General features: G+C 41.3%; 2 protein-coding genes across 2 annotated transcripts; one reads left to right on the top strand and one right to left on the bottom strand.

Moving 5' to 3' along the window:
- Positions 1-23,470: 23,470 nt before the first annotated feature.
- On the bottom strand, positions 23,471-85,324 carry SLC15A5 (solute carrier family 15 member 5). Its single transcript, XM_048836364.2, is given in 12 exon segments — positions 23,471-23,618; positions 28,154-28,262; positions 41,430-41,561; positions 44,768-44,956; positions 48,737-48,929; positions 59,741-59,745; positions 60,081-60,267; positions 63,180-63,400; positions 68,652-68,821; positions 80,929-81,151; positions 84,042-84,404; positions 85,288-85,324. Coding segments are annotated over 12 exon segments (1,977 nt in total).
- On the top strand, positions 69,886-70,280 carry LOC125630439 (large ribosomal subunit protein eL33). Its single transcript, XM_048836379.2, has one exon. The coding sequence runs from the start codon at positions 69,933-69,935 to the stop codon at positions 70,263-70,265; it is 333 nt and encodes a 110-aa protein (XP_048692336.1). The 5' UTR covers positions 69,886-69,932; the 3' UTR covers positions 70,266-70,280.
- Positions 85,325-121,896: the final 36,572 nt, after the last annotated feature.

The following is a 121,896-nucleotide window of genomic DNA, read 5'->3' as shown; positions in this document are numbered from 1 at the left end:
AGGAAAGAGAGAAAGAGCCACTACTGAGAGTACATCTATACTGCAATCAAAAGTGTGACTGCAGCTTGGGCAGGCGTACCCTTGGTAGCTTTACTCTAGCTAAAAATAGCAGTGAAGATGTGGTGGCACGAACCCCAGAGCAGGTTAGCAACACGCATACGTAGCTAGGAGGGCTTGTACAGTCCTCACAGAAGCCATTGCCTCCACAGCATCATTGCTATTCTTACCTGTATCAGCTAGATTAAAGCTACCATAGGTATGCCTACCTGAGCAGAGCTCACACCTTTGATTGCAGCAGCATAGATGGACCTTAAGGGGACGCGGATACTGTGAGCTGGAGGCGAGAGTCCAGCTCAAGGAGGCATGTTTACTTTCGAGCTGACTGAGCTAGCTCTCTAAAAATAGAGTGTAGTCACAGCGGCATAAGCCTTGGGAGGGGGCTACTGAGATGCCCAGCATCTTGGACAGGCACCTACTAGGGGCAACTAGCCTCTCCTGCTATACTCTGTTTTTAGTGCGCTAGCTCAAAACTTGGATACGTCTTTTCTAGATGGAAATTATACTCTCTGCTCAAAGTGTGGACATACCCTAAGTGACGAAGGCCTTGGCTACACTAGTTTAAGTCGATGTCAGTTACCCAACTTAAGTCGATGTAAAGTACGTCGACTTAAGGCGGTGTCTACACCACGCTATGTCGGCAGGAGATGCTAGCCTATTGACATAGCTACCGTCTCTTGTTGAGGTGGAGTAATGAAGTTGATGGGAGAGCGCTTTCATCAACTTATCGTGTCTTCACCAGACCAGTTAAATCAATGCCGCTGCATTGATAGCAGCGGCGCCAATTTAGCCCAAAGTGAAGACAAGCCCCAACAGCGAATCCTGGCCCCACTGAAGTCAATGGGAGTTTTGCCATTGCCTTCAGTGAGGTCAGGAATTCCCTTCAGGTATCAGAGAGCCAGAGTGTGAAAACCTGTAGTAGCACAAATACAAGCGAGGATGGATTTGAAGCTTGATTAGCGATGGAAAACAAACATCTAATTGAGCATTTGATTGTTATGTTCTAAATTTGCAATTTGTGCTATTACCAATCAGGGAACAGAAACATGACTTATGGATGGTAATTGACACAGTACAAGTGTCATATTTCAGACAGTCAAACTGAGTTGTTCAGAGAAAGGTGGAGGGTTTTTTTTGGAGGGGGGCAAATAAACATGAATAAATTGGAATGGTGAATTAATTTGTCAATTTCATGTCTTGCACTTGAATAAATGATTTGCTCTGAATTAATGGCCAGTGACTTTTCTAATTTGTACTATTTTGTTTGAAGAGACACCTGTAAATAAACCAGAAGCCCTGGAAAGAGCATTTGGTTGCTTAACCTGTGCCTCTGTAAATTTCCTGATCAGAATCTGGTCTTGCTACACACACTTAGTGTAAGGAATACTACTGCTAGAGAGCTATTAGCCAAGGCAACGATTAGTACTTTTTAGGGTGACTGCTTGTATTTAGTATTCTCTTTTCAGGTACATTGTCCAACACAGAAAATTCACGTGTATATTTGAGCATTCCAGAAAAACAGTTACTATCATGACTCTTCATCCAAAGATCCCAGATTGCTTAAAAATGTCAGAGATGCTTTATGACAGCTGTTCCAATTCTGAGCAGTTTCTTTATGTTTTTTGGCTCTAAAGGACAATAAGTAACAAATCTAATCCCAGGCCCTGAGTACTTTCCCAATTTTAAAAATGTGTACAGTGCATTCACATTATAGACTCCATGTTATGAAGCTAATTTGCTTACTCTTACTGTAACTCTGGAAGGGTCTTCTGGGTGTTGAGTACCTTCTTGTGGGCCTCTACACACTCTCAGCTCCCTCTGAAATCAATTGAGATCACTCAGCACCTTGCAGGATCAGGCCCATACAGTCTATTACCAGATACTGTGTTGGAACAATCACCTGACCAGACTCATGGGCCCAGCTCAGGAGCAAAAACAATTGACCACCTGGGCTAGATGCTTCTGGGGCTCAGTAGTTTCAAGTGATCTCTGAAATTCAGGGCAGGTCTACACTTAAAATGCTACATCAGCACAGCTGCACTGATGCAGCTGTGCCACTTTAGCGCTTTAATGAAGACACTTAAGCTGACGGGAGAGAGCTCTCTGGTCGGCGTGGTTCAGTCCCCTGTGTGAGAGGCAGTACCCATGTCTGCAGGAGAAGCTCTCCTGCTGACATAGCACTGTAGGCCTGAGACCTGATCAACCCTCCTACCCCCACATTAAGGCAGCCTTGGGTGAAACTTGGGGAATTTACCACTAAAATTGAAAAAACAATGTTCTGCTGCTGATAAAGCACCCCCACCTCAGGAATGTCCCTAACCACCAAGTGTTATAACCACCAAGGTTGTAAAGTGGAGACATCCAGGCGCTGGGAAATTAGGGAGGATACAGAAAGAGACTCAACAAATGGTAAAATAAGCTCAGACCAGCATTTTTATGCTGACCATCTGCATAAACAGAAGGTCACAACACAGTTACAATTTGGGAATGAAAGATAAAATGTAAAGAACTTGGGCAGGAAGGAGGACACACAGGTGCCAGCGTGTAACAGGTTAAAATTTTTGTTATGTAGGAGTATGGGATAATGTGATAGGTTTAGTAAATTTGAAGGAGGGAGCTAGTTTTACCTATATAATGTAAATGAAAAACAATGCTCTTTGGGAACCATTTCCAGGCTGCAGTTCAACATCAAGCTGCTGGAACTCTGACCCTCTGCACGACCATGATGTGCAGAGGCATCGCCTGGAACCCCCAGATGAGTGGATCCTGACGGGCTATAGGGTGAAATTTGTCTGTATATTGGAGTGGTGAGCATAAGAGATTTGCTTGGTATATTTATTCTATGTGTGGTGCTAATAAATAGATGATTAAAGCACAACCTTGTAAGGCTCTTTCACTGGGAAAAGGTTCTGCAGACCCCTGAGACCGTGGGAAAGGACAGGTACTTAAATTGACCATGTTTCTTCCTGAGTCCCGTGGATAAGGATAGGAGCCTTACATCCTGAGCCTTTGGAAGGGAAAGGGTGGGGGTGCCTAAATTGATTGGGTCTCATCTTGAGCCCTCGGTAGGGTATAGACAGGGTGCCCTAAATTGCGCGGGCAACAGTGCTGGTAAAACTACATCGCTCAGGGGTGTGGATAATCCACACTCCTGAGTGACATAGTTATACCAAATTAATTCTGTAGTGTAGACCTGTCCTCAGTTTCCCTCTCTGGCACTGAACTCAAAGGAGGAAGAAATTTAGGTGTTATTTTTATAGTTGCAATACTGACTAGGATGAACATGTCAGCCATAACCTAATTTCCCACTTTCCAGTATCTTGGAACCTAACCCTGATCAGTCTAATGGGACCAATTCTTGGCTCTGTTCTCAGGATGAGCTCTTGGCCCTGTGCTAGTTAACATTTTTATCGAGGACCTGGAAGAAAACAAAGTTATTACCACTAAAGTTTGCAGAGAACACAAAAATTGGGGAAGTGGTAAATAATGAAAGACAGGTCACTGATACAGAGCAACCTGGATTGCTTGGTAAATTGGACACAATATGCATTTTAATACAGCCAGTCTTAAAATTATATATCTAGGAACAAAGAATGTAGGCCATACTTGCAGGATGAGGGACTTTATAAAAAACTTGGCAACCATGGTGGATAATAAACTGAACGTGAGCTCCCAGTGCAGCTCTGTGGCCAAAAGAACCAACACAATCTTGCATGAATAAACAGGGGGAATAGTGAGTAGGGGTACAGAAGTTATATTGCCTCTGTATTTGGCACTGGTGTGACCGCTACTGGAATAGTGTGTTCAGGTCTGCTCTCAACAGTTCAAGAAGGATATTGATAAACTGGAGATGGTTCAGAGAAGAGCTACAAGAATGATGAAAAAATTTGATAATCTGCCTTATAGTGCTAGAGCTCCCTGAATCTGTTTACCTTAATAAGGAAAAGGCTAAATGGTGACTTGATCACAGTCTAAAAGTACCTACCTGGGGAACAAAATTTGATAATAAAGGTCTCATCAGTCTAGCAGACAAAGGTCTAACAAGATTCAATGGCTGGAAGCCAGACAAATTCAGACTGGAAATAAGGAGCAAATTTTTAACAGTAAAGGTAAACAATTTATTAAGGGTTGTGGTGGATTCTTCGCCATGGGCAATTTTAAAATCAAGATTGGATGTTTTTCTGAAAGACATGCTCTAGTTCAAACAGGCTTTAATTCAGGGAAGTCCTTTGGCCTATGTTATACAGGAGGTCAAGTTAGATGATCACAATGATCCCTTCTGGCCTTATAATCTATTTCTAGGCTATTATATCTCTTCCCTTTAGAGATGAGATTGAGCCCGAATGTTAAGATTCAAAGGCTAACTTCCCCGAAGTTCAGGCATGCTCCTATGTAGAGTTTTGGTTCAGTTTACCTCTAGCATTTTCACTAATGTAGCTCCCTGTGAACCAAACACGGTTGCATCAGGATGATGTCTATAGACTGTGCCAAAAGTCTATGCAGTTCCATCTGATTCGGTGGAGGAAAGCTGGTCCTGGGGCTGAAGCAAGGAATTGGAAGACAAGAAGTCTGGTTTCTGCCACCAGCTCGGACACAAAATAGCCTGGGTAATTAACTTAAATCTCCACTGCTGTAAAATGGTGATAATACCAACTGATCTCACAGGGGTGCTACCAGGTTAAGTCTACCAATATTTCTAAAGCACAAGAGAAACTCACATGAAAAGTGCTTTGAAGGGATACATAAAAACAACAGACTTCTCTCCCATCCTCCACAGAAATGACCCTTCCTCTCAGTTATTGGAACAAAGAAGAACGAAGTCTAAAGGAGTCTACTGAGCACAAACTTCCTAGGCCAAGTCACCCGTGCTCTAATTTTATTCAATTTATCCCTGATCTAATGTCAATTAACTCAATTAAATTAGACCAGGAGAGAATCTGGCCCAGAGGATCAATGTTTAGCTCTGAATCCTCTGGGCAGGGTAGTTTTGACTAGATCTAAGTAATCAATAACAAAGTCATCTACAAAATCAACATGTCTTCCAGACAGAAACTGCACTGATAAAGACATTTATGCATGATAAACTGACGTAATGCTACATTATGAGATTCATGCTGCAGGAAACATTCTCACAAATTTAGTTTGATTTTTATAAACAGATTGCTTCTTGGGTTGTTATTATTAGCGTGAGCTGGACAGCTTGAATTAGAGGATAATTTATTCCCTGTGCATTTCTAATTACGGCAAAGAGGTTCACTCACTGACACACTTGTCCATCTTGTTCTTTCCTGTCTTTCAGGCATGGCTGATTGAAGTTAAATAGACAGACCAGCGCAAATTGCACAAGCAACACAACTCTGTCAAAAAGGGACTGAAGTGTTACCATTAATTATTCTGGACCATGTGCTCATTTACCACAGATCTAACATGAGGAATATTCTCAGAGGTGTCAAGCAGCCTTACTTACGTATGTGCAGGGGTAGCACTGACTACACATTTGAGTGACTGGTGTTATGTGACCTGCCAGAGAGCCACTCTTCCCCCCGCCCCCTGCAGCTTGGGGATTTAATGTGCAATTTGTGTTTCAGTGTTCAATAAATAATTTAAATTGGGCCACTGTCTCTAAGTATTTGTAAAGGATCCACATGCTTCATTCATTACCAGCGTTCTGTGAATACCTCAGAAAGGTATTCACAAACGTTTGACTAAACCATGAATTTGCTTTGCTGATTATTTAGGACCCTTATATCGCTCTCCATGAATGTTCCAGGATGTGCAAATGTTTGTGGAAAGGGCATGTGTCATGCATGCTAGTGAGTATATGAATGTACTCAAGTATGTATGTTGCTAGCTTGAAAGCTCTTTGTGATTTTGGAAGCCATTCAAGACTGGAGAGCAGAAAGGATATTATTACAGGTTGGGTTAAAGCTCCTCAAAGCTGGTGGGGTAATCACCACCTTTTATTTAACATAGTTGTAAGAAACCATTAAATCCATGTATGGAAGCTGAAACAGGAACCTCCAGTCAGAAACAGATCCATGTGGGCAGAGGTGTTTCACTGGGTATTGTTTTACTAGAAAGGTGTGCGTGACAGAAAAAAAATGTAAGAAAGTCAAAGAGAAACACCAGAGAATCAGAGACAGCACCAGCAGAAAGTCATGGACACAGCTAAAACTAGCACTGGGAACATGCTCTGAGGGGGGAAAAAAAAACAGAGGGAAAGCTTTTGGTTTAAGTGCCGGCTGGAAAGGGGCTTGGAGCTGTGCCCCATCTGATTCCTGCAGTGTTCAGGGAAACCGGATTTTAAGTGCATTCTTTGTAAACAACAGGATTGCAAGGAAATACCTGACTCCATCATCATTTTCTCCCCTCCTAACAGAAAACCTGCAGAACTCCAAATTTTGGCGAACTGCACAGGTCAGAAAGGAATAGCAATATCATGTGACTTAGCTGACCAATCACACACTATGAATAGTATGTATTCAAAGTAATAATGGCAGAGAATGGTTTACATAAACCATTAATCAAATGACAGGTTTCAGAGTAGCAGCCATGTTAGTCTGTATTCGCAAAAAGAAAAGGAGTACTTGTGGTACCTTAGAGACTAACCAATTTATTTGAGCATAAGCTTTCGTGAGCTACAGCTCACTTCATCGGATGTAACAATCAAATCATGAACAAATATGCAAAGGTTAAAAGGTAATTCACAGATAGAAAAATGTGCTGAATTCACTATGAATACTTCAGCCAGCGTTATCTGTAGAACCTTCTTCCTATTATATATTTCAGATATGAGACATTCATCCATTACATGTTCACACTCTCCCACTAATAGATCTTAACCCTAATAGATGCAATTCAGACTGTCAGCTAACTTGACTGTCCTGTTCCAAAGAATGGAACACAGGAGCTGTTTTCGAGCCAGGAGGAAGGTAGCCAGTCGCGGCAGCCGGTGCTTGGGGAAGGACAAACACCAGAGGAGGTTCTCGGTAAGTGGCTTTTATTTTGGGAAGGAAGTTGTTCGGTGCAGGCTTTTGGGGTGGGGAGGGTTAGGGCTGCATGCATGCCTAGATGCAGAATAGGGTGTTGATGTGCTCTCTCACATCATGGTATTCGGCCTCAGTGATCTTTTCAAAGGTCTCATCCAGAACTTGGGCAATGGGCCTATGCAGGTTTCTCGGGTGAGCCACTGTGTTCCTTGTCCCAATCAGGCTAACTTGTCCACACCACTGTGCCGTGAGGGACGGGAGGACCATTGCTGCCACAGGCGAGCTGCATATGGGCGAGAGCGGAATCCGTATTGCAGTAGAAGACCCTCCCTTGCTTCCCAGGTCACCCTCAGCAGCGAGATATCTTCCAGGATGAACTCCTGTGGAAAATGTGGGGACAGTGTTCGGTATAGGGGCCCCCTGCTGCTGTTGGCTCTCCCCAAGGCACAGAAACCCAGAGGTGAAACTATCAGTCATGTTTCAGAGTAACAGCCGTGTTAGTCTGTATTCGCAAAAAGAAAAGGAGTACTTGTGGCACCATAGAGACTAACCAATTTATTTGAGCATAAGCTTTCGTAGCTCAAATAAATTGGTTAGTCTCTAAGGTGCCACAAGTACTCCTTTTCTTTTTGCGAATTGGTCTTGCTTGACCCTGAGCTTACTCACCATTTTGGGGCTCCTGTGGGTTATGTGCGCTCGCTTTGGGATGGGCAAATTATGCTCTTGTTTAGACTGTGCTTGCCCTTAAGTACAAGGGAATCATTGCTCTGACTTGTGTGAACAATGCTCTAATCCTCTGTTAGGTGTTGCATTTGCCTTTACAGATGCAACCTTGAGATCTCAGCCATCTGTGTTATCACTGGCTGAAAGACTCCAAAGAATCAGAAAGAGGCCACGTAGAAGCAAGGAAGACATATTGCATGAAGTAACGCAGCATTCAAGTAATGAAAATCGAAATGTGCAGGAGTGGCGGGATAGTGAAAGGAGGATCCGCCAGTAGAATGAGGAGCACTGGCACAAAAGCATGGTGTTCCAGCAGCAAAGCACGGATCGGCTGATAAGCAACATGGAGCACCAAGGGGACTTGATCCAGGCGCTCGTAGCCATGCAGGCGGAACACTACCATGCCCGACCCCCCCTGCAGCCCTTGTCCCAAAACTCTTTCCCTTGTGCCCCCATGTCACCTCCAACCCACTTTCCCCAGCATCTGGGTTCTTACTGCCACCAACTGCCTCCAACACCTGTAGCTTCACCACCCACCCCTGAAAACTATGACCCTCACCCTCTGCACTCAACCCCCATCACCATGCAGTATAGACATCCTGAAGTGCAGCACCCATTGCACAGCACTCCAGACAGGAAGGCTGAGTATGATAACAGGACATATGCAAATCTGTGATCATACCGTTCCCCACCCCACCCCCTTGCCCTTTCTGTTTCCCAAGCAGTTGTGTTTCTTTTCAATAAATGGATTTTTTGGCTTTGAAAACATTCTTTATTATTGCATAAAGAAAAAGATACCTTAGCCCAGGAAAGAAACGGGCACTGCAAGTCAGTGTAGCAGTTCCTACTAACATTGGAACTACTGCTCTTCACTCCTGTGCAGGGCACCAGACATTACTGGTGGCTTTCAGCCTCAAATTGCTCCCCCAAGGCATCCCTAATCTTTGCAGCCCCGTGCTGGGCCCCTCTAATAGTCCTGCTCTCTGGATGTTCAAATTCAGCCTCCAGGTGTTGAACCTCCGAGTTCCATGCCTGAGTGAATCGTTCACCCTTTCCTTCACAAATGTTATGGAGGGTACAGCATGCGGATATAACTGCGGGGATGCTGTCATCGGCCAGGTCCAGCTTCCCATACAGAGAGCACCAGCGGCCCTTTAAACAGCCAAAAGCACGCTCCACAATTATTCTGCACTGGCTCACCCTGTTGTTGAACCGCTCCTTGCTGCTGTCAAGGCTCCCTGTGTAGGGTTTCATGAGCCATGGCATTAAAGAGTAAGCAGGGTCTCCAAGGATCACAAAGGGCATTTCAACTTCCCCTACGGTGATCTTCTGGTCTGGAAAAAAAGTCCCGGCTTGCAGCTTCCTGAACAGGCCAGTGTTCCGAAAGATGTGTGCATCATGCACCTTTCCGGGTCAGCCTGCGTTAATGTCAGTGAAACACCCATGGTGATCCACAAGTGCCTGGACAACCATTGAGAAATACCCCTTCTGATTAACGTACTCGGAGGTTAGGTGGGCTGGTGCCAGAATTGGAATATGTGTGCCATCTATCACCCCTCCACAGTTAGGGAAACCCATTTTTGCAAAGCCATCTACAATGTCATGCACGTTACCCGGAGTCATGGTTCTTCTGAGCAGGATGTGATTAATGGCCCTGCAAACTTGCATCAACACGTTTCCAACGGTCGACTTCACCACTCCAGACTGGTTAGAATCGTAGAATATCAGGGTTGGAAGGGACCTCAGGAGGTCATTTAGTCCAACCCCCTGCTCAAAGCAGGACCAATCCCCAACTAAATCATCCCAGCCAGGGCTTTGTCAAGCCTGACCTTAAAAATATCTAAGGAAGGAGATTCCATCACCTCCCTAGGTAACGCATTCCAGTGTTTCACCACCCTCATAGTGAAAAAGTTTTTCCTAATATCCAACCTAAACCTCCCCCACTGCAACTTGAGACCTTTACTCCTTGTTCTGTCATCTGCCACTACTCAGAACAGTCTAGATCCATCCTCTTTGGAACCCCCTTTCAGGTAGTTGAAAGCAGCTATCAAATCCCCCCTCATTCTTCTCTTCTGCAGACTAAACAATCCCAGTTCCCTCAGCCTCTCCTCATAAGTCATGTGTTCCAGTCCCCTAATCATTTTTGTTGCCCTCCACTGGACTCTTTCCAATTTTTCCACATCCTTCTTATAGTGTGGGGCCCAAAACTGGACACAGTACTCCAGATGAGGCCTCACCAATGTCGAATAGAGGGGAACGATCACGTCCCTCGATCTGCTGGCAATGCCTCTACATAATCATCCCAAAATGCCATGGGCCTTCTTGGCAACAAGGGCACACTGTTGACTCATATCCAGCTTCTCATCCACTGTAACCCCTAGGTCCTTTTCTGCAGAACTGCTGCCGAGCCATTTGGTCCCTAGTCTGTAGCGGTGCATGGGATTCTTCCGTCCTAAGTGCAGGACTCTGCACTTGTCCTTGTTGAACCTCATCAGATTTCTTTTGGCCGAATCCTCTAATTTGTCTAGGTCCCTCTGTATCCTATCCCTACCCTCCAGCGTATCTACCTCTCCTCCCAATTTAGTGTCATCTGCAAACTTGCTGAGGGTGCAATCCACACCATCCTCCAGATCATTTATGAAGATATTGAACAAAACCGGCCCGAGGACCCACCCTTGGGGCACTCCACTTGATACTGGCTGCCAACTAGACATGGAGCCATTGATCACTACCGATCAGTAGCTGTCTGGAGTTGCCAGCTTCCAGATTGCAATAGCCACCCACTTCTCCACCTCAAGGCGGCTCTCAATCTCGTGTCCTTGCACCGCAGGGTGGGGGCAAGCTCCTTACACAGTCCCATGAAAGTGGCTTTTCTCATCCGAAAGTTCTGCAGCCACTGCTCCTGATCCCAGACCTGCATGATGATGTGATCCCACCACTCAGTGCTTGTTTCCTGAGCTCAAAAGTGGCGTTCCACGGTGGTGAGCATGTCCGTGAATGCCACAAGCAAACTCCTGTCATATGAGTTACTCGAATCGATATCATCATCGGAGCCCTCACTGTCACTTTGGATCATAAAGAATAACTCGACTGCCAAATGTGACGTGCTGGCGAGACTCTTCAGCACACTTCTCAGCAGTTCAGGCTTCATTCCCACAGACAGAAAGGGAAGACAGAGCGCGCAGTACAAAAAATGTTGAAAGATGGCTCCAAATGTGGACAGAAGCACAGGGATTGCTGGGATGCGAAGCGATACACCACAGGGCGTTGTGACAGGACCCAGAATGCCCTTCATCTCCCACCCCCTTCGCACAAGCCACAGCACCAGAATGGGAAGAGGTGCTCTCTGGGATAGCTGCCCATAATGCACCATTCCCAGTGCTGCTGCAAGTGCTGCAGATGTGGCCATGCCAGTGCGCTTGAAGCTGTTAGTGTGGACAGACTGCAGCGCTTTCCCAACTGTGCTCTCTGAAGGCGGGTTTAACTCAAAGTGCTCTACATCTGCAAGTGTAGCCTTGCCCTCAGTTACAGAGATAAGTGTTGGATGTGCTGCTGTAAAATGCTATAATGCCTGAAAAATGCCAAAATACAAAACAGCAAATTTTTCTACAATGAAACAATAATATTTTTAACAAGGTACCACTTTCTCAGCAAAGTCATTTGAAAGGAGAGGGAGGGGAATAAATTGTGATTTCCCTTTTGTGGAAACTACCTTTTCCTTTTGCAATATCTACATAATCTGCACCTTTGGGATTTCTTCAGTGAAGTTTCCCATTGAAGTCTTCTTATTCCGTTGTATTCTGTGTTCCCATTTTCAGGACACAAGCACCATTTGCTATTACTCAGCATCTTACATGTCTCCACCATTGGGGATGTGTTTTGCATCATATGCATCAAATACTTCAAAACAAATGATTCAAGGACAGTAGGAAAGAGCTCCACAGACTGATACATTTCAGAGGAACAGCCGTGTTAGTCTGTATTCGCAAAAAGAAAAGGAGTACTTGTGGCACCTTAGAGACTAACCAATTTCTTTGAGCATGAGCTTTCGTGAGCTACAGCTCAGTGAATTTTGGAATCACCAGAATTTTTTGATTTCAATTGAACAAGCGAGTTTAAAAAACAGAATTTTTGCCCTGGTCTGTTCAAATTTTCAGTTTATGTACAATCTAGTGTTTTGCTTTGTAAATGAATTTGTGATTCAGTTTGCTTCCTCCTCTTTTCAACCACACTAAGGCAAACTGCCTTCTTTCTTGGAGGTTGGTTATTACTTTAGCCACATTATTTCCAGAAGGCCAATTTCACTGCAATAAGTGACATAACCCTACCTTCTCCTCCACCCCAATAGTTAGGCTGAAAGAGACTACAATGCATTTTTTACATAAACTCTTCTGCAGTCCTCTTGTCGCTACCTCACTGCTGGTACTGCTAATGCAATGCTGGAGACGTAATATCAGCAAGAGAAGTGTATTGCCAAACACATGAAGGCACCCCATAGGAATTTGTTTTTACAAGGTGTCATATAGACCCAAAACTAGAACTAACCAAAGGATAACAATTCCATTTGATGGCAACTTTTAAGATTTTGAGATTTGTTTTCATTCTACATTCGAATAAAACCAAAACCTTTAAAATGTTTTCACAAAAAAAAACAGCGTTTCTCTTCTGAGAGAGGCCTTTGTGTGTTTATCTGGGTCTGGGATGCAGATAACCCAGGTTCAAATCTCAGCTCTGCCTGATTCAGGGGAGAGCTTTTCCTCCTAGATCATGACAAATTAGAAAGAACAGGCTCTTAAACCAGGATCTCCCACATCTCAAACCAGTACCTCAACTCCCAGGCTACAGTATCTGTCTCTTGCTCTCTCCTGAAAACCTTCGTAAAAAAAAGTTAAGTGGAAACCAGTACTTTTCTGTGAAACGACAAAGGAAACGCAGTCGATCTAATTTAACTAGATTTCAGTAAGGCGTTTGATACATGGGGAATTGCCACATGGGGAATTATTAGTTAAATTGGAAAAGATGGGGATCAATATGAAAATTGAAAGGTGGATAAGGAATTGGTTAAAAGGGAGACTACAGCGGGTCGTACTGAAAGGTGAACTGTCAGGCTGGAGGGAGGTTACCAGTGGAGTTCCTCAGGGATCGGTTTTGGGACCAATCTTATTTAATCTTTCTATTACTGACCTTGGCACAAAAATGGGAGTGTGCTAATAAAGCTTGCAGATGATCCAAAGCTGGGAGGTATTGTCAATGTAGAGAAGGACCGGCATATCACACAGGAGGATCTGGATGACCTTGTAAACTGGAGTAATAGTAATAGGATGAAATTTAATAGCGAGAAATGTAAGGTCATGCATTTAGGGATTAATAACAAGAATTTTAGTTATAAGCTGGGGACGCATCAATTAGAAGTAATGGAAGAGGAGAAGGACCTTGAAGTATTGGTTGATCACAGAATGACTATGAGCTGCCAATGTGATATGGCCGTGAAAAAAAGCTAATGTGGTTTTGGGATGCATCAGGAGAGGTATTTCCAGTAGAGATAAGGAGGTGTTCGTACCGTTATACAACGCACTGGTGAAACCTCACCTGGAATACTGTGTGCAGTTCTGGTCTCCCATGTTTAAGAAGGATGAATTCAAACTGGAACAGGTACAGAGAAGGGTTACTAGGATGATCCGAGGAATGGAAAACCTGTCTTACGAAAGGAGACTCAAGGAGCTTGGCTTGTTTACCCTCACCAAAAGAAGGTTGAGGGGAGATATGATTGCTCTCTATAAATATATCAGAGGGATAAATATCAGAGAGGGAGAGGAATTATTTAAGCTCAGTACCAATGTGGACACAAGAACAAATGGATATAAACTGGCCATCGGGAAGTTTAGACTTGAAATTAGACGAAGGTTTCTAACCATCAGAGGAGTTAAGTTCTGGAATAGCCTTCCAAGGGAAGTAGTGGGGGCAAAAGACCTATCTGGCTTCAAGATTAAACTTGATAAGTTTATGGAGGAGATGATATGATGGGATAACATGATTTTGGCAAGTAATTGATCTTAAACTATTCATGGTAAATAGGCCCAATGGCCTGCAATGGGATGTTAGATGGGGTGGGATCTGAGTTACTACAGAAAATTCTTTCTTGGGTATCTGACAGGTGAATCTTGCCCACATGGTCAGGGTTCAGCTGATCGCCATATTTGGGGTCGGGAAGGAATTTTCCTCCAGGGCAAATTGGAAGAGGCCCTGGAGGTTTTTCGCCTTCCTCTGTAGCATGGGGCACAGGTCACTTGCTGGAGGATTCTCTGCACCTTGAAGTCTTTAAACCATGATTTGAGGACTTCAATAGCTCAGACATAGGTGAGAGGTTTATTGCAGGAGCGGGGGGGTGAGATTCTGTGGCCTGCATTGTGCGGAAGGTCAGACTAGATGATCATAATGGTCCCTTCTGACCTTAATATCTGTGAATCTATATTTCAAATTTCAGCAAAAAGTTCTACCCAAAACCTTCAACTTTAGGAAGAGTTTAGAACCAGCTCCAGCAATCGCTAGTCACTTTGGAATTTAATATATTACAACATGTTTTAATCTCAACAGGACATAAATAAAAGCCACCAGGCCACATGGTTTTTAAAAAGAAAGACCTTTTTGTGCAACCTATATGGTGGATGTATAACATGATAGTTATGGTGCTCCAATACAGTGCTCCCACCCCACACTATAGCATGGAGCAGCCTGCAATCTCAGTAGGCCTAGAAACCTCAGGATCTTCCCCGCCAAAAAAAGCTTAATTAGTTGAATGTTTTTTAGTTTAACTACCATATATTGGTAAAGCTGAGAGAATTGTGTACAGTAAAAATGTGCAGGTCGTCTTTAAGGCTTTACCATGTGCCAGTACAAACATATTGTGTAAATCGTGCAATAGAAATAGAAAACTTCTTTGAATCAAGGAAAGCTATATTTAGAGAAGCAGTCACAGGTGGAATCGGATTTTTAAATCTAAAGGATTAAAGGGGCTGGGCAACTGGAATAGTCATTCCAAATCAAAAGTTGATATAGACAGGAGAGTAGAAGAGAAGTGATAATTTCCATTCGATTAATGACAAAGAGGCCTGGTGAGGTGCCTTACATTGGTTTTAAAGTGGACTTACATTAGTGACAAAAGAGAAACCATGCTAATGGAAACATTCCCCCAGAAAGTGCCTCTTGTGAAGCAAGAATGTAAGGCAAACTTACAGTGAATGTTGTAGTTTCTAGAAAGTTGATGCTTCTGGCTTTCCAGACATTGAAGATAAAGGAAATACAAACAAGTTTAAAACACATACAGTTCTCTTCTAAGCATGCAAGCAAAGCTTTCTTCTAAATAACCTCTCCTCCAGAGCCTAGAAGCAGAACAAGACCTATTTTCTGGTCAGATAGTTCACATCCTTCATTCATGAGGATTTCAAGCTCCAGTAGTAGGTGCAATTAAAAAAAAAATCATCCCATTAAAGAACCAGAGAACTTTGCTTGTCTTTGTGCCACTTATTATTGTAAGCGTACAGCAGACAAAGAGCAGGTGTTCCACAAAGGCAAAGTATTGTCACCTGAAGACCTTAAGTTTCTTTGTAAAGATCATTGGAGAGAGCTCCCAAGACCCCCAGGAACATTATTCTTCATTTTACAGATTGGGAAAGTGAGTCAAACAGATTAAGTGACTTACCCAAGGACACACATGAAATCTGTGACAGAGTCAGGGCATAGGACCCACATCTTCTGAGTCTAGTGCTGAGCCTTAACAACTCTATCTTTTCTCTGCAAAGCTGCAGACTTCAGCAAACAAAGCATTCCTTTCAGCTAATTGGTATTATGTGGAAACTGAACTGGTCTTATTTACAAAACTACAGATTTGTGTCAAGCAAAGCCAATTACACTTAATGTTTAAACTATTGCAGGTGCTCAATGACATTGTTGCTAGGCATTGGAAGTGAAATTGCTCTTTTAATGCATCTTGTTCCAATTGGGAGCATGTGTTCTATCATCAATGTAAAGTTAACAGATGGATATCTTAATCCTCACCAGTGATCTCTCTCCACCCTCCCTTACCTGAAATGTTGTCCCACACATTTTGTCTTAACTGTGGTGCCCAGGAAACTGTTTGGAACAGAACCGGTCTCTTTTTTGTGTTTTGCACCATATACAGTTAACCTTTTAGATGAACACTTGATAACCAGCAACAGCCATGAATATTAAAATGGAATTTAGGTATATTACTTACTGTGTACACAGCAGCTATTTGAGTAGCCAGGCTCTGGGTTGCTAGACACTATACCCCTTAAATCAAGACTTCTGGAATGATGCATCCCCTTAAGTGCACAACCTCTGCTAGGTGGTTGTTCATTCACAACGTGCTTCAGACTGGAACTCTTGTATTGAAGAATTAGAGTACGTATTCCTGGATTTACTTCTCACAGTACAGTACAAATATCAAATAAGACAACAAGCATAGGCAATTGGGGCCTTAACATTTGTTTTTTCCTACCACAACTATCATAGATTGATAATATCCTGGACAAGGAGAGGCTTTGTTGACATTCCAGAGCTTCTCTTTAAGTTACTCTACACACTCATTCACCTCTCTCGCCCCTACATTGCCCCCTTGGCCTTTGTAACTAACCGGCCCAGCTCCATGAAGAGTACTTGGCTTCTTCCAAAGAGGAGACTGAATCAACAGAATCATTTACACTGATCCCAGTGCATGCTGGGACAAAACATTGGAAGAGTGCTGTGCAATTACACATGCAGTGGAGACCCTGATCAATAACTCTTGGTGATTTAGAGTCTCAGTATTCTGGTTTAATGAGCTCCCAGCCACCTAGGAGCTTGTCTACTAGTTTGTCAGGTATCATGCTCAGCATGGTATAAATACTGTTACGGGTGGGTGTCTTTTTCTCAGGGTAAGTGTAAAAAGCAATTGAGCTCCTTTATGGAACAAAATAGCTGAAACAGGAGCCACCAGCCAAAACACAGCACAGGCACATGACAAGGCTTGAGTAGAAACTGAACCATGTGGCCCATGGGGTTTCTATGGACTGATATAGACAATGCAGGGGTTAGGGCACTGACTGGTGGGGCTGTGTGTCTGTGAGATATAGGCAGTGAGAAGCACCAGAGGAGGTGAAAGAGAAGCAGCAGGAAGCCAAAAACAACCACAGAAGAATTGCTAGTGTGATCCCAAGGGGAAAAAAAAAAGCTGGAAAGAGCTTTTGGGCTAAGTGCTGCTTGGCTGGAAAGAGGCTTGGAGTCGTGAACTTCTGTGAGCAAAGAACTTGTCTCCTGTTTGATCCCTGCTGCATTCGGGGAAACAGGACTTGAGGTATATTCATGATAAGTAACAGGACTGAATCATAGAAACATCTGATTCCATCCTCCTAATGTAAAGAATCCACTAGAACACAAATTTTTATCACCACTTGGGCTAAGAAGGGGTAAAAAATACCTTACACCTATCCTACCTCTCCATCAGGTGCATGGCCACTGCCTTAAAGTCCTTCCTCTGGAGGGAGGGAACCTCTATTTTTTGGTAGTTTACTTCTTTAGCCCTCTAGCCAAAAGCAAATCTACTACTGCTGCCTACCCAATCCTAGAAACAGGGTCCTCTTCAGCCCAGGTTCAGGATGCAAGTGAGATTCTGCTGCGTGGAAAGGCACCTCCCAAAGCCCACACTCCTCCTTTCACATCCCCCCCTCAATGAGGTCGAGCTGCTTGCTCCTCCCTTCATGACTGAAAGCCTTCAATCTGTGGCAGCATTTCTTTCCTTTTCAGGGAATTAGTTAACTCTTTCTTCCCCTTCTGAGGGGAAGGGGATAAGGTACATCCACCATCACAGCAGATAGTTTGATATTTGTAGTTGGAACGCATTCTATACTGCCACCAGGTGTCAGACTTTTCCTTCTGATATGAACTGTTCTCATAAAGTTTGAAGCCCATCAGTATGGGTATATAAGAGACTGTAGATATATACGTACACAGCCATCGTGTTCATCAGAGGGAACTGAACCCAGGTCTCCACCCCTTGACCAAAAGGGAGATCACCTTAACCTATGGTAATAGAAAGCTGAATAGTTGCTGGGACCAGTCAATAGTGGGAAACAAAAAGAAAAGGGGGACTTGTGGCACCTTAGAGACTAACAAATTTATTTGAGCATAAGCTTTTGTAAGCTACAGCTCACTTCATCGGATGCATTCAGTGGAAAATACAGTGGGGAGATTTATATACATAGAGAACATGAAACAATGGGTGTTACCATACACACTGTAACCAGAGTGATCACTTAAGGTGAGCTATTACCAGCAGGAGAGCGGAGGAAAAAAAACCTTTTGTAGTGATAATTAAGGTGGGCCATTTCCAGCAGTTGACAAGAATGTCTGAGGAACAGTGGGGGGTGGGGGTGGAAGAATAAACATGGGGAAATAGTTTTACTTTGTGTAATGACCCATCCACTCCCAGTCTCTATTCAAGCCTAAATTAATTGTATCCAGTTTGCAAATTAATTCCAATTCAGCAGTCTCTTGTTGGAGTCTGTTTTTGAAGTTTTTTTGTTGAAGAATTGCCATTTTAGGTCTGTAATCGAGTGACCAAAGAGATTGAAGTGTTCTCCGACTGGTTTTTGAATGTTATAATTCTTGACGTCTGATTTGTGTCCATTTAGTCTTTTACGTAGAGACTGTCCAGTTTGACCAATGTACATGGCAGAGGGGCATTGCTAGCACATGATGGCATATATCACATTGGTGGATGTGCAGGTGAACGAGCCTCTGATAGTGTGGCTGATGTGATTAGGCCCTGTGATGGTGTCCCCTGAATAGATATGTGGACACAGTTGCCAACGGTAGGTTATCACTTTACAAGTAGAGCTAGGTGAACATTTTTGGACAAATAGTTTGTTCACTGAAAAATGCAGTTTTGGTTGACCTGAAACTATCTGCAAATTTGACCCAATAGTTTTGACTGGGAAAATTTTTTTCAGGAGTAACAAAGCATGCACAGTTGTTGGTGTGTATGACTTTATAATCTTCAGCTCAGGAGTTAGGGCACTTACATAGAACGGGGAGATCCAAGGTTTAATGACTGTTCTGGCACAGGGACTTGAACTCAGATCTCTCCTGCATCCAGTGCCCCAACCACTAAGCTATAGGCTACTCTGAATAGAACTCAAGCTCATCTATTAAACTGTTACACTTTGTATAAATATCTAAATATTCATAGGTCAACAGAGAGAGAATGGCTCTGTAGCTGATGATTAAGGCACTTAGTTACGAGGTAGGAGAAGTGGATTCAAATTTTCTCTCTGCCTCATCCAATGAATATTTAAGTATTTATACAAAACAGAACAGCTTCAACAGGAGAGACTGAGAGCAACCCACTCCAGCATAGACTGCAGGCTGGTGGTTGGGGGTGCATCGGGGGGAAGGGAGGAAAGGGCGAGGGCTCAAGAGGGATATGAGGTCAAGTGCCCACTCCAGAGCTGGAATTCAAACCCAGCTCTCTCATATCCCAGGCAAATGCCCTAGCCACTGGACTAAGGATTATAAAGGGAGGGACGCACACAGTTTGCTGGCACAAAATAGATTTTTCCAATTGCTGACAAATGCTGAATATTTTTGGAAACAAACCAAATATTTCCCCTGATTTTTCAGTTTGCAGGCCAAACCAAGAAGATCAGTTAGTCACTCCATTCTAAATACAAGGCCAGATTAATTTATTTTTCTTCCATTACATCATCAGAAGAGTTCATTTAGTACAGTAATCAGTCAATAAAAGTATTTGCATGTTATATCTTTCTAGGTAGAGCTGAGCAGATTTAAAAAATTGGAAAAAATTAGTTTTGGGTCAAATTAAATATTTCACTTATCTCAAAATTACCCATTTAATTTAGTTGCTGAGTGTTTTTAACCTTTAAAAATAAATCTGATGAAATGTATCAAAAGGAAAAGTCAGAAAGATTGTCCAAAAAAGTATTTTTTTTTTCACCAAAACTATTAGCTGAATTTGACCTAGGCTGGCAAATAGTTTTGGTTGATCTAAAACTGCATTTTCCAAAGAATAAACTATTCAGCTGAAAAATTTCATCCATCTTTATTTCTTTGAGTGACTCAAAAACTGTAGTACACAGGAAATAAATTGCATTGAATTAAAGGAAGTCTTGTGTTTTTGAAAGTTGTTTTCCAAGGCAATGGTTTCATTTTCCACAGAGAAATGTGGTGTCAAATGCCAGAGACTTTCAAGATTCATTTTCCCTTGAGATGTACAAAGACTATACTTTGCAATCTACATTCATTTTTCTATTTCCCTACCATCCATATTATGCTGATTTGGTATTACCAACCTCAACCTTTAAAAATTATGAGTCAGGCCACAAACATCATGAGATTTATGTAAATGCCATGAGATTAAAAAAAATACATTTTGGGGTCTCTGCTGCATGTTTTAATTTTTCAAGCTTCTCTCCACAACCCTGAAGACTAGTAACTTACTTTTTAAAGAATGAAATTCTCTGAAAATTTCAGATAACAATTCCAGCAGCTGGTACCTTTGTAAAAACACCATGTGATGCTGTATGGAATATAGGAGATACTTTATGATATTGTTGAAACCAACATTGTAAAAGTGCAGTGAATCTTACCAGATATACCGTGTAAGGTATCAGTGGAGAAGTTCTAATTCACTCAATACGATAATCTTGTTTGTTTGTTTGTATCACCTTTGTATTGTGGGTAATAGATATGTAGGGAATATCTATATTTACAAACGTGTGCTGCGTTTCTGGATAACACTCCAGATAGATCAGCATCAGCATTGCCTAGCCTGTTCGATGGCCCATCAACTGTACAATAAACCCATTGAAAGACCAGGGACTACACCTTACGAGTCAGCAAGATATGTAGGGGCACGTCTATGAACAGAACTCTAAGGCATTTTCGTGCCAGATTGCCATGTGCTGTGAAGCTTGTGTCTGGGACACAGGAAGTACCAATCACATGGCAAAAGAATGTAAAAGGCAGCTGCATCTTCTCCATTATGTCTTCATTTCTGCTTCTGACCTCTGGAATGACTTTTCTACAACCTGAAGCTCTGAACAAAGGACTGAATGACCCAGTCAAGTTGTGGATATGTTGCAGAGGGACTTTCAAGCCAGCAAACTTACCAGTACTGCTAAGAACCTGATATATGGACTTTGTAGTCTCTGTATGTATCTGATTGCTTGACTATTTAACAGCTCTCTTCTTATTCTTTCTTTTTTCTTCACAATAAACCTTTAGTTTTAGACACTAAATGATTGGCTGGCAGAATGGTATTTTGGATAAGATCCAACCTAATATTGACCTGGCAATATGACTGGCTCTTTGGGGTTCAGAAGAACATTTTGCAAATGTGAGCAGAGTTTCAAAATAACTTCTCACTGTACTGGGTCTAGGTACTGATTGGGACCCAGAGAACTGGAATGCAATAAGGGGGCTGTGTGATTTCTTTTTTCAACTTCTTGTAATTAGTGTGAGAAATCAGAAGTACAGTCTGTGGCAGGTTGGTGAGTTTCACAGATATTAAGGTCAGAAGGTACCATTATGATCATCTAGTCCGACCGCCTGCACTACGCAGGCCACAGAATCTCACACACCCACTCCTGCGTAAAACCTCTCACCTATGTCTGAGCTATTGAAGTCCTCAAATCGTGGTTTAAAGACTTCAAGGTGCAGAGAATCCTCCAGAAAGTTACCCATGCCCCATGCTACAGAGGAAGACGAAAAACCTCCAGGGCCTCTTCCAATCTGCCCTGGAGGAAAATTCCTTCCTGATCCCAAATATGGCGATCAGCTAAACCCTGAGCATATGGGCAAGATTCACCAGCCAGATATCCAGGAAAGAATTTTTTGTAGTAACTCAGATCCCACCCCATCTAACATCCCATCACAGGCCATTGGGCCTATTTACCATGAATATTTAAAGATCAATTAATTGCCAAAATCATTTTATCCCATCATACTTCAGTGTTAGCCACCAGTTTTGGGAGTATCTGCTCTCCCTTTTGCAGCCTACCCTGACCTTGGCATTTTCACTGAGGGCTGCCCCAGGCACACCAGGTCACACACCAAATATGGTGACACTGCAATAAGCTCTTTGGGGCAGGGACTGTCTTTTTGTTCTTTTTCCCGAGCACAGTGGGGTCCTGGTGTGACTCCTAGGCTCTACTGCAATAGAAATAATACATAATAAGTCTTGAGAGATGACAACACGGTAGATTTTCTGAGGCATTTAATCAGATCCCACAAGCTTAACAGTGACAGATCTAGTCAGTACTTGGATGGAAGCCCTATTGCAAAAGAACCTGTCACTTTTATAGACAGCAGTTCTCTTCCCTCCAAACCACTATGGGTACATACATCTACACAGCAAAAAATACTGCAACAGTGAGTCTCAGAGCTCGGATCAACTGACTCAGGTTTGTGCCACGCAGCAAAACATAGTCTAGATTTTCAGGAGTGGGCTGAAGCCTGGGCTCCAAGTCCTTCCCCCTCATGGGATTTCAGACTCCATCCCAAGCCTGAATGACTACATGGCTAATTTTATCCCTTATCACAGGCCTGAATTAGTTGACCGGGGCCTCTCGGACTCACTGCTGTGGTTTTTGTTTTGCTTTTTGCGTGTAGATGTACCCTGTCTAGCAAATCCCCCAGCACACTGTTTAAGGGAAGAGAACTGTGAAGCTAACTGTTCCATGTTCCCAGTGAGACTTTAAAAGGACCTCACCTACTTGTACTCATTAAAATCCCATGACACTGCTGACAAGGGAAATAACTCCCTATTTTGGAATTTGACATGTTGACACTGGAGTTATGTCAACATGTCAAATGCCAAAATAGGAAGTTATTTCCCTATCTGTTGGGTATGTTTTGGATATAGTATTTTTACATTTAAAAACTCCATTGTATTTTTGCCAGGTGAAGTTGTTAAAGAGCTGCTGTATTCCAGAGGTGATGAGTGAAGTGATTTCTGTAAATGCATTTGATGAACAAAATAACTGGCTTATTTAAATAATTATAATAGTACCACCTAACTCTCACACAGAGTGCTTTTCATTAGTAGCTCTTAAAGTGCTTTACAAAAGAGGTCAGTATTATCCCCATTTTACAGAGGGGGAAATCAAGGTCCAGAGAGGTGAAACGATGGCCCCAGGTCATCCAGCAGATGACCAGGAATAGAACACAAATCTCCTGAGTTCCAGTCCACTGTTCTGTCTACTAGGCAACTCTGTCTCCAAACAAGATATTTTAAAATTGTTTATATGTAAATGTGTGATGCAATGATTTGCTAAACAAATTTCTAAGTGACTTTATTAAGTTTAAGCCATAATTAAATACACGTTAACACCTTATACATTTCCCCTCACCATTTAAAAGGCTCTGCTCTGTAGCCATTTTGCTTGTGGAGCTCTCATTGACAGCAACTGGAATGATGCTGCTTGAGCAGCTACAGGGACAGACCCTAAGCTTGCAATTGTTTGTGGTACTTGGTAAAAAAAATATAACAACTCATTGGTATTATTGCTAAGGCCAAGGCCATTCATAAATACATATGAATTTCATTAAAATATGCCAGATGACTGACTGCAACAAAGCCTGTAGACTGTTCTCTGATGCCAGGTCTGTCAATTAAGGGTAAAATTTTATAGGGCTGTCTCCATAGGAGAGAAAGTGGAAGAATATTCTAGGACACTGTCATAAAACTTGGGAGACTTTTCATGCTGCAGAAGTTTCTTGTCAAGGATGCTTCCTCTGAACCCTTGGTCATATTCTTGATTCAGATTGCTGTATCTGCAAATGAAAACAAACAAACAAACAAACAAACAAAGCAATATGACCCTCCTTTTAAGGATTTGCTCTTCTGGGGTTTTGCTGTGTGACCTTGGGCTAGTCACTTCCCTCCCCGTGCCTCAGTTCTCCCCATCTGTAAAATGTGGATAATAGCATTTTGAGATCTAGTGATGAAAAGTGCTGTAGAAAATTAGGTAGTAGTCTATAGTCGTGATAATGTAAAGGAACAGGCATGAAATAAATTAAAAATTAGGGAAATACAGTACTTTATGAATAATTCATACTTGTATTTTTCAGCAATGGGCCTCAAAGCACTTTACTGAACTTGTGGATAATGATATTCCACTTTATATGGGGGAAACTGAGATACACAGAGAAGAAATTGATCTATCCATTGAAAGAATCGGAGTCAAAAATATAGTCCAGAGCTAACCCTCTAGATTAGCAACTAGACATTGCTGCCTCCTGGTATAAATTCAGATTTGGATTAGGCATGGCATTTATGTGGTTGGCAAGCTGCCTGTGTGGTCCTTGGTGTTGCCAAGTTAGGGAAATCTGTAATAAAACAAGTCAGATTTTTAATCAGGCCCTGTTACTAGAAGCACATTTCCCTCAGAGGTATTCACTTCAAGAACAACAAGGAGTCCAGTGGCACCTTATAAGACTAACAGATTTATTTGGGCATAAGCTTTCGTGGGGAAAAAACCACTTCTTCAGATGCATGGAGTGAAAATTACAGATGCAGGTACTATATAATGACACATGAAGAGATGGGAGTTACCTCACAAGAGGAGAACCAGTGTTGATAGGGCCAATTCGATCAAGGTGGACGTAGTACACTCCCAATAATAGATGCAGAGGTGTCAATTCCAGGAGAGGCAAAGCTGCTTTTGTAATGAGCCAGCCACTCCCAGTCCCTATTCAAGACCAAATTAATGATGTTAAATTTGCAAATGAATTTTAGTTCTGCTGTTTCTCTTTGAAGTCTGTTTCTGAAGTTTTTTTGTTCAAGTATAGCTACTTTTGAAAAGGACAGTAAACTATCTAAACTCCTACACGCCATAGGGGGCTGCAGCAGGGGTACCCTCAACTCACCTAACAATATTGTTAATCTATCCAACCACATAGTTAGCTCAGTGGAAGAATCTGTCCTATTTTGCGGACACTCTTTCTGCCCCACCACCCCCATGAACATGATACAGTTCTGTGGTGATCTGGAAGTCTACTCTCATCGTCTCCCACTCAAGGAATATTTTCAACACACCACTGAACACTGCACTGATCCACAGGAACCCTCCTACCAACACTACAAGAAGAATAATTGTGTGTGGACTTCTCCTGATGGTCGAAATGACAGACTGGACTTCTACATAGAGTGCTTCCGCAGATGTGCACAGGCTGAAATTGTGAACAAACAGCATCAGTTGCCCCATAACCTCAGCCGTACAGAATGCAACGCCATCCACAGCCTCAGAAACAACTCTGACATTATAATCAAAGGGGCTGACAAAGGAGATGCTGTAGTCATAATGAACAGGTCAGATTATGAACAGGAGGCTGCCAGGCAACTCTCCAACACCACATTCTACAGGCCAATATCCTCTGATCCCACTGAGGAGTGCCAAAAGAAACAACACAAGCTACTCAAGAAACTTCCTGCTACAGCACAGGAACAAATCTACATGGACACACCCCCAGAGCCCCAAACAGGGGTATTCTATCTGCTACCCAAGATCCATAAACCTGGAAACCCTGGCTGCCCCATCATCTCAGGCATCGGCACTCTTACAGCAGGATTATCTGGCTATTTGGACTCTCTCCTCAGACCCTACGCTACCAGCACTCCCAGCTATCTTCAAGACACCACCAACTTCCTGAGGAAACTACAATGCATTGGTGATCTTCCTGAAAACACCATCCTAGCCACTATGGATGTAGAAGCTCTTTACACCAGTATTCCACATGAGGATGGACTACAAGTGGTCAAGAACAGTACCCCTGACGAGGCCATGGCACACCTGGTGGCTGAGCTTTGTGACTTTGTCCTCACCCACAACCATTTCAGATTTGGGGACAACTTACACCTTCAAGTCAGTGGCACTGCTATGGGTACCTGCATGGCCCCACGGTATGCCAACATTTTTATGGCTGACTTAGAACAACGCTTCCTCAGCTCTCCTCCCCTAGCACCTCTCCTCTACTTGCGCTACATTGATGACATCTTCATCATATGGACCCATGGAAAGGAGGCCCTTGAAGAATTCCACCTGGATTTCAACAATTTCCACCCCACCCCACCATCAACCTCAGCCTGGACCAGTCCACACAAGAGATCCACTTCCTGGACACTACAGTGCTAATAAGTGATGGTCACATAAACACCACCCTATACCGGAAACCTACTGACCGCTATACTTACTTACATGCCTCGAGCTTCCATCCAGGACACATCACACGATCCATTGTCTACAGCCAAGCCCTAAGATACAACTGAATTTGCTCCAATCCCTCAGACAGAGACAAACACCTACAAGATCTTTATCAAGCATTCGTAAAACTACAATACCCACCTGGTGAAGTGAGGAAACAGACTGACAGAGAAAGACGGGTACCCAGGAATCACCTACTACAGGACAGGCCCAACAAGGAAAATAACAGAACACCACTGGCCATCGCGTACAGCCCCCAGCTCTCCAGCACATTATCAATGATCTACAACCTATACTGGAAATTGATCCCTCTCTCTCACAGATCTTGGGAGGCAGGCTAATCCTTGCTTACAGACAGCCCCCCAACCTGAAGCAAATACTCACCAGTAACTACACATCACACCACAGAAACACTAACCGAGGAACCAATCCCCGTAGCAAACCTCGTTCCCTACTCTGTCCCCATGTCTACTCTAGTGGCACCATCAGAGGACCCAACCACATCAGCCACACCATCAAAGGCTCATTCACCTGCACATCTACTAATGTTATATATGTCATCAGGTGCCAGCAATGCCCCTCTGCCATGTACATTGGCCAAACCGGACAGTCCCTGCATAAAAGAATAAAAATGGACACAAATCAGACAACATACAAAAGCCAGTAGGAGAACACTTCAATCTTCCTGGACATTCTATAACAGATTTAAAAGTAGCTATACTTGAACAAAAAATCTTCAGAAACAGACTTCAAAGAGAAACAGCAGAACTAAAATCCATTGCAAACTTAACATCATTAATTTGGGCTTGAATAGGGACTGGGAGTGGCTGGCTCATTACAAAAGCAACTTTACCTCTCCTGGAATTGACACCTCTTCATCTATTATTGGGAGTGGACTACATCCACCCTGATCGAATTGGCCCTGTCAACACTGGTTCTCCACTTGTGACGTAACTCCCTTCTCTTTATGTGTCATTATATAATGCTTGCATCTGTAATTTTCACTTCATGCATCTGAAGAAGTGGTTTTTTACCTATGAAAGCTTATGCCCAAATAAATCTGTTAGTCTTTAAAGGTGCCACCGGACTCCTTGTTGTTTTTGGGGATACATACTGACACGGCTACCCCCAATACTTGACTTCAAGAATATTTAGTGCCCACATCAAGCTACCAGCCTTCCAGCAGAAGAATCATGATTTAGTTGCGGATTGGTCCTGCTCTGAGCAGGGGGTTGGACTAGATGACCTCCTGAGGTCCTTTCCAACCCTGATATTCTATGCTTCTATGAATCATAGAAATTAGAATTAGCAAAGTTCAATTAGCTTATCTCAAGGGTTCTCCATGTTTTTCATAGTGTGAATCACATTTTGATAGAGAGTTTATCTGTTGGACCCCTCCCTTCCCATTTGCAATGGTGTGGGCTGCTTGTCCTTGTGTCGGTGACTGAATAGCATCCCTATGGCAACTTGATTACAGGGGAAATATTAGTTATGTATTTAGTGTATTTTTGGATTTTAACGTGGTTCAGCAGCTGGAAACAAGGAGGTAGAGACAGCACTATGTCCCCAGACAGCTTTGCAGACATTATTGGTGGTCCTATTGGCCAGAGTTTGGGAACTCCCAGATTATACAATCTATGGCTTACTGGCAATATAGAATTTCTGCATTTGAGTGCCTTGAGTCATTTCACCATCTCCACCAGGGAGTCTAGCTAACATTAGTATATAGCTGAGAAGCAGGAAACATTCCCTATGCATTCCTTTGCTCTATTCCATCCCATTATACTTACATTCCCCGAAACAGTTCCCTTCCATCTTTAGTGTTTGCATTCTTCACAGAATTTTAGATTTTTAAGGTCACTTTAACAGCTGGGACAAAGGATGTATATTTTGTTTTTAATCTTATCCCAGTCAAAGTACTTTCAAGCCCCTTCTGTCCAAGGGGGAGAGAGACAATCCTGAACTCTGACCCTCTGCATGGTAATCCAATGAACTACCTCTAGGCTGCTCAGTCAGCACTGTTTTGTTATAAGGTTTATTTGTAATTTTAATAACAAATCCTACACACACTAGTGAAGTGTCAGATTATCATTTTCTGGTACTTACCTATGTGAAATGGTCCAGAACCCCAAGGTGTTCACCACCATTAATGAAGCCAAGAAGAAGTAGAATCTCTCCAAGTTACCCTCATTTAGGAAGTTTGGGAACCAATTGCCTAGTGAAGCAAATATTTGAAGCAGTGTTAGTTTAGTCAGCTGGCTAAGAGGTAGGTCACATATAAGTTATTGAAATATAAGCTTTTGTAAGAGCACCCAGATCCTACAGTGATGAGTGATTTGAATTCTATCATAGATATTTATATAGCCCCATTACCTCAGTATCTGAGCACCTCACAGTCTTTAACACATCTATTATACCCTTTTACGGATAGGTAATTTAGGCATAGGGAAACTAAATTACATATCCAAAGTCACAAAGGAATCTATGGTGGATCAAGGAATTGAACCTGGGTCTCTAGTTGGCACCCTAAACATTGGCCTATCCTTCCTCTCTGATCATCTTCTATATGCTTGTATTACACACACACAAATATACATTAAGAGAACATTATTAAAGTTGCAAAGTCAAGTATTCTAAAGTTGGGAAATGAAGAATTAAGGTTGCCCATGCAACCTTAATTAAACCTCTTGTGCATATGCCTTATGATGCAGTCTTTAATTACATGCTCACATACTATTTTTTCCACAGGACACTCACTGAGTGCACAGAATGAATGGTGTTCACTTTGTGAGAAATTATTCAACATTTTGTTTTTTCCTCATTGAGCAATAGGTGCCCCCAGGCCTTATTTATGGCACCCTATTAAACCCTACTTTTGAGACATTATTAGTTTCTTCCACTTTCCACTCCTCAGATGTCTCATCCCAGTCCCACTTTCCTTGCCTAGCAAATCCTAGTCTCACCCCAGTCTCCTCCTAACTCCACTCCAGTCTCCTTGTCCAGCCAGTCTCAGAACCACACCCCCCACTTCCAGCTCCTCATCCAATCTGTCTCTTCCCTCACCCTGGCACCAAGCCACTCCCCCTTGCTCACATTCCTGTCCTAACTGGCTCCCAGTCCCAGTCTCTGTCCCTGAACTCTTCATTCAATCTCAGTGTGTTTCCTCCCCACCTGCTGCTCATTATCTCAGGCTCATTGTCCAGCAAGTCCCAGTTCTCCCCCCAACACCAATTCCTTGTCAGATGCGCCTCCGCTCCTTCCTCCCTTCTTTTCCCTCTACACGGGTTCCTAGTCCCCATCTCCTTGCCCAGCCAGTCCAAGTCTCCCTGTAGTTCCTCATGCAATCTCAGTCTCCCTCCCACCTACTGGCTCCCAGTCCCAGTCTGTTCACCCAGACATTTGCAGTCCCCCCAACACAGCACCCAGATCCAGTCTTCGTGTCCAGCAAGTCCCAGTCTCTTTCTCTCTGCACCCCCCACCATTTGGAACAAAACCACATTTTTCAAAATTTGCTGTGAATGGGAAATGTGCTAATGTATATCTGAGAAGGTAAAGTCAAAGTGCTTCAGGCCTTCCAGCAGCACCACCCACCAGTCACTGAAAAAACAGGAAGCTTTGCCTTTTTGTTGCTTAACATACTGGCCATGGATCTGCAACAGCTAGGACTTTCTGGTCCTCTTTATGCTGCACACCATAGCTATTTGTAAATGCGCTAAAAGCACAGACCCTTACCACTTGGCCTTTTGGTAGTATAGAGCCTATGACACATTTCAGCACTTCAAATTCCAGCAAGTAGGGGTCAATGGCACATATGCACATACCCCAAATTCTTGAGGTGTTTTGGACAGTAACTGCAATACTTTAAAAATTCCCCCCTGCCGGTCAGATATGCTGTGCACATCACAATTGCAGGAGCAGATTTGCTCTTGGTAACTGTAGAGATTGGGTTTCACAGAAGGAAGCCAGTCATTAGTTAGCCTGGATTTCCAGAAGTTGAGTTCTTGAAGGATGATGAAATATAGTTAACACACAAAACCAAACTGAAACCACAGAGTGACAGAGGAGCTAAAATATCAGAACAAAACTCTACAAGGCAGTATCAAGCCCTTATTCTAACTGGGAACTCAGCCTGCTTATCACCAAGAAAAACAACAGCTTTCTTCACTCCCCCGTTTCCAGTGTGAAGTCCTCTAGCATTAGAAAGCAGCTTTTCCCCAGAAGGTTTTGCTAAAAGGGGAATAAGAAAAACATAGCTTTTCCTTTTGCAGTTGTGCCATTGGAAACTAATAGCCTTAATTGACGTAAGCTGTCTGATGGCATTCTTAGCTCAGTTTGCAAGAGCTACTTAACCTAATTAGAATGAGGAGGAGAAGAAAACTGCTTCAGTTTGAGAGAGTGACCAGTCAAAGGACTGAAAAAAGGATCTCTGCTTTCCTCTTTTATCCTCATACACTTTCATCCGCACCTCAAAGTTGTAAACATCTCTTGGTCCACTAAGCAGTCCCCTTTAGATCTCTATGGATTGATAAGGATCAACTGTAATCAGTACAGTAGTTTTCCCTCCTCCTCCTCCTCCAAACTTTGTTCTGCACAGTGATGCCTCTCCGCCTGTCAGAGAACAGCACCACCTCACCTCTGCATATGTGGTTCCCTTTGTGGTATTACCTCAGAACTAGTTTTAAAATGTATCATTTAACATTGTCAGTTGACTGAGCTCCCAGGCACCATAACTTCATTTTAGTATCATATAAACTTTTACTGTCATAATTCACAATCAGGCAGTTTTTCATTTTACATCCCCCAGTGGCCGATAGAAAAAGGAGGGAGAGTGAGTGTATCTGATGAAAGGAAAAGCAAGCATGGGGTTCTGTACTACAGCTTTTCAAAGCAGAGTTCACACTGTCTGTTGGATTATTTACATCTGTTGGTCTAACTACGTGAGCAGCAGGAGCTTCGTAATGGAACTGGGTTTACAAGGGAATCCAAATAGAAAATATGTCATTAAAATACCACTGAATTATAAGAAAAATGAATTTAGTTCCACGCCTGTGCTCTGTAGAGTTTGTGGCTTCCAAGAAAACAGACCCAAAACAGAGTCCCTGAGACTGAGTTTTCAATGCTGGTGAAGGACTCCAAATTAATAATGTTGGAAATGGAAGCCCTCTTTTCATCTGCAGAACAAGTATAGTGATAAGCAGCATGATCTAGTCAATAGGACAGTGGACTAGGAATCAGGAGACCTGAATTCTACTTCATGCTGTGCCACTGACCTCCTGCATGACCTTCAACAAATCACTTCTCTCTGGGTTTATTTTCCCTCATGCTCTTTCTCTGCCTTGTGTTTGAACAGCGCCTAACCCAGTGGGGCCCAGATCTGAAGTGGGGTCTTTAGACAATAGTGTAATAGAAAATTGACAAGGAAAGCAACAATGCAAGCTCTCCCTCCTCTGAATCAGAAGGGACAGTTTTGGGGTGAGAAAGTTGTTCTGTCTTCAGGGCAGAGGTAAGACAATAGGCACACCGTGACAAGGCTCCACTTCCCACAGCCCTGTCCCTGTGTCATGCCCCCCGCTGCACTCAAAGTGGGAGGCAGCACTGGGGCTTCCTTACCCCTCTCCCCACCACTAGTTCTGGCAGCAGGGGCCATTCTCTCCCCAGTAATAGCAAAGATCCTCCTCCAGAGAGGCAGGGGTGGCAGCAGTACTGGGAGTCTTCTAAACACATACCTAGTACCCAGCATGTATTTGTGTGGGAGGCCCAGGCCTGCTGCACAAGGAATGGTCCAAAATTTTCAGTCAAAACTGGTTTTCAACTGAACATTGGCCTTGTGTTTAAAAAAAAAGTTCCACAGAAAGTTGAGACTTTCTGGGGCCGGACGAGTTGCATCCGAGAGTGCTAAAGGAATTGGCGGCTGTGATTGCAGAGCCATTGGCCATTATCTTTGAAAACTCGTGGCGAACGGGGGAAGTCCCAGATGACTGGAAAAAGGCTAATGTAGTGCCAATCTTTAAAAAAGGGAAGAAGGAGGATCCTGGGAACTACAGGCCAGTCAGCCTCACCTCAGTCCCCGGAAAAATCATGGAGCAGGTCCTCAAAGAATCAATCCTGAAGCACTTACATGAGAGGAAAGTGATCAGGAACAGTCAGCATGGATTCACCAAGGGAAGGTCATGCCTGACTAATCTAATCGCCTTCTATGACGAGATTACTGGTTCTGTGGATGAAGGGAAAGCAGTGGATGTATTGTTTCTTGACTTTAGCAAAGCTTTTGACACGGTCTCCCACAGTATTCTTGTCAGCAAGTTAAAGAAGTATGGGCTGGATGAATGCACTATAAGGTGGGTAGAAAGGTGGCTAGATTGTCGGGCTCAACGGGTAGTGATCAATGGCTCCATGTCTAGCTGGCAGCCGGTGTCAAGTGGAGTGCCCAGGGGTAGGTTCTGGGGCCGGTTTTGTTCAATATCTTCATAAATGATCTGGAGGATGGTGTGGATTGCACTCTCAGCAAATTTGCGGATGATACTAAACTGGGAGGAGTGGTAGATACGCTGGAGGGCAGGGATAGGATACAGAGGGACCTAGACAAATTGGAGGATTGGGCCAAAAGAAATCTGATGAGGTTCAATAAGGATAAGTGCAGGGTCCTGCACTTAGGACAGAAGAACCCAATGCACCGCTACAGACTAGGGACCGAATGGCTAGGCAGCAGTTCTGCAGAAAAGGAACTAGGGGTGACAGTGGACGAGAAGCTGGATAGGAGTCAGCAGTGTGCCCTTGTTGCCAAGAAGGCCAATGGCATTTTGGGTTGTATGAGTAGGGGCATAGTGAGCAGATTGAGGGACGTGATCGTCCCCCTCTATTCGGCATTGGTGAGGCCTCATCTGGAGTACTGTGTCCAGTTTTGGGCCCCACACTTCAAGAAGGATGTGGAAAAATTGGAAAGCATCCAGCAGAGGGCAACAAAAATGATTAGGGGTCTGGAACACATGACTTATGAGGAGAGGCTGAGGGAGCTGGGATTGTTTAGTCTGCAGAAGAGAAGAAGGAGGGGGATTTGATAGCTGCTTTCAACTACCTGAGAGGTGGTTCCAGAGAGGATGGTTCTAGACTATTCTCAGTGGTAGAAGAGGACAGGACAAGGAGTAGTGGTCTCAAGTTGCAGTGGGGGAGGTTTAGGTTGGATATTAGGAAAAACTTTTTCACTAGGAGGGTAGTGAAACACTGGAATGCGTTTCCTAGGGAGGTGGTAGAATCTCCTTCCTTAGAAGTTTTTAAGGTCAGGCTTGACAAAGGCTTGGCTGGGATGATTTAGTTGGGGATTGGTCCTGCTTTGAGCAGGGGGTTGGACTAGATGACCTCCTGAGGTCCCTTCCAACCCTGATATTCTATGATTCTATGATTTCTTTTAAACAAAAAGTTGAAATTTTCCTTGGCGGGGGTGGGGGTGTGAAATCTGCCCAGCTCTATCCTGCACTCACACAGCGTCATCTACTGGGGTGGCCTCCACAAAGCTGTAGGGCTTGAAGTTAAAATTCCATTGAGACACATGGGGGAGCTCACTCTGCTAGGAGCTATTGCTTCGGGATGTCTGAAGACTCAAAGCCTCCCTGCATGGATTAAAGTCTGTTCATGTTTTCAAGTTTTTCTTCTACACAATGAGACACAGAACCCTACTTGGTCTGTTTTGATTGTTCATTGTTTTAAATGGAAGCTGAGACTCTATTGTAATCACAGAACTCCAGGAGCTGGTGTCTCAGACACTGACTTGTAGTGTCTATGCTTTTAATTGGCAGTATCTCTACACCCCGGGTCAAGTCCTTGGCTTTTCTACTGAGATTGCCAACAAAAGTCCCAGTTGTGGGGATGGTTTGTCATGTGGATACTGGCTCACTGGGAATTAGACTTGCACAACAGTTCCCCTATTTCCAAGTTTATTCCAACATGAAAATTCTCATTGTTGATTCATGCTGTTAAATGTTATCAGCTACTTCTAAGCACGGATAGATTGAGATCCTTTTCCTTTTGGGTGTCAATGAATTGTGTGTGTTCCATGAGTGATTGGAAGAGCTACTTAACCTAATTAGAGCCATTGCAATCAATTTTACACAGAAGATTCTCATATACTACAGTGATGGGTGGCAATATAAAATGCCTCACAGCCTTAGTGGGGCTCAAGCTAGCATGCTAAAAATGGCGATATGGGCATTCTGGCTCAGGCTGGAGCTTGGGCGGGTTTCAGAGCCAGAGCCTGAGCCACTATGTCCACATGTCTATTTTTATCACTCTTTCTTGAGCCGTGTTAGCAAATCTCTGTCTACCTAGGCTGGGAGGCTTGCTCCCAGCTGCAATGTAGACCTAGCCTAAGACAGATGGTGTCTGGCTTGCACATGTATACAAAGAAAGAGGTAGTGGGTTGGGTTTTGCTCCATGCAAAGCCTGGCCTAATATGGGGAATGCAAGGACCACACTATGCCAGGTTTGGATGGAGCACAAAGCATATGCATGAGGCTAGTGCTGTTGCAGGCACTAGCCTCTCCAAAGCCGGAAGGGAAAGGCAAGGCTGTAAAATCACCATTTGTCCAAACAAGTTAGCAGGTCCACCTGGATACAGAGAAAAATGGATGCTGCATCTTCAGGGCTGTGCCTGGAGCTCTAGCTACACCACCTCCCTTGCAGGGCTGTATCTTGAAGGCACAGCAGAGCCCCAGGCTGGATGAGTAGTGTAGTTTGTTTACTGTCATATAGATAATGCCATAAACTCATAGTTAAAGGGTACAGATAGAACACAGTGATTACATCCCACCGACCAGTCTATCCTGAATAAATCCCAGATACTTACCTTTAACCCACTACTGAGACTTGGAGTAAAAAAAAACCAAACCCCACTTAAATTCAAATCTTTCAAGAGCCTCATATATCCCTCAATCAATCAATCAAGTGATGGGATATAGTTAATGCTTATCACTCCCAAGTCTAAGTCCATGCTGTCTCTCATCCTTATCGGTTAAACAGGTATCAGTGGACACTGCCATCTGGACGGTAAAACATCTTTTGGCAGTATCATATTTTGGTGCTAATCACACAGGTAAATTAAGAATATTGGTACCAGAGATCTTAACAGAAAGAGGCAATCTGGACTAATTTCCTCCCCTCTGACCCCCCCCCTTTACATACTTGCATTACTACTTTTAGATACATTTATTCTGAAATGATTAGCAAAGGAGGACAGGTTTAGTTTTGCATCTCTTCCATTAAAACGTCAGGAGAGGTAAAAGATGCGAAAGAGATCAGTTTCCCAGCTTGTACTGAAAATATCACTGTCACCCGTCATCTGTTTGCACTCATCAGATTTCAAGAAGTCTTATTTTATCATATTCACACCATCCTCCTTAGAGGAGTTAAAATGTGATTAATGCAGCCTAGACTCTGTGTGACTGATAGCTGATCAACTGTGCCAATAAAAAATACCCTAAGCTAGCGATATGGAGCACGATCCAAAAAAGGTTTAAGTAGTTTAATCAACACCTTTCATGCTCAGCGGTGTAATTCACAAATTTTATCCTTTCACTGACTAATTCAGTATGTTCTGAACAGCTTCCCCAAGAGCATGGGTACCACTGAACTAGGGGTGGGAGAATGCAAAATAGTTTAAGCTCTTGTTCCAGTAAACCTGAATCATGGGACAATGCACAACACACCTTGTTGCATTTAGCTCCACAACAGCACAATTCATGTGTCATCCTGCTTCACTGTCACAGAAGGAGGTCTGGACTTCAGAACCTAATCCAGGTTCAGCTGGCTTAAAAGCAACCGATTGAAGTTGGTTTGCCTTCCTCCTGCACCATGAGTTGTTCAGATATTATTTTTTTCAGAGTAGCAGCCGTGTTAGTCTGTATCAGCAAAAAGAATAGGAGGACTTGTGGCACCTTAGAGACTAACAAAGTTATTTGAGTATAAGCTTTCGTGAGCTACAGCTCACTTCATCGGATGAAGTGCATCCGATGAAGTGGGCTGTAGCTCACGAAAGCTTATGCTCAAATAAATTTGTTAGTCTCTAAGGTGCCACAAGTCCTCCTGTTCTTTTTGATTATTTTTTAGCACTCTTTATCATGGAACTTAGCTTTCTGAGGGATTGGGGTGTAGCTGATGTCAGTATTGGCTAATTGGTACTGGCCCTTAGTGTCATTCTCAGAAGTATTGCCTTTGAGGAGAATAAGTACAGTAAAGTGGTTCCCTGCATTGTTCAGACCTTCAATCTTACATCATGGAGACCAGTGACGGGGTCCACTCACCTCCCGTGAATGCCCTCTATCAGCTATGTGTGTGCCTGTTCTCTTTCAGCTCTGCACTGCTCATTGTGCCTTCCACTGGCATAGTACCTTCCACTTGCCTGAAGCCCCAGCACCTTCACTCCAAGGCTGAAGTCCTGCTTGTGTCTCTTCTGCCAGCCAGGAGCACCTTCCTTGCTCCCCTAGTTCCTGCCAGCAACTGAATCAACTTTGACCAGCTTGGCAGCTTGGAGGACTTATCCCTACTGCTTTTTCCTGGGGTGGGGTGTGGTCAGACCATGAGAACTCCAACAGGCATCCCCCGAGTCTACTACACCTCATCACAAGACTATTAAAAACAAAGATGGAAGGAAAAGTGAGTGAAGAGTTGGTCCTGATTCAGTTTACAAAGTCTCAGCGACCCAACAAACCCTGAAATTAGGGAACTAGACTGGATCTTTTATACCCCTTCTTTATGTGACTATTTGAATCCACAACCATATTTGATCATCTTCCATGACCATAACAAGATTAATACCTATCCATTATCCATATGTGGCATTGCGGACTTCATTAATCAATCTTCTACTCTTTAATATTAATATATTGTGTCAATCATTTCTTAGTTCCTGAACATCACTGGGGTCAAACTGCCTAGTTAACATATTGCAGAAGGCCCCCAAGTCCCCTCTAATTTGCATAACTTGCAGTCACCTGTTTACCTGCACAGCAAGAGAAGGCATAAGTGGTTACCTGGGTATGTCCTCAGGCCTATATAATTTTAACAAAAAACCCCTGCCTTTGCCTGATTAGAACCAAGACTCTCATGCTCAGCCTCATACCAATAAAACAGGCCACTAACGATAATAAAAGCATACTAACACAATTATTTATATTCACCTACTTCCTATTACAGCTTCAATAACTTCCATTATTATTTCTGTAAGCATGCTTAGCAGATATATGATATTTTACCCCAAAACTATAGACCCTCCATGATCAGGTCAGAGGTCAACAGTCAACAATAAGCAGCTCTGGAGGTTTTTAAAGCAACAAGAACTACTTTACTCATACCACTTGTAGCAATACAAGACAAGCACCAAGAAAGGTAATCAAGAATGACATGAGAGTAACAGCCTAATACAGACACTTTAATCATGCAAAAATAATGGAATAATTTGGAAAAGGGCATCATGTCTGACACTATTTCCAGAAAGGGCATCAAAACATAGATGGAGCAGCAGTGAATTCTTGCATTCCTTTAGAAATGAGGCAAGAAAACCTCTGCTGGTTTCATTATAATTTAAACTCAGCTCAAAAGGTCTGAATTTTTACAAACAAGCCTAGCTTAATTCATGGTTCAGAATCAAAAGTTGACAGAAGTAAGTAGCAAGTATTACAATATTCATAAAGTCTCCCATTTAAGAGGTTATACAATAGAGATACAGAAATATTTACATTATATTTAAAGGTTGTGTGTCTGTCAGAGATGCTAGTGAGTGGCCACCCATGAGGACTATTGTGAGGGGCCGTCCAAGTCTCTGGATCCCCTGAGGAATGTTAAGCCCCTGCAGCCTGAACAGAGTTCACCCACTACCCCAAATTCAGGGTCCCCTAGGCAAACTCTCAGACCTTCTAGCTGGCACCCCCTTCTGAGAGTTGGAACTCCTGTCCATCCACCTGGGCACACTGCTGACCCTTGAGACTCCCCAGTACTTAAACACAGTCCTTTACCAAAAGTTCACCCTAAAGGTGTGAAGCTTCTGCTTTATTACTTGTCATGCAGTAGTTGTCAAACAGTCAACACACACACTTCACATAGTCTAACACCTTTATGCTCTTTTGCACTTAATCATGTACAGCACAGGAGAGTACAGAACAAATAACACAAACATATTAAACCTCAATGTCCCTTACTGTCAAGCTCACCATCCCCTTGTGAGTCTGTGGGGAATTAACTGGGTTCCAGCAGGCAGTGTGTCCCTACCTCATGAGGTGTTACATGCTAGGTTGCTTCTTCTTCATGGACAGGAGAAAAAGGACCCCTGAGCAGTACAGCTTCTGTCCTTTTAAAATCTCCAGTCCCACTGTGTCAGGTGATACCCTTGCCAGCCTCCCCACATGAGCACAGACCCTTGCCAAGTGACTTCATTGCAACCTTCTCACTGCTTAACTAGTTTTTCTTGACCGGGACTAGTCTTGTCTACAGTGAAATGAGCTCCAACAATAGGGTACTTAAGAGTCAGCTACCCTCTTCTGTTATTCTTTTGCCACCATCCTTTGGAATTTCAATCCAACAGAGGTAAAGAGACCATGCAGAAGGCAAAAAGCTGCACATTCAAAATGGTGTTTGCAGCCTGACACAGACACATAAGGTTCATAATCTCACACAGAATTCATAAATTGTACAGTCATATTCCCAAATCACAGTATCATTCCAGGAATGGTTGCTAGGGATAGGTGAACTGGTTCTGGTGAGGGTCGAGGCAAAAGAACCTCAGAGGAATCTCCACCCATTTTTAGAATGGAACTTCTGAGGCCCTAAAAATATATCAATCACATGAGAATGAAAGAGAGTAATATAAGTGTTCTCACTGGAAGAACAGTAGGACACCATTTAAGAACAATATTCCACTTGATTCTCATTATAGGTTTGCAGACTCACAAGGTGTGAATAAGAATCAGTCTTTTGAGGGGCTTACCCAGGCCAAACCCCGAATCTTATGAGTTCGGACAACCACTGAACCACCTCAGAAATAATCCCCCTCAGTGGAAAGTCGCTTTCAGTAGCTGTCTTCAGTTCTGTGTTCACTCACAGGAAGGCAGTAATGCAGATAAAGATGTGGGCTGAGATTTTGCAAAGATGACTATGGGATTTAGCCACACAACTCCCATAAAAATGTAAGAGGTGAATGGCTAAATCAGCCAGTTGCCTTTGAAAATCTCAGCGACAGCTGGTTGAAACTCAAAATTTCCTTTCCATGGGAAATTCTGACAATTTTAAATATTTTTGTTCTGAATTGGAACAAAAAGTTGATACTGCAAAATTGCTTGCGAATCAAAAATTGCTAAAAAAAAAAGTTCTTTTGGATCAAAGTGTTTTGTTCCCCTGCCAAAAGAATTGTTTCAGTTTTGACTTTTGTTTGATTTTATATTTTTTTAAATCAGTAATTTCCTATTATAATTGGTATAACAAAAAATATAAAATGACATCATGTTGTGACATGACATGAGTCTAAACATTTTGACTTTTATAACATCATATACATTGTTATATTTAATTATAACAAACATCAAAATGATAGTTAAAATAAAACTTTTTTCCTCAACAAAACAAAATATTTCAACTTTTTAAAAAAAAATAATTTTTATAATTTTATCACTGAAAATTTTGACAAAGTTGATACATTCTGGGAAAATGCTGATTTAATGAAATCAACATTTTAGAAGGAAATGTGCTTTATTGGAAAATTTTTGACCAGCTGTAACCTCAACTATTAGGCCTGTTGGCCCTTCTGCTTGAAGACTTGTAGGTGACTTGTGGAGCTAGGCATTTTAATATCCATTTTCATTTCTAGATGGAACTCATGGCTTGAAATAAAATTCTATCTAGTTGAAGTGTTAACTTAAGCAAATATAAGAGAAATTTCATTACAGAAGTGAAACAGATTAAGATACCAACTACTTGTACATCCAGATTTTGGAAGCATGGATTAATATTTTCTGACACATACTTTTTCAGTGCTTCACAATCTTTTTAACTGCACTGTTCCCCAGGATAATGTCTCTTGGAGACATAGGTTCAACCCAAGTCGCTCTGAAAATTGGCAGCTGTTTGTACTACAGCCAGCAACAGTAGCATGTTAAAAGGGTGCTTCTTGAAATGTGGTAATGATCAAATTTATGGATGTCAAGCAATCAGCAAAACTGGTACCAAAATATGGTACCTATTTTGGGCATATAAACAAAGACCCTATCCTTTTGCTCTAAGTACTTCCTGGCGTTTTAAAGGTAATTATAAAATAGATAACTCCAACATCCTAACTGCATCTAACAAAGGTTCATCAACAAAAATGGTATTTTTAAGAACTGTGCGCCAGATTCCTACCATGACCAATTCAGAAGAGTAACCAGGTCAGATTTATAATAAATGCTGTCAGTTGGTTGAATGTACGGAATTGGCTTAGAAATGCCATGAGAATGAGTTTTCTGGGAATGCTAGCTCTTTTCTAAGTGGGACAGAAATACTGTGAAAATATCTTGTCACAACATTTTCTTATTTTTGGGTTCTGGCAGCACCTGGGCATGTGTGAAAAATGAAAGAACAAGGAAATATTTAACTTCAAAAGAAAGGTTCAGTTAGAGCTTGGTTTCAGCTCTGGGATGAGGTTCAACTTCACCCTTATTTTGCTGGCTGCATGAAATTCGAGGTTGAGCTTTTCATAGCTGACTAAGCATCAGACTGTGCCACCTTTACTCACACCGAGTAGTACCTAATGCCATTGATGCTTCCATTAAGGTCAATGACTATTTGCAGAGTAAGATACTACCCTGTGGGAGATAGGGTGGCAAAATATGGCCCTGGAGGGAGTTAGCCACATATTTCTTGTTATTTCAATAGGAGCTGTCTCTCTAAATCTCCCTGTCAGTTTTGCAAATCTCCACCCATTTTTCTTGTCCTTACACTCAGGATCCTGGTACAATGTACCTACAATATATTCTACTATTCCACCTTTTGTAAAGCACTGAACACACATTCTGGTGGCTCAGATGATCCCCAAGTAAATGTGGCTGGGGATGCACATGTGCTGAGGGTGCTGGAGGATGAAGGGTGCTTGATAGCCAATTTATTGCCCATGATTTCAGAATAGAAAGCACGGGGCTCCTCACAGATGCCATTCTCTAATTACACCACCTATCAAAAGTAAGAGGACTCATTAAAATTTGATGAATATAGCTGCAAGTCTATTTCCTATCTTAATTCTATCTTAATTGTGAAAGTAAATCAATAAACTTTGGCAGCCACTCTTATGCTGTTACATGCTTCTCCAAATCAATAGCCAATAGGATTAGAAAACTCATCTCTCAAACATACAGCATGAGCACATTCTTACCTTGAGAGCCTACGTATGTTGTCTGAACAATAAAGGCTCCCATAAAACAAGCAGCTCCATTGAAGATGGTCAAAAAGTGCATGGCGATCCCTCGAATTCTGCCCGGCACAAGCCTGAATGTTAGTAAGGAACCTTTGCAAGGAAGCAGAAGATAATTACAAGTTACACAAGGAAATAACCTTTCAGGGATGGTGAGGTGAATGATACAATTATTAGAAATCCAATAAATTTAAAAAAGAAAAGAGCGCAGAGTCTACTGCAACAGGATACACCATGAAGCTTATATTCCACTACTTTTTAAATATACAGTGAAACCGGCTCATTATGTAAGGGCAACCACAACTGATAGAATGTGACACTTCAATAGGTTAAGTTAAGCCTGCTTAAAATGATCATACAGTTGACCATCCCAAATCAGTCATCTAGTAATACTGCTACTTTGCATGTGTGTATTCCTTTCCATCCAGTGATCACAGTGCCTTTTACAATTCCTTAATTTAGCCTCAAGTGGGAAAGTTCTCGTTTCTCCATTTTATACAAGAGGAAGCAGGTTGTGAGATGCTGTATCTGACCTCAGGCAAGTCACTATAAGTGGCGGAGCTAGGAATAGAACCCAGATTTTCAAGAGTGACTAGTGATTTTGGGGGCCCAACTTGAGAAACCTTGAAGAGGCTTGGATTTTCAGAGCATGGAAGATCAGTACCTCTGAAATTCATACTGCCAATTTAAGGTATTTGATGCCAGGTACCAAAAAACATAAGGACCTCTCCTCCACAAAGTGACTAGTCAGTTTTGAGAAATCTTGCCTCTCCATCCCAACTTTCAGCCCACGTCGTAACCAAAAGTCTGACCATCTCTAGTTGAGGGATCTTACTAACAAAACAAAAACAGCAGACGCTACATGTGGTAGCTTGGGGAGGCTTTAGAGAGATTAGAGGTGTTTCTTAATGCACTACATTGCTTTATCTACACAAAAGTTTTCCACCGTTACTATCAGCAATTGCACTAGTGCTTCCAACAATTGGGGGTGCTAGTGGAGACAAGGCTGCCATGGTTATCAGTGTTTTTAGATGGTGTCATTTAGATTTGTTTTGAGCAGCATTTAATGACATGTTAACAATGCTAGTGGCTTCAGCAGCTTTGCTACATTCATGCTCCCCACCTGATGGGTGGAGATGCATCAGTAGGCGATTTTTGCACCTTTCCCAAAAAAAGTTTAGTGTACAGCCTAATGCTACAGTAATGTTCAAGCATTTCAGAAATGGTGCAGGGGAATTTAATCATCACCCTGTTCCTTTGCAATGGCTTTGCTCAGTGGCCAGAAGAGTCAGTAGAAAATAAAAATAATCAATAAAAGACCATTTTTTTTCTCCTAGAAGAAATTATTATAGGAGTCCTATCTTTCAACTCTCTGTAGATTTTTTTAAAGGAACAGCATTAAGAGTTTTTGAGGAATAAAGCCATAGGCAGCCATGGATTTGTTGCAGAAATTTAGTTCCTCCTGAACAGGTTCAGGATTTGCATTGGCCTGGTAACAGGAGGGTAGCTGCTTCAACTAGCAGCCTACATCCAGGTCACATATGAGCAAAGTTCCTCTGTTTAGTTGTAGGGGTGAGCCAAATACTTGGAACCACAGGGATAAATTGAAAATTTTCAACTGGATCTTAAGTTTAATGCAACCATAATAATATGTTTGTAACTTTAACAGAACAGAAATTGCCTGAGGAATTCACCAGTTTTGTCTGCACTCTGCAGTTGTGCGGTGAGAGTGGCAAACAGCAGAACTCCATGGGATGCACTTTATTCATGCTTGGCTTAGAAATATCCAGAGAAGTAGAAGAATCTCTTAGAAAACTGATGGAAGAAGTGGATAACAGCCTAACGCTACCAGTTATTCCATTAGCTTAAGTGGCATATGTCTGTGCAGTGGATCTAAAGATCCTTAACCCAGCTGATGACCCATGGCAGGATATGTGCGTGTTGTTCCACACGATGGAATTTGTTTATTCAGGTTGCTTTTTTAAAAAGCTTAAGAAATTACACTGTAAAAGAACAGCTATAAAGAATATGATGGTTGCAAAATCAAGCTTTCAAGAGCCTTGGCAACCCTACGAACAGGATGCACCAGCAATCTTAATTCCACCATTTCCTATCTTTTCAGAATTTGACCTCCCGAATATCACAAGCCATAAAATGCTACCAGGCAGTTCCTGCATCAAATCCATCACTCCTAGTTGAGCTAGAGCATATTTTATAGAAAGCCATCCACTCTTGATTTAAAGACTGAGTATTGGAGAACCCACTACATCCCTAGGTAAGTTGCTCCAATGGTTAATTACCTTTATTTTTAGGAACTTGTGCCTTATTTCTAGTTGGAATTTATCTAGTTTAATCATCTAGCCATTGGACCTTGTTATGCCTTTGTCTGCTAGATTAAAGAGCCCTCTACTATCAAAAATCTTCTCCTCATACAGATACTTATAGACCATGATCAAGTCACCTCTTAACCCTTTCTTTTGTAAGCTAAATAATGAAGGTCACAATTTTCTGATACCCTTAGCCTGTAACTTAGAAACCACATACACCTGCCTCAGTGAAGTGCTCGAGATATAGGGATGAAGAGGCATTATGTATGTGCTAAGCATTAAATCCAGGAAAAATTATCCTTTGGGTGAGACCATGACCCTCAGTTCCGAGAAATCTAAGAGTATAAGAATGAAAATTCAAATGCTCAAAATATTCAAGTTATTTCCTACCCCTATGTAAAATCTGAACACTTCTGAAATTGTTTTAGAACAACAACAAGAAGAAGAGAAATATACACAATATATTATTCTTTCTGTGGAATTCACCACTTGAGAAGGTCATTTAGTCAACTACTGTAAGTGTAAAACAACTGTTTTAAAAGAGCTCTGAATACCTTTTGAAGGCTAACAACATTTGTAGTTATGCAAGCTAAAATAAGGGTAATCAAATCTCATGCTTCTCACTATAAATTAACAACTTGCAGAGGGTAGAAAGTCAACATACAAGTGGGAAAGGATGGAGTTTGCCTACTGTAGTTATTGGCTCCACTGCTCATGGGTGGATTACAAGATTTAATGGTCCAATGGTCTGACCAGGACTGACAAATTCTAAAATCCTCTTAATCTCAGAGAACATTATTGTTCACTGTGCAGTACAGCAAAGAACAGAAATTAAGCTCCTTCAGTGCAGGTGATGAATAAGCCTATTCAGAAAGCCCGTGGAAGAGAGCCAGGGGTGAGAAATCAGATGACAGTCATTTTAATTCTTGTGAAGTTAATGTAATTCCCTGTTAGTTGATAAAATGTACTTACAGGTGGGAGTTACCAAAGCTTCAGCCACTCCAAGTAAAATGTACTGAGGAGCCAGATGAAAACAAGGCATGGAGGAAACTGGAAGCACCTTGCCTGACAGAGTCTGTTCCACCTGAGGGAAGCGTTTCCTGTGTATTTCAGAAAAGCCAGCGACCATCACAGACAGAGCCGCAGAGAGATGACCTACAACTGGGTAAATGGAGCAAATAGGGAGAGAGGCTTTTTGACAAGAATGAAGTTATAGGATTCCAGTATATTCAAGTGACGTATGATTGTAATGTATTCTTTTAAAAAACATGGTAATAAAATGTAGTTCAGTGGGTTCTTAATTATCCATGCATACAGCATAACACATTTGCACAGCACTTCAGAACATAGATAAGAAGTGTTCTCTGCCCACAGGAGCTTACAGTCTAAACAAGATATGGCAAAGGGCGACAGCTGAGCACAGGGAGTTCAGCTTTGGGGGTCCCCAACTGTGAGAAAAGAGGAGGCATTTTTTAAAGAAGCATTTTAAAGGAGAGAGAAGGTGGTAAGTGGAGGAGGAAAAGGAGACTTTTGAAGGTATAAGGGGTCACATGAGTGAAGGCATAAGGCAGGAGGAGAAGAGGGTGGGAGCAAGGTGAGAAGGCTACAAAGAGCATGGATGCACTTTACACTGCCAGTAAAAGGGTTATGGTCTGATCAAGGGATGTACCCATATGACCTGTGTCTTGTTAGCCCATTCATCAGATGTGGAAGAGCACAAGACCCACTTAGGACCACTCAGAGCTTTCTGAAGCTCTTATTAGACAGGTATAATTAGCGGCTCCATAGTTAAGGTTGCATTTAATTTAATTTGTAAAGGTGGTTTTAACCCCCTTTTACCCTGATTCTGAACTGCAATATACACTGTCAGACCCCTGGCATCCTCATGGAGCCCCCTCAACTTCAGTAAGGCTCCACATGGGTGCAGAAAATCTATTTAGTAGCTTATGAAGGAGGATATTATTTGGTCACACAGGTTCTGTGACTTTAACAGATCTCTGTGACTTCAGCTTCAGTTTTAGCCCCAGGCAGCTGAGCTCTGGCTGTCAGCCCTGGGTGGCCAGGCTCTGGCTTCAGCTTGAGTCCCACCATGACCACACTCTGATTTTGTACCTTTTCCCCCATAACAGTTCCATGAATTTTGCTTAGTTTTACCCCAACAAAATTGTATTCATACTTATGAGTTAAGAGTTAAAATATCTTATTTAACATTACAGGACATAACTTTTTTTGAGAGGGGGGGGCTTTAACTAGTTCACCCTTTTCACACTGTCCAAATACATATTAATGGAGCTTGGCTTGATCTGGGTGAATTCTACTGACCTAATCTTTTGAAAATACATTTATTAGAGATACACCTTTTTGCTATATTGTTTAACATTTTAAGATAAGGTGAGGCTGCAGTACTGGAAAAGAAAAGTAATCTCATTCTTAAATAACTGTATTTATTTTTGTTATAGTGAAGCAGAAGTTTTCATCTGAACCCAGATCCAGGCAATCCCCTTAAGTTTGGTTCTTAACAGAGAGGAAATGGCGTAAAAGCTATAATATGGATTTGAAAGTTCACAGCTCTCTAGTTTCCACTCATATCTCAAAGATCTTGATCACAAGAGATCACATGACTACAGTTGCCTCTGAGCATCCAATAATGTCACTGGATGACTCATGAACCACTGTTAAATGCTGTCGTACTAGTGATTAAAAGTGGGGTCTGCTTCTCTACTCACCATCCCCACCAGTGCAAGATAAGTGCAAAGTAGCTATAAAACACTATCCTTCTGACCTGGTGGTATTTGAAATGCTATGGACTACAACATAAGTGTGAGGGATGGTACTAGCAACAGTACTTATGCCACCCATTTATACTATTGGGTATCTATTGTGTAGACAGAAAGAAACTGTTGTAACTCCACAAATCTATATTGAGGCCCAAATGTTCAGAAGTGACCTCTAATTTTAGGTACCCAATTTGGGACACCTGCATTTCACAGGTCCTGGGCACCTGCAACTCCAACTGACTTCATCTAGAATTGTGAAATTTCAATATCCCTGAGAATCAAGCCCTAAAATACCGGAGCTGGCTGCAAAAAATTTTATCGGCTTAGAATCATAACTTTTGACAGTTCAGGCCGAAATACCTGAGCTGTGTGCTAAGTTTTGCCTTGTTTTATGAAGCTTCATGCTGTTCTCTGTCCCAAAATTGTTCACCTTCTGCAGTACAATATTCAAAGGGTGGTTGTTTCTGAGACTGTTTAAATTATACCAAAGTCAAGATTACACCGAAGTTGAGACAAAAGAGATAGAACATTGAAGGTTTTGGTATCCACATGACCTAAAAAGTCAAGTCCTTGTGTGGTCTCCTTTCCCCCAGCAAAACTCCTTTCTAACCCCTGCCACCAGTCTGAAATTTTCCTGCATTTCTAGAACTCGTAATACACATTTTTAAAAACAAAAACTGCATTCTGGGAAGATTTTATCATTGATTAAGGCCCCTTTAGTGTTTATTAGGAACCTGGATGAATTATTGCTTGAAAATCAATGACAGGAGAGCATTTTATAGCAGATGCATCATGTCAAGGATAGGTATAAAGCCCTCAAGGAGCTTCTTGCAATCTATTATGTCAAAAGTTCCCCAAATAAAAAGCTATGTTAGTGTTGGGCAAGCCACAGAGGATTCAGACAGACAAATATTACTACTTGGTATTTTATATATAGTGTTTTTCACCCTAGGTCTCAAACTACTTCATAAATACTTATTTAATACCTGAATACCCTACTATGTTAGGTATTCCAGGAAGACTGAAATTAAGAGACTTGCCCAGGATCACAAATCTGATAGAGCCAGGAACAGAGAAACCAAGAGAGACCCAGCTTCCATTCATCTCTTCTAGCCACTGGACCTCATTCCCATATCTAACTCCCCCCCCCCACCCCACACACACACACACACAAAGAAGAGGTTTTGGATACTTATCCAAAACTTGGATTTAATACTTATGACAGCAGGTTGTCTTGAACCCTTCAGTCATTCTTATGATTTTTGTCTGAACCCTCTCCAATTTTTCAAAGTACTTCTTGAATTGTTGACACCAAAAATGGGCACTATATTCCAGTGCCTAATAAAGAGAGAATATAACCACCTTACTCCTACGCCATATTCCCCTCTTTATACATCCACAGAACTCATTAATCTTTTTGGCTACAGTGTAGCACAGAGAGCTAATGTTCAGCTGATTGCCCACCATGACCCCAAGTCCTTTTTAAAGTTACTGCTTTCCAGGATACAGTTCCCATCCAGTAAGTATGGGTAATGTTCTTTGTTCTTAGATGTACAATATTTCATTTGTTAGTATTAAAACACATAGTATTTGCTTGCACTCAAATTACCAAGTGATTGATACAGCTCTATATCAGTAACCCATCCTCTTCACTATTTACCACTCCCCCAATCTTTCTGTCATCTGCAAATGTTCAGTGATGACGTTTTGTTTCCTTCCAGGTCATTGATAAAAATATTAAATAGCATAGTGCCAAGAACCAATCCCTGAGGGACGCCACTACAAACACATCTAGTTCCTGATGATTCTGCATTTATGATTATATTTTGACCTTTGAATTAGCCAGTTTTTAATCCATTTGCTGTGTGCCATCATTCTAATTTCTGAATCAAAATATCATGCGGTTCAGGTCAAAAGTCTTACAAAGCCTAAGTACAACACATCAACACCATAACCTTTATCAACCAAACTTGTAATCATATTTTAAAAAAATATATCAAGTTAGTTTGACAGGATCTGTTTTCCATAAACCCATCTTGACTAGCATTAATGTTACCTTCCTTTAATTATTTATTAATGAACTCCTGTATCAACTGTTCCATTAATTTGCCTGGGTTCGATGCCATGCTGACAGGCCTACTGTTATCTGGGTCATTCCATTTACCCTTTTTAATTATTAGAACATTAGCTTTCTTTCAATCCTCTGGAACTTTTATAGTGTTCCAAAAGTTATAGAAAATTATCGCTAATAGTTCAGAGAGCTCCTCAGCCAGCTCTTTTAAAATTCCTGGAAGCAAGTTATCTTGATCTGCCGATATAAAAATGTTTAGCATTAGCAGCAGCTGTTTTACATCCTCCTTAGTTACTGATGGAATGGAAAGTAATAAGCCATCTGGCTTTTCCCCAAATATAAAACAAATATTTATTGAACACTTCTGCTTTTCTGCATTATTATTGACAATTCTACCTTTTTCATCTAGAAATGGACCTGTACCATGATTAGAATTTCTCTTATTCCTAATATACTTAAAAATAAAATGATGTCCTTGCTCTGCTGGCCAGAGAGTTTGCCTTGTGTCCTTTTGCTTCCCTTGGCAATTTTCTATAATTCCTAACTTCTGGTTTATAGTCATTACTATCAATGTTTCTTCCATTTGTTATATGTTGTTCTTATTATAACTGCTTTCCCTTTAAGCCATTTTTTAAAAGTATGGCCTTTTTGCTTGATTGTGACTTTTTGGATATCTAGTAAAATATTCTTAAGCAATCCCCAATTATCATTTACATTTTTCTGTTTAAATTATTTCTCCCAATTGATTTAACTCATAGTTGGTTTTAGATTTATGAAATTTGACCTTTAAAGCACCAAGTATATTTATTAATTGTTTGGACTTGATTAAATTTATGTGCAAGCAGAATAAAGTCATGATCACTAGTACCCTAAGCTACCACTAATATTTAGTTCTGTGATCAATTCCTCTTTATTTATCAAGACAAAGTCTAATATAAAACTCCCTCTGTGCTGGATGCAACACTTCTTGAGTTAGGAAATTGTCATCTATAATTACTTAGAAATTCCAAAGGTGTTTTCATAGTGGCAGGCTGAGACCTCCTTCATACATCACTCAAGGACTGGATACATGGTAGGGTAGTGCACACAAGCTTGCTAAGCAGAAACAACCTGCATAGACACTGCTACAGTGCAGTGAAAGCCACGGAGATAAACTGGCCACCAGGAAATTTAGACTAGAAATTAGACGAAGGATTCTTATCATCAGAGGAGTGAAGTTTTGGAACAGCCTTCCAAGGGAAGCAGTGGGGGCAAAAGATCTATCTGGCTTTAATATTAAACTCGATAAGTTTATGGAGGAGATGGTATGATGGGATAACATGGTTTTGGTAATTAAATATTCATGGTAAATAGGCCCGATGGGATATTAGACGGGGTGGGATCTGAGTTACCCAGGAAAGAGTTTTCTGTAGTATCTGGCTGATGAATCCTGCCCATATGCTCAGGGTTTAGCTGATCGCCATATTTGGGGTCGGGAAGGAATTTTCCTCCTGGGCAGATTAGAAGAGGCCCTGGAGGTTTCTTGCCTTCCTCTATAGCATGGGGCACGGGTCACTTGCTGGAGCATTCTCTGCTCCTTGAAGTCTTTAAACCACGATTTGAGGACTTCAATAGCACAGACATAGGTGAGAGGTTTTTTGCAGGAGTGGTGGGTAAAATTCTGTGGCCTGTTGTGCAGGAGGTCAGACTAGATGATCATAATGGTCCCTTCTGACCTAAATATCTATGAATCTATGAGTGTGGCTTAGCATACTGCTCTTTCATGGACAGCTGGAGAGGATGCTTCTGAAAAATGACCCAACTGGTCAGGGAAATGTTGTGCTCCTACTATGAGGCCAGGGGTTAGCTGTGGGTAATAAATGCATTGTTACCAAGAAGACTACTAAAATATGTTTGTGTATTGAGTTTTATGAGGAATTTACATGGGGAGCTGTTCCTCAATGAAAATTTTTAGTCAGTTTTACCAAAAAAATCTATTGAGGTAACAAACAACATAGGTAACAAATTATATTAATTGAATAACAACAATTAAACATGAACACAGTACAAATTTAAGACCAACGGAACTATAACATTGCCAAACTATGGAGTGCTCACAATCTCCTGTAAGTGATGATGTGTTTGAAAGTGTTCTTCTTCATCTCCAGGAGGTTGGTGGGGTGGTATTAGTAGCCAACATTTAGTGTGACCACTAGGGGGCATAGAACAAGGAGGTAAGACTGTGTAGGAAATAAAGTCAGTCTTCTTTTGCATTCACTCCAACTACGGGTGAGTCTCTAATCTCTACCTCGTGTCAGAATGGGATTAAATAAACATCCATAAGATCACAGAACACCCCTACGAAAAGCGGGGGAAAGGAAACAGAAAAACATGCCCTCCAGACAAGCCAGAACAGGCAAAAAACTGCACAGAGCTGGGAGAAAAGGCAAAGAAGCCTGAAAACACAAAACCTAGAGAAACCTGTTACAGTGAGTCCAGGCTGCAACAGTGAGTGAGGGTCAGAACATGAAGCTAAAGCTAGGGACACAGCAACAACTCCCTTAAAGGGCCACATCACCTCAATCCACAGAGGCAAGAATAAAGGGGGTGGGGGTGGAAACACACGATAGTCTGGTAAAATAATAGAAGTGGCTACATTTTACCCAGCATTTTTTAAAATCCCACCCCCAGCAGAATTTGATTTTCATTACCCTGAAGGATGGTCACTCTGGATAAGCAGATTCCAGACGTTTGGTCAGAATTCCAGTTTACATCAGCAATTAGAGAAGAAACAAGTTAATACCCTGCTGTATACAATGGGATCTGTAGACGAGAATATTATCTTTCCCAGGAGCCTCACAGCAGCTCAGTTGAAGTAGTTCAATACAGTTGAAAAATTGGAGAAGTATTTCTTGCCACACCACAATGTAATTTTGAGCAGGCACCATTTCACTTATACAAGCAAGAGAAGGGGGAGTCAGTGAATGATTTCATAAACAGCCCTGCACAACTTAATCCAGTGCTGTGGCTATGGGGAGATGAGTGAAGAATTTATCAGAGACAGGCTTATTCAAGGGCTGAGGGACAGCCAACTATCAGAAACACTTCAAAATGATCCTAAACTCATACTAGAAAAAGTCAAGAACATAGTCCTGCAAAGTCAATACATAAAGAAGCAAGAGATTCTTCTCAGGAGTAACTTTGAGGAAGAATCCACCGTAGATACCACAGACATTGGGAGGAAAATATCTCAGGATGCCCAGAAACCTAACTTACCCAGACCAGTACAAGTACATAGGGACCCAGAGAGAGCGATTGCTAACATGGAGTAAAGAAAAGGAATACAGCAAGAGCATGAAAGAATGCCCATGGTGTGGCAAACCACCGCACAGCAAACAGCTTTGACCAGCAAGAACACCACATGCAGGAAAGGTCTTTTAAAAAGGGACATTATGCAGCAGTCTGCCAGTCTAAACATATGGTTACACCTGTCTTTCAAGAACATGACTCAGAAGACACTCCTACTTTGGAGCCATAGGAGATAACCAAAAAGAACCACAATTGGTCATCAGGAATTGCCTTGGGAAAATATAAAGCAAACTCCAAAATAGACAGGAGTTGATGTAAGTGATTCCAGAATCGTTTTTCAGTAGGATGAAACCATGGACATGTCAAGAACTAACAAAAAGATATTGAAAGTCCTAGGACAGTCCCCATTAAATGTGAAAGGAAAATTTTTGACCACTGAAACTCAGAAAAAAAGAAGACTATATCCAAAGAGGTCTACATTGTAGATGGCCTATGTACTGTGCTACTAGCCACCTACCAATCATAGCTCTAGAACCTGAGATCAGGAAGAGGTTCCCAAAATTATTCCAAGAACTGGGGGAAATGGAGGGAGAATCCACATTAAACTTATACCATTTGCTCTGTCGACATCTAGTAGAGTCCCCCTCCCATTACTTCCCAGGGTGAAAGAAGAGTTCAGCTGCATAGATCAGATGGGTGTAATTTCCAGAATAGACACTCCACCTGAATGGTGTGCTGGCATGGTAGTGGTCCCAAAGCCAAATGACAAAGAGTGGGATCTGTGTAAACCTTACCAAGATCAATAAGAATATCTGCAGAGAGCAACATGTACTCCTATATGTTGAACACAGTCTTGGATAACTTACTGAAACAGATGTCTTAAAATTGGATACTCCATCTGGGTTTTGGCAGATACCACTTGCTGCAGAATCTGCAATGCTAATGATCTTCATGATACCTTTTGGAAAGTTTTGTTTCAATAGGCTACCATTTGGAATACCATCTGCTCCTGAACACTTCCAGAGGACAATGTCAACTCCTGGAAGGGGCTTTCTGCCAAATGGATCCTTATCTTGTTATTTACTGATCGACCCTACATGACCAACATCTGTTTGCAGTCCTGGAAAAACTGGAAAAAGCAGGACTAACACTTAATGACAAATGCAAATTGTAAAAAGACAGAATCTCATTTCTAGGCCACATCATTGATGGGCAAGGATCAGATCAGATCCAGAGAAAGTGCTTTACACAGGTAAAGGAGCCTCAAAGTGTCAGTGAAGTTTGTTGATTCCTGGGTATGGTGACACTCCTAGGAAAATTTCTACTTCACCTGGTGGTGAGTTTGAAGCCATTATAAGATCTCATGAATTCACAAAATGCTTGGTATTGGGGAACTAAACAGAGTCAGACATTCAGAGAAACAAAGCAAGACCTGAACAATACATGAGTTTGGGTCCTATGTTGTCAAGGTTCCTCCCCCACTCTGAACTCTAGGGTACAGATGTGGGGACCTGCATGAAAAACCTCCTAAGCTTATCTTTACCAGCTTAGGTCAAAACTTCCCCAAGGTACAAAATATTTCACCCTTTGTCCTTGGATTGGCCGCTACCACCACCAAACTAATAGTGGTTACTGGGGAAGAGCTGTTTGGACGCGTCTTTCCCTCCAAAATACTTCCCAAAACCTTGCACCCCACTTCCTGGACAAGGTTTGGTAAAAAAGCCTCACCAATTTGCCTAGGTGACTACAGACCCAGACCCTTGGATCTTAAGAACAATGAACAATCCTCCTAACACTTGCACCCCCCCTTTCCTGGGAAATGTTGGATAAAAAGCCTCACCAATTTGCATAGGTGACCACAGACCCAAACCCTTGGATCTGAGAACAATGAAAAAGCATTCAGTTTCTTACAAGAAGACTTTTAATAAAAATAGAAGTAAATAGAAATAAAGAAATCCCCCCTGTAAAATCAGGATGGTAGATACCTTACAGGGTAATTAGATTCAAAAACATAGAGAACCCCTCTAGGCAAAACCTTAAGTTACAAAAAAGATACACAGACAGAAATAGTTATTCTATTCAGCACAGTTCTTTTCTCAGCCATTTAAAGAAATCATAATCTAACACGTACCTAGCTAGATTACTTACTAAAAGTTCTAAGATTCCATTCCTGGTCTATCCCCGACAAAGACAGAATATAGACAGACTCACAGACCCTTTGTTTCTCTCCCTCCTCCCAGCTTTTGAAAGTATCTTGTCTCCTCATTGGTCATTTTGGTCAGGTGCCAGCAAGGTTACCTTTAGCTTCTTAACCCTTTACAGGTGAGAGGAGCTTTCCCCTGGCCAGGAGGGATTTCAAAGGGGTTTACCCTTCCCTTTATATTTATGACATATGTAAGCCAAATAAAACCACCACAGTTTCAGCTGATGCCTCATCTTATGGGATGGGGCAGTCCTCCTTCAGGAACAATCACCACTGTGGGGTGCCCAGAAGCATGTGTCTCATGAGCACTAACCAATACAGAGCAGCACTGCACAAACAGAAAAAGCAGCCCTAGCCACTGCATAAGCTTGTGAACATCTCTGACCATAATCCTACATAGCTCACAGAAGCGAGCTTCCCAGCCTGGGTCAACAGACTTGGGTTTGCAGGGCTTGTGCTCTAAAAACAGCTGTGTAGACAGCGCTTTGAAGTTGTGGCTCAGGCTGGAGCTTGGCTCTGAAGCGTGGGGGTCAGGACGTGGTCTTGAGCTTTGTAACAAAAGGTGCTCCATCACAGCTGTTTGCCTCTGCATTGTGTCCTTTTCTAGGGTCAACTACTCCATTTTGAGCCTTTATGATTGCTCCAGGAAACCTTTTCTCCACACTTCCCTTTGCAGTCCCTCATTTCTTGAGCATATCCTTGTGTCCTTTCCCCCCCTCCCCTCAGAGGTTTGTCAGCCTCTCAGCAGGTGAGAAGTCCCCTGTATGCATGGAGCAGCGTGTTACGGGTGCTAAGGGAAGTCAGAAAAAGCACAAGTACATACTGTAGCACCCCTAGTCTCCAGGCTGACAATGATAAAATGTTGTTTTGCCTCGCAATTTTGGAATGTGGAATTCTCTTCCCACTCTGGTTCATTTTGAGATGGTAAGACATTTTCCAAATTACTTCCCTCTTGTATAGGACCCCTTTAAAAATGCTGGGTGGGTGAAGGGGTCAGCAAGGGCTGGATTGTTAATTACAAGTGACCTCTGCTGGCTGTCCTTCTGTTGGTGGATGTTACCCTCAGGCAGGTCCCCAGGAGACATAGAAGAGACTTGTTCAGAAAGGCAATGGGCAAACCCAGAAGATATGCAGTGCTGCTCTTGACCAGGAAGATGTCCCTCCCAGCTGGTGCAAGAGTAGAAGGGAAACACTAGTTGTATAAGCAGTCTTGAGAGAACTACTTTGCCTTGCAATGTGCATGCCAAAATAGGGCTTTGGCTTTGACTTAAATTCTCTTTTATGACACTCACCAGTCAGCATAAAGTATACTGCAAAATAAATAGAAACCAGCAATAATTGCTCTAATTCCAAGGAGTTCTGATAACCATGAATTCCTTAAAACTCCCCAGGCATTTACCTTAAAATTTCAAGTTCGCTAAAAGCTGAGGGCACTAATGACAGTGTGAGCCAAGCACAAGGGATGCTGCTGTGGATGATGGGGGAGGAAAGGAGAACATCTCAGGAAGGGGGAAAATGAAGCAGCAAGTGTTGCTGATGGTTGTGGGATTTAAGACTCTAAGGAAATAAAACTCTCTCTTTAAATCTATGGCACAAATGCCATTGAGCAAGCTGCAGCTTGAAGGGGTTAAAAATCCAGCAGAAAGAGAAAGGCTACTGGTGTTACCTGACATGGCAGTGGATAGCTGGTACCCAGAAAAAAAGTTGTTTGAATTCCTCTGTATTGTTGTGCTGTAATACAGCACACAATAATTAGTGGTACAACTCTCATCCACTGCGTTTTCAGGTTGGCTGCTGGTAGAGCTCTCTCTTCAACAGCAGTTTCAGTATGGCTAGCCACATGGAGTTCTTGTATAATCTCTGAATCTGCTGTGTCGTACTGTTCTTGGGTGCCCAGAAAAATCTCTTCCTGATCAGACCTCCTCCTACACATGGGGTCGAGGGCCCTTTCCATATAGTCTTCGACACTTTGTGGAAAACTATCTGCCATATCATTCTTGGGAGTGCTGGTAGCATTGCTTGTAAAAATGCCAGCCAGGTCATTGTAGTATGGGCGGGTAGTGGGAGCATTACCGGAGGCCCCACTCTTGTTTCTTGCTTTCGGGTACCTCTGCTGGAGCTGCTTTGCTTTGACTTGGCACTGAAACCAGCCCTGGGAGCATGCTGGTCTTCATTTGGTCTGACTGTGTCCTGAAGAGGTTTGCATTCCGGTAACTTTGTCGAATGGGACTAGCTCTCTGAAAAGGTCAATCAAGTCCAGGAGCTCTGCAGCGGTCTGTAGGGAAGCAGGGGTGCTTTAATGGGTTTGTGACCTTACCACTACCTGGTATTGGGACAGGACACTTCCGACTGCATGCCATCAGTTAAAGGGAGAGAGGACATCTGGCCAAGATGACCCCGAAGCAGTGGCTGGTACAGAGAGAGGCCAATCCAGGTGTGGGATAGCAGTTGGAGTACTGCCAGAAATGGAGTAGTTAGGAATTGGATGTAGTGGTAGTCTTAGATGCATAAACAGGGGAATATTAAGTAGTAGCAGGGAGGTAATATTACCTCTGTATTTGGCACAGGTGTGACTGCTGTCCAGTTCTGGTGTCCACAATACAAGAAGGAGGTTGAAAAATTGGAGATGGTTCAGAGAAGAGCCATAAGAATGATCAAAGGATTAGAAAATATGGCTTATAGTGACAGACTCAAGGAGCTCAATTTATTTAGCTTAACAAAGAGAATGTGATTTGATCACAGTCTAAGTACATACATGGGGAACAAATATTTGATAAAAAGAGCTCTTCAGTCTAGCAGGCAAATGCTGGAAGTATGAAGTTAGACAAATTCAGACTGGAACAGTGAGGGTAACTAGGTATTGGGACAACTTACCAAGGGTTGTGGGGGATTGTTCATGACTGGCAATTTTAAAATCAAAATTAGTAGGTTTTTTCCCTAAAAGATCTGTTCTAGTTCAAAGAGAAATTCATTCAGGGCAGTCCTATGTTATGTAGGAGGTCAGACTAGATGATCACTGTGGTCCCTTCTGGCCTTAGAATTGATGAATGTGTAGCATGAACCATGATGCTAACAAACGCACTCTGAAGTGGAGTTACTCCTGTTCCAAAGGGGATTAATTACTGTGAACTAAAATGCTGAATAATTCACTTTAAAAAAAATGCTGTGTGTGGACACAAGGCACTTGAAGGTGAATAAACTTAAATTAATGCGATGTGTGATCCCTGTGTAGCCACGCCCTTAGGGACAGAAGAGCAGGGCTTTAGCTGAGGTTTTTCCAAGAGAAAGACACCTGAGTGCAGTTTGTGATCTTTGTTCAAAGGAAAAGAACTTGTGCACATCCTGTAAACAAATTGCACTAATATCTTGATTCTGCCTTACCTATTTTCCGGTGGGAAAACTTTTGCCTGCAAAATTAAAGAATCCTCTAACAAAAATCTCTAAGAGCCCTAAAGTATGTTATTATCTGGCAAAGAGACAACATTTCCTACCTCTAGTTGAGTCTGTAATGCATTAAATATCAACCTAATCTAAGAATTACTATGTAGTCCATCTAATCCAGTCTTATCTGCAACATCAGCCAATTCCAGTTGCTTCAGAGGAAGATGCATGAAATCCTACAGTAAGCAATTATGGAATAGAGAAAGTTTATCCTAACTCCCCTTTAAATCCTGCAGCAGAAGGATTAATATCACTTTATTTTTAAAAATCCTTATTGTACATCTGGATATTATCATTATCCACATATATGGCCAATTCTTTTTTGAATCCTTGTCACTTTATTGAATCAAGAAATATAAGAATTCCACATATATGAGAAATAATCTTAAAGAAATTGACTGAATACATACACGTCTCAGAGAGAGGTTCAGGTTCACAATAAGTTTGGGGCTAAGATTTAGGGCCACTAATTTTTCATATCAGTTCATTCATCCCTAATTTATAAAAAAAAACAACAATGTTTTTGGAAGATCTAATATAGTCTGTTGAGTAAATAGAATTTTTAAACATTCTGCATATAAGGATTTACATGACAAACCACAATAGTTCCAAAGGTAATGTTACTGTCGGATTAATAATGCATAGTTTATATTATTTATGCAGTTACATCTTTAAAGATTTTTAGTCTTTAGCCAGGTTCTTTGATATTAACCTGATCACGAATAAGTAATATATAATGTACTAGGTTAATGTTTTATTGTAACTTTGTCAATTTTTTTTAAAAAGTTTATTTAATATCGCTGTTATTGGGTTTCTTTTCTGTTATGAAATTTGCATTTGAATGCATTAGGACCTGGCTTAAAACCAAAAGCCTATTTACACTTTAAATTTTGCTCCTGCAAATAATTGTGAACCTAATTAACTTTTGGCACAAAATGCTGGCACTTACAGCTCTAGCAGATTTGCAGGTGCAATCATGAGTTAGATATCTAACAGACATCGCTTGCACCCACAGTTAATTGCACCTCAAGTTATTTGTGGGCACAAAACGGAAGGCTATTTTTAAAAATGGAACCATTAAGAATAAGCTACCTCGTATTCTGCAGCAGGAAAGCACAATAGGATAGTACCCTAGCACACATTTGGAATTTCCATGGTTTTAAGGAAACCATTATTATCTGAATGTACTTTTTGTGGTTTAATGTAGATTTTTTTTAAAACCAGGGTTAATTGCGACCTGCTGGGTTATACGCTTCTAGTTTGTGTAAGACTTAATAACAGCCTTAATTGGTCTAACTTTAGTCAGATTAATACTTCTGCGTTTCAGCACTGACTGTGTTCCATGCCACAGGGCACTGCATTAATACAGAAGAGGAAATACTGGTTTATGAACAGTTTTGTCTGAAAAGTTTATATTGCAGGGTGGATGATAAACCAAACAGGAATAGAGTTCGCTTTGTCTGGAAATCCTTCTGACTGAAGACAGATTTAAATAATGGGTGAACACTGTTCTTCTCAGATATGAACTGACAAGGGATGAGTCCCAAAATTGCAAAATTTGTCTCTAGATGTGAAATGCCCCAACATTTAGGGAGAGATTTAGAATCATGGTTATTGCTTGACCTCTTACAGAAATAGAGCCTATTGGGAAATTCATATTTTGATCCAGATTTAGACTGGAGAAGGTAGCCGAGACACTAGGCCTGACGAGCTCTGACTCTCAATTGGACTGCCCCATCGACCCAAACAAGAACGGCTTTTGCTCACTTTGAACTGTAACTGTTATAGCCTCTGTACCTAGACCAGCTGCAAACTTTTCCTTTCCTATCAGCCCCATTAAAATACCCTTTCACTTAGGCATTTGTCTGAGTGGTTATTGGTCCCCACCAGGGCTATTGCCTACAAGGGCTAGCGGCTGAAGCACCTACATTGGTTGCCTCTGAGTTATGTACCCCAAGCACACAACTGGTACCCAAGGACTTTGTTGTATTCTAGCACTCAGCAGCCACAACCATTACAAATTTGTAAATGTTTCATGGTTATATTTACAGAGGGTAAGACAAGACAACTTTTCATACTTGGAAAACCAGGCAATATAGAAATCAAACTGGAACTAGCAGAAACCTTTTAGGTGGTTAGCAAATTCTCACCCAGGGACTCAGGACTGTCCCTCTAGTACATCTTTGAGTGCTTTGTCTCAAAACTTTGTCAGTTTTTAGTGGCTCAAGGCAAAATGATTTTCCCCAACCTATCTCTAAATGGAGGTGGAGATGTTTTCTTAATTACCAGCATGTTTTCTTGGCTCAGTTACAGCCAATCACTTCAAGCGGTATCCACCTTGGGGACAACCTCAGAACAGTTGGCTTTCCATCTCTGTGTTCATAATTCCAAATACACTGATCACGTCATCCAGCAAGTGCACCCTTCTTATCCATCAGCTAGTTTACTATTTCAATCAGGAATGAAATGCAGATGAAGACCATATACATATGTATTCATACTCACTAATGTAAACTGTTGGAAAGCGTCTGCCTCTCTTGGAACTCAATAGATGAGTATTGATGCATTCCAAAACAGGAGCAAGAATTAATAAGGGTATGATGCTTATCACATTCATTGCTGCAATTGGCAAGAGAAATCCATTCAAATTCAAGTTGGAATTCATGGTCTGGAGATAATATCCTGAAGGAATCTGCATTGGGGAAAAACCCTGTTTATTAGTATACTACTTTTAGGCTTTTTTGCAGGGACAAAATTCTAATATATTTGAAAACCTCTTCCAGATGGATCTTTTTCCATCTTCTCTTCTCCAAGTTGAAATGACAGTAAACCAAATATTTGCAGACCTGTTACTAGACTCTCAAAGGGAAGGCCCAACCATAACAAAATTAATCAATTATCTGCCTGTTGTTGTGATGCCGTCATTGTGATCCTTTGCTGAGAGCAAAATTTTTACCTCTGTTTCAATTGCCCCTCAGAATAACAGGATCAGCAAATATGACCATTGCATATCAGCTTCTTTGTCTATGCCTCGTTAAAGCGATTGATTGAACTCGTAGCAGTAACTCTGTGAAAGAAGTTTTAATTGTTCCTTATACTGAAGCAAAACAATTTTTTAATAGAATTGATCAGCCACAAACCTCTCATAGGAACATGAGATATGAAATTATTTTACAGAAAAACACAAACAGGAATAGATCATTATAAAAACAGCAGTAATTTTTTAGATATCCTTGTTAGCAAGTTGTATCTAACAGATGCACCAATACGATGTACAGGATGAATACTTGGCCATGCTCTTTAGAACCAGACTAAAACTTGATCGATAAGTATAACAGAATAAACAACATTTCTCTGTATTTCTAGTTCAGTAAATGAAGAGAGAAACTGATAATTGGAGGGAGAGAGAGGGCCACTAGTGCCATTCCCCTAAGGCCAGTGAAATCAAAGTAGGTTTATAGGACGCGATAGGTGTATCCCACAGCAACAGGGGACAGTTTGTATTTCTTTTGTATCTTACAATGAAGGTCTATCTAGATTTTTACAAAGTCACTCATCATCATGGTATCAGAGCAGTTCCCACCAAAATTAAGAAACAAGTCTCTTTCTTTTCTAGCCTCAGACTTTACAAACAATGATGAATTAAGCCTCACAATCCCTATGTGCAGAAGGGAAGTATGATTATACAGACTGATAGGGAGAGAGAGAGAGAGATAGGGGACTTACCCAGGTCACACAGAACAGTTGGATATAGAACCCAGATCTCTTGACGCCTACCCCTGTATCTTTACCACAAGTCTATGCCTTCTAATCCTACTAATTTTCCAGAAGAAGATGAATCTCTCAGTAAACCCAGTTATCTGCTGATAAACCCAATGTAAATCAATTCAATTAAATGCATTTGAGCAATAATCTCTGATTTGACAAATGTATGAAACTAATGTTATTTACATTAGCTTTGTTTTCCATAATTCGTTCAGAAGAGACATACAACTGAGGTCTGGAGCACTTACACAGAGGACCCCATGGTGTTTCCCATAAGATCATCATGTTAATCTTAGTTTCCTGGGGAGATTCCAGCTCTGATAATTACTTTCCAATTACTTAAGACTCTTGCTGCTTCAGTTAGAGCTAGTATTCAATTGCTGTCCTACATTGTTGCTCAGTGTTGTTAGGCATTCCTAAAACAATTGCCATGTTTTCACCTTTGGGGTGTCTGCAAGTCAGTGGCGGACAAAATGATTCCAGTGTGTTCAGTACTTTTAGGGTTATTCAGAACGTTAAATCTTTAAAAAAAAAAAAAAGATTTTCCACTGCTCACCTCCACAGGAGGATATAAACTATGCAAAAACTTAAGGTGAACAAAGAAACGGTGGCTGAACTCCGAAGGGCTGCCGCACAACTTATAGACCTCTGATTTCTGTTACCAATTGCCCATGAAAATCGATGTTATTAATAGGAATAACATTACCAGCAGGAATCATGGGCACTCAAATCTGTTCGTAATATAGAGAGTGTGCTATTCATCTTTACAGAAGCAATATTAATCTATCGCCTAATCAAAGAAAAGGCTCAAGCCTTGAAATCCTTGCTTCCTCTGCCTCAAGTACAAAAATCCCCTTCAAAATTTGACTCCCTTTTCAAATACATGCCTGAATATTCTGACTATAATCAGTGTCAATAGAGGTTCATCGTTGACATTACTAGCCACTACAAGGTAAGTGTCAACATCAACTTTTTTATTTTTAGGAAAAGGCTGTCTCAGGAATGACTGTCAATAATAGCAGTATAATTAAGATATGGTATTTTAAGATTTTTTTCCTCCAGCAGCCTGGCACTATGCACTAATTTTAGCACCAATCAGTGGAAGTGAAACTCAAAGCCTGCTCAGTAACATACGGCTCAGCAGGTTGCCACAGGGTAAACTACCTTGAAAACTTCTGCTTAACCTGGAACATCCAGTCAAAAAATCATGTCTACCTAAGTAGATCTCCATGACACTTTCACATTTATTCAGCACCTCTCCCCTAGAAGCAGAGAAACCCATACACAGGCCGTGAAAGGATCACATTGTTCACCACTGAAATACACCCACCTCTGGGGTGGGCCATACCAGAAACACATCCCCTCCAGCGCGGTATAAAGAGCATACCATTAGGACTACAGAGAAAGTCTGTGGTGGAAAGATCAAATGAGTTACCATTTGTTGAGGAAATTGGAGATAATGGTACTTCTAACAAGCACGGGTGTTCTGGCTTTAACAACCACACGTGTGTGGGTCCTCACCTGAAACACAGCAACTCCAGCAGCCGAGCGCCCTGGCACTGGGCACTAGAGCAATAATGATGCAAAAGAAAAAAGTAGCACATACTGGTCTTCCTGCATCACCCGAGGCTCTCTCCCAAGTGCTGATCGAGCCAATCATCCTTAGCTTATGAGAGCCAATGGGACCATAGCCTGGTTAGCTTTAGTAAATCCAGACTACTGTACTGGTAAAACAGCTGTTGAGGACCACACCAAGAAACTAGATATACAATTGTATTAAATATATTTCATCAGATTTTAATAATCATGGGAATTTAGGATTAAAAGCCTTTTACTCACCTGCATGATGCACATTCTATATAGAATTTGAAAGGCAAAGAGTGGAAAGAGCCTGACAAGCAACTTCGTGCTTTCCACATGAGTCTCACTGTACCAGCCACCATAGCTTTCCTTGGCATGATCTAACCAGCTTGTCACATCTCCACTAAGGTGGCGGTATCTTACACAGCACATTTTCAGTGCATTAGCAACTACCCCAAAGGTGGTCAGCTGGGAACTACCTGTGAATGATCAGAGACATCATGCATCAGTACGTTTTACTTGCTGCCAAACTGAAGACAAGCCAAGTCACTTTCGTAGCAAAATACAACTTGATATGATTTACCTTGGTCATTTCCAAAGGGTAGAGCAGACCAGATTTGTTCCAATGCATTCATCTTTACAAGACAAGACAACTTAAACATATAGGGCCAAGTTTGGTGGCAGCATCCACCCTAAACTGCCCTACTGAAGGTACGCAGGTTATGGCCTTTGTCTTCAGTAGGAAGAATGATATTATTATACCTGTTAACACTTTGGAATGATTTATTGTTATGGCTGAGCAGATACTGTATTAATATTTTCCTTTGAATGTGTTTTTTATTGATTTGATCTGGGTCGTTTTCCATGCAAGCCAGTAGTGAGCTATTGTATGCCAGCCAACAATACTGTCAATAAAAGAGAGGGAGGCACTGGTGAATTGAGGTAAGGCCCGGGGGAATGCTAATGGGATAGAGAACTTGTCATGGTCATGTTTCATGGTCAGGTTAGTCATTATTAAAAATATTACCTTCTGATGGCCATGTGATAGGCTGTCTGAAATAAATTTGGGGTTCTCAATCTAGTTCCTAGCAAAACAACAAAAACCTCAACTGCAACTACCATTCTTGTTGTCAGTCTCAGAGAAACCAGCAATGGTACAAGTATAGAAACTTAGACAGGAAGGATGGTTCAGTCATTCGGACCTAGCATAGGGCTTGGGAGTCTTGGGGTCACATTCCTACTCTGCCTGTGAGACCTCAGGCAAGTCACTTACTCTCTGTCCCTCAGTTCCCAAACGTCAAATGGGGTAATAGCACTTCTCTACCTCACAGGGGTGTTTGAGTCACTTGGATACTACAGAAAAGGAGGGATAATATGAGTATGATAGATAGATAGATGATTAGATAAGATAGATAGATTAGATCGATATATCGATCTTAAATGCCTTTATCCCACAAAGGTCGTCCCAGGGTTGAGACATACTGACAGGGAGGTCTGAGGTAAATTTGCACTGCTGCTGCCTGGGGACTATTTCTTTTATTGATGGTAGAGTTCATCTCCTGAGTTGGCACCTATCACAAACACTGTATTTATTCACTTAATGTCAGGAAAGAACTAAGAAAGCAATGGCTATTGGCTAATCAAGATTAAATCCACTCTCTGGCTGCTTAGTATCCACAGCTGGACTGTTGGCATTGATAAATAAGATCTCCCTAACAGAGAGGAAAATATAGAATATGGATCCAAGTTAGCAAATATCAAATCTTCTGGCCTATGTACTCTTTTTTTAAAAAAAGTTTTGAGGTCCAAAAACATAACCAAGAAGAAAAAGCAACCTTTATAGTAGTGTTCAAATTAAGATAAACTGATCAGAAAAAAAGGAAGAGGGTATAGATTCTGGATCTTCTGGTCAGTATGAAGAGGGTTTTTAGAAGTGAAAGTGGATATTAGAGAACTAGTGTAAGGGCATAGTTTGTACCAGCCATTGTGGTTCGGGGCTGTAGCTAGCCATTTGATGTTAACACACCAGGACTGATCTCTAACTTTTTGCCCCCCAGTTGACATTGTGTCATTACAAAGAATGCACTCATCTACAGCAGGTGCAGTTACAGCCTAGTCCTGTGAGAAGTCAGGAACCCTAGACTCCTCTTGAAATCCATCCTTTTGGGAGATTAAGGTCTTAGACAGCTTTACCCACTTATTAAATAGGTGGACAGGATGAATAAAGAAAAATGTTACACCTTAAGAAATGTTTGTGCTGCAGCATATCCAATTTATTGCAGATTACACCCAAGATCATTTTTATTCCTTGGAAACCACAACCATTAAAGAAATTAGACTTATGTTCCATTATTCACATTGGAAGGAAGATTTAACATGGATGGCAGGTTATTGTCAAGCCCTGACATGTCAATGCATTTCTTATTAGACCAATTTCCCTCCTCTCATAATACAATCTAGAATCAACCGCCTATGAAAATCTAGAAAATATTTTGTTCTGCACAAGAGTAAGAATGCAATGATATATTTACTTGCAATATACTAGTTAGCTACTAGATATTTCTGAACAACGTGTAGAGTTCCAGACAGGTTTTGGTTCCTCCCAGGTAAACAAGACAGACAAATCGGGAACTCAACCTCTGTATGAAGCTTGTTTATCTGTAGTTGCAGTTTTGTTTAAATGAACAAGTTGCATGAAATTCTGATGTCAATAAAAGCTTTGCCACAGATATTAGTAGTGCCAAGGATTCACCCCTCCTTTTTAAGGAGGAGTGTAATTTCAGAGAAATACACTGTTCGAATTTCGACATTAATTGAAGCAGTAATTCAGGAAAGTATGGGGTAAGAAGGGCAAAGGGAGACGGTACAGAAATCGTATGATGTGCAGCACTATCGTTGCAACAGATATATCTGTTCTACAGACATAACCGTGTACCTCAGCATATATCAACATTATCCATTTCATGTTTATACATGTTGAGATTTTTAATATTTCCTTGGAAATATTAATCTGTTTAGACACTAAAATAAAAACTTTTATAAAGCAATCTTTCCCCTTCTTTATACTTAACAGCCTTTGGCTCTGATGTTCTGCTACTCTGACCTTGATCTAATCATGAATATCTATGCTACTTAATTATAATAAAAAGCCTACATTGTACTCTAGATGGTAGACACACATTTTTTCCCATCTTTGGTCACCTGCCAGTTCTTAAAATTATAGCAGTGGGAAGCAATGCAAATGAAGTCAGTGCCTGACTGCTAAACATAATGGAATGCATGGTCCACATTGGAAAAGTTACCTTAAAATAAAAGGGAGCATATATAAAAATCATTTATTTGAGGTCACCTCTGGATTTGAATTATGGCTCTAAAGAATTTCGAATGTAATCATTTTATTGGACAGAGCCAAAATAAGGGTTCAAAGCCATCAGAATATTACTCAAAAAATGATCAGTTCTGTTGAGACTTGCAAAATATTAATTAAACCAAACAGCATTTGTTCAGAAAAACATTGAGCAATGATATTCAAACTAGTGCTGCCTGTGCTGACTTTGTAGGGCAATTAACATTTTTGTAAGGCCACTTTTGTTACCAAAAAGTTCTTGGTATCACTTGTTTTCTTTGCTGTGACCATAAGGAACTGAGTAAACCTTGCCAGTGACCTTGGTGCTATAATTTTTCCATAACAGACAGGCTGGCTCAAGCTGCAAAGTTCAGATACAAATTTCCTAATGCTAAGTACATTCAGATCCACGGCTTTCATTCAGATATGTCCTTGGTGTCAACGTGTGATAAGCCAGAATCTCCACTGTCTTCAGTTTCTTGCAGGAATTTTAAAAAGAGTCCATTGAAAAAAATCAATGGGATTTGGGTGCCTAACTTCCTGAGTCTCCTCTGAAAATCCCATCCTCTCTTCTTTGCACCTGTACACATTATGTGCAACACTACCAATGTGATTTGATAGGGCTTATCCTTGTGCAAAATGGGAGTAAAATACTATCCACTGCGCAAAATAGTAGAGACTCAGAAGAGGTGTGTGATTTGCTGACTCGTTTCAGGTGACATTATCCCACCTAGAATTTAGGGCAAGGGAATGTTTCTCAGAGGAATTCAGCATGGGGGCTGAGCAGCCCTGGCAGTAGCCAGACTTGTGGGGAAGACTAGTTTTATTCACAAATGGAACTCAAAAGGAAATAGCACAAAGCCCAGGGAAGCAGTAAGCTTTATCTTGTTTCAGCTTAGGTAAATTGTATTTGAAGCAGGTAGGAGAAGCCACCTGATCACAGCATCATGGGGTTGAATCTTAATCTCACCTTGGAACTCAAAGATGCTTCATATATGTGAGTAATTAATGTGTCTGAAAATTCCAGAAACAATAGCCATCATTCAAAAGTAAGAGACACAAGGTGAGTGAGGTAATAGCTTTTATTGGACCAACTTCTGTTGGGGGATGGGACAAAGTTTTGAGCTTCACCAAGGTCTTTCTCAGCTCCGTAAAACTTGAAAGCTTGTCCCTTCCACTAACAGAAGTTGGTCCAATAAAAGATATCACCTCACCCACTCTCTCTCTTATCCTGGGACCAACATGGCTACAACAAAACTGCCAACATCCATCTAACATGTGTTTCTGTTAACTATATTTTTCCACTGATTAAACTATCAGGGTTTATTTTAACTTTAAGCTTCTATTCTCTCTTTTGGTAGGGTCCCCCTCCTCCTACTGCATACAAATTGCATTTTACAAGTTATAAAGCAGAATCAAAATACTTTAAAGTGAGTTGCTATATGTTAAAATGTTGCAACAAGCTGGGAGATGCAGTAAAAACCTCTGTGTACAAGTACATCTGTCGTAAAGTACTCAAAGCTAAAACTCTACCTACCTAAACACTGCACGTTAGAAACGGTTCAACATGTCTAATATTTAGTTTTACGGATACAGTAGACCTTCAGAGTTATGAACACCAGAGTTATGAACTGATCAGTCAACCACACACCTTATTTGGAACCAGAAGTGCACAATCAGGCAGCAGCAGAGGCAAAAAACCAAAAACCGTAAACTACTAGAAAAATAAAGGGAAAGTTAAAAAAAATTGACAAGGTAAGGAAACTGTTTCTGTGCTTGTTTCATTTAAATGAAGATGGTTAAAAGCAGAATTTTTCTTCTGCATCATAAAGTTTCAAAGCTGTGTTAAGTCAATGTTCAGTTGTAAACTTTTGAAAGAACCATACCGTTTTCTTCAGAGTTACGAACATTTCAGAAAAAAGAAAAGGAGTAGTTGTGGCACCTTAGAGACTAACCAATTTATCTGAGCATGAGCTTTCGTGAGCTACAGCTCACTTCATCGGATGCATACCGTGGAAACTGCAGCAGACATTATACATTTCAGAGTTACAAACAACCTCCATTCCCACAGTGTTTGGAGCTCTGAGGTTCTATTGTAGTAGCTTACATTGCAGTAATGATAGCTTTAAAATAGAAAATCAGCATCAGATCTCCCATGATGCAGCCACCTCCCGGTAAGGCCCACTTTAACTGGTTGTGTGTGGACCTGATTCTGCGAAGTACTGAAGTTAATGGCAGTAGAAGATGCTCAGCCCTTCACAGGAGGCACTCAGCAGGATTAAGTCCAAAATGAGTGCAAACAGAACAGATGTAGCTTTGGGGAAAGAACAATTTTTTTAAGTCACCTTTAAAACATTTCTAAGAGACAGATATTTACATCTTACCTTTTTTGGGCTGGTAAATCATTTCACTGCGCACCATGTGAATTGTGATCAGGGCCATAAGCACAGACACAAATGGGATAAGAAAACCAAGGTTCTTGGCCACAGATTGCTGGATATAAGAAATGCTAACAAAGACAACTGCTGAATTTAAGTTAATCAGCCAATAAAACCTATGGTAAACAGACAAAAGTTATTCTAAGAGGGATACCAGTGAAGAGATGCAAGTAATTAAGAATGCAATTATGTTGCAAAAAGTACAGTTTTAAGCATTCTGAAGTTAAAAGGTTTACTTACTTTGCCAACAGTGAGTGGGGTATACTTACACCCATGTGGTATGCCCCAGGATCCTTCATAGCCTGACAGTCTACAACATGAACTTTCACTTGATTATGGGAGAGTCTCAGCATTCACTTATAAAAAAAGAGACCAAGTTTCTAGCCCTCATGGTTGTAGAAAAAATACTGAAGCCTAAAGGCTCAAAAGCAACAAGACAAAAAGTACCCCATTTTTTTAAACTCATGATTTTTAAGTCAATCTCTTGGTTTATGGATGCCTGACTAAGGTTTGTGAATGTGTGGGGTTGGCAACACAATTTCAAAGGAAGATGAAAAAACCCATAATCCCCTATGCCAGATGTATAATTCTATACACAAGGAGAAAGTGTTTCCTTTCTGACTCTAGCACAGTGGTGGGCAACCTGTGGGCCGCATATGGCTGGCTGTGAGACATTTTGCAGACATTGGCGGTTCACAGGCATGGTCCCCCGCAGCTCCCAATGGCTGCAGTTCTCTGTTCCTGGCCAATGGGAACTGGGGGAAGTGGCGGGATGCAGGGACGTCAGACATCGCAAAATGTCTCGAAGCTTGCAATCAGCTTACCCTGATGGGCTTCATGGGCCGCAGGTTGCCCCCCACTGATCTGATCTGACTTCCTGCATAACAGAGGACAAACAAATCTCACCCAGTAATCTCTGTATCAAACTTGAGACACATTATTTTCAGAGAGTGGATGCTCAGCCTGAAAATGATAAAAATCAGGCCCCTTTAAAATGGGTCTCAAACTTCTGAAAGGGTTTAAAAAGCTAATGCTTATATTCTTTAAAATAGCAAGAGCTCAACAATCTACAGAGCACATTGCTTAGATTTCTTTTGTAAGTAGTTTTAGTATTAAAACCACAGTTGTCACCCTTGCTGAGAGCCACAGTACTGAGAGCAAGGACTGACTGAGCACTTGGGTCGGAGGCGCAGGGGCCTGCTGGGAGCAGGACTTCAGGACGACACCATGTCTGGGAGACTGTGGTCCAAAGCCATTTTTGCTGGCTATAAGCATGGCCTCCGAAACCAGAGGGAGCACACTGCCCTTCTGAAAATTGATGGAGTTTATGCCCGTGATGAGACTGAATTCTACTTGGGCAAGAGATGTGCCTATGTATACAAAGCTAAAAACAACACCGTGACTTCTGGTGGGAAGCCCAACAGAACACGAGTGATCTGGGGGACAGTAACGCGTGCCCATGGAAACAGTGGCATGGTTCGTGCCAAGTTCCAGTCCACCCTTCCTGCCAAGGCCATTGGGCACTGCATCAGAGTGATGCTGTATCCATCTCGGATCTAAATTTTTACTAAAAATAAAATTCATAAACTGTTAAAAGAAAAAAAAAAGAAATAACTGATTTCCCACACCCCCTCCCCACACACAAAGATGGACTCTGTGTACTGAGATGGAGGCACACTGAGGAAGCCTGGAGGAGCTCGTATTGCTATTGCCTTGGGTTCTACCTGTCCTGCGGACAATGAGCAAAGAACTTGAGTCTTTTGCGCTGTCAATCTAGCATGAATCATTAGTCTTGAATTCACTTAAAATAAACAAGCAGGAGAGATGACCTTAGCTATTCTTGCTCACCTCACCCTTATTGGCTCTACAACTTTTTATCTTAAGCACGAGTGGGCAGGGCATGCTATCAGCTCAGCTGGAGCTGCAAATCTGTCTAGTATCACTGGCCTCTACATAAGAGAACATGTATTAAAGATCAGCTCAATGTTTTGGCTGTGAACCTTGCGGGGGGAGGAGGGGGCAGTTGCTATTAAACACCAAAGGTCCATCTGCATTGACTCGGCTTCTTCCCTTTAAAAGGCTCCTTGCTAGTCTGTTGTAATGGCCCAGAAAAAACTGCAGTGGCATCACTGTAAGTTACAGTGTTGGGTTCATTACCGTCGTGCTTCTGACCACTCTGTCATTGACCTAGGTAGCTAGAACCAAGAAGAAAAGCCTTGATAATGTTGAAGACGTGGAGGAGTGACAATACCCAAGTTTGTTCAGCTCAAAACAAAATACTCTCTCTTGCCTTGTTAGGGAAGAAGAGAATCTGGCAGTGGCTTAGAGCAGCAGCGGGCAGGAGAGCAGCAAGCCTAGTGGAATACAGGCAGCGGGGCCAAAGAAAGAATAATAACAAATCCAATTTGGATGAACTCAGTGCTGCTGAGAAGCATTTGGCAGCTGTCAGGAGTACAAGAAATACTATGTATGCTGGGAAACAGGGACTTCCAGGCTTAAACCATCCTCCAAAGCCATCTGAAAAAGTCCCTGAGAATTTCAACTTTAATTCTTTTTACCTAGTGCCGTGTCTTTTAAACCATTTCTGTCATGAGCTACGATACCATTAGAGGGATTTTTTATTTAAATGTAAAGCAGTTGTCTGGGGTTTGGTCTTAACCACTTTGGAGAAAAGATATTAAAAGTTATGGAAGCGTTTTGCATACAGACGCTTTGGCCCTCCTTTGGCAATTTTGTTTTTAAGTTGAAAATTGCATGATAGGGACAAACAGCTCCAAAAGCTGGCCAGGTTCAAGATTTCAATCCTTGTCTCCAGAGCCCGCTATGAGATCAGCCCAGGCTGTGTCACTCTAGATGACTATAATGTCAATTGTGTTTCACTGGAAATGGCAGCGTAAAGAATGAAACCCATATGTGCAGGAGATGGACTTTTTTTCAGCAACTGGAACTCATTCTCAGAAGAAATTAGGACCTCCATAAATCTTGGTGCCCTGAGATCAAAATTTAAAACACACTTCCTTGATCTAGCTTTCTCACAGTACTGCCACCAAAATAAGTAAAGAAAAAATATCCAGTCTTTGATGACTAGAGGGAAGAGAGAAAGAGAAATGTATCTTGATGTGCACATTTCAAAATTCTGAGAAGTGCTCATGTCATAGACCAGAAGGGACCAACATGATCATCATGTCACAGTGATGGGTTACATACAAGAACCTTGACAGACAGACATTACCCTATGGCTTGTTTCTGATTTTGATGCCCCACCTCCTTTCCTGACATTCCACTGCATTCTTCAGAGCACCTGAGAGACCACTTCGGGATAGAGACAGGCAGGATCCTTGAGATTCAAGCCCTGGATCCAGCAGCCCTGGATTACAGGCACCAGTGCAGCAAACTGACTGTTGGAGACCATACATCTGCCGGGGTTGGCTGGGGCTGTGTTTGAAAGGCTCAAAACTCTAATAATTTAGTGCTCCCTCACATTTCAAACATTGTTATTGTGTTGGTGGAATAGCTCCCCCGCTGAGGATGATTATAATGGAGCTGTAGGGCAAGTGGTCAGGATAGTAGTGACAGAAACAAGCAAACAAAAAGTCACCGTGCAAGACCTTGAACAGTTGACATAAATTCTATGACAAGGCCCCAGATTGTGTGGCACTCTGATGTAGCAGACTGGAAGTTCTATGGTAGCGTCATGAACTAGCTATGAACAACCCACCAACTATGGATTATGCTGCCTTGGCAACGAGTGATGAGGAATCACCCCCAAAAGGTGGATGAGGAGAAGCTCTGTACCCCAAGGCTGGGAGTATCATAGCTACTACTCCCAAAAGGAAAGATAGGGTAGTGGTTTCGGTGACTCCCTTCTGAACTGCTGTTGGCCTGACATGGTATCTCATGAGGTATGCTGCCAGGGGCCAGTATCCGAGATGTTACTGAGTGATTGTCGAGGATCATCCAGACCTCTGACTACTATCCCATGCTACTCATCTGTGTGGGCACTAATGATACTGCAAGGTATGACCCTGAGCAGATCAGAAGTGACTACAGGGATGAAGGGCCTGGAGGTGCAGGTAGTGTTCTCTTTAATCCTTCTGATTAAAGATAGAGGTCCAGGCAGAGACAGATGCAGCCTAGATGTGAATGCCTGGCTATGCAGATGGAGTCGCCAAGAGGACTTCAGCTTTTTTGACCATGGGATGCTATTCTGGGAAGGTCTGCTGAGCAGAAAAAGGGTCCATATATTAAGGAAGGGGAAGAGTATCTCTGGATGCAGACTGGCTAACCTAGTGAGGAGGGCTCTAAACTAGGTTGGATGGGGGCAGGTGACAAAAGCCCACTGGTAAGTCAAAAACATGGAGACCTGGGAGAACGGTCAGAATCTGTCTGGAGCATGGGCCATTATAGCAGGGGCAATGGAGAGACAAGAGGGAAAATAGAGGGGAAATCAAATCAGTATCTTAGATGCCTGTGTACTAATGCAAGAAGGATGGGGAAAAACAGGAAGTACTAAAAATGCTAGTGAATAAACACAACTATGACATAGTTGGTGTCACAGAGACTTGGTGGGATAATCATAGAATCATAGAACTAGAAGAGACCTTGAGAGGTCATCTAGTCCAGTCCCCTGCACTCGTGGCAGGATTAATTATCTAGACCATTCCTGACAGGTGTTTGTCTAACCTGCTCTTAAAAATCTCCAGTGATGGAGATTCCACACCCTTCTTAGGCAATTTATTCCAGAGCTTAACCACCCTGACAGTTAGGAAGTTTTTCCTAATGTACAACCTAAGCCTCGTTTGCTGCAGTTTAAGCCCATTGCTTCTTGTCCTATCTTCAGAGATTAAGAAAAACAATTTTTATTTCCTCCCTCTTGTGACAACCTTTTACGTACTTGAAAACGGTTATGTTCCCTCTTAGTCTTCTCTTTTCCAGACTAAAGAGTGCAGGGGACTCTTTTTTTCAATTTTCTCTCAGAGGTCATGTTTATAAATTGGTTAGTCTCTAAGGTGCCACAAGTACTCCTTTTCTTTTTGCGAATACAGACTAACACGGCTGTTCCTCTGAAATTAATCATTTTTGTTACTCATCTCTGGACTCTCTCCAATTTGTCCACATCCTTCCTGAAATGGGATGCCCAGAACTGGACACAAGTCCAGTTGAGGCCTAATAAGAGCAGAGTAGAGTGGAAGAATTACTTCTTGCTTACAACACTCCTAATACATCCCTGAATGGTGGTCACTTATTTTGCAACAGCATGACACTATTGACTCATAGTTAGCTTGTGGTCCACTATGACCTCCAGATCCCTTTCTGCAGTACCCCTTCCTAGGCAGTCATTTCCCATTTTGTACGTGTGCAACTGATTGTTTCTTCCTAAATGGAGTGCTTTGCATTTGTCCTTATTGAATTTCATCCTATTTACTTCAGAGCATTTCTCCAGTTTGTCCACATTATTTTGAATTTTAATCCTATCCTCCAAAACACTTGCAACTCCTCCCAGCTTGGTATCATCCACAAACTTTATAAGTGTACTCTCTCTGCCGGGGTGGGCAAACTTTTGGGTCCACTGCCACATCTGGGTATGAAAGTTGTATGGCGGGCCATGAATGCTCATGGTTCCCGGCGAATGGGAGTTGCGAGGGCAGCACTTCGGGCAGGGGCAGCTTGGGGAGCCCTTTGGCTGCCCCTGTGCATAGGAGCCAGAGGGGGGACATGCCGCTGCTTCCGGGAGCTGCACAGAGCCCTGGCACGTGCGGAGCAGGGCAAGCCCCAGACCCCGCTCCCCGTTGGGAGCTCGAGGGCCAGATTAAAACCTCTGAAGGGCTGGATGCAGCCCCCAGGCCGTAGTTTGTCCACCCCTGCTCTATGCCATTATCTAAATCATCGATGAAGACCTTGAAAAGAACCGATCCAGAACTGATCCCTGCGGGACCCCACTCATTCTGGCCTTCCAGCATGACTATGAACCACTGATAACTACTCTCTGGGAAACGGTTTTCAAACCAGTTTTGCACCCACCTTATAGTAGCTTCATCTAGGTTGCATTTCCCTAGTTTGTTTATGAGAAGGCTATGAGAGACAGTATCAAAAGCCTTACTAAAGTGAAGATATACCATGTCTACCACTCCCCCCGCATCCACAAGGCGTGTTACCCTGTCAAAGAAAGCTATCAGGTTGGTTTGACACAATTTGTTTTTGACAAATCCATGCTGACTGTTACTTATTATCATATTATCTTCTAGATATTTGCAAACTGATTGCTTAATTATTTGCTCCATTATCTTGCTGGGTACAGAAGTTAAGCTGACTGGTTTATAATTTCCTGGGTTGTCCTTATTTCCTTTTTTATAGAGCAAATAAATCAATTTTCAAACACCTAGAAAATAATAAGGTGATAAATAACTGTCAGCATGGATTTGTCAAGAACAATCATGTCAAATCAAACTAATAGCTTTCTTTGACAAGGTAACAAGCCCTGTGGATGTGGGGGAAGCAGTAGATATAGTAGATCTAGATTTTAGTAAGTCTTTTGATATTGTCTCACATAACCTTCTCATAAACAAACTAGAAAATTACAGCCTAGATGGAACTACTATAAGGTGGGTGCATAACAGGTTGGAAAATTGTTCCCTGAGAGTAGTTATCAGTGGTTCATAGTCAAGCTGCAAAGGCATATCAAATGGGGTCCCACAGGGATCAGTCCTGATTCTGGTTCTGTCCTATATCTTCATTGGTGATTTAGATAATGGTATACAGAGTACATTTATAAAGTTTGAAGAAGTGGGTTTTTTACCCATGAAAGCTAATGCTCAAATAAATCTGTTAGTTTTTAAGGTACCACTGGACTTCTTGTTGTTTTTGTGGATACAGACTAACACGGCTACCCCGGGATACTTATAAAGTTTGTGCATGATACCAAGCTGAGAGGGGTTGCAAATGCTTTGAAAGATAGGATTAAAATTCAAAATAAACTAGAGAAATGGTCTGAAGTAATAAGATAAAATTCAACAAGGACAAATGCAAAGTAATCCATTTAGGAAGGAACAATCGGTTGCACACATATAAAATGGGAAATGACTGCCTAGGAAGGAGTAGTGCAGAAAGGGATCTAGGAGTTACAGTGGATTGCAAGCTAAATATGAGTCAATGGTATAACGCTGTTGCAAAAAAAAGCAAACACCATTCTTAATGTATTAGCAGGAGTGTTGTAAACCAGACACAAATAATTCTTCCGGTCTACTCTGCACTGAGAAGGCCTCAGCTGGAGTATTGTGTCCTGTTTTTGGAGCCACATTTCAGGAAACATGTGAACAAATTGGAGAGCAACAAAAATGATTAAATGTCTAGAAAAGATGGCTATAAGAAATGATTGAAAAAATTGAGTTTGTTTATTCTGGAGAAGAGAAGACGGGGGGGGGGATGGACATGATAACAGCATTCAAGTACATAAAAGGTTATTACAAGGTGGAGGATGAAAAATTGTTCTTGATAACCTCTGAGAATATGACAAGAAGCAATGGGTTTAAATTGCAGGAAGGAAGGTTTAGGCTGGATATTAGGAAAAACTTCCAAACTGTCAGGGTAGTTAAGCACTGGAACAAATTGCCTAGGGAGGTTGTGGAATCTCCGTTATTGGGGGGGCGGGGGTTTAAGAACAGGTTAGACAAACACCTGTCAGGAATGGTCTAATTATTATGTACTCCTTCCTTGAGTGAGGGGATTAGATGACCTCTTGAGGTCCCTTCCAGTTCTACACTGCTATGATTATTACATTGTATAAAGGAGATTTTAAATGAAGTGGATCTGAATATTAATATAATTAGCTGCTTATTTTACTGATTCTCATTTGATCCGAAACAGTTGACATTTAAATCATATTTAGTTTTCAGAGTTAATCACTGAAAAGAATGGATTCATTCAACTCTTCAAGTATTGTTTCAGACTACCTGCAGATTCAGGAAGACATCTTTGCATTGATTTGTACTATCTTCAAAACTCTGAAAACTAGAAATATATATGTATATAGAAGAGAAAGCATTCCTGCTAGAGTATTATTCTATAGCAAAGCATGGGTTCAAGAGCCACCTAATCCAAAGGCCCCTGGCTCTACAAAACACTACAAAAATGACCATCAATACAATCAACCTATAACCCAAGAGATCCTGCTAAGCCTTTCGGGAGAATTATGAAATTCTTCAAGGCCAAGTGGGGAGGTGAGACATCTCCACTAGCATCTTCCAAACAACCTAAATTTGCTTCCTTTATTAGTAGTTCTTCCCATACAATATGCTGGGTAAAAAGGGCTATCTGGCAGGTGGGGCTAGTCTGACGCAACATGATTCATGTGATTGGTGATGGAAGGTGGGGAGGGGAAAAAACTGGATGGAATGTTACACTGGCACTTTGCTGCTGGCCCCACCAGTTTGTGTTTTCAGTTTTAAGCAAGGCTGTAGGTCTATTGTGAAGAGCACCATCCAAATTTGAATAGCTACCACGATGTCCAATAAAGTCCACAGACATCAAGAAAGACAACCTCTTTCTGATGAGAACTACCCTATTAATCTCAGTCGGGTGTTAGCTTAGAAGCTTTATAATTACAGTTTAAATGTCAGCATCTTAAGTATTTCACTTCAAATAATTATACCGGGAATAGCCAGATATTTTATGCTGGCATTTGAGTGGAGTAAGAAAATGTTAACCCCATTCTGCTCAGCCTTTGATCGCAATACTTGCTTCTGCAACCTCTTACTCTGAAGTAGTTTGGCCATTTACTAGTTGCTTTAGCATTTCTCATGCACCAAGTATTACAGGATTTCCAGTGATATTTTGGTGGTACACATTCAGGTCAGATAAATCAGTCCTGGCGTGTTAAGCTTTAATCCTTTAACAAAGATATTCCAGTAGGCTCAGGAGTCTGAACCTCAGGTTTGCTTATACTCCCTGAGATCACAGGTTCACATTCCAGCAGGGACAACTCCAGCCTTCATACTTGCCAGGTAACAGCTTGATTTCCATTCCGAGATATACAAAGTTTTATTGGAGAAAAGGGGTTGGTGGCCACTTTTTAAAAAATGAAGTAGCACAGATTCTGCCCCAAGGTTCTGTCTAGAAGTGATGGGAAATTTGACAAAAATCAAAAAGTTTCACAGGACCATACCACTTAGGCCAACATTTTCAATAAATTAGCCAAATGTTTTGTTTTGACTTTTATGTATATATTATATTCTATAGGGTCAAAGCGATGTGCTTTGGAATGTTTCAGTTCTTGAAAAATTCTGAGTTTGACTTTTGATCCTGAAACAGGTTGAAACAAAATTTCAGTCTCAATTTTCTGTGGAATAGAAATTCTGTTTTTCGACCAGCTCTGTTTCTGACAAAGTTAGATTAGGAGAGCCAGTGTTGCCTAATGGATACAGCACTGAACTGGGACTTAGGAGACCGGCATTCTATTCCTGACTCTGCCATGATCTGCTGGGTGACCTTGGCCCACCCCATGCATCAGTTACCCCATCTGTAAAATGGAGATAATGATACTGACCTCCTTTGTAAAGTGTTTTGATATCTACCGATGAAGAATGTTATACAAAAGCTAGGCTAGCTATAGGCAATGGAGTTTGGACTAATATCCACCCAAGTACCAGATAATGGTTCATTTCCAAACCTATGCAGAAACATTTGTTTACCATACTTCTCTTCATTTGACAATGAGGCTTTGCAGAAAGGGAAGCCATTCTGACATCTTGCAGGGTACAACTATTCAAGGGCCATGGTAGCGAACACGGGGAGAAAGGAACAAAGAGATAAATATAAAATAGGAGTGATGAAAATAATTGAGAGATTGAGTTGAGGCAGACAAAAAAGGAAAGAAATATTAGTAGAAGGAAAAGGGAAACACCAAGCAAGATGGAGAAGGAATAGAAGACAAGGACAGAAAAAGAAGTGATCCTATACAATCCACAATTTTCCAACATCTCAATGCAATTTCGTTTTACTAGCTCAGTTGTTGGTGAGGATTTAAGGACCATATTCTGTCCCCAGCCCTTTTGCTCAGCTCCCATTCATAGCAATGGGAGTTCTCATGCATCAAGAAGTAGTACCAGTCTATGGTCTTAACTTATTGCCCCAGGCTTCAGACTCTCAGGGCCCAGTTCTCCTCTTTTTAGTTTAACATTGGTGAAATTCCATTTATTTCAATGATTTTACACCTAGTTTGTTCCAGAGATTGGATTCAGGCCCTAGAAGGGTGATGCAGCCCTCACCACACACTAGGGTTAAGATGATAGTTATTCACTCCTTTGCAAGAAGTCTGATTTTTTAAAAGCTGTTAGGCCTGATTTCTGAAGTAAAGCAGGTTGGATAAGAATCTAGATTTTGCTAAAAAGCAACAGTGTGCAACTGTCTCATTAAATATATATATGTATTTTAAACATTTATTCTCGTGATAAAGAATCTACCAAGAAGAGAAAATAGCGTATGATTATATACTTATGAGGTTGTAATGAGACTAGGCAATGTGAAGAAGTAAACCCCATTTTGTTAGTTTTAAGATTGCAAATCATATGGTTCCTGCTTCAGATGCCAGACAACTGTAGAAATTAGTTTCTAATCACACACACCTTTCCTGATACTTCCAAAGCCCCAAAAACTGACCCGTTTGGATTCCCCCAAGGAAATACTTTATTCATTCTGTCGTTATGTCTCCTTTGTAATCAACACTGAGAAATGTCACTTTGATTAAACACAACTCTGTATGACTAAAACCACAGTACAATAAATTCTCCAGAGCTATCTTTCAGAACAACTGATTGCTCTCCAGTCTTAATCCTCCAGAGTCTTATTTAATCAAAATGATGTTGCTAATTAAGGATTAAAACTCAATAGAATCAAAAAGGAGGATTTTTTCCTCTCTCCTTTGGGCAGGTCAAGGAGGCAGAATCTGTTTTAAGGAACCAAACAGTCTTTTCCACCTTTGTAAAGCTACACTATTCACTAAAGTTTGGATTTAGTCCAAAGATCTGCAATATTAACATAACTGGGGGGAAGGGAATAGCGCTGAAAGCCACCCCCATATGAACAGAATTATGACCTAATAAATTCATTGATTCATCAGTGATGCATTATCAATCTTCAGATTTGCTCAGTTTCAGTTCATAATAGATACACTTTGATTTATTGTTGGTACTACCAACAATGCATTGCACATGTATAGCACCTCTCAATCAAGAATTTCTGGATAATTGGCAAACATTAAGTATCACAAAACTCCCTCTGAGGTAGGTAAATATTTGTGTGTATCTAATAAAGGAATTTCTGTCCCAAGGAAAATTCCAGTAGATCATAATTTTGTCCCAAATCAGAAGAAAAATGTTGAACTGTTGAAACTTTGTGGAATAAAGTGTCCAGAAAAAAATCTGTAAATGTCAAAGTGTTCCATTTCAGTTTTTTAACCAAAAGAAAACAGTTCACTTTGGGATGACAAAATGTTAATTTTTCCAAGGAAAATTCTTTTCCTGTAGAAAATTGTGATTTTGGTGAAGCCCCATTTTCCAGCCAGCCCTGGTAACTATATAGATCTTTAAATTGAAGAACAGAAGTCAAGTGACTTACCTGATGTCCTAACCTGTCAGTCACAGCTGGAAAGAGAATCTATGAGGCCTATTTTTCTATCACCACTACTCACACGAGGAAGACTACCACCTCTTGAAGTAAATGACAGTTCCAAATGTGATGTTTTGATTTTTTTATTTTAGTGCTGGTACTTATATGTGTTCAAGGAACTTTGCCATCTCTACAGAGTCTACTCAACTTAGAGCAAAGGATTGAGACCCAGCAAGCAACTTCACCACATCCCTGCCAGGCCTTTCGGTACCATAGTGTAAGAACCTAAATAGAATAGCTTGGTTCTACACAGCAACTAGCTCATTAATTCTGTGTCAAGTTGAGCAAATCACTTGACCTTGATTCACCCTGGGTGAAAGTCCCTGGCTTGTGTTATGCAGGAAGTCAGACTAGATGATCAGAGTGGTTCCTTCTGGCCTTAAGATTTATGAATCTATGTGCCTGGAAGGAAATTTAGGTAGTCCATTTGAAAACTAATTGTTACAGCTAAAAATGAGATTTCCTATATAAATTTGTTTTTAAAAAATTGAGGTGCACTTGAGATTTTAATTAAGCTCCATCATCTCACACAGTTGTGCTATTGCAATATTAAGAAACTCACCAATTGAAAAAAGAAAGAAGTTCCTTTGGTTCATAATCCTCAAGGTTGTAGGCACTCAGTGGACAAACTACAGCTCTTATGCCTCCTGATCCAAAGCAGGCTGTTAATAGCCCAAAGTAGAAGAGTATTTTCTGCTCCTTTTTGGCTAGTGGGTGAAGGATATAGCGTCTGTCTATATAAAAATCTTCAAAGGGGAAGGCAACAAGAGGTAGCAGGGCCGTACCTGGAATGGGGAAGAAAATGGACATATATAACTGGTTAAAATGATGAAGCATTGAATCCAGTATTTATTTTCTAGATTAACAGCTATATTGGAATGATAGTCTCTGAATTAGTAAAAAAAAATCCACACGCACAATGAGAAAGAAAATTATTCATTCCTTTAGAGCGAGATGTGGGTACAACTACAAGTCGAGAACTTTTCTGAATACTACTATTAGGCAAGAATATTGACTACATATGGCAGAAGTACTTGAACTTCGCTGCTTTCAGGGCTGGCCTGGGGCTAGAGGGCTGCAGTTAAGTAGCACAGAAGTTCTCTTACAAATAAAGAAAGATTACCATAATTTCTGCTACTCTTTTAACTATCAAGATGGATTAATAGAAATTGCTTGCTTGAACTCAAAAGCTGTAGTTTATCACTATATCAGATAATTTGGCAAATGTTATGATGTATTCTCAGATATGCTAATTGGTTATTTTTACTTATTGTATCAGTTTTACTCTTCCCTTTGCAGCTTCAGAAAAAGTTAGCCCCAGAACACATTTTAGGACTCTGCAGTCAAGATTTGGCACCTCCAATCTACGGCATTGTTCCTATAAGCAAAGTGAGGCTCCCATGTTTGATGAGTTACATAGCCTTCTAAGTGCATTTTGAGAGAGATTGAAAAATACATCATATACATAATATTTGCACACACGTCTGCTTCGAGCATGGCAACAGGGACCAGGATTGTGATACTAAACATCAAAATCTGAAACCTCAGCCCCAGGATGACGGATGAAGCAAAATTTGTAATAAGCTCCCACGATAAAGAGTCACATCCCATGCATCGTACATACACTAACAAGCCTAGTACCAAATCATCATCCCAACTAATATTTTATATTTATTTACAAGAAACTTTCCCTTGCTATAGTGACATTTGTTCCTCTTTGGAAAATGCTTTGTACTACCTCTGACAGTTGTCAGTGGAGGGCTAAGTGGTCAGATGCAATATATTCAGTATACAGTTCAATGATTTATCCTCGTTTTATCATTAGAGTCAATTTGTCCCACTTTGATGCCTTATTTTTTTTTTTTTGTAATCTAGACTCAAAGGGCAAGGGGATTCCAAACAGGAAGTTTATGGAGTAAGGAAGGGGATCTGAAGGAGGTCATCTTCTCAGGTAGTTCGTTCAGTGCCTTGGACCCCTTCTTTCTCTTTTCCACAGACCCACTTGATCCTCTGTCGTTTTTTTCTTCTAAATTCTTGTGACAATTTCTCTTCAGTCATCCACAGCAGGTGCTTTCAATCCAGAATTATTTGCTGCTGCAGCAGCATTCTAAAGGAGGCACTAGAGTTTCCAGTGCAAAGATGTCTGAAACATGACCTCGGGGCACCTGCTGCGCACAACTGAATTCAAACCTGCACTTCTGGATCGAGGTCAAGAGGACAGAAATGTTGCCTCGAGAGACCCATTCAGAAATTATCTCAATTACTCCAATGGTATTCTGATGCCTAGCTAAATAACAGCTTATTTGCCTGCATGCAAAAAAACACTTGGGATGAGTAAATGTGAATAAGCTTGTGTGTCCGCTATACATGAAGTGGCTATGCAATTGATATATATTTTAGTATAGAGTTATGGGAATTTCCAATGTCTACGTAATGTGGCCCTGGAGCGGCAATAATTTGTTCTGCCCTCATCTTCTGCCTGTTCTGGTCACTTCAAAGTTGGTGATTTTATTAAGTTAATCTGGTAGTTGTGCAGTTTAAAGGACAGGCTGCAGCATCAGTGGTGACTGTTACTGTCTAGTTGTACCTGCCTGATCTGAGCAGCAGTCTTAAGGTCCCTGCTTCATCTCAACCCTGACCTAGAGACAAAAGATAATTCAGTTTTTATATCAGCTCAGCTTAGGCTGAGAAAGCAATGGTCAGCTGTGACATTTACTAAATTCCACATGACAGTTGTACAAAGTGAGCAGAGACTTGCAAACTCAGTTTGTCTAGGAAGGGGAGTGGCTCCACCCAATCTCCTTCACAACCCATACTAATAGCTTTGCAGATCTAAAGTTTCAGATTGTCCCCCATTCCATCCACTATGTGGAAGATTATTAGGAGGTGTCCATACATTACATTTCTGTGTATTGAGGGGACTTCAAATGTACAGAAGATCATAGGTCAGTAAAAGTCACACATGTAAGTTACCTAGAAAAATATTTAAAGAAGTTTATCTTAAAAGATTTTAGCCCATTTGGTGGGGGAAGGAATCAGATAGTGCTAATATGAGTCAGGCCCTAAAGGTAAGCATCAAAGTTTGGCTTCTGAGTTCAAAGTTTGTCGAGGCAACAAGTACGTCTTATTAACAACCATGTAGCTTTTAAATACAGCAGAACCCCATAAATTTGCACCAACTGGAGAAATGCATTGCAAATTATGGACATTAACGAGTGGTTAGATCATGGAATTTCCCAGAAGTGACTAGTGATTGCGGGTGCCCAACCGGATACCTTAAAGGGGCACAGTTTCAGAAAATGCTGAGCGCCTGCTTTCTAAAAAAAAGTCAAGTCACTTTAAGGGGTCACAGTTTAGGCTCTCATCAGACTGCAGCACCCAAAATCCCTAGTCATCTTTGAAAATTTAGACCTTATTTTACAAACATTATGTAGTGGTGTTCAAAATAATGCTTCATTAAAGTATATTAGCACATATACTCCAGACTAAAGAAAAGCTAAGCCCTTTGCTATTAGAGAAGTTTGATGAGGCCACCACGTTGGAGACAATCATTGGATTTGCATATATGTGAGGAATAGTATGTTTCTATGGTACTTTTAAAAAAATTGACTTATTAGAGCAGAATTGCATACAAAAAGCACATTGTAGATGAAATAATCATGGCATAGCACCTACCTAGAAAGTGGAGAAACATACAGATATACACCAGCTTGATTCTCCCCACCAGATGTTCAGCAAGCCAGCCCATGAACACAGGTGCTAACATGGAGGCACCTACAAAGCACATGTTTATGATGGCTGCCTGGTAGTTGGGATAGCCAAGTTTGATAGTGCTAAAGAGAATCATGTTGCAGACAATGCCAAAGAAAGTGAACCTCTCACACAGCTCCATCAACAGCAGGCAAATGGCCACCTGAAGTTTCTTCTGAGACTTGAACCCAGATGAGTCTCCAACATGCTTGCCTTCCTCGGGGAATTTCCTTTTCTCCCTCTCAGCAGTGTGGTTCAGAAGTTGTTTTTCTTGTAAGTCTCTAAGGTCTGTAACAGGCATACTTAGCTGTTCTGAGCAAGACTAAATTGAGTGGGTTAGGTTATATGTACACTTCTGTTATCCTCCACTATAATTAACAAACTGGTAAGACCCTTGCTTTGAATTCCACACCTTACTACCACAATTCCTCAGGATACCTATCACTTTAGTGCTGTTACATTCAAGATCAAGGAGCATGGGGGACACCAGTATTTAAACTTCTCTGAGTGCACAAAGTTGCTGAATCCAATCTGTTTATTTAATTAGTTTGTCTGGTTGTGAACAAGACTCCCCCCCGCAAATAATATTACCCATTAAATTATGTGAATCCAATACAATATATGCCAAATTGTATCTGCGTGTTACAGATAAAGGTTTAAATACTGAGAGAGGCTAAATTGTTTCAGCAGAATTCAAGTACTAGATCAAGAAAATAATTTGGGGCTAATATTATGATACCTTAATTAAGCAATAAGTGAGAAACTGCAAGCAAAGAGATAAAGACAGAAAGAATGCATGTTTTTAGGTGAACAATATCTTATCATTATTACAATTCTTGTTATTTTTGGTTGAAATTCAGATAAGAAAGTTAATTAGAAAAGTAAGAAATGCTAGTAAATTTAAGTACAATAAGCAGGTTTTACAAGAAAGTAATTCTGGTGTATTAATGAAGAGAAAAAGCAATAAAAAAGCACCCAAAACCAGCACAGCTTCTTTAGCCTGACCTTGTACCACAGCTACAACATGTCATAGGGAATCAGAATGGCTTTGGTTCCTGGGTATTAATTAGAAACTATATAGTCAACTTAAAGAGAAATTAGGAAGGTTCTACAAGTCTACAATATCCCTGGTGGGCAATCCACTAAGAAGTTTACAGAAAATGTGTCCAACCTCCTAGACATAATTCTCCACTACTGTGTATAGCCATTTATACCTGTCCCAAATGGTAGTGTTCTGCATCCACTTTGCACAAGTGTAAATGACTACACATGGTTAAAGGCAATGGTGAATCATACCCACTGTTTCTAAATAGAACTATCAAGTCCTCACTTTGTAAGCTGTTGGAACAGAGACTCTTTTTTAGTTCCACCTAACTATACAGATACTTACATGCACACATGCTCCCTACCCTTTAGCAGCTCTTATACCTACCTATTATTAAGTAATAGAGATGCAAGATAGTATATAAATGACATGCATAGGCCCAAGTCAGAATCCCAGATCCAAAATTAACTGAACTTTGGTATCAGGTGTAAAGGTTACTGCCCTAACTTTTTTCTGTAATGGCCTATAAATAATAAATCCAGAAGCCCTGAAACACAGATCCAAGCATCCATAGAGCCCCTTTCTTAACCAGTGTTTTTAATTCAAAAGGGGTTCTAAAGCCAGAACTTGGCTAGAGGTATCACAGAATTTGCTTAGCTCTGGGTAAGACTGTAGAGGATGAGAGAACTTTGTATCATACCAGTATCTATGTCTGCCACCTTCTCTAAAAGAGACTAGGCTGAGTTTCATTCATGTTTGATGGCTAGAGAAAAACAAGCTACAGAGATCACCTGCAGCCCTAGCTGGTTTCTGTTTCATAGTTTAACAAACCTTGTCCCAAACCAAGCCACAGGGAAGGAGAAAGTACTGTGACCAAAGAGTGCACACCTACCCTGTTCTGGGGAGTACCTCTTACCTAGCTGCTGGTGCATTAGGGTGCCCTTTCTTTACTGTACTGGAAGATATAACTGTAGTATAAAACCAGATTGAAAACACTATAGTAAATACACTCTGCTTCCTACACACATTTTAATAGGGAATATTCCCAACTCCAGTGTAGATTTGGGGTGGGGTAGGGGCACCTGTTTCTCAGGTGTTGCTGATTGAGCTCAAATGAGATCATTGGAAGAGAGGGAGAGCTAGAAGGTTTGCTAATTGGGTTAGATGACAACAATTCCTTATTTGATGTTAGTTTGCCTTATCTTGGGGTCGGGCAGGGAGAACAACTGACTACTTGGTTGGTTAACCCCCATAAAAAGCTCAAGGTAGGCTGAAACAGGTGTGTGAGAGCGGCTTTCTATTTATGTGATTGTTTCAGAAAGGGGTCTGGCTCATTTGATTGAGATGTTTGATACTCTGAGCGTATATATCTTCTAATAACGGTGGCGCGCTTTGCTGATGAGAGCCTAGGGAATATGTGTCCTATACCTAGCTCTGCAGCTGACCTGCTGTATGGTCTTGATGAAAACCTTTAGTCAATCTGCTCACTGGTTTACCCCTTAATATAGTACTCAGATTGCTTACTGAAAAGTGCTTGAGGAAAGGTGGTGGTAGACCTAATAATATGTTTAGGGTTACACCAGTTTTGAAGCAGGTGAGATTTTTAAGTGGAAACCAACAACACCAGCTCAGGACTGAAGTGGGTTCAAAGAGGAGTCCGGCTTCTGACAAATCCCCTTGGCCTGCAGCAAAAGGCTTTGGGTCAGATTGACAAAGGGACCTAGGACTACTAGCTTATGGGAGATTCTATTGAAGTTGTTCCAATTTACTGAACTGAATAACTCAATATTAATTAGGCCACTGAGACTCACCCTACAGCCCAGGGTGGGGGACACTCACCTGAGAGTTAGTAGATCCCCGTTCCAAGGTGGTATCCTTAGCAGGTAGAATAGGGACTTGAACTGAGGGTTTTTCACATCCTAGGTAAGCACCCTAACCACTGGACTGGAGGTTAGCCCTAGTCTTACCCTCCTCTGCCTTGGCTGTTTTATGTTGCCTCTGAGCACACCTACTGGATTAGGCCCTGCACATGACTCAGGAAGAGAAGTGCCTATTTTCCCACAGTTCGTAAATTGAACTGGGGCTTATATGTGAGATGAGCATGTGTACTTCCAGAGGGAGGCAGCAATGTGCATGCCCCCACCCAGAAACGTAGGCACTGGGGGAACTTTTACTGCACAAACTTAGGCACTGAGTGAGTTAAGGCCCCTTCAGGGTTCGATGGCAGACAAGTGGGAGTTTTGTGGATCACAGTGATGTGTAAGTTTGAGGCTTAGGTGCCTGAGTACCTTTGTGGATCTGGATCTTGAAATCCTTGAAAGTATCTTCTGTGAAGATGGGACAAGTAGTTCTTGCAGTGGGGTTTGCTATAAAAGCACTTGTTCTTTCCAGGGCTCCTAGTGGTCACAGTCTCTGTAACAGAGGGCTGACTGTCTGTAGAAGTTGTATTTTGGCAGGCCATCTGTCAAATGAATAGGCCAACACCAGAAAGGAAATCTCTTGGTTCTAGAGTCCATTTAAAATAGTAAAATCTGGCCAGGAAGTAGCTGAGGCACTTGTGTTTGGCTCAACTCCAGCTAGTACTAACCTACCACCTGCTTTGACTTGGTTGAGTACTGGTTGCCTATGTGGTTCTATGGCTAAAGGGCAAATGATCTAAACTTCTCTTCATGTGCTGGAAAAGTCAAATTAGCTCTTGCCACGTTTCTTGAGGGGAAAACTTCATGGACATTTCGCTGACTTCTTTGGCAGTACAAGTGTAATTTTTTTTTTAACACAGGTCCAGATTTTTAAAAGTACTTAGGCGTTGCTCTGCTCAGTGTTGCCAGTCCTAGCTAACTTAGGTTCCTCAGTGGCATTTTCAAAAGTGATGTAAGCCCAGATCCTCAAAGATATTTAGGTGCCTAACTTCCACTGATTTTTTCAATGGAAATTAAGCACCTAAAGACCTTTGAGGCACTTAGGCATCTATATCCTATTGACTTTCACTGAGACTTAGGAGCTGAAGTGTCTAAGTAATTTTTGAAAATGGGACTTAGACATAGAGTCCTATGTCAGTGAGGCTTTGCAACACTGAGCAGAGCAACACCTAAATACCTTTAAAAGTCTGGACCACAATGGTTAAAGCAGAAATATTCTATGGCTGAAACACTAGCCATCTTTGAAGTCAATGCCAGAATTCCAGTTGACTTCTTTGGGATAAAGATTTGGTCCTGTGTATACTGATCCAGAGACTGCAATGTGATTAAAAGGGTGACCACTTCAGTGACGGGAAACAGAGATGTGATACCGGAGGCAAAGACTAGAATCTTCTGTTTTTGAAAATTACCACTTTAATCTTTCTTGTGTGTGTGAGAATTGTTTAACTTAATGTAGGTAGTAGTTGTGACTAATTCATCTCCCTGCCAATGAAGCATTGTTCCCTACAAGATGTTTTCTAGTAAGAATAGCTGAATAGACAGGCACTGTTGCTAGATGCTAGACAGGCACTGTTCATAACTACTTTGTTTTAGGGGAGTGCACAGTGTCTATTTCCACACCTCAAAGAAAGGGTCACTCTTCCAATTTTTATGTGAATCCTCCTCTTGTTCTCTCTGCGGTTGATTCCCTGATAGGAAAGGAAAAAGTAGAATAACTTTCAGTCTGTCTGAAACACAAAAATAATTATTGGAAGCAATGGTCTTTGACAGTCTGAAGATAACCTGCTACTTATGTAGTTGTTTCAGAAGACTCCGAAGTGGCTCTGAAAATAAAATAAATTAAAAGGCATGATAGGATAGCCATGTGGTTAAAGCACAGACTGGGAAACAGAAGAATTGGGTTTGAGTCCAGCTTTGACTCAAGCTTGTGGCGTGACCTCAGGCAAGGTCTCATAAGCTCAGTTTTCTCCATCTGGAAAACAGGGATGATAACACCTCCTGCGAGTGAGGTAAGATTCAATAAAATGTGTGATTGTTGTAAAAGCCTCTGAGGAAAGGCTATATGTAGGTTTAAAAAAAATTATAATCTTCCACTTAACATATCCATTTATGAGATTTCTGTGTTGCTCATCCCCATGGTATTTAGGCACTGTAGTCTATAAGCACAGAACCTTGAATCTGGATTTTGAATAATTGGAATAAATCATAATACACAACAGTGCTTTTTTGGTATTCCTTGTATTTAATATGTATATCTGATGCTGCTGATAAATCTTGTCGGCAGCAATGAATAATGTTGAATAATGTCCATAGGACTATGAACAATACGTCGCAGAAGAGCAAACACATATCAAAACCAGAATGCTTTGCAAATAGTGTTAAAGACCAATTAAAACCCTGAAATACAATTATCAAGGAGTTGAGAAAGCATATTTGTGAAAGTGGGAAAACCAACACATCTATTCAAAGTTCTCTAAGCTATAAACAACTATTAAATGTGATAAAAGTACACTTTGAAAGCTGGAAGATAACAGCTATGAAATCACCAGTTTATTAAGACTATTGATTATAAGAGAACTGCTCTGTGAATACCCTCAGAAGTTATATGGTTATGCTACTAAATAACATTTGCATAGTTTTATTCATTCTTTGATAAGTGTATTCTTGAAAAACTTTCAACTTCTTAGAGGAAATGGAGAACCCAAGGCCTGAATTTTCCCTCCCCCTCCTCCCCTCCCCACTGCAGGATATGAATAACCCATTTTTCAAAGACAGTAGCAAAGACTGCCCCTCAGAAGTGCAGCACCAGTAAAAGGTACTTGATTTAAGTCAGGGGCAGGGTAATATATATCAAAAATGTTTGTTTGTTTTTTCGCTTTCCAGCAGAATTAAATTGGGACTTTTGGGGAAGCCCTTGCAATTCTTGCTTATTCTGCTAGAAGGAAACACCACAACAGATGGAACCAAATCCCTGAAGTGAGCTTTCCTCCAGACCAACAGTGAAGTGTGCAGACAGGACCAGTTTCATATTAACTCTCAAATGAGAATAATCTGTAGCATTCCTATGGGGGTTAGACATCGTATCACCCACTTTTTGAGTGGAGTCTGGATAATGTTGAGATATTTTTATGATTGCTTCAAATATTAGATCCCAAATCTGAAAATATATGAAGTGAACTTTCATAAGGTAGCAATAAATTTACTTGTCTTCCTTTCCCCTTGTGTTCTACACTTTTCTTTCCAAAGAGTACTGTGTCCCTTTGCCCTCAGAATAATTTTTGATCATTTTAAAATGCCCCAGTTTATATTTTTCCCTCCTAAAACTAAGGACCCAATCCTGTGTCTTCTAACTGTCATGTGAGTCAATGGAATTTGAAGGTTCCTGTCACCTTGTAAAGTCAGGCCCTAAATAACAAAGAGTCAGGAGACAAGACTTCTATCATGATTCTTCTGCAAACGTCTTGTGTGACCATGGGCAGGTCATATTTACCTCATCTGGGCCTTACTTTCTCCATCTTCAGAATTGGGATAATATTTAGCTACCTCACCGTAGTGGTATGTGGCTAAATTCACTAAAATTTGTACAATGCTTTGAGATCCTAGATGAAAGGAGCTTGGGAAGTACAAAGTATTATAAATAACCTGAATGTTTTCTATTGCCATCCTTACAGGCCAATTCAGCAGGTACTTCAGCACATGTGTAATCTTAAGTGCGAGCAGTCCTACAGACGTGAATGTGACTACTCACTGCTTACAGTTATATAGGTACTCTACCTTGCTGAAATGGAACTATTGAGAGAAAGCAAAGGAGGGGAGAACATAGCTACTGGTTCTGCTGCTGAGTACATGGTTTATAACTATCAGAGAGAAAAGTCAACTAACTTTGCCTTTATAAAGTCCTCTGCAGGGAGCTGATTTTAAAATTGCTGATCCAAAACCCATTGCTATAATAAGAATGATTTTGGCATAATTACACTGTTCCTTCAAGCAGCAGAGGTTTTATTTCTTGAGATTTTGTTCAAACATATATAATTATCTATGCTGAACAGTTTTTCATATGTTCTCAGGCTCTTGTCTTACTGCACCTATTTGATGTTTTTATAATTCAGGAGTAATTGTATTGCAATTGTTTTTCATGATGCATGGTGCAGTTTTAAATCACATTGCTGGCAGATATTCTTTATGATGACATTTGTTCCAATGGGAAGATTAGAACCAGTTCTATCATATAGAAAGATGGCTTTTTTTATGTCACGCTATAGTTTGTAGATGGCACTTAGGATATTCTTTTCTGACATAGATTTTTAGGTAGAGATTGGAAATAGCTTCTAAGGCTGTGTCTACTACTGAGACAATATTATCTGTGAATCCGAGATGTTTCCTACTGTTCTCAGAAAATACTAGGTCCTTTTATATCCCAGCTTGGAAGAACCCCAGTCTGGAGGGAAAGAAGCATGGATCTCTACCCAAGAGAGGTAACAGCTGAGAGCCGGGAGCCTGGAGTGGGTACCCTTGCTGAACTATGGAGGGGAAATACAGGCACAGTTGCTCTGAACTGTGACACCCACAAAGTAGACTGCTAACTGCAGAGCTAATCTTACTCAAACCTGCAACCTTTCCGTTATCTTTTTCTAGTTCAAACCCAGATAGCTTGCAATAGTATGGATTTGTGTGTGTGGTTCCCCTCCTCCTCCTCCTTCTTTTTTGTACAGTTCTAGTCAATAGCTTCTGTCTTTTTTTTTTTTTAATTGGGCTATAATATGCAGTAACACTTAAACTGAGATAATTAACATTGACCTTTTGCCCAGACAGTAAAATCAATTGTGTCGGGTGCCCAAAGATCTGTGTGCTTGGATCCCTGCTTTTAATCTGTGTATGCACGTCACTGTCAGTAATTGAATGAATCAATGTGGATTTGAAATTTCATTCCTATTCTAATGATACATATGATAGGGTGAATTTTAAAATAGTTCTAATATTTCTCACATCTTTGTGCTGTTTGCTTGGCTATCCAATATAAAGGCTTAAATGTCTAGAGCTTTAATTCAATTCAGCCAAACCAGAGCTGTTGCTTGTCCAGTCAAGATACTGGCTTCCATCTTCTTTGTTTGTTTGTTTTTGTAACTGTCTAATGAAGTTCCTTCTAGAGATAGTCCTGAATCATGGATCACCCTTGAACTTTGGGAAAGTTTGGATCTCAGTAGGAACTTCCAGGCTCCAGCACATCTTTATTCTCTTCTTAGGCTTTGAAGCTTAACATATGAATTATATATCTCTGCTAGAGTGAAAATATCCCTCTACTGCCTTAGGAATAGTTCTTGATTGCTAATGCACGGAACCATGTTTAGGCCTCTATTTTATCTCCTTTAGACTGTGGTAATAGCCTTTTGGCTGATCTCCCAGCACACACAATTAACAGACTTCAGCTGGTACAAAATACTGCTGCTAGGATCCTATCCAGCTCAAGGAAGAGTGAGCACCACGTAAGTGAAGGTCTGTCTTAATACACAGAAATCAGAAAGTAAAAGACTACTTAGGATGCTCCCTACAACCTAATTCAGGATTGTTCCCAATAGTATTTTCTTCAGGGCTGTGTGAAGGCAATCTTAAAGTAAACTTGGGCCTGAACCAAAATGCTAGATCCAAATACTCCCAAACTGAAGCACGAGTGTTAGGAGTCTGGCCCATCTCTAGTTTTAAATGTCTCATGCAAGGTGGCTTTAAGACGTCTGTGTGCCCTAGGATTCCAGAGAGGCCCCTCGCATAAATTTGAGCACCTAGAGACTGGTCTAGTTGATAGTTGCCTCTTATGGGTTACCATTGGGCTCATCCACAGCATGGTACAGCCCAGAATTCTTAAAGTGGCATGGCTGTGGAGACTCCCCTAGTGCTCCAAATATGTATCCTTCTACTCCTGGCATTTCATCTGTGCCAGGGCTTATGTGAGGGCCTGTGCAGGGCCTGCACTGGAGGAATTCTTCCTAACTGACTAAGGGGCTTTTACAGCTGCTCTATGCTAGTACCAGTGTCTTAGTGAAGGGGAGAATCCCTCCCTTTATCCATACCCAGGAACCAAAATAAGAATGACCTGACTTTTTTTCAGAAGTAGTAAGTACCTGCAATTCTTACTGATGCCCAGGGCAGTTGTGGCTGCTCACAACACTGACAATAGGGAGGGAAAGTGGGGACAATTGTACGGGGGCTCAGCGCATCTGTATTGTCTGAGTAAATAGAGTGAAATGGGAGGGGTGGGGCCCCAGTGAACATAATGTACTGGGGCCTCAAATCTCTCTGACTGGGCCTGCTCAGCACCTCTGAAAATCAGGCCACCTATTTAGATACCTAACTTTTGCCATCCGCACTTAACTCCTACTGAATTGCAATTTTTATGTGTTATTGGCTTGTGTGCCTTGCTACTAACATAATGAAATGCTGTCACTGGCTCCATTTAGTAGCTTCTCTCTGGAGCCTGCTAAGCAGATGTGAAAGGGATACTGATTCCCCTGCACTTATTTAAAAACTGAACAAAACCCAAGACACACTTGTTTTCTTTCTGGCTTTGACTTGTTAGTGTGGCACTGAAGAATGCATCATTAAACCATTGCAAAGCTTTTTATAAAGCACCTTGGGATGTCTCTCAGCATGATAAGTCACAATACAAGTTGTTGTTTTAATTCCAGAGGCCAGTTAGATCAGTGCCTGTCACATGTTTCAAATGCTTAGGCCAGTTTAATCTTTGTTCCATCATTGCTATCAGCTTCTTCTTAAAAAAATAAGAATAATGATCATCTCCTTATTTGAAATCACTGAAAAAGGGTCAGATGTCAAGTTAGCAGTTAAGAGAGTGAAAGTAGGATGTTAGGCACCTAAAACACCTTTTTAAAATCTGGCCCCTGAAGAATGATTTAAAAGTCTAAAAGACCCTGATCATGTCAGGTGCTAAGTACTCCAGGTTAGATGCCAGGTGATCTCAACATCTATTGACACTGACAGAAGTTGGGAGTGCTCTGTTTACAGCTCAAGATATGCACAGTACTCTATAATTACTCTTGAGTTTAAAAAAATTAATCCTATTCAATTTATATCCAACTACCCTAAATGTATTTCCACTTAACAATGTAGGTGGAAAAACTGACCAAAGTTTGTATACCAAAACACAATGGATTCCCCCCTTCCCCCCCACCAGATAGTTTATAGATTACCTTTGTGTGTGTGAATTTCTCGAAGGTTTTTTTCAGCTTTTTTTTTTTTTTTAAAAAACACTGTAGCTACACAGTCTCGGTCTAACTCTCATAAGCTAAGCAAGGTCTGGCCAAGTATCTGGATGCACAATAGCCAAAGAAAAGTCAGGGTGCTGCAGGAAGTGATGATGAAGATTCAACAGCTAGCAGATCAGTTGGTGTTACATCAATAACTAAGGTACTGAGATAGATACTGATCTAATGCTTCAGGTCCCTGACCATTCATGGTTATTTAAAGATCCCACAGAATTTCTGAAAGGTTAGGTGGTATTACTTTGCTACCCTGACCAAATTCCAATCGGGGTGATTACATTTTTACCGATCTAAAATTTTCCCCTGTATTCACTTGGAAGAAGATATTCTTCACTTTCCATTTTCAAATTGCCAACTATTGTTGGTGCAAAATACATGTTGTGTTCTATTCAAGAAATGTGGGTGAGCAATCCCTACATATACAATCTATAAAGCCTTTTTGGATCTTTCTGGAGAAGGTGCATACAATTTCAAGATTATTTATCTTCCCCATGTCTGCAATATCCTTAAATGAAGGATAAAATCAGTGAACTTTAAATCCCACTCTTAATTGCTGGGAGCTGGGATTGATGTCAGAAATACCATTGCTTATTCAAAATTATACAGTACTGTATTTGGGAAAAAATCAAGACATTTCAAGAAATACTACATTTTGAAACAGATTTACTTTTCAAAAACATACACAAACTTGAATATGTAGTTCCAAAATCATATAATCAAACTAAATGGCTTAATCATAGATAATATATGATAGCAATTCAAAGCTTTTAATGCAAATGCATTACAAATGGTTATACACTTAGCAATTCTCTGTTGGTTCTAAGAATGTACATTTCTGTTTACAGACTGCCACAACAGGTAAAAGAACAAAAAATTCTTTTGACTGGTTAGCAGAGAAAGAGTTAGTATTGAAACAGAGAGGACAAAGGACTCCTGATAGCAGAGAGATTAGGTAGGATACAGTACGGTGTCAAAACATAATTGATAATGGCATAAGAAGCAGGACTGGTATGAATAAATGGAGACGAGGACAACTGGAAAGAGTAAAGGATAAAAATCTGCTGGTACAAGATGCTTACACTGTATAATTAACTATATAAATGTTTGTGCAGTCGCAAAACCTTTGTCACTTTCACAGCAGAGGTGGACCCAAAGCCTGGATCTGAGCAAGTCTGCATCTGGATTCACACTCTGAGCTTTGCTGTTCATTGCTGTCTCGGGAATGGACCTGGCCAAGATCCCAAATCTGAACTGGCCAACTGAGAGCCATTCCTAGCATGGAAAATAGATGGCAGGCTTTGAGTATCATTTCAGCGGTATGCAGGAAACACAAGAATGTGCCATAGAAAAGCCCAGGAGGAAATTAATAGTTCCATTTTCAGAGCAAGGTTTGAAAGGTGTGCAGTAAATAAGTCCTGGGGCCACATCTGAACAACAAGGTGAAAACAATATTGAATAGGTGCTCATTAAGTGAGCATTGTCCACCCTGTGCACCGAATGAGGGAGGGGTCCTGTGGGAAAATATAGTGTGTGATCATGTAATTATAGACTATCATAATACATACAGACAACAGGGACAAATTAAGGTTGCACAGGAAACCTTTATTCTAACATTTCCTAATTTTGGAGTGTTTGATTTTGCAAACATGGTGTTCTTTTCATGTAGTTTATTGTGTAATACTACATATGTTTGATTTTTTTGGTAGTAATCCAGCTTCTATAAAATGCTAGGTCTTTAATATTGTCACCTGTTCTGAATTGAGTGGATACCCAAAGTCTGGGGTCTTGTGGCTTGGCCTCATTAGAAGGAGAAATTGATGATGCGGTTGGTATTTCTTTGATGCAATTATATTTATTGACAAAGAATGTACATAAAGTCCTGTTTACCATAACACAGGAGGAATCAAATAGGAGAGAGTTTCTTTGCTCACAGCTCCAAACTCCTTTTAGCCAGCACTGGGCCAAAAAAGCTCTCTCTAGGCTTTTCTCAGAGCACGGACCCAGTGCTTGTTCAGGCTGTGTTTGGTGCTGAGAGAGAAGGCAGCAAGGAAGCTTCTCTGCCATTTCTCCTCCTCTTTCACAGGCACACGAACCTTCACAAAACAAGAGCCTGCAGAACCCCTCTGCTTGCATGTGCCTTTTATTTTGGGTGGAGGCTACTCTTGTTTCAGCTATCTGGTTCCATAAAGGAGCTTAATGGTATCTTACAACTATCTTAAATGAAAGCCAGCACACCCCTCAGTTTCAAAGGGGTTTAACCAACCCAGAACAATATAAACATTATGAACCTGATTCTTCCTTCCATAAATGTTACCAGTGTAATCTCTTGTAGTCCCACAGAGTTGCTTAATTATTTACACCAGTGTAAATGCAAGAAAAATCAGATCCAACTTGTCTACCCCTAGCAAGAGCATCTGAAGCAAATATCATGAATTAACCCTGTGATGTTCCAGTTCTGAGATCAAAATGTGTCTGGCAGATTACAGTAGGAACATTTTTTTAAAACAAAACGTGGATTTTTATCACAATGTTGGTGAAACACTGGAATGCGTTACCTAGGGAGATGGTGGAATGATTTAGTTGGGGATTGGTCCTGCTTTGAGCAGGGGGTTGCACTAGCTGACCTCCTGAGGTCCCTTCCAACCCTGATATTCTATGATTCAAAGAAGACTGAGTGCCAGGCACCTGGTGGTGATGGGACTGATGCTGAGCCAGGACATGACAAATACAGGGATGGCTGCTGGTGTAGGACAGATTCTGAAGAACTCAGAATGCTAATGCTATTCAGAATTGGAGGACAATAAATGAAGCTCAACAGGAGCAACATCGCTACAAGCCCCTTCATATTAGGAGATTCCCTCCACAGGGAATGAAGCTGAGCCCTACAATTATAGAATGAGTGATCACTATCTGAAAGAAGAAAAGGGAGACTACAAACCTAGTGGAATCTCAGAGATGATTGTGTGTGCAACGAAGGTGACAGAGGACAGATGGGAAAACTCAGGGACATTTTCTGCTGCCCTGTTCAAGACCGCAGGGATTGTGGAAGTGCCTTACAAAGCAGGGGAGTAAAATATGGCCTAACGCTGGGAGAAAGAAAAGACTGCAAGGAGAGCACTTCAGCTGTACACTGTGATGTCATCCTATCAAAGTCAGTGCAAACCCCAGAACAGTGAAGTCAGTACTGAGGTAAGCATACTACCTGGGTGAGAGATGACACCTGGTGTGCCTTTCTAGAAGACTCAGGAGCAGCTGAATGGAGTGGGAGCACAGTGATTTGGTGCAGTCACACACTGGGGAAGTTAAAGAAGGAGAAAAGAAAAGAAAACGTATAAAGAAGTGATTTCGCAGGCAACATGGGAGAAAAAGGAAGAGGAAGCCAGAGAAACACTTATAGATAGGTACAGATATGTTCATTGTGTTAAGAACATAGGTGTGTTTGTGTGTGTATGTGTAGGACACAAATGAAATTTTTTTCCTGAGTAGTATATTTACCAAAAAATGCAGTTTTGGTCAACCCAAAGCTATTCTCAAATGTTTGGACTAATGTTGTTAGTTGTGTCCTCTTTATAACTTTTAGCGCAGTAGTTAGGGCCCTCACCTGGGATGTGGGAGACCGTGAATCAATCCCCTCCGCCTGATGGGTAGAAAGGACTTGAACTTAACTACCCTAGTCCTTGGGAAAGCTCCACCCCAGCATACCCCAAAGCCCAATCTCTCCAGGTGAAGCTGCTCCACTTTGTATAACTAATTAATCATTGGGCAAGGACATGAACTGGGGTCTCCCACATCTCAGTTAAGTACCCTAATCACCAGGCTATAGAGTCCTCTCTCCCTGTCCCTAGGCCCCCATGACTTAACCATTGGAACAATTTACCAAGGGTCATGGTGGATTCTTCATTGCTGGTGATTTTAAAATCCAGACTGGATGTTTTTCTAAAAGATGTGTTTGAGGAATTAGTTTAAGGAAGTTCTGTGGCCTGTGTCATACAGGAGGTCAGACCAAATAATCACAATGGTCCCTTCTAACCTTGAAGTCTGTGGCTCACACTTGGGGTAGATTCCTAGGACATCAGTTCCAACTCCGAGTAGGTCACCTCCATCCCCTTCTGTTCCTGTTGCCTGTCCCCCTGCAGCTCTTGCCCGTGTCCCCTTCCCTGTTGCTACCTCTTTGCCAGTTCCTGCCTGTACCCTCACTGGCCAATTACTGCTGCCCCTGCTCCTTACTGCTCTCTTCCTTCTAGCTCCACCCTTGACCCTATCCTACCCCCCTTGGATCCTGACCGTGTCCCCAATTTCTGCCTCTTTTTTTACCTCTCCCCATTCTGCTCTGATGTTCCCCTATGCCATGTGTTCCTCCACCCCTTTGTTCCTATTCCCCCATCTTCTACCACCTCTGCTTCTGCTCTTGTTCTCCCTCCGAGCTCCTGCACCTAACACCTACCCCATCCCAGGTTCTTATCACTCCCCCACCCCAGCCCCTTTGCATCTGTCAGTCAGTCTGGTGTGGCTCATGACCTTGAGTGCCAACCTCAGGGCTGATTGTCAAGAAGCAGGGCACAACCCCCAAATTCTATGTTCTATACTTAGATTTCACCAACCCAGTAACAAGTGTGAACTCCTAAAGCACTATTGCAGCCTTACCATGGAGTCACAGACAGTCCCCTCGGGCACTTGGGTCTATCATGCCACCCAGGCAAGCCTGCCTTGGTGATAGATGGTCCCTTAGAACAAACATCACAACAATATTCAGGTTACACCCAGTCCCAAGGCACCAGTAACTTACCCCCACTCAATTGTACCTCAGATCTCAAACTGAAGACAACACTTGTAGCCAATCCTATAATACTAACTACAGACTTATTAACTAAGAAGAATGAGTTATTTACCAGGTTAAAGAGTGTAAACATACACAAATAAGACACAGTCTTACGTTCCAAAAGGTAACAGTAGCCGCTATAATATGCAAGCGCTACCTGTCCTTTAGGGCTAACCTAATCGAAGCAGCTTGGGGGATCTCTTGTTTATGCTTAGAAATATTGCCCTCCCTGAATTCCAAGCAGCACAGGAATAGCATTTTTTTTCTTGACAGGGCTTTTTATCCCCTTCCCCCAGAGCTCTCGCTGTTGTGGTATCCTCTTGCACTGAGGATACCTCTCTGGGGGAGGGAACTCCAGTTATCAGGAAGAGGCAGGTATTAGTAATGGGTGTGTCAATCATTAGAAACCTAGATAGCTGGGTTTGCGACAACTGGGAGAACTGCATGGTGACTTGCCTGTCTGGTGCGAAGGTTGCAGATCTCTTGAGATATCTAGATAGATTTGCGTGTAGTGCTGGGGAGGAGCCGGTGGTCATGGTACATGTAGGTACCAGTGACATAGGGAAGGATAGGAGAGAGGTCTTGGAGGCCAAATTTAGGCTGCTAGGTAAGAGATTGAAGTCCAGGACCGCCATGGTAGCATTCTCGGAAATGCTACCAGTTTCACATGCAGGGCCAGTTACACAGACAGAACTGCAGGGTCTCAATGCATGGATGAGATGATGCTATAGAAGGAGGGGTTTAGATTTATTAGGAACTGGGGAAACTTTTGGGAAAGGGGGAGCCTAAACAGGAAGGATGGGCTCCACCTAAACCAAAATGGAACCAGATTGCTGGCACTTAACCTTAAAAAGGTCATAGAGCAGTTTTTAAACTAAGAGATGGGGGAAAGCCAGTAGGTGTAGAGAAGCATGTGGTTCAGACAGAGACATCCCTTAGGGGAGGACCTATTAATGGAGATTCTCTGTGTCCTAGTAAGGAGGAAAGGATGGAAGATGATAAAATACAGGTAGGTTCTGATGAGAACAGTCAAATGAAACAAAGTCCCATTCAATTACATCATGTAATGACAGACAGCTAAAAAGTGACAAGTTTTTAAAGTGCTTATATACCAAGTCTAAATAATAAGATGGGTGAACTAGAGTGCCTCATATTAAATGAGGATATTGATATAATAGGCATCACAGAATCTTGGTGGAATGAGGATAATCAATGGGACACAGTAATACAAGGATACAAAATATATCGGAAGGAGAGAACAGGTCATGTTGGTGGGGGAGTGGCACTATATGTGAAAGAAAGCGTAGACTCAAATGAAGCAAAAATTTTAAATGAACCAAATTTTAAATTCTATGTATCATAGAATCTCTTTAGATAGTAAGTCCATGCTCTAATAAAAAGAATTTAGCAGTAGGGATATATTACCGACCCTCTGACCAGGATGGTGATCGTGACTATGAAATGCTCAGGGAGATTAGAAAGGTTATTAAAATAAGAAACTCAATAATAATGGGGGATTTAAACTACCCCCATGTTGACTGGGTACATGTCACCTCAGATCGGGATGCAGAGATAAAGTTTCTTAAATGGCTTCTTCTTGGAGCAGCTAGTCCTGGAACCCACAAGAGGAGAACAATTCTTGATTTAGTCCTAAGTGGAGCACAGGATCTGGTCCAAGAGGTGAATATAGCTGGACCACTTGGTAAATAGTGACCATAATATAATTAAATTTATCATCCCTGTGGCGGGGAAAACACCATAGCAGCTCAACACTGTAGCATTTAATTTCAGAAAGGGGGACTATACAAAAATGAGGAAGCTAGTTAAACAGAAATTAAAAGGTACAACACAAAAAGTTCATGCAAGTGGCATGGAAACTTTTTAAAGACACCATACTAGAGGCTCAACTTAAATGTATACCCCAAATTAAAAAACATAGTAAGAGAACCAGAAAAGTGCCACTGTGGCTAAACAACAAAGTAAAAGAAGCAATGGGAGGCAAAAAGGCATCCTTTAAAAAGTGGAAGTTAAATCCTAGTGAGGAAAATAGAAAGGAGCATAAACTCTGGCTAATGAAGTGTAAAAATATAATTAGGAAGGTCAAAAATAATTTGAAGAACAGCTAGCCAAAGACTCAAAAAGTAATAGAAATTTTTTTTTAAGTACATCAGAAGTAGGAAGCCTGCTAAACAACCAGTGGCGTTGCTAGATGATTGAGAGGCTGAAGGAGCATGCAAGGACAATAAGGCCATTGCAGAGAAACTAAATCTGTGGTTCTCAAACTTTTGTACTGGTGACCCCTTTTACACAGCAAGCCTCTGAGTACAACCCTCCCCCCCTTGTAAATTAAAAACACTTTTTTATATATTTAACACCATTATAAATGCTGGAGGCAAAGCGGCGTTTGGGTGGAGGCTGACAGCTTGCAACCCCCCATGAAATAACCTCCTGACCCCCTGAGGGTCCTGACCCCCAGTTTCAGAACCCCCGAACTAAATGAATTCTTGGCATCGGTCTTCATGGCTGAGGATTTGAGGGAGATTCCCAAACCTGAGCCATTCTTTTTAGGTGACAAATCTGATGAACTGTCCCAGATTGAGGTTTTGGAACAAATTGATAAACTAGACAGTAATAAGTCACCAGGACCAGACGGTGTTCACCCAAGAGTTCTGAAGAAACTCAAATGTAAAATTGCAGAACTACTAACCTCGGTCTATAACCTATCATTTAAATCAGCTTCTGTACCAAATGATTGGAAGATAAGTAATGTGATGCCAATTTTTAAAAAGGGCTCCAGAGGTGATCCTGGAAATTACAGGCTGGTACGCCTGACTTCAGTGCCGGACAAACTGGTTAAAACTATAATAAAAAACAAAATTGTCAGACACATTGATGAACATAATTTGTTGGGGGAAGAGTCAACATGGTTTTTGTAAAGGGAAATCATGCCTCACCAATCTACTAGAATTCTTTGAGGGGGTCAACAATATGTGGACAAGGGGGATCCAGTGGATACAGAGTTCTTAGATTTTCAGAAAACCTTTGACAAGGTCCCTCACCAAAGGGACCTTAAGCAAAGTAAGCTGTCATGGGATAAGGTCCTCTCATGGATTGATAACTTGTTAAAAGACGGGAAACAAAGGATAGGAATAAATGGTCAGTTTTCAGAATGGAGAGAGGTAAATAGTGGTGTCCGCTAGGAGTCTGTACTGGGCCCAGTCCTATTTACCATATTCATAAATGATCTGGAAAAAGGGGTAAACAGTGAGGTGGCAAAATTTGCAGATGATATAAAACTACTAAAGATAGTTAAGTCCCAGGCAGACTGTAAAGAGCTCCAAAAGGATCTCACAAAACAGGTTGACTGGGCAACAAAAGGGCAGATGAAATTCAATGTTGATAAATGTAAAGTAATGCACACTGGAAAACATAATCCCAAATACACATCTAAAATGATGGGGTCTAAATTAGCTGTTACCACTCAAGAAAGAGCTCTTGGAGTCATTGTGGATAGTTCTCTGAAAACATCCACTCAATGTGCAGCGGCAGTCAAAAAAGCGAACAGAATGTTAGGAATCATTAAGAAAGGTATAGATAATAAGACAGAGGCAATATGATATTTTCTATATAAATTAATGGTATGCCCACATCTTGAATACTGCATGCAGATGTGATCGCCCCATCTCAAAAAAGATATTAGAATTGGAAAAGGTTCAGAAAAGGGCAACAAAAACGATTAGGGGTATGGAACAGCTGTCATATGAGGAGAGATTAATATGATTGGGACTTTTCAGCTTGGAAAAGAGACGACTAAAGGGGGATATGATAGAGGTCTGTAAAATCATGACTGATATGGAGAAAGCAAAGAAGGGAGTGTTTTTACTCCTTCTCATAACACAAGAACTAGGGTTCACCAAATGAAATTAATAAGCAGCAGGTTTAAACAAAAGGAAGTATTTCCTCACAAAATGCACTGTGGAACGCCTTGCCAGAGGATGTTGTGAAGGCCAAGATTATAACATGGTTCAAAAAATAACTAGAAAAGTTCATGGAGGATAGGTCCATCAGTGGCTATTAGCCAGGATGGACAGGGATGGTGTCCCTAGCCTGTGTTTGCCAGAAGCTGGGAATGGGTGACAGGGGATGGATCACTTGATGATTACCTGTTCTGTTCATATGCTCTACGGCACCTGGCATTGGAGATTGTCAGAAGACAGGATACTGGGTGAGATGGACCCTTGGTCTGACCCAGTATGGCCGTTCTTATGTTTTTATGATCAGATGAGGGTTTGTCCACATCTCCACTTCATGGGTGTGAGGAGAGCAATCTACAATGTTGTTGTTTTGTCTATTGATATTCCACAATAGCTAGTCTGATGTCTATTTGGCCTTCTTTTCTTGGGGAGAAGATGACATCTCTTGTGGTAAACTAGTATTTCACACTTGCTAATGCTTCTTCCCTGAGCGGGGAGGTTTACAGTCTTAGCAAACATTTTTAGAGTTACAAAACAAACAGATATTTCCTTATAACATAGGGTACAGATATTATTAGTGAGATTAATGCATGCAGCAACTAACCAGTATTTCATAAAGCCTAACCACTAAACACATTCTTATAACTGAACATTTATAATAACAATGCTAACACACAGGTGAGTCAGACTGGTTTCCAGCTATGAATTTTTTAATGCTGAGTGAGACATAGGGGCCTTTGCATGAGTTGGCACCTGGTCAGCCAGCATCTCTTCCTCTTTTCCCTATCGTCCTCATCCTTTTTATGTTTGTCAGGATTTTTTCTTCTTCTCCAGTACAGCTAGTTGAAAAAATTCCAATAATTCTTTGGTCAGATTTTGTCAGTTTGTTGAACTTTGAATCATTTCACAAAGACAGTTTGATTTCAACAAAGATCTGACGGATCTCAGGCAGGTTTGCATCAGAAATCTGCTTGGTTCCTGCCAGCCCTCGACAACCCTCTGTAGGGCTACCTTTGGATCAGGGATCCCAGGGCTTCTAGGGTCCACATCCCTGAGGCAGCCTGCCACGATGACTGTCTCAGAGCAGGGGCTCCATTCCAATACATGGAAAATTTTTGGTTTTCATTTCAAACTCTGATGAAACAAAATTTTGAAATATCAAAATCCTCTCCAAAATGGAATTACCTTTGTCCTCCCAGCTCTACTCTCCGTGCTGCTTGTGTGGAGGAACAAGAGCCCAGGATGGACAGTCTCCATGCTCTTCATTGCAGTGCCCAGAGACACAGTGCTTGGAAAGAGCCAGGCAATCTTAAACACAGGAATCACAAACTGGACCAGCTCTACTAGAGAGAAGACATTTTAACTTTCCACCCTCACAAAAATAACCCTGAGAAGGCTAATATAGTTCTTGAGTGCATTAACAGGAGTGACCTATGCAAGACATGGGAGATAACTGTCCTGCTCTACTTGGCACTGGTGAGACCTCAACTGGAGTACGGTGTCCAGTTCTGGGTGCCATACTTTAGCGAAGATATGGATAAATTGGAGAGTCCAGAAGAGAGCTGCACTGATAAAAGGTTTAGAAAACCTGATGTATGAGGAAAGGTTAAAAAAAACTTGGTATGTTTAACCTGGAGAAAAGAAGACTGAGTGGGCACTTAGTAACAGTCTTCAAATATGTTAAGGGCTGTTATGAAGAGGATAGCGGTCAATTGTTCATGTCCACTGAGGGTAAGACAAGAAGTAATGGGCTTAATCAGCAGCAAGGGTGATTAATGTTAAATATTAGCAAACTTTCTAACCATAAGGGCAGTTAAGTTCTGGAGCAGGCTTCCAAAGGCGGCTGTGGAATACTTGAAGGTTTTTAAAAACAGGTTGGACAAACACCTGTCATGAATGGTCTGTTTATTGGGTCCTGCCTCTGCACAGGGGGCTGGACCTGATGACTTCAAGGTCACTTCAAGCCCTCCATTTCTATTATTAAAATCCTAAACCCAAGTCTTATGTGACAAATCCACCCTGAGCATCCTATCTAGTGGGCTAGTTCTGTTCTTCTGTGGGTCAGCATGGACAGCAGCAGAGAATGTTTTCTTTTAGCACATTTTAAACTACCCATTCTCTACAAATGTGGCAGATCAGAAATATCTTAAATTGAGAGTGACTCTGTGTTATAGCACAGAGAGAAGAAAACGTTCTGAGGACTTACTCACATTTCATAGCTGTTAGGTCACCATTGGGTTGTCTGCATGGTGCACCCTGCTTGACAGTAAAGGGAGTTTGACTGCAGGTAACCATCACGCTTATCACTGTACGGAAGCATCCTCGCTCCCTGAGCTCCTATGTAAAAGCCTGCTGTGATTTGACCCAGTGAACCCAGTAACAATATGGTTTTGGTGGTGCTTGTAAGGACGCACCCAATCAGGTAAAAAAGGAGTAACAGCTGCAGTTTGTTGACCAAGCAACATGTAAGATTTTTCTAGACCTTTTCACACCTTTACGATTGACTTTCTTAGAAGTAGATCAGAAAGCTTCTGCTGCCTACTGTAACTGTTATTGGTATTGTGAACAGGGGTTCACTTTCAAGCATATTTACATTGCAAGTTCCTTGGAGAATGGGATCCTGATCTTGTTTTGTGACTGTCAGAACTACCGGTATATAAATATTAAATAATGATAATAAACATGATTTGAGACAGATGTAACTTATCAGGTCCATCTGAACACCTGAAATTTCTTCTCCCCAAGTCATGTTATTTTCTTTAAGATTGCATACATTTGTCTGATTTTTAATTTGGAAGAAAACTTGGTCAACTATTGAGTACAACCAGGGCCCTTAGAATTCAGGACACTGAAATACTAATTTCTGCAGAAAGGGAGAAATTTCAGAGGCACTTTTTAAAGACTTTATTGATTAGATCCATTGCCTGGCTCTGTTCACTGGTATGCTCTCCAAGTCAAAGAAATTCTTATTTCTCTATTTCATTTAACTACTTTTCCATTTAAAAAAAGGGGGAGAGTAAAATGCAATTCCCTTCTCAACCACCTCATCCCTGGCCAAAAGACAAAACAAAAACAGAAAAATGTGAATGCAAGGTTGAAGGTCAAACACTAAAAAGTTGTGACGTTTCAAAATAAGGTTGCCCCATATTGTTACACAGCCACATTGCCCCAAGTAATATGTTTTCTGTTTTCTAAATCTAATCCTTAAGATATTATGGTTTGTTATGAATGTATTTCCATGACATAATATAGGAGGTGTGATACAGCCAAGCAAACATCGTAGAAGCCACTGTAGCTTTTACAATCTCTTCACTTTTGTGCTCATGATTTCAAAATGAACATGTATTAATGCTTGAATGTTACATTGTATTTTAATAATAATAAATATATTCCATGATGTTATTTGGCTCCTTCCAAGGAAAGGATGAAATAAGCTACTAGATGGCAAGAAGCCGAAGAGAGATGTTTTTAATTCAGTTACAAGATCTATTAATATGCAGACAACTGATAAGAAAAAATTAGTAGTTTATGTAGCTCCACTGGGGAGATGTTAGATTTTAACTCAGCCTCTAACAAACTTGTGTTTATTCACACACTTCAGTGGAATTTTGTCCAGTCATTCAAAAAGAATTTACACTGCAGCGCTGAATTGATGCCAGTCAAAACTGGGTCAGCAAGCAAGAGATCCATAATGAAAGCTAAGCCCTGTATCATTCATGTGTGCTGTGCAAGTAAGTTCTGGCAGTTTTGTGATGACACGATGATGTATGGCATTTTGCAATTAAAACCACTTGCCTTTGGCAGTCACGTACCGTACTTTCACGAGGTTGCCATATCCTGAGGGGAACTGTGATCAAATTGAGTTTCCCTAAACTGATCTCTTCTCACAATCTGTGGTTTGTTTCTTCTATGGATCTTGCAGGTTGCTCTGGGTGGGTTTGGCAGATTTTCCCCATCTCCCTCTCCCCCCAAAAATGAGGAAGATGGAATAAAACAACCAAAACTAATTAGGGTTGTAAATCTTAGATGTTGAATTGGGTGAGAGGGATGAAGGGAGGGAGATTTCCATTTCAGAACTTCTTTATACCAAAGTGATGATAAATAATATAAAATGATGGGTAACTTCCCCCTTCTCAAATATTATAGCTTTGTCCTTACATATAGAAACTCTTACCGAAGGGTCTCAAAAATACTTTATGACCATATATGCCTAAATTTTTTAAAGTGAGAAGGGATTTTGGGTGCCTCTGTATTTGGGGTGCCCACCTTGAGATACCTTAAAGGGGCCTGATTTTCAGAGGGTCTCTCAAGTTGAACATCCAAAATCACTATAGTCATTTTTGAAACTTTAGTCCTCTGCTAATTAAGGTTAGAAAATTCCTGACCGGTAAGTAAGTAAGTAGTAGTATTTCCCCATTTTATAGATGGGTAAACTACGGTGCAGGGAAGTTATGGAAATTACCTAAGGTCACATAGTCTAAGTTATAGAGCCAAAAATATAAATAAAGAGCCCTGATCCCAAACCTCTGATTTGAAGTTTTCTCCAATAGTGATTTAAGACTGGGACAGGAGAGAGGGGGAAATACTGTGCATCAGCCTGCAAAGTATTTAATGCCTTTCAAAAGGTGCTGATCACACCAATTCCCACTGAATTCCCAGGAGCTGCTCTAGAACATTATTGGAAGTTATCAGATGCTGTTATTGGAAAAGGTCTCCCTAATTCTGTTAATCTGGATGAATAGCACTTAGATCTCGGGGAAATGCTTCTCTGCTATGGTTCATTTCTTTCAGCTGCTGCTGCTATTACCATAAAAATCTGTTCTCCCTGCCTGAATCTATTTTGCCTTACTATATCATTCATGATTTATGTATTTATTTTACAGTAGAACCTATAATGTGCTAGACACTATCTATGGTTTCTGCCCTAAGAAGCTCACAATCTTTGATTTAGGTCTACACATAAAAGTTCTACTGGTATAAGCATTTTGGTTAAGAGTGTGATTTTTTTTTAAATGATATAGGAATGCCAGTAAAAGTCTTAGTGTGGACACAGTGGATAAAGGTGACTTATATCAGTATGTTTAGTCTTCTTCCCATCCATGGATAACTATAATAGTAAAAAAACTCTTATACCAATAAAACTGCATCCACACTAGAGGGCTGGACCACTTACTTAAAGCAATACAAATTCTATGTGTAGTCAAGGCCTTATTTACCACTCTGGGCAGCTGCCATTGAAGGGTTATACCCCACAAACAAATGAACCATTACCTGATGCCAAAGCACTGCTTGCTCACCACCTCATTCTGCCAGCCCCTATATCTATAGGGATCCAACAAAGCTTCACAGGGCTGACAGTGAGATAAGTGCACAGAGCAGCTGCTTTTCTACATTGTTCTAAGTGCTTCTATACCAAGTTTAGAGTGAATTTATAATCTAATTTAGAGACAACCTGCTTTAATACAGAAATAAAAACCCCTCTGACTGCATACCCCAGTTGTCACCTACCACCCCATACTGGGACTCATACAGGGGATCATCAAACAACTAAAACCCAACTCGATGGAGACCTCCATCCTGAAAGAATTTTTTCCTGAATTCCCACTTCTGGCCTACAAAGAACCACCCGAACTCTCCAAGCTCATCATCAGAAGCAAGCTCCCCCACAGACAAGGGCACACCAACTCAAAAAGGCACCAGACCCTGTCAGGACAACAGATGCAAAACCTCCAGACATATCTCTACTGCTACAAAGATCAACACAACACACCTTTCAAGATCCATAGCTCCTACACACACCTATCACATGTGCTGTACCTTGTCCAGTGCACTAAATGCCCCAAGAGCTAGTTATGAGGGCGAAGCCAGACAATCACTATGCTCTCAGAAGAACTCGGACAGGAAAATGATAAAAGACAAACACCCTATCTCCTGTGGGTGAGCACTTTTCACAAAGTGATCACTCTATATCTGACCTCTCAGTCCTCATCCTCAAAGGAAACCTGCACAACACTTTCAAAACACAAGCCTGGGAGCTTAAATTCATAACTCTGCTAGCCACTAAAAATCATGGACTGAATAGAGACACTGGATATATAGCTTATTACGATCTGTAACCCAATCCCCTTCCACCCCTCTTTTTTTTGCCCTATGACCACAGCAGTGTTAATGGGCCACTCCCTAAATGATCCCGTAGAATGTATGCTAACTACCTGTGCAAAAATTCCACCTAGTATTTAACTGTAATCATCAGGGTATCTTTCCCAGACCTGAAGAAGAGCTCTGTGTAGCTCGAAAGCTTGTGTCTCTCACCCCAACAGAAGTTGGTTCAATAAAAGATATTACCTTGTCTCTCTAATATTGGCTACAACAACACTGCATACAAGTTTAGAGTTCAGTATTTAGTGTAGCGATGGGTGGATTTATTTTATTTATTTATTTAGGCAAAACAAAAGTCTGCTTCAAAAAGGAAACAAAAAACTTTGCCAGAATTGTTGTCTTCCTCCCCATTTTCCAACCAGCTCTACTATACAAGTCTTGACACTGGAAGACTTCAAACCAAATTTTTAGTGAGCATGGTTCATAAGAAACTATTCTTGAAAGGGACACTGGGCTGTATTCTCTGCACCCATTCACTGGGTGCAGCAGGGGAGGGGGCCACAAAGAAGCTGGTGGCTTCTCCCTGATCTAGAGTCAGGTTCTATGTCCAGTCTGGTTCCAGAGTTGGTTAGAGGAGCCTCTGCCAAGGGACCATCTGCTGGGAATTGGTGAAGTATAATAGGCTTTGGTCATACTCCTATGTTCACAGGATCGTGTAGGAGCCTTCTGAAAATCCAACCTCTTTGTGGAATCTGGCCATTATCTGGATATTTTGGTTATCCATCAGATCAGTTAATATTTAGGCTTAAGAAAATAGAGACAGGACTAAATTTTGCCCTGCAATATGCACATGTGACTCCCACTTGAGTCAATGACAGACATCATGTGCATCTAAGAGCCAAATTTTGTCCATCACAGGTTTAGATTAAATATGGGGATTGCATTATGTGATCATTCTCTTGTGAGGCAAGTAATGCCTGTTTCTCTTTAGCCTTTTCCGCTGAGGGGATTATGGTTGTGTTAGAGAACATTATTATTTCACTGTATTTGTGTTGTGATTATTTCTAAAAACCTAAATCAGACTTGGACCCCACTGAGATAGAATCTGTACAAAAAGATGGCCCCTGCCCTAAAGATTTCATAATCTATTTTCTGTATTGATCATCAACATATACTATCCAACAGCTTTTCATATTCATTCATGCTCATTTTAAAAAAAACTTTTAGAACGGTTAGAGTTGGTTCCCTCCTTCTCAATATATGCAAAAAATGCTATAGAAATAAATATAAAAATCTTTATACTGGTTTGAGTAAAATACCAGTAAAGATCTCTAATCTAAAGCAGAGTGCTGTGACACAAAATCTAGCTCTGAAAGACCTCCCATAAAAATGTCTGTTTTACTCCCAAACACAAGTTGAACAACCTAATAACAGTAAAGCAGAAACTCTAGTTAATGATACTTAAACATGTGCTTAACTTTAACCACCTGATTAATCCTATTGACTTCAGTGATTCATATGCTTAAAATACACATACTTCGGTATCTTGTTGAATTGGAGGGTGGGGGTGAGGGGGACCTTGAGTGACTTTATTGAATTATATGGGGCTACTTGGGATTTGTACCAGAATAACTGAGAGTAGAGTTTGGTCCAGGATGTTTTTAAAAGAATACAGTGGACCAAACTCTACTCTTGGCAACACCAGGGCAAACTTCAGTGGTGCTTCACTGGTATAACAGAACAGAATTTGGCCTGATCACTAGAATCTCCCTTTTTAAAACTCTGTCTCCAGCCCTTCTAAGTCTTATTTTGGAGGAGGGGACCAGCACTGAATAAATGAGTTTCATGAAAGACCACTGGAACGTTTCATAGATTCTTCCAGGCATCCAGAGGAGGCCAATAAAATACTCACATTTTTACTAGCCTAGTGCTTTGACATCAGGTGCATCCTTAGAAAATCAGACTAATAACTATATAGTATTTAGTACAAACTATTTTAAAACTGTTAAGTTTATTTTCCACACACTAGATAGTTTCTAAGACAGCTGATGGTGAAGATTTAGTGCAACCCTTAGCCTTGGGACAGAAAAAAAGTCAGACCAACAGTAAAAAGCTATCAGCCTCAGCAAACCTGCAGATATCATGGTTCACTGAATACCTAAATTGCATTCATGCAGTTTGGCATAGCTATGATCAGGAGAAATGTGTCATCTAAGTTCAGGGGCAGGTTAACCTGCCATTGATTTATAAACTTTACTAGTAACCGACTTCCTGCCTGAAACTTTTCCTGGAAAAGATTTTTTTAAATTATTATTATTATTTATTAAAAGCATTTCTGAAATGAGTTAAGTGCTAGTGAAAGCAGCTGGATGGCTAGCAAAAAAGTCCTTTGTTTTTAAACTGAACAAGAAGCAACAATACAAGCTCTCTCTTGCAGCCCTGGCTAGTGCACCTCAACCCTAGGTAGGAGAGACTCCTCTCTAGGGGTATGTCTATACTGCAATTTAAAACTTGTGGCTGGTGTTTAATTGCAGTGGAGACGTTCGGGCTTGGGATGCTGTGAGGTGGGAGATTCCCAGAGCTCGGACTCCAGCCCAAGCTCAAACCTTTATACCACAATTAAACAGCCACTTAGTCTGAGTCTCGAGAGCTTGAATCAGCTGGCACAGGCCAGCCACAGTCTAATTACAGCATAGACATACTCTAAGATAGTGATACTCAGGGCTTTTCTACACTACTGCTTAAGTCCATGTAACTTACATCACTCGGGGTGTGAAAAAGTCACCCCCCTGAGCGATGCAAGTTACATCGACCTAAGCACTATCCACACCAGCACTAAGTCGGCAGGAGACGCTCTCCCGCCGGCATAGCTTCTGCCTCGTGTTGAGGTGGAGTAATTATGCCAACAGGAGAGCGCTCTACCGGCAGCATAATGTGTCTTCACCAGATGCGCTACAGCGGTGCAGCTGCACCAATGGAGCTGCGTTGATGTAGCGCAGTAGTGTAGACTAGCCCTCAGACCTCAGTCGTTCAGGAATGAAATTAGCAATCAACATTGCCCAAAAGAGTCACCGTAGTGTGAAGTTGATGTTTCATTTACAATGTTGATATAATTCTCCCAGAAAAATGACTGACCAAGTGTTATTATTTTATCAGCTACAATTGGTTAATAACATAGTAAAAGCATCCTAACTGGCTAATAATTAAATCACATAGTGTTTTAATTTTATGCTGCAAAGAGCTGCAGGAGATACATTAAAGGGCCACTTGCCTCAGTCTGAGTATTACTGTCCAAAGAGGTAAAGGGTAGTTTAATCTCCATACCCCTTTCAGTCTTTTGGCCTCTTGGCTGAAACTGCCAACCAGGGGTCAATTAGCACCAATTGTGATAGTGTGTTTTATAATGCTGAAGGACCGCAGGGCACAAAAAGTGGGCTGGGAAAAATGCCTACAAACCCCACACAGGGTTGCACAAGGAATGCAGAAGCAAACTCTAATTTGTGAAATATCTACCCGTTGAGAAATAAGAAATATTGTAAACCTCCTTGGGAAAATTCAGTTTTTGTCTCTTTCTCTTGTTTTATATAGAGTGCAGACAATGAACACACACACTGTAATATTCCTATTTTAAGGGTTCTGCTTTTTTCAGCCTCTCTACCTCAGACTTGAACTTTAAACTTATGACAGCATTGCATTCATTAGAATAAGAATTACTTGCTATTTCCATTACAAAGCATCTTTCTCCCCCCAGAGGTTATCTTAGCTATTTTATGAATCACATTAGGAGGAAAGTTGGCACAACAGTTGACAGCCCACCACAGTTATTCATTCTCCCCCTTAAGTGCCTTAAAAAAGGAGAAAGGTACTTGTAGAGTCTCGGGGGTTTCCGGAGGTCAAGTGTCCACATCCACTACATCAATTCAGCCATGAGTAATGAGGGCTTCATTCTACTCCCACTGAAGTTAATGGCTTGGCTCCCATTGACTTCAGCTGTGCCAGATCAAGCCCTAATTTAGCACCTTTTTGGCAGTGGCAAAGCCTCAATGAGCCGTGAGGGTAAGTTACCCCATCTTCTCCCCCTTAGAGAAGGGCAGTCACTGCTGTACTTATTCTGTTGATGAAGAGAATTTGTTTAGTGTCTAGGATGTGGAGGCCCCAGTCAAGGACTATAATACAAACAGTAATAAATCAAAGACTTGGTGCTGTGGCTATAGTGTGTGAGTACATTTAGTCTATTTTTTTTAGTGAATTTATTTGAAATATTTACTTAAGTCACACTCAGTAGCTAAGTTCCATAATAATTGTATCTTCATCAAGATCAATGTAGAGAGCATGTTAAAAATGCACTGTGGCTTTCCTGTTGACTTCCATGGTGCGTGTGCTGGATCCAGACTTGTGAATCTCATTGCATGTCAGTGGAAGTGCCTCATATTTACAAGGGCATGGACTGTAGTGGTTCTATCGACACTGTAGTAAATTCTGTGGTTTCCAGAGATACTGTGTCATGATGAATGAGCCATTTACAGTATCAATGGGTGACCTGTGATGGGCTCTACTTTGCTTAATTGTGGCAAAAGATCCAGTTTTGAGACAAAATGATGAAAGGTGTTTTATTTAGATGCAGATAACGCTTCACAAGCACTTGTCAGTTCACAACATTGAATATAAGCAACATATTAAAATTGTACTTATTCACAAGATGCTGCGTATTGTGAAAGTAGAATGAATTATATTGAAATTATTCATTAAAGAAATGCTGCTTGAAGAGTTTGTTGAAATATAGTTGTCAGGAAGAGAAACATTAAGGAGTGTGAGACAATGGGTCCTCAAACTAATTAACTTAGAGCTCCTACTGAGCTAGGAGATTGGTAAACGTTAGTATGCAAATAAGATAGGTATGTATATTTGTCAGTTTCTGCTTCCTTTTGTCTCCTATGTTAAATTGGCTTTGGCTTATCTGTATAAATAAGTTAGCTTGAGCTTTTGCAGGAGGCTCGCATATATCTGGGTGCATTGGCAAAGCGCTTTGCTAATAAACAGAGTGGTCTGACAAATTTAGTGAGTCTTGAATTTGACTTTGACAGTATAAAAGGAGGGAGTGCCTCAGTCAAATCCTCTGTCCCAAGCGCAACCACTAATTACCCAGCCTCACATACCCCTTCCACAAGCATCTATCAACTGAACCTCATAATGTCTCTGTGAGGTAGGGATTATCTTCATTTTAGACAGAGGGAAATAAGACACAGAGGGGTGGGTAAAAGCCAACATTTCGAAAGCTGCACTTAACTTTAGTGCTTCCATTTTTGTGTGTGCCCAAACTGGGATGCTACTTGAGCATGATTTTTTTTTTCACCAGGTGCTGAGTGCTGGCAGCTGCCACAGAGTCCACCTGGGACCAATACAGCTACAACACTGCAAACATCAGGTATGTACTGACAGTTAAAAATCGCATGTCCTAAGTCTCCCTAGAGTGGAAGCTGTTATGGGGTACACGGCTTATTCCTGACCCCTTAATGGTACATGACCACCAGGGCCTGATTCAAAGCTCACTGGAGTCAATGGGAGTCTTTCCATTGACTTCCTGGACTTTGGGGTGAGGTCTCAATAGATGGAGTGAGGCCAGGCAGAGGTCATAGATGGCACTCATTTGGTAATATCTTACAGCTAGTAAGAGGGAGAAAAATAGGTGACATCAAAACAAAATTGGGGGGCAGTTGATCTAGTAACCACTTCATCTGGTGTAGAAATGGTCTTGGATAAGGATAATAAGACTGTCTTAAATAAAATGGATAGTCTTGAATAGTGTGGAATGTAGAGTTTTCTTCTCCCTGATTCCTAACCAAACAAAAGGGACATTCAATGAACTTAAGAGGTAGCAAATTCAAAACCAATGAAAGGAAATACTTTTTCAAACTACACATAATTAGACTGTGTAGCTCATTGCAACAAGAAGGCATTGAGGCCAACAACTTAGCAAGATTCAAAAAGGGATTGGATTCTTATATGGCTAACAAGAATATCCAGAGTTATCAGAGTGATTGCTAACAAAAATGTTTGCAAGGGATGTAAACCTCATGCTTCAGGCCTTAGGCCAATCTCTGTTAGAGATTAGATGTGATCTAGGTTGTGGGGGCAAATTGTCCCATTTCTGCTTCCTGTGTAGTGGGGATCTTATAACTTCCTCTGAAACAACATGTATTGGCCACTGCCAGATGCTGGACTAGACTGACCTAGAGTCTCATCAAGCATGGCAATTCCTATGCACCCATTTACTGGGAGGTTGAGGATTAAATGAGCCTGTAGATTGAAGTGCCCTGCTTCCTCAAGAGGAGGCCCACTCAGATCAGGTTGAAGACACAGCAGCAAACTGGAGGGTTGGCTGGGTAGCTTTTGCTGCCACTCCCTGTTCCATGGATAACAGAGATCTCCAATCCTTGGGTCCGCCACGCCACCTCTCAGGAATCCTTAATCCACATGGAAATATGCAAGAGATCAATTTTAAGACAATGATTCCTAGGCTGGTGAGACCCAAGAGGAAAAAAAGACACTGAAGAGTGTCTACCAATACTTTTCCTTTGCTAAAGGACATGAGGAAGGTTAGTTATTACCAGTAGGAGAGATGGGTGTATGCTTAGCAGCATGAAGGTGCTATTCCCAGCTACCACAATAGCCCTCTCACTGGGTTAAATGTTGAAAACAGACTACCAGGTAAATACAAAATCAATATTGAGTTTGCTGTAAAGTGAGAAAACCAAAGAAATTCAGAGCTAAAGCTGCTACTGTGTCTTCAGGAGAGCCCATTGTTCCTAGGTGTTGTAATAAGCATAGGGTGAAATTCTGGCCCCATTGAAGTCAGTGGGATTTTTGCAATTGACATCAGTGAGGCCAGGATTTCACCCATGGTGTGAAATCACCACTGTTCTGACAACCATGAGATAGTTAAAGATCATGACCTTGCATTTACGTAGTTCCTTTTATTCCAAAGTGTTGCACTAATTGTTAAACTACCGTATATACTCCAGGCTCCACTAAATGCAGCCACCTCTGAAATGAAGCTAAACAGCAATCAACAGCCTAGGACTGGAAGTGATTAATATAATTTCCAGTGAAACTGAAGTAAGAATGTAAGTAGGCAGAATTGGCCATGGTCTTTACTTAGGCAGAGCCCCTTTGACTTCAGTGGGAATCTGCCTAAATAAGAGCTAAAGAAATATTAATTGAAACAAAACCTCAGGATAGGGCCTAAGGTAGTTACCATGGATTGGGCTGAACTGTGCTATTATGACATTGATATTGCTTCAGTGGCAGCTTCTGGACACAGTGTATGAGACAGTCACAATGGGACCAATTCACGGTTGCCCTGTAATGTGTGTAGTCCATATATCTCCATGCAAAATCTTCCTATCACAGTGGTAGCATTGTATATCCTCTTTGCGCTGACGTAAATGACTGTGCAAGGCACAGAGTGACAATGAACCTGGCCCAGTGTCTCCAGGAGCACAAGTAAAGCAGAGCATCAGCATCACCCTTGGACAGAGTGTAGTGTCCCCCCTCCAACTGGGATGCCAGCTCCTCTGTGCCCCACTGGACTGTGTTTGTGCTAACATTTGCTCAGAAGTCAGAGGGTTGGGGTGTATTCCCACTCTCTCTTGTACACTTTGTAATAGATTGATTCTGCCTGCAGTGTCATTTGGAAAATATATTTGTCACTTCCTGTCTTAAACTGTTGTTTGGGACAGAAAGTGTACAAGGGAAGAAAAGGAGACAAGCTCTTGCCCATTTCTCTTCTAGGTAAAATAGCAACAAACTGTTATGAGTAGGGTTAAACCTTGTTATGAGTTAAAAGTTAAACCTCATTAAAACTGACCCTTCACTTCAGAAGGTTGTGAGACGGTCAAGGGTCCACACCTAAAACAAGGCCTAATAAAGCCTACCCAGAAACTAGCACCATGTGGCGGAAGGTTCCACTATAGTCTTCTGACCACGTGCATGCCTGGGGGGGTAAAAAAAAAAAGGACAAGCTCGAGTACAGATACAGAAACAAGAGAGAAACCCAAGCAACAGCCTGTGAGCATGATGTATGCCTGTGGCAAAAACTAGAGAGTGAGTTTTTTGGGTCTGGGGTTGGCTAAAGAGCCTTGGGGCTGCAATCTAAGAAACTATTGTTTCTGGTTCCTCCGGCATTTGGAGAAGCAAGGTCTTGTACATTCTTTGTGAATAAGACTGCATCAAAGAAAATGCTAGACTCCATCATCAATTTCTACCCCAATTGCAACAGTCCAGATCCCAAATTTTTACTAGCCACTCGGGTTGAAAAAGCCCAGTGATACCATGTGCAAAGCCAGACACACTTGAGGTCTTAGACTTGAGCTACAGGAACCGGACTACAACCATTACTCTTACAAAGAGAACCACAGATTACACGGAACACACCGTGTCACTGGAACCCTGATAGTACATTGCAGTGTTTTGAGCACAATGGAATGAGGTGAAAATTCTGCTTTGCTTCTCCAGTTTACGCTAAACTCTTAACGCTAGTTTCACATAGTCTTTTTGCATTTCACTACTGTAGACTTCTTGCAGCTATAACTACACTTTTCCCATTGTATTAGCCTGAATTTAATAAAAGAAATGAAACTTTATTAGTTGATATTATATTGAATTTCATTGTTTCTCAAATACAGAGAGTTCAGGAACGTTTCCTACCTGCATATTCTCTGCCTGAGGGCTCTGAGTCATCTTTGTTTTGAAAGAGGCAGCACTTAAGGACTGTCAGTCAACTCAGTTGTTAGACACACACAGCACTTTAAGAATTACTCTGCCTCCTCCTCCTCCTCCCTAAATATAGCTACCTGGTGTGTGAGTCTAAGTGAGCTAGCGAACCTGGGTAAAGGTCTCTTTCCAAATAATCAATTAAAAATCGATCATATTTAAAATTATATGGGCCTTGCGCCAAATCCATCCCTGGTGTAACACCATTGACTGTTGGCTATTCCTGTTAATTATTTGTATTACAACTGCATGGAAAGGCTACAGCTGAGATCAGAGCCCCAGGGTGCTAAGTGGTGTACAGTCACAGTTACAAAGCCCTGCCCCAAAGAGTCTAAGTAGACAAGAGACAAAAATCCTGGGAGAAAGGAAATATCATTATCTCCATTTTACAGATGGGCACATTTTACTGTGAGGTACAGAGAGATTAAGTGATTTGCCCAAGGTCACATAGGAAAAGTGTGGCAAAGCTGAGATTCAAACTCTGCTCATGATTCCCCGTCCAACGCCTTCACCAGAAGACTATCCATCATTTAACACATAATAAAATGCCATAGAACTCTTATGTTGTTGAAAGCTATGAATTGCTCCAAGGACCACAGGCCTGACCCTGAGGTGCTTATCACCCTCATCTTCCAATGTTACTGCTTACGTGCATTGAAGGCAGTCAGCCCTGCCTGGAGACATTCAGCACTTTTCAGGATCTGGCTCCATAGGCCTGGCTGTTTTTTAATACTCTTTTAAATCACTAACCTAGAACTTAGGGATGGTCCATTTAGTTCAAATAAAATAAAAACCAGTCCAGACATTTGCCAAACCTGTTACCCACCCCCAAAACAAAGTGATTTTGTTTCAGAAAAGAATGATTATTTTAAAAAATCATGGACTGTGGATCCTCAGATTGCTTATAAATCATGATTATTTTTAAGCAAAAAATAAATTGGGATTCTTCCTGTGCCTTCTACCTTTTCTCCACAACCTCAAGGGCTATAAATTTTATTTTTAATGGAAGAGGAGATTTATGTAATCACCTGACTTTCAGGGTGGGGCTTTAACAGTAACACCAAATATCATGAGACTCATGACAATTGCAAGAACTGGCAACTCTTAATGTTTCTTTACCTTCTATAAATTATTCAAGCTACATACTATGGAAAAAATTCCCCCTGCACTGTTGCCATAAGACCTCTTCAAGGAATTCTCCCTGCTTGTCTGGCAGGTACACAGCCAGTTTCGCTCCCTAAACTGAGCCAAGGAAGGGCAGGGTGTAGATGGGGAGTTGCTATGCCCTAGCCCCAGCACCATTGGTGCCAGATCAGTCAATAGTGGCTGTAGCAGTGGGGGTGCAGGCTAGGGTGAGCCCCTGAGTGGGCCTCTGGCAAACCCTCTCAACCCCTATAGCCCTGTAATTGGATAAAAATAGATTAAAGATGAGTCTTGACTGAATCCTGATAACCAAATACCCCCAGAGTTTGCAAGAACTTCTGATCTTAACTGTTCAGCTCAGGCCCATCTCTACTTCAGGTAAAGTATCAGCCTAGTGTTATTATTTATTGCAATAATTCTCAGAGGTCCCAGTCAGGATTGCGATCGCTTTGTACTAGGTGCCGTACAAACATATGTGAAGGTGTGGGGTGACATCTTCAAAAGGCCCTAAGTGACACTGGAGCCTAAATTCCATTTTCAAATTGAAAGCCAGTGAACTTTAGCTCCTAAGTCACTTGGGTGCTTTGGAAAATTTTACCAACAGCCCCTGCCTTGAAAAGCTAGATGTCTGTCAAACGTCTTGTATCCAAGGGTCTGATACTGTCATAAATATAAAGGGAAGGGTAAACCCCTTTGAAATCCCTCCTGGCCAGGGGAAAGCTCCTCTCACCTGTAAAGGGTTAAGAAGCTAAAGGTAACCTCGCTGGCACCTGACCAAAATGACCAATGAGGAGACAAGATACTTTCAAAAGCTGGGAGGAGGGAGAGAAACAAAGGGTCTGTGTCTGTCTGTTGCTGGGTCTTGGCCGGGGATAGACCAGGAATGGAGTCTTAGAACTTTTAGTAAGTAATCTAGCTAGGTATGTGTTAGATTATGATTTCTTTAAATGGCTGAGAAAAGCATTGTGCTGAATAGAATAACTATTTCTGTCTGTGTATCTTTTTTGTAACTTAAGGTTTTGCCTAGAGGGGTTCTCTATGTTTTTGAATCTAATTACCCTGTAAGATATCTACCATCCTGATTTTACAGGGGGGATTTCTTTATTTCTATTTACTTCTATTTTTTATTAAAAGTCTTCTTGTAAAAAACTGAATGCTTTTTCATTGTTCTCAGATCCAAGGGTTTGGGTCTGTGGTCACCTATACAAATTGGTGAGGCTTTTTATCCAACATTTCCCAGGAAAGGGGGGGTGCAAGTGTTGGGAGGATTGTTCATTGTTCTTAAGATCCAAGGGTCTGGGTCTGTAGTCACCTAGGCAAATTGGTGAGGCTTTTTACCAAACCTTGTCCAGGAAGTGGGGTGCAAGGTTTTGGGAAGTATTTTGGGGGGAAAGACGCGTCCAAACAGCTCTTCCCCAGTAACCAGTATTAGTTTGGTGGTGGTAGCGGCCAGTCCAAGGATAACGGGTGTAATATTTTGTACCTTGGGGAAGTTTTGACCTAAGCTGGTAAAGATAAGCTTAGGAGGTTTTTCATGCAGGTCCCCACATCTGTACCCTAGAGTTCAGAGTGGGGGAGGAACCTTGACATGGTGGCATAGTGGTGGGATTAACCTGAAATCATTTTGAGATCCAGTTGAGATTTTTTTGAACTAGAAATACAGATTTTAAAAAGGAAATTTTTTTTTCCTTTGAAAAGGAGTCCAGAAAGCAATTGAAACTGAAAGCTGAAACTGTGGCCAAGCAGAGACAAAAGGGGATTATCTTGTGAATTGCAGGTTTTCTTTGCCTGGAGGCAGGGTACTTAACTCCTGCAGGGAAATTCACAGTCTTCCAACCCAGAGGTTTTTTTTTCTTTTCTTCCTAAAAGTAAATAGGGGGTGTGTGTGTTCTACCCATTTGCTTTTTCTTTGGGCTGGGTAAGCAGGTTTCCAAGTAGTTGGAGGTTTTTTGCTTTAATTTGGGCCCAGAGCAGAGACAAGGGAATTGTCTTTTTCTGTAGGCTGACAGTCACTATCAGAGAATAGGTATTCTATTCCAGCACAGCAAAATTTTACAGCCACGTTTTGTTTGTTTATTTCTAAACCTCGGGTGTAAAGTTAGTTAAAAACAGAGAGGTTAGAATGACCAAATCCTGAGCTCGACTACAGCTGGAATTAGCCAAATTTCAGGCTGAGGAAAGACAAAGGGAACATGAAAGACAGATAGAACTCATGCGGCTGGAGAAGGAGGTACAGGAGGCTGCCCACAAGAGGGAAATGGAGGCAAGGAAGCATGTGGAGGAGGAGAAGGAAAAAGAGAGGAAGCATGTGGAGGAGGTGGAGAGGATAAAGGCTCAGCAGAATATCCCAACAAACCCTAGCAATCCTTCTCCAGGTACCACTTCCCATCCCAGAAAGTTCCCCACCTACAAGGCAGGTGATGATACTGAGGCCTTCTTAGAAAACTTCGAAAGGGCCTGCCTTAGGTACAACATCTCTACTGACCAATACATGGTAGAGCTGAGGCCGCAGCTCAGTGGACCCTTAGCTGAGGTGGCAGCTGAAATGCCTAAAGAACACATGAACAAGTATGAACTGTTTAAATCCAAGGCGAGAGTCAGAATGGGGATAACACCCGAGCAGTCTCGTCGGAGGTTCCGAGCCCTAAGGTGGAAACCAGACATGTCATTTACCCGACATGCCTACCACATTGTGAAACATTGGGATGCCTGGATATCAGGAGCAAGTGTTGAAT

The sequence above is a fragment of the Caretta caretta genome, chromosome 1 (assembly GCF_965140235.1).
Source record: "Caretta caretta isolate rCarCar2 chromosome 1, rCarCar1.hap1, whole genome shotgun sequence".
NCBI lineage: Eukaryota > Metazoa > Chordata > Testudines > Cheloniidae > Caretta > Caretta caretta.
This window is presented reverse-complemented; position numbering and strand designations above follow the sequence as displayed.

Coding starts and splice junctions, on each gene's coding strand:
- LOC125630439 (XM_048836379.2), top strand. CDS start 69,933: ATGTCTGGGAGACTGTGGTCCAAAGCCATTTTTGCTGGCTATAAGCAT.